This window comes from Pongo abelii, chromosome 6 (genome assembly GCF_028885655.2).
Source record: "Pongo abelii isolate AG06213 chromosome 6, NHGRI_mPonAbe1-v2.0_pri, whole genome shotgun sequence".
NCBI lineage: Eukaryota > Metazoa > Chordata > Mammalia > Primates > Hominidae > Pongo > Pongo abelii.
The window spans coordinates 59,233,604-59,377,782 of record NC_071991.2 but is presented as its reverse complement, the minus strand read 5'-3'; the positions used below and the strand labels follow the sequence as shown (position 1 = coordinate 59,377,782).

Below are 144,179 nucleotides of genomic sequence, written 5' to 3'. Positions count from 1 at the left end.
GCAAGCATTCAACCTCTTTTAATTTGTAAATATGCCCACTCTTTAGTCCTTAAAATCCTAAAAAAAAAAAAATCAACTACTCTAGCTTCAGAGTTTTGCCTGGGGTTTTTCCTATTAGAATTAAACTACTGCATGAAGAACTGGATCTGTGCTAAACATAAAAACAACTTTTTTCATTCATGTGGATAGTTTATTTCTTGTTCCAGAGTTGGCTTTTTTTAAAAATGTCAAAAATGACAAATTTCTAAATGAGAAATTGAAATGTTTACGAAGACCATTCTAATGGTATTCAAAGGAGTGGCTGTCAGGAGGACCCCAGCCACTCTTTAAGCATGGTTACAGTCTCTCTCCCCTAAATAATGAAATTACCCCTTTTCTTCCTCAGCATTTGAAGAATGAAGTCTTATTTCCCCAAAAGGAGATGTTATGTCCACAAGGAAGACAGCCCAGATCATGTTTCCACATGACTTTCCTGCTTGATATCTGTGTTAGTTTCACAACCTACACTGCAAGATATTTAGTATTCCTTCCACTAAACACTAGAATCACTGTCTGGGCATTATGACATTTACTAATTATCCCTTGGGTGTAGTCCTGCTGAGAACCACTGCATCTAACCAAGCTAGACCACTTATAGTATCCAAAACATTCCATGCAATGCTGTGCCTCTGGACTCATTACATATTCTGTTTCTTTTAATTGAAATGTTCATCTGACCTTTCTTCTTTGTCCATTGAATGTTTTTCACCCTCCCTAACTTTGTAAAGGCTTTCCCCATTCTCCTCACACCACATTTCCCATGCCCAGCTTTGAATATTTCACTTCATTAGCCAATGAGTTTATATACAAATAACTCAAAACCTGAATAACAGTGGCTCTCAACCAAAAGACAAATAAGAAGTCTGAAAGGGAATCAATTCAAGACTGTTTCAGTAGCTCAATTTTATTATTCAAAACTCATGCCTTTTCCTTCCTTCAATCAACCATCATCAGTATATTGGATTTTCATCTTCTTGCTAATTGACTCATGGTTGCAAGGTGGCTACCAGAACTCTAACATCATGCCCTCACACCACTGTTCCAGTTAAGTGGGAAAGAGATTATCAGAAGAAACATGTTTTTTTTTCATCTGGGAAGTAAATCTGCACTCACAGACATCTCCCGGTGTCTCGTTAGCCACAACTGTTCCACAAGAATATGCCCTTGTGAATCTCTCTCTGTAGGGCATCTGCAAACCAAGAAATCAGGGATTGGGTCTTATTCACTTTGGATTCCTCAGACTCCAGCAGAACAATAAAACAAAGTTTTCCTCTGGGAACAGAGTTTGGATTCAGCTGCCACACCCAACAAAAAGCAACTGGTATACCTGGGATCAAGACCTGGTCCCAACCATCTCTCTGTAATTCCAGCTCTTTCTTTCCCTCTCAAATAAGTCTGCAGCTCAGTATCCCTCAGCGATACTGGCCCACTCTATATATAACTAGATGATGATAGTAAAATAACTGTTTATATTTTACATACCACTTTGCAAGGCCTTTTGTTTAACCCTAACATCTACCCTGAAGGTAAATAGTATGATCCCTATTTTACAGAGAGGAACAGAGGCTCAAGGCGGGTAAGTGTAGTTGCCCGAGTCCACGAAGCTTAAGGCAGCAGGTATGAGGTTGCATTGCAGGCCACCTGACTCTACGTCTGCTTCAGTCACTCTCTGCTTCTCACACACCCTGGGGCTGCTCTGAGCTAGAAATAAGCAAAATATTGGGCAAGACTCCATGAACTCCCCGACCCTCACCACCCCACAAGGAATAAGCTCCCTATCACCATCCAAGCCCTTACAGAATGAGCCCAGTGTCTAGACTGCAAGAAAGAGACAAGAAATAGTCTTTCTCTCTCCACTTTAGAATGACTGACACATTGCAAAAGAAGATTTCAGGGTTTCATATGAACTCAATATAAAGGACCCAACCCCTTTTAAACGTAGAGAAAGTGTAAGTGTTTGGTTAGGATAATAAAATCCAATGAATAGTAAATAAACATGCTTATTGAGAGCCCAAAATGGGTTGACTCCCAAACAAAATGCAAAATCAGACTTCGCTGTCTAACAGAAAACTAAGCCACGTCACCAACTACTTTATGAAATACATATAAAAACAGACTCACACATTATTCCGACATAACAGACACAGGTTCTTTTTAGATTTAAATCATGTGCCCTATTATTAAGAGCATTAATAGAAATGTTCCCTGAATGTTTACAAGGTGTTTACTCAGTTTCTATACTGAAAGTCAGGACATCTTGGTACTGAAAATATTTCATGCCCAACAGTTATACAGAACCACTATTTCTTCGGTTTATAGCCCCTCTTAATCTCTTTGTGGAAATCTCCAGACCTCAACTACATTCCTTGAAATTTTACAGGGCACAAGAGGAACAGAAATCAGCTCAAAATGAATATGTGTATTCAGAAATGCATTGAGATTTTTCCAACTTTTCAGGTACCTCATACAAATTAATCTTCTTAAGGGCCCTGGTGGTCTCTGAATCACTGCTTCACTTCCCCACTTCTCAGCACCCCCATTGTATTCTCTTGATAGGAATAACTGCCAGATCATTAGGGAAGAAAAAGTTTATTGAGTCAAGATCTGGGAGGGCCCCCACAAGGTCAGGAGCAGGTACCACCAGTTTTACAAAATTTTTGCATCTGCACCAATTTGATTTAAGGTTATTAGTGGAATTTATTGGTGAGTATTGTATTATTAAAAAGTGGCTTATACCATATTGTCTCATATTTATTATGATTCAGTCAAAAGTGAATTGTATACGTGCTGTCTGCAATGAGCTGATACAATGGGAAAAAAAATCCTGGCTTTCGAAAAACACATTTGTTCTCCTTTCCATTGTCTTTGATGGTTTACTTAGGTGAAAGAAAAATTGTTTTAATGTTAAAACTGTATCTTTTCCTGTGGCACTAATCACCAAATGGAAATTATTAGAATTTTTAAAAAGCAGAAGGAAGTTGAACATGATGTGTTAAGATAATGGCAATAGAGAAAAATAGAATTGTTTGAGTGAAATGTGTAAAATAAAGAAATTATTTAGGATCTCCAAGAAGAAAACAAATATGCAGAAGTGCAGGATAAACCATTCTGTAATTTCAAGCTTCTAACAAAAATAAAAACAAAGTCACTCACTTGCCATTTCTTGTTTAGACTGTATCTCGAGGAAGAAAAGGGAATCGATGTCTACTATGCTCTCTCAAGCAGGGTGACAATTGAGAGTAACTTAATGGCCACTGGAAACTTCCCCAGGTTTGTTTGTTTATTTATTTATTTAGGGACAGAGTCTCACTCTGTCACCCAAGCTGGAGTGCAGTGGTGCGATCATAGCTCACTGCATCCTCAACCTCCCCAGCTCAAGCGATCCTCCCACCTCAGCCTTCTAAGTAGCTGGGACTACAGACATGCACTACCACACCTGGCTAATTTTGTGTATTTTCTGTAGAGACGGGTTTCCACCATATTGGCCAGGCTAGTCTCGAACTCATGGGCTCAAGAGATCCTTCCACCTTGGCCTCCCAAAGTGCTGGGATTACAGGCTTGAGCCACCACGCCTGGCTGCAGATTGCTTTTTAGAAGGCACATTGGCCATTATTATTTTTTCTATACCAACGCTGCTACTATTTCCCAGAAATTTCAAAATTTTTGGTTGATATATCTGAATTAGTAATTCCATCATTCCAAGAGTGAATTATACACTTTAAGCTCATGGGAACATCAGAATCCCCTGAGACTACAACCAGATTCCAGTGTCTAGCTTACTCCTTCTTTAATGTGTCCTTAGTCATGGTTGTAATATTGCTAGAGTGCAAAAGAGCACTACAAAAAAAATAATAATAAAAAGTTTACTTCTTGGTCGATTGCTGAGACCCATGATCAGAGGCGCCCCTAGTGGCTGCCTTAGGATGGAGAGACTGATTACCATTTGGCCATTTTTTTTACCCAGTTATTTTATAAAGGTCTCACGTAATCTCACAGGTGCACTTAATGCTTTTCGTTTGGCTTAGTTTGATTTCCTCTGCCTCTTACCATTCACCATATGGTTCAATATCCTAAATGGTCTTTTTTAATATGTATAAATAAAATAATACCATGTATAGGACTTGCCTCAAAATATGCCAGGGGGACCTGTAAATGAAACAAGGTTGGCCATGACTGGTCATCTTTGAAACTGGGTGATGAGTACAAAAAGGGTTCATTATGCTTCTCTCTCTACTTCTGTATATGTTTAAATCTTTTTGATAATACAATTTTTGTAAATATTGTTGTTAAGAAGTGTTATCATTCTGGTTTGGGGGGTTTGGGTTTTTTTCTCTTTTGTTTTGGAGAATTTACATGTAGCTTTCTCCTGGACAGCCAGGCTAATTAATGATCTGGTTTACTCTGGGTGGCTGTAAGAGGGTGGCCATTTTCTAAGAGTCAGGATACAGACGCTTCATTTTATTCTACACAGAGATTGCTACTGATCCATAAGCCAGAGCCAATGCTTAGTTTTATAAAACCCACACTTGGAATTCCCTTATAGGTAGAATTCCATCCGCTGTTCATGACAGGCTGGTTGGAAAGAAAATGGGCCACTCTTGGCTCTCCCTACCCCAAACCTGCAAGTCACTTAGGTAGAGAAGAAGAGGCACTTCAAGTCCATGGGGAGAAGGGGGACGAAAGGGAAGTGGCACAAGAGACACCTGGTTCCCAAGGGAACTTAGCTCAAAAGTGGAAGGCTGAGACCACGCTGGGTGTCAGTCATCAGCCTGATAAACAATGGGTTAACTGAGGCTGTTCTAATTTGAAACACTGAGAATTGGAGGCCCAAGAGAATGATAGTATCTGGCAAATATATCTTGAATTAAAATGAATTTCACTTTATTCCTTTTCTCTTTCCCCTGGAAAAAAACTCTTTAGTTGAAGGATCTCCAAGGTTTTCTTGATTTTCAAAATTAATCTCTCTCTGGATCTGTTACTAGAATGCAGAGAGTGCAATTATTCCAGAATCATTTGCTTTTTCAGGGCTCTGAAGACTGGAAAGTCTCTGTGTTCTCACTGCAGCTCAGCTCTCCGTTAGACCAGCCTCAGAAAATGTTAATAATCAGAAAGGAGCTGGGTGCCTTTCTGAGGCTTTGTTTCTTTGTATCTTGAATGTTTTCTCTGTAGTGTTGATACTAAAACCTGCTCCACTTGTATAAAATCAGAGCCATCAACAAACTGTGTCCTTACACAACCCAATGTAATGGTCATTAGATAAAAATGATTCTCATCGCCTCAAAGAGAGATCTCCAGATTTTTTAAATCATCCACCCCATCAGTGAAAAATTATAGGAACTGTATACACATACACATACACTTGATCTTTAACAATGTATACAACATGTAAGTTGGGGAAAGGAAACCCTATTTGATAAATGATGCTGGGAAAACTGGCTAGCCACACCTCATATTTTCATACTTATTTGAATAATTTAATTCATTTGAATAATTTAATTGAATATAAATTATTCAATTATTTACTTATAAATTATAGCCCTATTGAAATAATAGGAAAATAGTGTCAAAATATATAACAGTGTGCTATGCCCTCTTCTAAGCACTTTACATATATGAATGTTTCCATCTTTATAAGAACTCTATCAGATGGGTAATGTTATTTTTTCATTTTGCCAATGAAGAAGCTAGTGCACACAGAGGGTTAGTTACTTACCCAAAGGAATGGGAATGCCATTAGGGAGGAGCAGAGCCAAAATTCAAACTCTGGCCATTTCATTCCAGAGTCTATCTCTTAAGCAGTAGATTAGTACATGATAGAACAGAAAGAGAAGGAAGGTGAAAGGGAAGGGAAAGGGAAAAAAGGAATGAAAAAAATCACCAACTGATGAGATTTTTTTTAAAGAAAATTAGAAAATTTTCTTTTAAATTTTCTTCTTCTTCCAACCCCCAAAATGTATCATCTTGCACACTCCCAGGGGCTCCTACCTCCTCCCCATACGAGGTTGGAAACCATTAACCTAAATGTTACTTCCTTGGAAGCTGGTAGAAAACCCTCTGGGAGGGCTTGAGAGCTACAGATTCTGCAGCTGATTCCCAGTATTCAGTGTAATCAGGGTGATTCAGGACCTTTGATGGCAAAAATAAGTTTCCATGTCATAACTGCTTGTCTAGGTGTGAACCAATGTTCTCACCATCTTCTGGCTACATTCCTGGGCACCATTATACTTTGCTTACATTCATGTTATTATTTATTCTCTGAAGAGCTTTGTCCTGTGTTGTCAGGAAAACAAAGAGACGCTGATTAAGAAAAAAAAAAAGTGCTGAGGACTAAAGTGACCATTCACAATATAGTCTTAGAATCACAGAAGATCTACATGGGAGCCGAGGGGTCGTCTGGCACCCCAGGGCCATTGCCAGCTTCATGCCCAGCCAAAGAGGAAATGGGCACCAAACCTGATGACAAACTCTAAATGCTGTCCTTACTGGCCCTCCAGGGAAAACATTCTCATGGTGTAAGTTTTGCCCTCCCTTTCTCCATCACATTGAAGTCAGCGCCCAGGAGACATAGTGATATTTAAAAGTAGAGATGATCAAGACTTTCCAAATGCCCCAACCAAGACCAACCTCACTATGTGTCAATCCCGGTGGACTGAGAAAGTCAAGTGAGGATAAGCGCATGAAAAATGGACCTGTTGTCATCTCTTAGAAGAGGAAGAAGATGACTCACATTTTACCAAGTTCATTTCACATTCCTTATATCCTATCGCCTCATGGCTGCAGAAGATGGGGAGAGTGAGGCATAGAGTGGGGTTCATCACGTCAGGCCTCATCCTCTCTGTGAGGCCCACCTGTTTGGGCCCCTGGCTATCCTGTGACCCTACTTCCTACCACTCTCCCTTAGTGACCAGCCTTAGTCACCTTGTGCCAGTCACTGTCCCTCTTGCTGCCCCTCTAATGTGCCAAGCAAGCACCATTCACAGGGCAATTGTATATGCTGCTCCCTCAGCCAGGAATAGACATCCCAGAAAATCACCTGCTCAGTCTCTTGTTTCATTCAGACCTCTGCTTAAGTATCACCTCCTTAAAATGCACCTTCCCTGGTCCCTTCGTCTGTCATAGCACCTCACTCTACATCCATCACCTGCTCCATTTTTCTTCAAAAGCTTTATCTCTATACAATACAAAATTATACATAGATATTTGCTATATTGATGTCTCCCCTGACAAAAGGAAAACTCCATAAAGACAGAAATATTCTCTAGTTTGTCCTGAAACACATCCTCAATGCCTAGAATGGTGCCTGGTACATATTGAGCATTCAATAAGTATCTGTTGAATAAATTTCATGAGGAGAGTAGTCCAAACACAAGTCCCTCAGAGTATAAAACTCCTACTCTATTCTCCCTTCATGGGAACAATCCATATGACTTATTCTCAGGGCCTGCTGCTTGAGAAAGAGAGTCCTCTTTCTCTGCACCCCCAGCCCCTCAATACACATATATACAGCCACCGTCTGGAACCACCATCTGCCACTTCCGGGTGAGGCTGAGACATCAGCTAAGGCTGCACAGCACCACTGTCATCCTGCTCCGGTTACCTCTCACTATATGGAAGCCTGACAGTTCCCTCCGAGTGGCACCATCTCCCCTCTGCCCTGGCTCTGCATTACAGCATTTCTTCTCTGAATACATCACGCAGAACAATGGATTAGCAAACACCCAAGGAAAATGCAAAGAACATTTCAGACATGGTGGAGGCAGACACAGCTATGTCAGCATGGAATGTCAGAGACAAGGCCAAGAAGATGAAAAACTGCACAGTTTCAATAACTGAGAAAATTCCAGAACTCAGGTCTAGCCAAAGGTGGCTTTTCAGTGAACATTAAATCAAATCCTCTATCAAGTACTGTAAGGTCCTTGGAGGACAAGAGTATAATACCCACTGTCTCCTCTCTGGGGATCGGTATACATTTCATTTATGTTTTCATTTAAAAGCATGAAATGAGACTTCAGAAAAATAATAACGGTGATCCTAAAAGTGACTGAAACTGCAGCTTAGTAGTTTGCCTCTGTGATTTTGATGGGTCTAAAGAGCCTTAAAGTAGCAAATGTAAAGAATTAGAGGTGATAAAATTCAGCTGAGAATAACTTTCTTCTGAGTAAAGAGTTTTATCTGAAACTGTTGTGGGGCAGATCAAGGTCTTCTTCATGCCAGAAGGCTCATTGCATTGTGCATTCTTCTAAGGACAGAACAGGATGTTCCAAAGAGCACCTTTCATGATCCTGACCAATGGATCTATATGTTCACTTCTCCTGCAATTGTTTATGTGCCAATGAAGGGAGAAGCAAGTGCTCTGTGGCCCTCACTTCCATCAGAACTAGTTCTTCCCTACACACCTGATCCTTTCTGTGATTCCTGCCAATGATGAGAACAAAGAGAAAACAGGCAGACTTTTCAGAGAGTGAACCATGAGGTCACAGATGGGGCTAGGAAACATTCTCACCAAGATAGGTGTCCCGGGTTCCTGCCATGCACACACCTTCTTGGATGTTAAGAATTCGTAAGTTTAGGGAGATTCGATAGCCTAAATTATAAATGAAGGTAAAATGCCTATATGAATGAATAAACAAAACATGATATATCCCATTCAGTGGAGTATTATTCAGCCACAAAAAGGAGTGAAGTACTGATACACACTGCAATGTGGTGAAAACACTATGCTAGGTGAAAGAAGCCAGTCACAAAAGACAGCCTATTGTATGATTTAATTCATATGAAATGTCCAGAATAGGCAAATCTATAGAGACAGAAAATAGATTAGTGGTTGCCTGTGGCTGGGGGGCCAAGAAGATGAAGGGATGAGGTGTGACAAGTAAAGGATAAGGGGTTTCTTTCTGGGGTAATGAAACATTGTAAAAATGACTGTGAAGATTGTTGCACAGATCTGTGAATGCACTAAAAACCATTAAATTGTACATTTTATTAATTAATTTTTTTTTAGATGGAGCCTCGCTCTGTCACCCATACTGGAGTGCAATGGTGCAATATTGGCTCACTGCAACCTCTGTCTCACAGGTTCAGGCGATTCTCCTGCCTCAGCCTCCGGAGTAGCTGGGATTACAGGCATGTACCACCACACTCGGCTAATTTTTTGTATTTTTAGTGCAGACGGGATTTCGCCATGTTGGTCAGGCTGGTCTCTCGAACTCCTGGCCTCAAGTTATCCACCCTCCTTGGCCCCCACAAAGTGCTGGGATTACAGCCATGAGCCACAGTGCCCAGCCTAAACTGCATGCTTTAAATGGGTGAATTCTATGGTATACAAACTATATCTCAATAAAGCTATTTTTTTAAAGCAAAACAAGATGAAATTCCTAGTCTGCACCTGCCATAATCATCTTAAAATGCATCTCAGAGTATTGTTTTCAAATTGTGCATTGGTCATGGAATCAACTTAGTGCACTGTATCAAACATTTTTAAAAACTAAAATAGACAGATCTACAGCTAGTATCACAGTGAATGGGAAAAAAACTGAAAGCCTTTCCTCTAAGATCTGGAACAAGACAAGGATGCCCACTTTCACTACTGTTATTCAATATAGTGCTGGAAGTCCTGCCTAGAGCAATCAGACAAACGAAAGAAAGAAAGGGCATCCAAATTGGAAAAAAGGAAGAAGTCAAATTATCCTTGTTTGCAAATGACATGATCTTATATTTGGAAAACCTAAAGACTCTACCAAAAAACTGTTAGAACTGATAAATGAATTCAGTAAAGTTGCAGGATATAAAATCAAGATACAAAAATCAGTAGCATTCCTATATGCCAACAGTGAACAATCTACAACACTGTACAACAGTGAACAGTGAACAGTGCGGTGGCTCATGCCTGTAATCCCAGCACTTTGGGAGGCCGAGGTAGGCAGATCATGAGGTCAGGAGTTCGAGACAAGCCTGACCAACATGGTGAAACTCCATCTCCGCGAAAAATACAAAAAAAAAAAAAAAATAGCCAGGTGTGGTGGCATGTGCCTGTAATCTCAGCCACTCAGGAGGCTAAGGCAGGAGCATTGCTTAAACCCAGGAGGTGGAGATTGCAGTGAGCCAAGAGAGCACCATTGCATTCCAGCCTGGGCAACAGAGCAAGACTCTTGAAAGAAAGAAAGAAGGAAAGAAAGAAAGAGAGAGAGAGAGAGAAGGAGGGAAGGAAGGAAGGAAGGAAGGAAGGAAGGAAGGAAGGAAGGAAGGAGGGAGAAAGAAAGAAAATAAGTCACATGTACAATAACCACAGACAAAATAAAATACCTAGGAATAAACTTAACCAAAGAAGTAAAAGATCTCTATAATAAAACTATAAAACACTGGTGTAAGAAGTTGAAGAGGACACCAAAAAATGGAAAGATATTCCATGTTCATGCATTGGAAGAATCAATATTGTTAAAATGTCCATACTATCCAAAGCAACGTACAGAGTCAATGCAATCCCTATCAAAATACCAATGACATTCTTCACAGAAATAGAAAAAAAATCCTAAAATTTATATGGAATCACAAAAGACCCAAAATTGCCAAAGCCATACTGAGCAAAAAGAACAAAACGGAGGAATCACATTACCTGACTTCATATCATACTACAAAACTATAGTAACCAAAACAGCATAGTGCTGACATTAAAACAGACACCTAGACCAGGGAAAGAGAAAAGAGAACCCAGATATAAATCTATACACCTACAGTGAACTCATTGTTGACAAAGGTGCCAGAAACACACTGGGGAAAGGACAGTCTCTTCAATAAATGGTCCTGGGAAACACCGGCTATCCACATGCAGAAGGACGAAACTAGACCCTTATTTCTCATCATATGCAAAAATCAAATCAAAATGGATTAAATACTTAACTATAAGACCTCAAACTATATGCAAAATCAAATGCAAAAATCATATGCAAAAATCAAATCAAAATGGATTAAATGCTTAACTATAAGACCTCAAACTATAAAACTACTACAAGAAAACATTGGGGAGACTCTCCAGGACATTGGTCTGGACAAACATTTCTTGAGTAATACTACGTAGGCAACCAAAGCATAGGCAACCAAAGCAAAATGGACAAATGAAATCACATGAAGTTCAAAAGCTTCTGCATAACAAAAGAAACAATCAACAAAGTGAAGAGACAGCCCAGAGAATGGGAGAGAATATTTGCAGACTATCCATCTGACAAAGGATTAGTAACGAGAATACATAAGGAGCTCAAACAAGTCTACAGGAAAAAAAAAATCTAACAATCTGATTTTTAAATGTGCAAAAGATCTAAACAGGCACTTCCCCAAATAGGACATAGACATACAAATAGCAAACAGGCATATGAAAAGATCCTCAACATCATTGATCATCTGAGAGAGAAATGAAAATCAAAACTACAATGAGATACCATCTCATCCCAGTTAAAATGGCTTTTATCCAAAAGACAGGCAATAACGAATGCTGACAAGTATGTGGAGTAAGGGGAACTCTTGCACACTGTTGGTGGGAATGTAAATTAGTACAGCCACTATGGAGAACTGTATGGAGGTTCCTCAAACACTAAAAATAGAGCTACCATATGATCCAGCAATCCCATTTCTAGATATATATCCAAAAAGAAGGAAATCAGGATATCAAAGAGATATCTGCATTCCTATGTTATTCACAATAGCCAAGATTTGGAAGCAACCTAAGTGTCTGCCAACAGACGAATGAATAAAAAAACTGTGGTCCATATACACAATGGAGTACTATTCAGCCATAAAAATGAATAAGATCCTGTCACTTGTAACATGGATGGAACTAGAGGGCACTATGTTAAGTGAAATAAGCCAGACACAGAAAGACAAACTTTGCATGTTCTCACTCATTTTGGGGGAGTTAAAACAATTGAACCCACCAAAATAGAGACTAGAATGATAGTTACCAGAGGCTGGGAAGTGTAGTGTAGCAAGATGGAAAATGGGGATGGTTATTGGGCACAAAAATATGGTTATATATAATGAATAAGTTCTAATACTTGATAGAGTAACAGAGCTACTACAGTCAGCAATATTTGCTGTACATTTTAGAATAAGGGAGTACAACTGGAATGTTCATAACACACAGAAATGATGGATGTCTGAGGTGATGAATATCCCCATTTACCCTGATGTGATTAAACATTTTATGCCTGTAGCAAAATATGTCATGTACCCCATAAATATATACACCTATTATATAGCCATAAAAATTAAAAATTAAAATTTTTCATAAAGAAAAAACTAAAATAAAAACAAAATAGAACATAAAATATCAGATTGTATTGCACAGAATAAAGATAAGTATCATCTCCCAAAGCTTTCCTTTCCTGTTGGTGTGTGTCTAGTGGGTCACAATGTGCTAATTCAAACACATGTGACTTGTGTTTTATGAAGAGTCTCAAGTAAGCAGCGTACTTCCTTCATCTGTCTGATCAGTCTTGGTGACTCTTGCACAACCCTAGACAATTTAAGGTTTGTCAATTTACTCATCAATGTCCAGAGTCAAAGCTATCATCCAATTTTCCTTGTATTGCCTCCAGAATCATCACACTTTGTGTCTGGATCGGTGACACAGTAGTCCAGGCTCTGCCATCAGTCTCAATGACAGATAGAAATGTTTTAATCTCTCAAACTATCATTCTGCCAAGTCTTTTTCTAGCATGCTGGTGCATCTACCCTCCTCCACACCAAATTCATGCTAACTGTTTGCATGGGGTTCCCTGCCAGACAGCTGAGAGAACTCGACTCTCAAAACTGAGTTGCTCCTAGGAAGTCCCTTATTTCTCTATTTAAACTTTCATTGATTGATTTCACAAATATCTTCTGCCTACTACATGGCACGTGCTCTAGGCAGACAATGGTCAGCAAGACAGAAGTGGCCATTGCCCTGCAAAGTCCCCTGCCTTGTCAGATGTCAGAGTCCAGCTGTCACAAGACAGGTACGGTCTCAAGTTCTTTTTAGGACTGACAGGCATTTGCTGCATGACCTTTGGCAAACTATTCCATCCTGTCACTCTGAGGTTTGATTGCTCAGAAGTTGTGTTTTCTGGCCCACTGAGAATCATAGGATCTTAGACCTGGCAAGGCCCTTAAAGAGCAGATTCTCTGTTTACTGATGAGGAAACTGAGCCCTAAGAGGTGACATCCTTTGCCCACGGGGACACGCGACCCACTAGGAACATGTCTCCCAGCACCCCCACCCCACCCCAGCACTGCCCCCACATAGTGAAGCTGAATATGCCCAGTTCCTTATGAAGAATTGGGAGACCTTCAAAAGGAAGTACCCTACATCCTGAACTTTTCAGAGAGATTGGTGGTGCAAAATGTTCAAGTGACAACATGTGTGGAAAAAAAAAAAAAACCAAAGGCATATTTGGATCTTGCAGAAGAGTTTTCAGCAATACAAAGGCACAAGAATGAGAACAGCAGGAGTCCCAGTTACCAGGAGCATTCCCTTAAAGCCTCATGTGTGCCTCCTAATAAATCTGCTTTTTCCTTTTTGAAGTTTAAGCACTCCCTTATTGAGCAGCCTCCTGGTAGCCAGGAGTCCCCTAGGAAACAATTGTCTTGCTTCCAGTGCTGGGGCACTCGGACTCTTGGTTTGGTTTGGTTGGTTGGTTGGTTGATGGGTGATTTTTCCCTCCCTCTATCCTCTTAAAACTCCAGCCAGCATATAGGGGTTTTTCATTTAGCTTCCTCAAATCCCCAGCCATTTCCCTAAAAGTCCATCCCATTAAACATGAAATCCACAGAACACACACCAAGCTACTTTTTCTCTCCCCTAATAAATCAGGTAAATTACCTCTTTTGTTTTTAAGACCATTTCAAGTTTGCCTTTAACATTTTTAGTTAAGGCATTATTTATGTTGTGATTTAATCGAGATTTAATCCACTTTTCAGCACACCATTGTATCGCAATATCCCCGAATTTTTTGCCCATATTATTAAACTTGAGGAGTACGGTAACATTTTCCTCAGACATGACACTGATCATTTCCAGATTGTGCTTGTCTCTCTGGCTTTTTAACACACCTGAGTTTCTGAGGCCCACTAAAATAAATAACGGTTTGGTCTGCAAAGAACTGGGGCTGCATTAATAAATGCAGAGAGATCTATGTTTATCTCCACTTTCTGAAAACATAAGCGTCTTCTACAAATATGAGTATACACAGCAGAAATCATGTGAATCTCTTGGTAAATGTTTGCCTTCACATCCTGGGGTATGTTGCACACCAGATGGTTTGATCAAAACAAAATCATACACACACACACACACACACACATGTTTGAGCACCATGCCTCCTTATTTTTGTGACATTTTTTTCTCCTTTCATGCATGAGAAAGAATGTAGAAATACTTAGAATAATGACCAATATGTTCTGTGTTTACTGCTGGTTTCCCTCACTAGAGATTAACTCATAAAATTTTACTCCAAATTAAACAAACTGAGGTTCTCCTTGCAGCCAGTCAAACTGCCACTTATACCAAAGGAAATCTTAACTTCCATCTCTGAGAGTTTGAACGGCCACCCCTGTGGAAAGATAACAGGGTCTCTCTTTTCTTCTCTGTGTTCTGCCAGTCCTTGAAGGTGCCAAAATACTTGTCTGGACTCTGGCCCCCAGGGCACTTCATCTGCAATTAGAATGGAAACTATATTTTAGAACATTAACATCTCTCCTGCTGTTTTTTTTTTTTAATTATCTGATTGCTCCAATTACAGTTATTTAGAGAAATTGGACAGTCAAGGATTTTACCAGCGGGTAGGCAAGAAAGCACCTTTGACTGTGGCAGAGGACTTGCAAAGACAACTGTGTCTAGGACAGACTTAGGAACCGTCTCACCATCCTGTCTTCTCAGCTGAAATTTCTCTGGGGATGATTAGATGTTGTCTTTGAAAAATCCAAATGGGAGAATGTGTATAAAACCACCCCGTTCTGTGCCTTGAGCATAGTAAGTTTTCAATGGACGTCAATTCCGTTGGAATCCCAGGCTTGAGACTGCAAACCAACGATTCATGTAAAAGACCTTGAGAAAGAAAACAAAAAGACTCAAGGTCATGACCTCACCAGTCTTTTTGTCTTCCTCTCTGTATTGCTCGTGTTTCACAGCCTTCAGCCCCACTAAACAACATCTTTACCAGGAAGGAGCTTAGAGAGGACTTTAATTTTAGAGGGGCATTTACAAAGATCGTCTGATGCAAGCCCCCTGCTTCCTACTGCTAAAAGTCTGCTTCTTTTCAACCGTGCCCACCTGGAGCCATGGGCATGTTTTTGTGTGGTCTCATTCCTGTTTTATGGATTGTTCATGTACCCTGGAATCCCTGGGATACTTCAATTACAAAAATTACCATGTGCTGGGTCCTTTCGGGTTGACAAGACTGCTTTCCTTTCTCTCTAAGCCGGGTTGTGTTTGTTTACATAGGAAATATACTCTTTCTTAACATTCACTGTTTCAACATCCACTTAGATAGCTTCATAAAAAAATGGGTTAAAAAATGAAGAAGGGTGGCAAGAGAAGGAAAAAAAATACATCTTTCTATTTCGACCAAAAATTTGGGTCAGAACAAACTTGGAAAATCAGAGGATGTTTTTCTTTTCATCGCTGAAACAATGCTCTGCTTGTTCTCCCCGGGCAATGAGAACTACCAGGGCTTGGATCAGTGGGTCACATTGTGCAAAGTGTTTTTCCTGTTTAAACTATGTGCTTTCTTAAATGTTATCTTTTTGGAAGAAAATTAGATAACCTTATGTCCCCAGACTATATCGTATTTGTTTGAATAGGAAATGCTAATATTTTTCTACATGTTTCGTATCGGTGTCAGTGGAAACTCAGTTTGGTGGTTAAGACAGGCCCCTCTAAGCTCTGGGAATCACATTGGCTATCTTCCAGAAGCCAAGAGGTTCACGGTGATTTTGAATAATCATCTCCATAGCTATGTGAATTATCTATATTACTTACCCAGAAGAAAACAAAATTATATTTACCTTTTCTGTATTTAATTAATCTTTAAATATGTCATTTGATGAGACTTTTCCTTCTTAATTTCTCTTCTCTTTACCTCCACCTCCCATGTTACTTCTGCTTTCTATTCAGTCCTACCAATCAACTCCCCAAACTTCCTGCAACCTCTACTTAAAGATCATGCTTAATTAGTCGTTATACCCAAGGATCTCTGCCCCATCCATCTATTTTTGCATTCCCATTGGTCTAAGCCAATGCCTGTTACATCACAGCCCCACCCCTGCCCATGACTAGAGGCTCCCCCTTCCCACATGTCCCCAGTTGTGTTCAGGCCCCTTTATCTGACATTCTTGGAAGCAGAAATAGCAGCAGAAACACATTTCTAAAACAACAGATTCCCCATGCGAACAAGGTCTCTACTAAGACACATTAACCAAGTCCTCTGAAAGCAGCACTGCCCTATCTAAATTTTTTTAAAGTGAAGCTTGTCATTTGCACTTCAATCTCCATTTTTCAGTACCTTCTCTTCAAACACACGTGTTTACGTACTTAATACCATCTTGCTTCCCCATATGAAAAACTGCTCCCAGAAAATCTAGCATCAGGCATGTAAAACTTAATGCAAATTTAAGTTGGTGTGTTCCTTCTCCCAAGGGTACCTCAATTCTAAGCCCTGTATCTAACTAAAGAATGAAGATGTGTCCCGTCTGATTGTGTTTTAGCCATCGGTGCTCAGACGGGAGAGGTGGCACTTTGGGCAATAAGACACACCCTTTCATGACTTTATTGCCACAAAAACATACCACACAAGTGCTTTTCTGCTCCACTAGAACAAGAAAGGCCTCCTAAAAACCCTACGTGTCTGTTTAAATCAAAGCTTTAAACCTGAGACCCTTCTACCCTAAATGATAACACTGCTCTCCTGTTGCTCTATAATCAAACCAATAGCCTTAACTCTATATCTGGCAAATACAAGCAAGTAGCAATCATGCCATCTGTTAAGTAAAGCGCAAAAATAACAATGAGCAGAGGCGGGTTCATTGTAAACCATGAACCTTAAGCCTCAGGGCCCTTCGCTTGCACAGGCCCCTTCCCAAACCCTAGGCAGGGGACCTAGCAATTTTGTATTCATAATTTTACATTATTTTTAAAGAAGGCCCTGAAATTGTATAAGCTTCAGGGCACATACAGCTTTTAGATCCACCCTGTTAGGGACTGAATTGTGTTCCCCAAAAAGTCCTATGTTGAAGCCTTAACTACCAGTGTAACTATATTTGGAAAAATAGGACCTTTAAAGAGTTAACCGAGGTTAAATGAGGTCATAAGGGTGGAACCCTCATCCAATATGACTGTTATCCTTATAAAAAAGAGGAAGAGACACTAGGGCTTCATGCACGCAGAGAAAAGCCGCCATCAGCAAGCCGAGGAGTGAGGTCTCAGAAGAAATTAAACCTGTCTACACCTCAATCTCGGACTTCAAGCCTCCCAAACTAGGAGACAATCAATGTCTATTGTTTAAGCCACCCAGTCTGTAGAATTCTCTTATGGCAGAATCCACACCCCTAGAAATTAGATACCATTTTTTAACTCTTCACTATAAAATTTTGTTAATGTTAACATTCAGTGCTAACTGAAGTATAGTGAAACAGGTAATCAAACATACATTGCTGACAGGACATGATTGAACACAACTTTTTGGAAAGCAAATATTAAAGACATAAAAATACTAGTTTTCATTACCCCAAGAATTCTTCTGGGACTCTATCCTAACCAAATAACTCAAAATATTTTAAAAACTAAATACACAAAGAAGTACATTAAAGTATTATTTACAATGCTTGCCCATAACTGGAAGCTCCCCCCTTCCCATGAATTACAAGTTGTGTGGGCCTTGGGTTTGTGGAGGAATCTGCCAGGGACTTTTAAAGATTCCCAAATTTGACCGTACATCTGTATATGAAATTGTGTTGGTTTATTTGCAAAAATGGTTCCAATAATTCTTTCCATTCCTGTCTGCATGCCCCTCTGCCCTGTGATATTGCTGCCCCACCCATCAAGAAATAGAGTCTCTTTTTTCATCCTTTGATCTGGGTTTGGCCATATGACTTGCTTTGGCCTACAGAATATTAGCAAATATGATGCAAGCAAAAAAGTCTTGAAAAACGCTTGCACATAAATCTTGTTTTCTCTTTCTGTACCTGAAACCATGAGACCCTAAGGCAAATGAGCCCAAGCTAGGGCTATGATGCTAGAGAGGAAACACACTGAAAAGCCAAGGCACTGGCCAACAGCCTGCCAACCCAACTATGTGATTGAGTCCGTGCTAGACCATCTAGCTCCAGCCAAGTCTGCCCGGGCCAGGACTCTCCCAGCCATCTCAGCCAGCCACAGAATAAAGAGCTAAATAATAAATGTTTGTGGTTTTAAGCCTCTAAAATGTGGATGGCTTGTTATGCAGCAAAAATTAACTAATACAATAATTTCCCCCTGTAAAATGCTTGTGGGACAAATTGAGAATAGACAAACTATGTTAATATCTTTATATTGAGTAAGCAGTTGGTGTTCTAGTTGGCGAGCTCCTGAGTTCCAGTCTTGCGACTCAGATTCCCCTAATGCTTCAGTAAAATTACTAATTACCACATTCCATGGACCTCTGGATTGCCTGAGAATACCTGAAATCATGAACGATAAATCTGCATATGCTCATAGCCTGGTTTAGTTTAAAACTGGAAATAGGCAGAAAGCTCTACATTACACACTTCCCTTTCAATTAAGCCACTTAAAATTATGGCTGTGAAGACAATGTAGAAACATGGGGAATATTTTAATGCAATATTAAATGAAAAGAACAAGATAAAACACTGTCCTTAAATTATTATTATAAATATGTAAAGAAAAATAGCTAAATAGTTACAACGAGGAAAAAGACTATAAAGAATTGTGCCAAAACACATTAGCAGCTGCTTTAGGATGTTAGATTATGGGTAAGTAGTGTTTTCTTTTATATATTTGCTGTAATATTACCTTCATAATTAATTATATTCATGTTTAAAAAATTAATATATAATAATTTTAAAAATTAAAACCTGGATATGGGTATAGCCCATCTGTTTGCTGTATAATTTTTAACCATACAGACTCTCTCTGCTAGTTTAAAACCATAATTTCCCAGAATATGAAATGAAGTTTTTATTTATTTGGGTCTTACTAATATTACACTGGAATTTTACATAAATCTGTTTAGAATCAATTTAAACTACCTTAAAGACCAGGACCTGCCCAATTTCACTAAATTAATAATTATTAAAGCCTCATGGGTGAGGCCTTGTTTGATTCAAATCTAAGCTGAGGGCCGAGGCAAAAATCATGTTGCCACCTTTTTAGGCCATAACTACACTGAAAAATAGCTCTAGACCCAGTTACCTATCTTGGAATGAGCAGATCTTATTCTCCTGAAAAAATGCTGTATACGACCAAAACTTTTGTTAACTAGTGTGTGTTTATACCCACAGCCAGGAAGGCATTATGAGAGAAAACAATAATAAAATCAGACAGTTTGAGTGTTTTCTGTGGCTCTCCCTTGGACAATCTCTTTAAAAACAGCAATTCCTTTGACTTTTGACCTCTGCAATCTCCTATTTTTGAGCCAGTCTTCCCCCATCTCACATCCATCATTGTAAAATATGTCAAAATGAGTGAAAACATGGATTTCATCTCCAAGAAGTTTTCTTGTGAAACTTAAACAGAAAAGATTCTAGTCCATACAGGCTCCAGCCTCCCCCAACTATCACCATAGAAGTCCCACATCACTGCAGTCAGCTTAATGTAAATTCTTAGGAGAACCATGTCAGTCTCTGTTAATAAACATGGTTCCAGCACACAAATTCAATCGCATTATGAAATCTAATATGTCAAATGGCAAAACCATAACACAGAAAGTTCATGTAATCAGAATATTAAACAACTGTCACTCAGTTGTAATACTTTCAATTCTGCAACAGCAAATGGCTCCATTAATAAGTAAAGCAGCAGGATTCAAATGGCTTTCTGCTCTTATCCGCCTGGGGCTCCACCACTACACCAAGGTGGTTTTAGGAGCCAAAGTTGATTCCAGGAAAAGATCTGCCCTGAAAAAAAGGGGAAAGAAACTAAACCTATAACATTTCAAGCCAGAAGTGTAACCATTTGCCAATTGCCTTCTTTTACTCGCCAGATATTGTACCTCTGCCCAGTTGAGTGTCAAGTCTTTAAGACTGCAGAGATGAACTGGAACCCTTCAATATGAGACTTGGTCTGTACACTATGTCCACAGCAGCACTATTCACAATACCCAAAATGTGAAAACAATCCAAGTGGACATAGATCAACAGATGAATGGATAAGCAAAACCTGGCACGTTCATACAATGGAATACTATCCCAGTGAAACATTACTCAGCCTTAAAAAGGAACGAAGTTCTGATTTTTTTGGATCTTACCAATATTGCACTGGAATTTTGCAGAAATCTTTTTAAGCCCAATTTAAACCACCTATGAGCCCAAGACAAGTCTAACCTCACTAAATTATAAATTGTTGAAGCATCCTGGATGAGGCTTAATTTGATTCAGATCTAAGCTAAGTGCAGAGCCAAAAATCACATTCCCACCTTTTTAAGTGCAATAACATGGATGAAGCTTGAAGACATTAGGTTAAGAGAAATAAACAAGACACAAAAGGAATATATTGTATGATTCTGCTTATATAAGATACCTAGACTAGGCAAATTCATAAAGACAGAAAGTAGAATAAAGGCTACCAGGGTCTGAGGGTAAGGGGGAATGGAGAGTTTTTATTAATGGGTACAGAGCTCCAGTTTGAAATTAAAAGTTCCGGAAATTTATAGTGATGATGGTTATACAACATTATGAATGTACACTTAAAAATGGCTAAAATGGCCAATTTTATGTTATATATATTTTATAATTAAAAATTAGAAAAATAAGGCTTGAAAGATCAAACATTTGGGATAAAAAGAACTGCAACTTAAACTATACTGTGTAGCACACTTCTATCCTTCTGCAATACTTTCTTCATCTTTTCTGTCTTCATTAGCAGAACCTCTTGAAGACTCTACACAGTATCTCTTATTTTGCAAATAAGAAGACTAAGACTCTTAATAAATTGTTCAAGTGTACCCCCGAATTGGCACTAGAATGTGGATGCCCTGGTTTCCATCCTTTTAGCCAATGACCTGTATCCCCTAACTTCAAGGTTATAAGACACTTACCTCATGCTATAAAGAAAGAATATGTGTTCCTAATTTAAATTTTATTTCTCTGCTTTCCATGTAGCCAAAGTCCACAGAATGAAGGCACCCTGCCATGCACATATCAAATGCTCAGTAAGCAATTTTTTATCATCATTAAAAGCAATTTATTACTCACATATCTGTTACCAAAAAAGACAGTAATCATCTAGAGAGAGACATAAAAACAACCAGATGGAGATTCTTGATTTTGTTATTTGATGAAATACATAGAAAATGATAATTCCTTAGCAACGGATTATTAGAAAAAAAAAAAAGATGATTAGGGGCGTGGATGATTCCTAAAGAGATCATTGATGATCCACAAAGATCAGAAAGCATGTGAATTTAAGGTTTATTATCCAAATCTATTTTTGACAGCTCTTTAAGGCTGAAGAAGTGTTAGCTAATAAAGTACCATTGGACGTGCTGATGTGGGAAGGTTTTAACGTCTGGTTCTCACTCAATGAAACATGAGTTTCAGAACTCCATATATTCCATTTACCCAGACCTCCAAAAGAATGTCTTTTCTAAGGTCAATTATAACACCTCCAGATGGACCAGAGCAGCATTTCCCAAAGTGTCCTCCAGGGCAATTTGAGTGCTAAAAGATGTACCTCAAAGAAAAAAAAAAAATTTCTGTGGTCAATTAAGTTGGGAAATTCTGCTAAACAAAATCACCCACTTGAAGATGTACTTTACACTGGAGTATTTTAACATCTCTCTTTTCTGTGAAAGTATTAGCCACTCCTCACCTTTGCCATGCTTCCATGTGGGAGGAGTGTACTTCCTGGCCCATCGGGAAGCTTGGCCAAGGGACTTGCCTTAGCCAATGGAATGAGAGCAAATATTATGTACACCACATCTAAGCAGAAGCTTTAAATGTACTTGAATCATTTGGGTCAACCTCTTTGTTCCTACCCTCTGCCATGAGAAGAGTGTTCCAGAGAGGGGCTGCTCCTTCAGCCTACATCCTGGGATGGAAAGAAATGTGGAGCTCAGCAGAGCCCAAAGCAAGCCAGAGCTGACCTACAGAACTGGAAGCCAGAAGTAATGTCAGGAGAAGCTTTCCCATCTGAAAGATAATGAAACACCTGCTATTCCTGAGGAGTCCACTAGAGGATGAGACTCATCCAACCATCCAACCCAGAGATAAGTGGGGAAACTTTGGCAAAAGGACTGATGGTGAGTATTTAATATATATGATTGTAGAGCTAGGATTAAACTAAGGATGAGAACATGAATAAGTATGCAAATGTTATAGTTCTGACATAATAGGTGGATTGATATTGTTGGGAGCCAGGATTGGTTCTAACTGTAAAGAAAAGAATTAAAAAGGGAGTGGGGACAGCAAGGGAGGGCTTTATGTGATTAGATTGGACTTGGAAGTGTCAATATAAACTTATGACGTCATTAAAATTTTTTTTTTTTTTTTTGCATCCTAAAAGCAATGACATTCCATTCAGCTGTGAGCACACCTGGAACCCCAGTCTTAGTTTATAAATACCACTGTTAACTGAAAGGAGCCAGGGATCTTTGGAGAAATGGTTGATTCCAGGGCTGGGGTGGCGAAGGTAAAGACGAGTCTGGAACATTTTGCCTTGCAAGAAAGTTAAAAAGGTGCCCACAAAAATGATAGCAATATGTCAACAGAACACAGAAGCCAACCTGAAAGGGTTCCCACTGGCCAAATGTGGGGCAATTTAAGCATCAAAACAAAAGGATTAGGCCAGGCATGGTGGCTCATGCCTGTAATCCCTGCATTTTGGGAGGCTGAGGCTGGCAGATCACCTGAGGTCAGGAGTTCAAGACCAGCCTGGCCAACATGGCAAAACCTCGTCTCTGCTAAAAATACAAAAAGTAGCTGGGCATGGTGGCACATGCCTGTAATCCCAGCTACTAAGGAGGCTAAGACACAAGAATCGCCTGAACCCAGGAGGCAGAGGTTGCAGTGAGCCAAGATCGCACCACTGCACTCCAGCCTGGGCAACAGAGCAAGACACTGGCTCAAAAAATAAATAAAAAACAAATTGATTAAAATTAATTTAATAAAATAGTAATCTATGAGTGAATTATTTTAAAACAAAGAAAAGGAGAAAAAAAGAAAATCCATCCTTAAAAATGGATGCGGACCAATAAAGCTGAAAGGAATGGACGCACTCTGGATCTAAGCCTCCCTCACACCTTTTCTCCAGGCCACCTTGTCCAGGTCACGGTCTGCACACTTGTATGCACTGGCCCTGGGGAGTGGAAAGAAGCACTCTGATCAACCAGAAGTGTCTAAAAAAGAAAGACTTCTCAAGAGAAGTTTTTCCAGTTAGAAGAGCCAAAAATAAATAAATAAATATAGAAAGACATAAAAATAGAGCAATGGAGTAACAGAATAAGAAGTGGTGATAAGACCCAGTGACGGGAACATGGACTCCCAGACCTGCTGACAACAGAGCAGGGAGCTCATAACTAAGAAACAGAAGACAGTTCTGCAATTCCACAGCCCTTGAAACCACAGAGCAAGAAAAACAATTATGCAGCATGAGTTGCCATCACTTTCTGTCTTGAAGCATCACAGACATCAACCATTGATATCGATCATGGAGTTTTTCCCTACTGCTCCTGGATGCATCCTCAGGATCTTTCTCAACACTACAATCCGCTGGCTTTTCATCCAAGGCAAAGGACATCTTCTCCATATGTATAAGAGTTTTATAACGTTGAGGGTAGGAAGTGGCTTCTAGTGCTGGGTCTCAATTCAGCATCCATGTTGGTGACAGACCTAAACTAGGGACCTTTACAATAAAAGAGTAGATAACATTTTGGTATATGTACTGCCAAAGCAAGCAAGAGTATAGAACATTTTAGAGTTTTTCACCCAAGTGACTACGCTAATTTTAACAATTATAGCAAACTGGTGCCTTAAAGGTTAATTCCTTCCCAGCTATAAAGAATTCTTTCTCTAAGCAGTCCATAAAACTTAAATTTAACTATGGAATGCCAGAACAAGCATGGCTAACTTTTACTAAATCTACCTGTGGCACTGGGAGTTTTTAATGGTCATACTTAAACCAAATGTCAATCAAAAGCATTTACACCTCCATTTAAGAATTAGCAGTTTAGATTGTGAGGGCTCCAAGGGAAATAAAATTCCACCAGTTTTCCCATGATCCCTAAAGTCACAGGAGGCAGGAACTTTTAGCTAAGAACACGAGTATCTTAGAGAAGTAGAATGAGAATGATGCAGAAAAGTTTTAACGTTTTTATAATAAGGGTAGGGTATAGCCCTGTTTCTCTCAAGCCCAGCTTTCTAGGCCTCAAAGCCCACACATATTTGCACAGCTTCTCTAGGACTACAGAATCTCCTACAAAATGTGTAATTTGGTGGCTTAATCTGAAAATCATCCTTCAGCATACATTAATCTAGGGTAGGGATCTGCAAACTCTTTCTGTAAAGGGCCAGATAGTAGATTATTTTCAGCTTTGCAGGCCATACAGTCTGTCCAACAGCAGCTCTGCTGTTGTAGAAGGAAAGCAGCCATATACAATATATAAACAAGTGAACATGGCTGTGTTCCAATAAAACTTTATTTACAACAAGCAGGCATGGAGCTGGATTTGGGCCACGGCCACAGTTTGCTGAACCCTGGTCAGTTTGCTGAGCATCAAGCGCAGCTGAGTTGCAAACTGGTTTTCCAGATGCAGCTGCCAACTTCCACCCCACCCATGATATGAAACCTTTCCTTCTGGTGGTTCCTAACATGACTTTGTTTTAAAATCCAAGGGGATGTTCATGTACTAATGGATACATCACTGCCTCCTCTTATTTACAAAGTATTGTGGGGACTACTGGGATTTAGCTTACCAGCAACCTCTCAGCACAAGCAGAGCCAGGAGGCTCCGCTGAGAAGGCTCCTAATGTACAATTAAAATGTCATCACTGGAGATGCTTTTTTGCACCCTGCACTTGAGTTTGCTGGAAAAGTTCATATTTGCCTTTTCATTCCTCACCCTGCATTCCGATGGCTTCAGGCCTTTAGCATGGGCCATATTTAAATTGTCAAGAGATGTCAACAAATTGTGAGGGACAGCCTCACACTGGCAGCAATTACTACATGGCAATAATCAATGGGAGTCTTTTGTTAGCACTGCAGACTCACCATTGACTCAGGAAGTAAGTGTCCCAGTGGTTTAGGTGAAAGCTGAAATGGACAAGCAGTTTCACCCCAGCTGCTCAAAAGCCACAGACATACGCTTGCCCCATTAGTTATTCCTACCCAAAAGACAGGGGCTGTTACCGTCCACTGTCTGCTGTCTGCTTTCTGCTAAGGAGAGGGGGTGGCCAGAGACTCACAGACATTCTATTTACAGTGCCAGGAAATGCATCCTTCTTGCTTTCCGAGAAAGTATGATTGCCTTATTCCACTGTGATTCCTTCTATAAATAGGTAAAGGTCACATGCAGAAATGGAGAGTTTTCAAACTTTGCTCATGCTTTTTGATTTCAGATATTATATTTATCTGCACAATGACCTGATGAATTACTCTAATGTGGAAGAAATGCCCTTTGTGATCCACAACGCCCATATTGACTTGCTCTTCTGTCTTGCATTTTTAATTTTTACACTTTTCTTGCTTTAAAGTCACATGCCTTGTACAAAAAAATCTAGAGCTGGAAGCTGAAGTAAAATCCACTCGGATCGTTTTCTCACCCTAATTTCCATAAAAAATACATGTACCTAGAGTCATTTTTTTCAAGGAAAATGGAGTAAAAATACCATTCCCACTTGATATCACCTGTTCTGGATTTGCCCATACTATTCACCTAGTTAAATGCTACCTCCTCCAAGAAGCCTCATCTCATGTACAAGGTAGATACAATCTCTCTTGACTCTAACCTTCCACAGGAATTTCCTGCACCTCTGCAACACCCGCATTTTCAGACATGCCTTCATGCCTTGATATGCGCATGCCTCAGCCTCACCACTTCATCCCCACCCCTTGAGAGCAGGATCCAGGTCCCGTTCATCTTCAGTCTCCACAGGGTCTGGGACAGTGCCTCAAATGACGTAAGGGCTCAATAAATGCATCATGAATAAACAAAGTTGCTCCTGCTTCTGTCTCTGAGACTCAGGGGACCATCAAAAGCAAAAATATTTGGCATTTTAAGTCATGACATTATTGCATGGGTTTGCCCTGTAATTAAAATTAGAAGAATACAAAAGGCCCTGGCTTCCTTGATAAAAAGAAAAATTCAGACAAAAATTCAATGTCAGACTTTTCTATGGAGTTTATGAACAGGAGTGGATCAAAGAAAGCCTTAATGAGCTGAATTCCAGGGAGAAACAATGTTACTGCAGATAGGAAAACAGAACACCATTTGCATAATGATCTTGAATTATCATCTTGCTTGTACACAATAGGTTCCTACGTTCAGAGCAGCCATGGCTCTAAAGTCAGCTAGAAGATGGCCAAACAATGGTTCCTCTGGTCTCCTCCTCGGCAGCTCCAGCAGAGGGCCCTCTGCACACTGGGTCATTTTCTCACCCCCTACAGCATCCTCTCAGAGGAGATTTCCCACCAAATTCCATAGGATGGAAAGCCGGCATGCTGCCTTGGGATGAGAACAGATAATGATGGATGAGGCCAGTTTCCAGTGAGACTTTCATTGAGAAAGTTTGCTTCTGAGCACTGACACTTTCTCCCCTGGATCGCTGAGTAGTGCTATTCCATGGGGGCCCCCAAGAGATGGAAAGAACATCCTGCTGGAAGAATGTTTCCCATTTAGAAACTGGCTTTGTGTAGAGGTAATTATGTCCTAAGGTAAATTTTAAATATAAGAAAGGACAGCCATTTCCATACATGAAATTACACCATTTAACTTTATAGCCATCTCTTTCCTCAAGCAGTTAAGTTAATTTTTAGATGAAGGGCTTGGCTGTCTATTTTTACTACATGTAATTCAGTGTTCTGTAACTTTCACAGCTATTGCTCTTCATTGCTATGTGAAAAATCATGGCGATTATCAGGCATGTAGTTTCAGTCATTCAGTCATATCTACAGGGTCTGAGGATTTATGACAGGAGGAAGATCCTTCCTTCCCAACAGGGTTTGTGGTAAATCGATTCTGGGGGCCACTGGACTGCAGGAAGTCTTTGTGATGTTTTCTGCGGTACATGGGTTTGGCATAACCTGAATTGAGAGTTATTATTTCTGAATTGGTATGTGTATTAAAAGTTTGCCCTTCTCTGGATCAGTTTACAAATCTGCAAAATGGAAATAGCAATGTTTACTTATGTCACACGAAAAGCTGCAGCTTTCAGTTGAAATTTTTATCTTATAATTATAAACTGAGACTGAGTGGTAACAGGATATTGTTATTATAACAATAACCAAAACACCAAAAGAATGCGAAACGTGGGAATACAGTCTTTGTGTGTGTACAGATGAGATGGCTATACCCCATAGGCTTTATTCAGAGAAAAAAATGTGAAGAGAGTGAGAAAAGACTTTTTTTCAACTAATAGAAGGTAGAAGAAAAACAGCAGTGACATAAAACTTGGCAGGGTCTTCCAGCTTCCTGGGGACCATAGGAATTTCCCAGATTGGTCAACCTCACAAATCACATGTCTTCATCTTCCATTTCTGACAAAGTGAGTTTGACTTTGCAAAAGATTTATTCTCCAGTGATTCTAGCTATCAAAGACAGCGGTTCCTAACGTGTTTGGTTCAAAGTTTCCTCTGCAAATCTGGTAAAAATCTGTGGCTCCCAGATCCAATTAAAATTCACAAAGGTATATCTTATTAACACAACAAGTGTAATAATAACATCTAATATTGAGAGAGCACTTTGGGGCCACAGGTTGTGTTAAGTGCTGTAAGTGCATTTTCTTATTTAGTCCTCACCCTAACCCAATGCGGCAGATATTATTTTCCCCATCTTATAGATGACTGAAAAAGCTTGGAGAGGGTAAGTAACTTAGCCTTCCATGCAAAAATTTACTTACAACCATAGAGGTTCTCAGACCTTGTCCAGGCCCATCCATGGGCCATCAAACATGCACCCCAGGTTAGGAACCCTGCCCTCTACAAACAGAATAGCTGCACAGAAAAGCTTGTCAAGATGTCCTAAATTCAGAGCTCATCCCCAAACATGCAATATGCATATGTATGTATGTATGTGTACACATGCATATATGTGTGTATATGTATGTATGTATGAATTACTATGTCTGTGAATGAACCATTTTTATTTCTGAGGCAGCTCTCTAAAGCTGCTTAAGACTGCTGAACTATTTCATCTCTACTCAGCTCTGCTACCTGATAAGATACTAACATCACATGTTTACACCACACCCCCACTCATCAAACAGAAACTGTGTTCTCTAGCACTGACCCTGGGGAGGTGTCATATAAAGTGCTACCGACCAACAGACAGGTTCACAGCTCCTCAGCCGACATTGGTAATGAATAACATATTACCCTGGGCCTTGAAGCCCCTTTCAAATCTATTACCGATGACCCTCCCTGTCACTGGGCTGATCTGGAGCTGGTGTTTAATCATAGTCCTGCAGTGACATCAGAGATCTGGCACTGGACTTTGCAGAAGGGCCTGGGGGAGTGGTAATTAATGTTGAGTGCCACTGAGGAATTCCCGAGAGCAGGCACCATGAGTCTCGTCTGCCTTTGAGCAGCCAGCATCCAGGTGAGGTGGTACAATCCGGCCGGCAGGCTGCACTGGAGAGGTTCTGAGGCTGGCCTTGAGCCATTGGGTCCACATGGCTTGCTGAAGAGATCATCGGCATTTAATCAATCTTCCAAAGGGAAGCTCAACCTGAAGAAGTCAGCCTTCCCTTCAGGCTTCCAGGGCATCTGCTCAATGGCAAAGCAGCTTTAGAAAGAGGGTGCTGACTCTCAGGATGTGTTCCTCCCTCTTCCTTTCCAACAGTCAACGTTGAAGTCAAGATGGCAAAGCAAGAACCCCCTCTGATTGCAAGAAATTGTCAGAAGCTATCCAGTCCTCTGATTGTGGGAATCTGCACCTAGCTGGCTACAGCTCTACAAAGATGAGATTTCCAGGTAACACAGAGTTGAGTTTTGTGTCATCCACATTGGCTGTTTTCCCAATTTAGTGACCTGACACGTGGCCAAGAGAATAAAGTGAAGGGAAAAAAACTCAACTAGAAAATATCAGAGAGAAGTAACATCATGCAGTTTCTTTAAATTGCAGTGAACAAGAGAGTTAACAATAATCAGCCATTTCATCCCATATGAAAAATAAAATAAAATATCTACAGAAAGCCAAACACTTTCTCCAAACACCATTCTGGAGTTATTTACCACCAACCAACATTCCAAACAAATCAGTTGTTGATTTGTTTATTTGTTACACAACCAGACACATATGGCTGATGAAAGTAATCAGATGCTGGTGTGGTGAAGACAGAACTCAAAAATAAATTGAACTGAAGAGCTAAACATACTGCAAAAAAGCTCAGGCCTCAGGCACACCTTCCAAGTTGTGTTATTCTATGCTATTCATACCACTTTCCTTATTGATATAAAACAATTTTTGTTTTCTTTTCCAGAAAGAATGCTGCCAATCGCCAGAGGCAGACATGTTTATCAAGCTGTGTATCTTGAAGTCTGACATAAAATCTGTGGCCTTTGGTACAGCTGAAAAACACTCTGTCAACACCATGGAGAGTGCAAGCCTGTGGCGCTGGCCTCAACCCAAGGAGTGCAGGGGAATGGACAAAAATTTGACTCAAAGCCAAAAATTACAAGAGGAGGGAAAGTCAGACTTGAGGCGTACAAGCCTTTTCCATCGGGTCTGTTTAATATCTCGTGTAAGCATCCAAACCACAAATCGGTCAGTGCTTAGGTGAAAAGACAAGTTTTTCTCCCTTCTGGAAAGCTATTTTGCTTAAGCTCCTATGAATACATCAATTATATTAGCCCTAAGAGTGTCTGTCAGTGCAATGTTAAAAGGTCCACTCTTTTTCAGACTGCCCACATCAGAAACAAAATACCCTTCAAACTCTCTGCCCTGAATTGCTTGGGCCAAAGAGAGCTTGAGAGAAAAAGGCATAAACTCCACAACATTGACAGTGAGAAGAGCCACTGGTTTTAAGTAAACATGTAGTCATATTTATCAGCTTAATAAAATCCCCCCAGCACTCGTGTGCCATCAAATTCTTCAAGTCAGGAAAAATGGCTCTTTTGTGACAGAAGGTATAATAAGGCCAAAGAGCAGGTTGTCAGAGAGACCGCCTCCCCTGCAGGCCAGTTGGGCTCAGAGCTCTGGGAAGGCAAGCTTGCAAGAGCCTAGGCCTGTTGCAGAAATACTCTGTCCTCAGTTTTCCTTCAGGGCCAGGTCCCTGGATTCTTGGATAAGACATTTACAGTATGCGGGCACCACACTGAATCAGGACTGTGTGCAGAGAAGCAAACCAGGCCTTTCCATATAGATAGGGAAAAATAATCATAACAGTTCATGGTTGTGCAGCTTCCAATGGACTCCATTGTTACCTGGTAATCATCAGTCAATTGCCATCACCCTTAACCTTAAAGGTGTCATTTTCGTACTTCAGGTATTCTTTCCAAAGTCCCTCTACCCCTTCTTCTCCCTGTCTTATCTGTCCCCAATCGCTGCCACCCTCAGTTGCTTACATTGGCCAATCAGCCTGAAATGGGAGAGGTTGAATCTTTCATGCTATGTGCATAGCCAACATTCCACAAGATTTATGTCACTAATGCCTGTGAAAATGACAAATGGTGGGAAAGAGGGCCAAAAAGGGAAGCAAAAATAAATCCAACTATGATTTAACAAAGGGTGGCCCAGTACCTGTAGCTAGTGGGTGCTGTGATATCTTGGGGGACATGAATTTAACAAGAGAAATAAACTGCTATATAAGGATCTTTAAAATGCTCTTGTTTTCCATTCAAAATCTCTTTAGTAAAGCTGCTTTTTACCCTTAAGTCGTAATCCAATTGTGTCAACGTGGTAATTAAACATCTGGATTGATTAGGTGGGGAAAAGGGAGATTATTTTCTAAGATACATTCTCTAAGAAATAAGCTTAAGAGTAGAAGGGGCCCTGGTTGCCCAGAGTTGTCTAGAGTCATGGAAGGAAGGCCGTCAATATGAGGGATGAGGATGGCCACACGGTAGAGTGACTTTTCAATAAAATAGCCTTTTTTGTTCTTGTCACATTTAGTGAGCTTACTGCAACTACTACCCTACCAAAAGTCACCGACTTCAGTAAACCATGGTTCAGCCATATGATGAATCATCCAGATGATCAAAATTATTCTTATGAAGAGCTTTTAACAACAAATACAGATGTTTGTGATATAACACTGTGAACAAAAGCAAGATATACAAAGGCATTTGCAGTATAATGACAACTATGAAACCAATCCGCATATGAGAACAGCAATACTCCAAAACTTCAAAAGGTGATTATCTATAGATGGTGGGATTCTAGATGATTTTTGTTATTTTCTAGACCTTGTGTTAAGTATTCTATAACAAGTATGGATTCATTTTTATAATTAAAAATATATTTTTAAATGGAATAAAATCTATAAAAGGTGTCACCTACTTCTTTCAAAGGTCACATATTCCTTAATCATAGCTTGAAGCCTCTGAGCTAAAATGGCACTGTTCAAAATATACATCTGCTTTAGAACCTATTTTCTTCAATCTTTCCTATGATACTTAAAATTTCATAGACCTTCACAGAAATGTGGGAGGAAATCTGTTAGTGACTTTGTACATGCACCCGGACGATCTGGAACTGGTACTCTTCAGTGAAGCAGCCACTGGCCACTGGCCACTGTGGCTACCAAAGCACTCAAAATGTGTCTGGTCCAAACTGAGATGAGCTCTGAGAATGAAATACACACCAGCTATTGAATATATGGGAAGGGAAAAAAATGTAAAATATCTCAATACTAACTTTATATTGATTACATGTTGAAGTGATATTTTTGAGATATTGCATTAAAAGAAAAATACTATTAAAATAATTTCACCTTTTTTAAATGTTTAATGTAATGTAATATGTAAAATGAGCCTATGTAGCTCACATTAGAGCTCTTTTGGACTGAAATGCTCTAGAAAAAAATTCTGCAGAAACGTGCTTCGATTATCCATCTATCATCTTTCAGAAACATGCAGGATCTGAATACACACAGATTGCTTCCCCAAGCCAGATCTATGGCCCCCAGTAAAATGTATTCTTCTGCCCCTCTTCCAAGTTGTATTACATTTTTAGTGGTCAGACAATTTCAGTTATTTCCAAGCACAGATGAATTGAGGCCAGTTCGATGAACAGCACTTACAGGCTGCACCTAACAGCCATCTTGCCTTTCTTCAGACTGACACGGCCCACAGAGCTCAGAATTCTCTACTCCCTAACATCTGCCTCTGTTCCCATGGATTCACTCACACATCTGTGTAACACTTCATTCAAAGGACACAGTCTCCATTTTAGACAGTCTCAAATATTCACAGCTCCCAAAAGGCTGTGCCAAAAAACTTCCTCCGTGTAGCTGTAGGCCATCTCTCAAAGTGCCCTTGGTGTGAGGGGACTGAAAATTATTGCTCTTCAAAAGGGCAGGGGAAAATGAAAGGAAGGATTATATCTGCCTGAACTGCCAAACCAAACTCTGAGAAGCAGATTCTCCAGAGAGTGACTCAGGCCCACATGATGTTTGTTGGGGATGATGTTTTCACTGGGAGGTGAAGTGTGCATTTGCTTATCTGGCCAAAGGCTACTCAACTTATGTGGCCAGCCCACCCCACAGCAAACGTGTACAAGGGTTCTTGTTTCTCCCTGCTCAGAGCTGCATTTTCTCTCTCTACAGCAGTCATTAGAATAACTAAAACCCATATAATCAACATGAGAGGAAGAGGACATATTTTTGTAATGCACGGGGGGAGGAGGGTGGGTTTTAAAATACCAGGGACACCACGAGTGCCACAGTTATTATGTCAAGGCTCATGAGGTCAAAGTGAGTTAATAATTCCCGATTATTCTCTTAAAGATGACTAACACACAGCCCAATGCTAACAGTTTTCATATTTTAATAATCTTCCATAGAGTCCTCTAATTTATTCAACCTCAGCAGATCCCATTTCTTCATAAAAATAAAGTATTTTTCATCACAGAGGAATAACTTCAAGTTTTTCTTCAGGGATGAGAATCCAAAATCCTGACTCTGCCTGCCATACTACTGAGCTGTCTCCATTTATCTCTCTGAAATTTTTTGGCTTACAGATTAAAGCATTAGAGGAAATGAAACTATAAACCTGAAAGAACAATAAAGATCATGATTTGATTAATTTTTACATTCTTATTATTAAAACAGAATTTAGGAAGCAAAACGGCACTTTATCACTTTAAAATATACCCCCAAAATCACTACACTAAAGGGCATTATAAAGGGTGACATTGTAAGAATATTTAATTGACATGATTTGGGAGGAAGGGCTGGCAGCACACAAGGAAGAATCGAATTTGAAAGAGAATTTGGTTAATTTTAAAATGTTATCCAAGTAATTACAGTCATCATACCTCCCTGTGGCGCAGCAAAGAAGTAAAAATATCAAGCTCTCCCGCAAATTTTCCAATATATACATACTGTTAAAACATACACATGTGCACACAAACACGTACAGTGAAACCAGATTTTGGAGTTTATCGCTTGCCAAAGTTCACCCCAGAGCAAATATTTACTGCGGAATTACAAAGTTTTCCTGAAGGAGAACCAAAATGGAAGGGTTTACGTACGTTGCAGGTACTTTGTGTGCACAGGGGCCACAAGAAAGATATAGTTTAATAAAAACATTTATGGATTTTGAAAGCAAACACAATCCAAGAGCCTTGCACATGTGGGAAAAGATGATATTCCAGCCTAACACGTTCTCTCTTGAAGATCTTTTGGCTGTTTGCAGTGCGCAAACCCCAGTTTCTTCTGGGGCCCCGCTAATCTATATTGTAAACCATTCTCAGGAAACAAATGAAAGAACAATCCGACACTGCCCTCGGGGATGTGGCTCTGCTCTACAGGCAGACAGAAACTTCCCAGGATGGGCGAAGGTGGCTGCTGCATGAAGAACTGGGGTTCTCTAACCTAAACCTTCGCCACCTCCTCTTCCTATCAGGAGAATCTCTCTTAACTGATTTCCTCTGCATTGTCTCACCTCCCGGGCTACCTCCCACTTCACCATCGCAAAACGAACCTGATATTTGCAAAACTTAGGAAAAGACACACCGGCGTGCGGCCCACTGTTTCCATGCCTTTTGCCCCACGGCCTGAGAATCCACTGTGTGCATGGCCTTAGAACTAAAGTTTTGCACTTCAAGTGAGCTTTGTGCACGTTCGCCCCATTTTGTTCTGCTATTGGTCTTGGGGGTGCGCTAGCCCGCTCTTCATTAGTGCTTTTGTGCCTCATTCTTTATGAACCCCGGGCTGCATCCATCTACCTTAGCGCTAATGATCAAACGGGGGATCTTGAAATCACTCTGCGCAATTTACAAATCACACAAACTGGAAAAAGGAATTCACGCCAAACTGGACAAACTTTTGGAAAGGCCTTGTGGAGCCTTGCTCCTCTATCCTTGGGCTCTATTGCCCCCTGGTGGCTTCTCCGAGACAAACGCGGCCAGGGCTCAGCTCCGAGGCTCAGGTGTCCTGCCCTGGGGGCTGGAGCTGCTCTCTGGGACGCAGTGGGGCGGACTGGGGGGTGGGGAGGGAAGGAACCGGCAGTACGAAAATAAACCTGGAAGAAAAGGGAACTTGGGGACATTTGTCCGGCAAAAAGGGTTCAGGCTTCTCCACCTAAAACAAAAGAACATTAGAGCTGTACGAAAAATGCAGAGATCCTAAAACAGCCCCCTCTTTCTACAGACGAGAAACTGAGGCGCAGAGAGATGATGTGACTTGCCCAGTCACATCATCTGGTTGTTTATGGCTAATCTCACCAACCCTGGTCACGCTGCTTTTGGGGAATGACAGGGTTCGGGGCTCCACGCGGCCGGGAAAGTGTGATGAGTTGGCCTTATTCTGTTGAAGACGCAATGGAGTGGTCAAATAAGGAAACCAGCAGCATGGGAGATTTGTGTTTCAGGCCCCAATGAACCCGTTACAGGGTGGGACTGGGTGGAGCAGCCTTCAAGCCGCCCCGGCCCCTCGTGGGAATGCGCCGCGCCCCCCGGACCCTGGAGCGGCCCGACCCTGCTTCCCAGGCCCCGGGCAGGCGGGCGGGCGAGACATAAAGCAGGCCCCTCGGGCGGTGCTCCGGGTTTCGCGAGGGCGGTGGTGCGCTTGATTGATGGATTCACGGCGTTTAACCCCCGCCGCCTCGCCGGAGGCGGCCGATCCAGCTGCGGCCGAGGGCCTAGGGTGGCCACGGGCCCGGCCCCCACGTCCTCCGTGCCCCCGCCCCGGCTCGGGAGGGCTGCCCCCCGGGAGTGGAGAAAGGCTGATTTACAGCCGGCCGGCCGCACTCTTGCAAAATCACTGCGGCAGGGGAAACCCACTCCCAGGACTCAGCCCGGAAGAGGCCCTGAAGGGGAGCGGAGACTGGGCGCGGGGGTGGGGGCGGGGACGCCGAGCCTCAACTTCCCGCGTCTGCTGGAAGCTTGCTCTGAGTGCCGGCCGCGGCGTTTTCCCGCCTTCTGCCCACGTTTTCGCCCGAGAGTGGGTTTCAGGAGAGCTGGGGACAGCGGCATCCCTCGCCCTGGGACCGTTGCCTCTGCGCCCGCCGCCCAGTGCCTGGGCCTTTGCACCCGGAGCGCCCCACGCCCCAGCGCAGTCGTCCCCACGCGCCGGGATCGCCAAATTCCCACCTGGGGCCCGCCTTTACTGGGGGGATGCAAAAGAAACTTAGAAGCAGAGATTCGGGAGGGGAGCTGCTAAGTCCCGAGTCCTAGGCCACGCCTGGACAGCCCACAGGTCCCATCTCCATTTGTTTAAACACTTTTTGCCCCGTTTTCTGCAGGGCAGAAGACAAATATTAAGAGAGCAAGATTGTGCTTAGAAACTTAAGGTTCTCTTTTAAAAGGCTCGTTCCTTCAGGTCTTCCTTCTTACCACCTAAGGGAAATAAGTGCCCCCTAAAATTCTTGCTTTACTTTTAGCAATTCTTACTTTACTTTTACTACTGATACCCTCCGATCTTTTTCAAGAGGAAAGAAAAGCGCAGATAGTGAAATAAAATAAACGTATGGTTTCAACTTGAACTAACGAATCCGAAGTGTTGATTCTAAACTAAAAAGTGTTACTATATTTTTGCTTATATGTGACTGGGTAGGATGAGTTTTCCTACAGCTTGCGAAGTTGGTCACTGGAAACAGGGGCTGGTGAAAATGTGCAGATTCTTGCCCTGCAGACATTAAGGATCTGGTGCTGGGCTAGAAAATTCACCCACAGTTAGGATGTCAGAGGGAGATATAAGTAAACGTCGGCACCCAAATCATTAGTTTCTGGCTAAATAAAAGTCAACAGACAGAGCACAAAACAACAGACCCAATGAATCCGCCTTCTTGTAAAATGAGGGCTAACGGCTATATTCTGAAAGATTTTTTTAGGTAGACTTATTTTTAAAGGCCGGATGCAATTTTAAAATGCATAATTATAGGATAGAGTAATCAAAAGTGAGTGTGCAATTATTCTGCTTGTATAAATGGGCGAAGAAATCATGAAGTTTCCCAGCTAGAGAGCTGTCGACCTGTAAAATGTAACAATGTACATCTAAAGCTGTGAAACTTCTCGCTTGAGTACAGTATTTTCTTCTTTCCTCCCGTCTCCCCTCTGCAAATACCGTAAGTTCTTCTTCTGGCCTTGATGTGGGGACAGCACGAACCCTTCTCTTCCTGACAAACCCGAACAGAAAAGCAGATATAAAAGGAAAGGCAGATGAGAAGTGGCAGTCTACACTTTCCAGGGTTCCACCCTCAAATCCCCCTCCGAGGTTGGCAAAACAAAGATTCTGCCCCCTACTACCGTGACTTGTGAGTGGAAAGAAAGTCTTGCCTATCTGTCATGGGGACCCCAAAATGAATTCCTAAAAAAGCAACGCTACTCTAACAGCAACTGGATCGGAAAGCAGAGATGCAGCCTCGGCCCTGTGGCTCCAGCCAGGCTCTGCTCCAGTGAGACCACTGGCTGGGAAACTGAGTTTCCCCCTCGATTTCAGTTTAATCCCTAAAAAGTTCGCCCGGCCCCGCAAACAACACGCTCAGAAACGCAGCGGCCTCTTACCCTTACCTTTTTAAAGCGTGCTTAAGGTGCGCACTTCGCTTAAGGAAATATTTTTGCAAACACTTTCACTGGATGAGTATTTTACTCGCAAACTTTCCTGGGCAAAATCTCCGGAGGAAGTTTCACATTAAAGCAACAACCAACAAAGCTTATTTTTGTAATATGTGGCTCTTTAACAGTGCCAGTATGTTCTCACTTCATTTCGTTATAAAATATAAAAGTGTTTGGTTTTCAATTTTTCTAAATTACTTGCAGGGTACAAGGTGGGGGTGGAGATGGTGAGAAGGGGATCCTTATGCCATCTGGCGGTGCCATGTGGAACTTCGCTGAAGAAGCTAACTTTACTGACCATCTGTGCCTAGAGCGGGTTTCTCCAGGGAAAGGCTCTGTAAATCTCGTCCTTTTGAAATCTAGGGGAAAACAGCCTCCTTCACTGAGGATTAATTTAAAGAAAGCGGGAAATAGGGAGATTCCGTGCGTTGGAAGTCCATTTAGATTTCTACATGAACCATCATATATGTGCACTACATAATTCTTATTTTTTTATTTTTAAAAAAGGGATAATTTATATTCCAGTGACAAGTTTGGGAAAGGCCAAGGCAAGCAATTGAGTTGAACATTATGTAGCGTTTATTTGGACCTCGCAGACCTCTGTGCAATATCCACCACTGAACACATGGGGTCGTACTCAAGTCTCTCTGGCCCCTGGTAATCTGACTCCCTTCCTTTATTTGCATGAATCGCCTGGATTGGGTGTCAGGTTTTTAAAACGTCAAGGTTTACGTCAAATTGTTGTCAACCAATCAGCATCCTACTTTGACGTGATTGGTTTCTACTGTAGGTGTCAATCATCCAAAATTTGCATACTACTCCTCAGGCCGCCGGGAGCCTGTCAGTCGGCTGTGGCAGCTGGAAGAGAAGGAATCGGACGGAGAGGAATGAAAAATCACTTTGCTTTAGCAAAGCGAAAGAAAAGTATTCTTTTCCTCATTATTTTTAAGTAAATTTGATTGTATATTTACCTAATAAAATAGACATTCAATTAAACAAAAATAAGCAACTATCAAAGAATTGTTTACTAATTTTCGTAATGTTTGCTGTTTCAATAAGTAGCCAAAGGAATATTAAAACACAAAAATATGAATGCTGATAATTTTATGTCATAAATGACCATTTTAAAACTAAAAGTGAACATGGGGCTTCTAAATAAAATTACCGTGACAGGATAAAAACACTGCTTTCAATACTTGGGCATGCTGAAAGTGCTGCATCCTAAGATAAAAAATACACCAAGGGGGGGATTTCAAAGAACATTATTTTGCTTTTAATAATCCTGTATTTCTGTCACTTTGCCCTTTTTATTTATTTACCGTGAACTCACAGACAATTACTTGGAGTTTCTGAAATACTTGTGTTTGTACATTTCTCATCTTACACATACCCACACACCCCAAAATAAAAAAACAAAGAAGAGGATCTCAGGGACTGAGAAGTCATTACCGGTTTCAAAATTCAGAATTCGTAAAACCGAAGCTCTAATTTGTCAGTTACAAAATTCTTCTAGAACCACTGTAATTTAGAATATGTGCAGAACTATAAGATGTTTATTATTTACTTAAAATATGTGTGAGTACAAACCAACAAGTTAACAGCTTATAATAGGAAAGCACTCTCCAGCCTTCTGTTCATCTCCATCACGCCGCGGAAACTTGTCTGAAAGGAGAATTTGGATGCAACAGGGCAACGGAGCGACGTTTCTCCTCTGCACTAAGCCAGCCCTCGCCTCTGAAGAATTTTGTACTAGGCGTTCACTAGCACTGAGATAAACTGGAATTATTTCCACAGCATTAACCGAGTTAGGAAGTTTTTTTCAAACGTTGCATTTAACGGATTTTTTCCATCGGCATTTTATCTTTGCCACCATCGTTTTACTGGTTGCTGCATCTTTCTAGTTTTCTTTCCTTTTCTTTTTTTCTTGCTCTTATTCTGCCTTTCTTTGCTTTCTCTCTCTCTCTTTTTTTTTCTCCCAGTTAAGGATTGTCACAGTGTGCCGGGTGTCTTTGTAAGTTCGTCCCTCGTCTGCATGATTACAAGAGGCTGATATATGTGTACCTGTGCCTACAGGGGAAGTGAACAGGGCTAAGTGAGTGCTGAAAGGAGGTGGGGGAGAGATGTGTGCTGTAGATGAAGGTACGGCTGGGATGCGAAGCTAATTTAGTGTGTGCTTTACAAGGAATGCACAAATCAACACAGCGCTCAAATTAAATCTCTTTTTGAGGGGCTTAAGTATCTTCTTCAGGAAGAGTAAAGCATGTCTTCTAGTTCTACTTCCTCCCCGGTTAGCCAGCTGCTGGAGAGCCCCTTCAGTAAATTCCTTCCAGATCGACTTCAGTGTGGGTGAGAGCGCAGTCTGTGACCACCAGCGCTTCCGACTCAGCGGAAAACGCCGGCAAAGAGGACTACACCTCACCGCGGCAGCAAAAGCGGCCTCAGCTCCAGCACTCCCAGCCACCACTTTCACCGTCGCCCCGCCACCACCACCTTCGCTCCCTCAACCCTGCGACACACACACACAAACAGGCACACGCGCGCGCGCACACACACGCACACACACGTGCGCGCGCGCACAAACACCTCTCCCTGCTGTCAATCATACATGCGCGCCATACGGCGCATGCGCGCTGGTGGACTCCAGCCCCCACCGACCCTGCGCCCTGTCTCTGCGTCTGGGTCCAGACGGACCAATAAGAGAGCGGATTCGGGGGCGGGCCACAAGGAAGTAGCCAATGAGAGCGCGGTTGGAAGCCACGGCTAGAGAGGAGTAAATCCTTCTGTCGTCCGCGTTCTGCCGCCCCCGCGATGATTTATGCGTCCTTTTTATTATTTGTAACACTTTGGGAAGTTATTAAAAGGAAGATCTACTGCTTCCTCCTTTTGGGGTGGAACTGGATGGCAATGTTTGTCACTGGCCCTTATTAGGGAAGAGTGTGGCGAGGTGGAGGGCCGTTGGACCCTGGGTTTGTTTGTGGGTCCTGTTTTTTATTACAAGACACATTATCCTTTTAATTACAAGCTGTAGACAGGGCCAACTTCGAAGGTCTTCGTGGCCGAGTGATCTTGGATCATTCAGGGAGCTGAAACCTGATGCCTTCTGACTTTCGCGTCCTTACTCTTGGCGTTGAGAAGAGCCTCTCAGGAAGGTGTTGGAATCTTTGGTTGTACCAGAAGGAAATAAGCAAACTCCCATCACCCCCACCCCCATTCCCCGCCTTAACACGGAGTAAACTTCGGCCTTTTTCCGCTTGGATGCTCATTAAGAGTTAGATGACTTGGTAGCGGATGCAATAAAATTTGGATGGTTTCAGGCCCCCAAACAATCCTGGTTTCTGTTTTCTTCTCTCCCCAGCCACACCCCCAAGGAAATTGCCTTTTCAGCAGGCGCCTGCGGGAAAGAACCGCAAGAGACAGATTCCCTTTAGAGACCTGCATGGGGAGGAGGGAGATATGGAAATAAAGAGGGCCAAGGTAAGAGTACAGAGCGGCCAGAGAGGACTTGCATGTTTGGGTGTGAGTTTTCTGGCCAACTACGGGGAAAATCCACAAACCTGCGGTACCTGGTGGATGCGCTGAAAAATTAGCTCTCACCTGCAGAGTTACTCAACCCTCGTGCGCTTCTGCTCTGCCGGGAAGGGCCAGTCTCCGAGGGCGGAATAAGTATGGGTATTGAAAGGGAAGTAGGAAACAGCCAAAGAAAAGAACGGATACAAATTTTCTACTCTGGACCTCCAAACCAAAATCGCACTTTCAAACGTAAAACGCAATTCCAAGAAGACTGGGATGTAGGGAGTATGCGATGCCTCTGTTCAATAGGTCACTGTCAGGAACTTCAGTCTCTGGTGTCCAGATATTTTTATTTGAAATTAAGAAAATCAACGCAGAAGGGGTTGCTGGAGGATAAAGTGGGGTGACGAGAGACCGAAGGAGGGGGAGGAGGAGAAGGGTAGAAGGAACCAAGAACCGTTTGATGGCAGGACTGGGCTGAAGGAAAACAAAACCGTGACCTTCAAAGCTCAGGCCTAATCCCCCTCAGGTTAATTTCTGCTTCCTAAAATTTTGATCAGGGTCATAAATCACTCGGTCCACCCTTGCCGGTCCTGCCTGGTTCCCCAAGGTTCTCTCCCCGCAGCCCGCTGCAGGGGCGCAGGGTGAGTCTCCAGCCCAAGACCGTCTGAGGCCGCCCGGGGCAGGAGGGCTCCCGGGGCTGGGTGGGCCCACGGATGCGCGAGAATCCGCGTGCGGGGGACGCGGGGAGGCGAGGGTCTAGGGAAGGTGCTGGGAGTGTTGCGGGCCAGACTGTGGAGAGATCCCGTGCAGATGCAGTTTCCATTCCGTCCGACCTCAAAAAAAAAAAAAAAAAAACCTTCAAGTGTGTCTGGCGTGCTGTTTGAAGAAGGTTACAGCGTGTTTAGAGATTTGCAAAGCTCTGCCGAGCAGTAAAGATTAGAAAGGCCTGCCTGAGATTTGTCAAATGACTTCCGGTAGCAGAGACCCCAGTAAACCGGGCGGGCCCGGCAGCCTCAGATCTTGGCTTGGTCGGGGCCTGTAACTCCAGGCTGCACCGCGCGGAATTGGTACGGCCGCACCAGGAGCGCTGCGAGGAGGATGGGCCGGGCCGGGGACCCATGGAGGATCCGCCTCCAGTCCCGAGGAGGTCCCCGTTTTGTGGCTGTAGTTATGTGGCGTAAAAGTCAAGTCGTGGACCTTTCTATTGGACTTTCCGTGCAGAAAGCCCTAGTTGTAGACCAAGCACTAATTTGGTGAATTTGTAGACCAGCTTGACTGAAAGGCGCGGGGAAATGTCACCTAGATGAGTCTGACCCTCCCTAAATGAAAGCCATCCTGGAGGAGGCCAGGGAGTGAAATGGCTGGGGAAGGCCAGGCAGGCCTTCATCATAAGGGTCCACGTTTCTCAGCAGCAATGATAATATTTTAAAACAAAGCAAAACAACATTGTCAAAAATCTAGGAGACAGTGATCACTGCGGTCAGGGGCGCTTAGTGGGCCTCAGCTCATAGGAATGCTGGGGTTTCCCAGATTCTTCCCAGACGGGCATTGCTTTCCTCTAGGAATGACAGTTTCTGCCTTGGCTCGCCCTAGAAGTGCGCATCAGAGCCAGCGCAGGAAGCCGCTACCTGTCACAAAACCGACCACACCATTCTGGTTTACACGGAGCATATAGCTTGGGGTTACCCGGCTAAAATAAATAACTGAAGGGAAATTGTTGGTCAAGAAAAACAAAAGAAAAAATATATAATAAAAGGGGTATCTGTTGTTGGACGTCAGTCGGGTCCCTCCACACACGGGAAGACGAGGGAGAGGAGATGTTGTTAATGCCCCTGGGTATTAGATACAAAGAAGCACAAAAAAAGAAAAAGAGAAAGAAAAAGAAGAAGGAAGGAAGGAAGGAAGCAAGCAAGCAAGGAAGGTCAAGCCTTCTAGAATTTGTTACCCTAGATGAATAATTACTTAGACTCACACACGCAGATGTTTTTTCCGTGAGAAAGAGATTAATATGGTCTGTCCGTAATATGACACACACACACTGGGGTTATATTTCCATGTTTTAAAACACAAAACAACTAAAGTTGATCAGTCAGGGACATGTTTTTAACGGTTTAAATGTTTTATGATGGACCAGTAAAAGCAGAGTTAAATTTCAAGACATAATTGACTGGAGATTTGATTATTTTCCCCCATTTCTGAGGGGGAAATAATCACTTTCCCAAAATAAAGTCATACCATTGATAAAAATAGCTCAGAGGACCGTGAGAGTTAAATAAAGCAGAAAAAAAAAGGACTATGTGTTGCATTGAGGCAAAAATAATGAAATTCAAAGGCAAATTAAAAGAAAGCAATGAGGATTTATCTAAGGAACCGCCACGGGCAGAGGAGCCACATCTGTCCCAGATGTCAGACTTCCCTGCAACTTGATCCATGCGTTTCCACTTTGGTTTTTGAACCGAAGGAGGAGTGCCAGCAAGGGAGCGCCCGCAGTCCTGCGGTACAGGGCTGGCGCAGCCTCTGACTGTGTGTATGAACTCTGCCAGGAAGCTGTGAGAGCCAGCCCAGGATTCAGTGACCCTGTTTCCCAACCCACAAGGACAAGTACATGGTTTTCTCTCTTATCAATTCCAGCCCCGCGCAACCAAGTGAAAGCAAATGCATTGGACCGCTTCGGAATTAAAATGAATTGCTAAAACCACTGCCCGCTTTGTCTGGGGCCCAGGCCTGTCTCAACTCGTGGTATTTACATTCCTAGAGCCGGTGAGGAGGAACACGCCTAGGCACGGGGTCCGCAGCACCCGCCCTCTAGGCCCAGAGTGAAAAATTTTTTAAGATCTGGTTCTCTCCCCCCTCCTCTGTGGAGGGACTTGGGGGCATTCATCAAATCTGCAATGTTTATTCATTGTTGTAGTACCGAGCTTTCCAAACGAATAGGAACCTTTTTCATCCGTTCCTTGCACAGATATTTATTATCTGTAGGAATATTTAAGGGGCTGTACTGGGCCGGCCACCTTTGACAGGGGCCGTCACCTCACACTCCAGTGTAATGGACCACACTGCGGCTGCATTTAATTTATTGGGGTGAGAAGTTGCTGCGGGAGGTTTCCAAAGGGGATCTTTGTCACGAAGAGAGAGGCTCTGGTCCAACCCCGTAGGTGCTTAGAAGATTATATTTTGGCGTCGGAATAACACAACCGAACACAACTCAAAATATGAAAGATTTCCTTAAGGTGTGGGTTCTGATACCGGAGTTCACAGATATTTAGGAGTCTATGGACTGGCCCTAGGCGGTCAGGAACTCCCTGAAATGAAATGCTGAATTTTGGGTGGCGGTCATGTGGCTCCTTAACTTTTTTTTTTTTAATTAAATTCTGAAAAGAGTCTGTGACTACCATCCACAGATGAAGAAAAAAAAAATCATTAAGAAGTCATAGTTGAAAATTACACCAAGGCCTCGGAAGTTTTGCACTGAGCCTGAATAGAGGAAACCTGAGAAGGTGGTATAATTAACAACGAAATAGGCACGATTTTTCACTTGGTTTAAGGCAACAGATCAAAACGAGCATTACTGAAATCCTTTAAAAAGCCATGCTGTTGTGATAAACTCAAGAGAGCTCAGGGACCTGGCAACCGGCTACCTGGTGTTAATATCAATGCGTTTTTAAACCAAAATGCTTCATGACTCAATTTTTCCTCTAAACTTCAAGGCAACCCAAGCTCTCTTAATATTGTCATTACCACGGCCCAGAGAGGGAACCCGATCCGATGTGGTTCTAAAACAAAATGGGATATTAACCGTGTTTGTTTTCACTTTGATCTATAGGAAATAGGTCCTGCGCCCTGTGACCCATTAAACTAATAAGATTATACACATCAGCAGAGCGGAGGTTCTAATTGTTTCCATCTGTCCCAGATCTTTGCATTTTAAAATTGATGAAAATAAGACATGAGTTACAAAAAAGAAAATATATTGAGAGTGAAAATGTGACAAAAGTGAGCCCCTCGGACCACACATGCAACCAATTACTGAGAAAATAAATAGATGTATATGGTGTGGCGCTTTTGGAAGAAGAAAAACCGAAGCAGGAAACATAATCATTGAATTGATCTGGGGGTACTCACACATTTCATAAAGCTAACACTTGCTTGAAAACACCAGCCAATCAGAAGCGTTTCCGGAAGACACTCTACACCTCTCCGCCTCTTCATAAATATTTAAACCGCTTCTTTCTAGATTTGTCATTTAAATCTACTAGGGAATGTGCCTCAAGGGCTCATCTTTCACTGGGTACCTCACACAGAGGTGGGGCGAGAGGGAGGAGGTGCATTAGCCCTGCGCTCTTATTTGCTTAAACTGCCTTCTTACGTCATCGTAAGCCTAAGCCAATCCGTGAAGTGCTCTTTGACACGCTCCCCGCCCCTAAGTTATACGTTCACAGCCAGCCTAAGCCAATAGTGTGGCTGCATGTAAATAAGAAACCGCGAGTTTCTTCCCCCGCCCCCGGCTCCGCCCAGTTTCCCGCCTCTTCCCGGCACGTACAGGCGCCAGCTGAGTGGGAGGGGCCTAGTTGCGGGCGGAGCACGGAGGAGGAAGGGCACGAGGAAGAGGCGGAGCGGGCCGAGGCGCGTGGAGCTGGGTTTGCTGCGTGCTTCCTTCCTCGGCCCCACCTCCCGTCGGGGGGGGGGGATGCCGTTTGATCATTGGCTGGTTTAATAAAGGGGCGTGTTTATTTTGCATAAATAGTGGGTGGGCACCCAGGGCTGCTTTGTAACTCGAGAACCCGGTGTCCCGCCTGTCTCCCGGCGGGTATGGGCGGGTCGGGGGTGGGTCCCCGCCAGCCTCGCCAGACTGAGCCAAGGGCCTGAAGGAAACAAATGGCTTTCTGAAAAGATTCGTCTTAATTCGCCCTTTTGAGAGAATTCTGATTCTAAATGCATTTTTTTTCGTTGGTTCTTACAAGTCGTTAAGAGTTGTATCATGAAATAAGTAGAGATTACCAATCTATCCGCCACCAAATTAATTTTCTTTTAATCTGTGTAAGGGCCACTGCTCCTGGCTGGCCGTGTGTGAAGGAAAATTTTTGTGCAATAAAAATTATTCCTTCACTAGAATTCATTTTTTCCTTTGCTATGAATTCCCTGTCTTCCTAATTTTCCACTAGCAGAGCTAGGGAGAGCCGAGTTGCACTGAAGCGGAGAAAGGATGGAAAATTCTTTCGAGCTAAGCATTTACGAATTGCTTATGAATGATGCATGTGTTAAAATTGTTTCCAACAGTAAAATGCCCCAGGGATACTCGGTTGACAGTTTTTTAATAAGAGAATTCTTCTTGTGATTGATTTGATCTTTTTTTTCTTTTTTACAAAAATTTTCCCTCTGTTTTAGGTCGAACTGAACATAGACGTACCTGTTCACGATTTATGAAATAAGATGTCAAGTGACAAATAACTGGAAAATGAAAGGATGAACACGATCTTCAGGAACCTAAGTTTTAAAACATATTGTCTGCGCTTTATACTGGGTAACATATTTACAGTTTTCAGAAAAGTAATTATGGTAGTTTGTTTGCTCCAAATTAAATTTGGAAGTCTTTGTTCCTTAATTTGGATTACATTTTAAAATCTGAGTTGTCAACAAGGCCGTTTGACGAAAAAAAAAATGCAAGAAAGAATTACTTCTTTTGGCAGGCTATGGGCCTTTATTTAAACAGAAATTAAAATTCACAGCCAAAATTCTGTCTTTCTGTCTCCACTGGAAAACAAATTACACCTTTCTGATTCTGCAGTTTCTGTTCCTCCAGCGCAGAAATGATAGAGGATTCCAAAGAATTTCTGTATTAGTAAGAAGTTAAGAGTGCTGTCAGTGGAGAATAATGGTTTGTGGAAAATTATAAGATCAAGGGGAATGGAAAAGTTTTCTTGTTAGGTCAGTATGGTGGAACGTTTATTCTTCTAAATACTTTTTGACATGTAACAAAGGTATGAAAATTTGCTTAATTACTGTCTTTTTAAATTTACATCAGTATGTTGATTACATTGAACTCAATTCATATTTAATTTTGTAGTCTTAAAAGTAAATAACTTGAGGCATTATTTTATGCCTTCTCCGCGAAATTATATCCAGAGACATTATTCCATTGCTAACAAGTGATTCAGTGTTAAAAATAAATGTTAATTCCTATGATATTCCAAGCAATTGCAATAATGTATATCCATCTTAAAGCCAAAAACATTGTCAGTTGATAATTTGTCAAATTGTTATTTGAAATTGAACTCTAGGTAAGGTAGAATAATAAAACATTAGCACTTTTATACACTTGGTTGTTAGTAATTATAAAAAGTTAATTTTACAATCTAATGGGAAATAATTACATTTTAGTGTTAATTTTAGGCGTTAGCTTTATATGACTGTGTTAGTGCTGTTTTAATAAGCTTTGGGATAATGAATAAAGTACTGTTATAATTTAAGTAATATAACTAAACATTAAAGCTAAACTATTATTTAAACCAGACTATCATGTTATTTTTCATTTTTCTTTAATGAATAAGGTTTTTCTGGTTATGAAGTATATATGTTCCTGAAAAAATCTGAGAAATGCTGAAAGGCATAAGAAGAAAAACCCAAAATGTTTATATGTATTCTCACAATCAGTAAGTAAATCTAACTGATTCCCTATATTTTCTTCCTATCTTTTTCTATGTATTAGTAGTGAGGTCATTTTTTTGTTTTGCTTTAGTTCAAAATTCCAGTTGGGTTCTATATTAAGAACTTGCTTCTCAAAGCTCAGATTTATTTTGTTCTTATTTTCTGCTTGGACTAATTTGACTTTGTAAGAATTCACAGTTTTATTACATTCATATTTTTAACTTCTTTTTTTATAAGAAATACACATTCATAAAGTAACCACTCAGAACTACTGAAAAGTAGAAGTAAAATATAATAATGATCTGTCCATAAAAAATTCCCACAGTTTGCATTTTTTAAAAACACAGTGTTATCATTTATAAACATAAATCATAAATCTTTTGGGTTAAAACAATATTTTCAAAAGTAATTTACCTTTTTGCATATGTTTCAAAGATTTAAAAGTTGCATTTTAACATTCTAATGTAGCAAAGACTAATTTAAGGTTTCTTGTTCAGCTTAACTTCTGTAACCGTGCCGGCAATTCCAATATTGTTCACATAAAATAAACATTTTATCTGAGCTTTACAAAAATGCTTCTTCTTTATATTTTCTATTCTTCTTAAGATGCATTTGTTGATTACTCCTCTTTCAAATCCTGCATGAATGCATAATCACAGCAAACCAACACATAAAAGACATTGGTCTGTTTTCAAATTGCAACATCTTTTCTTTAGCCCAATTATGTTTTACTAACAGCATCTGCTTCCAATCTATTTGCACTGTTAGGAATACTGATTTTTATTAATAGCACCTGAAAATAGCAGCAAACCACAAAGGACGTGTAATTAAGAATATCATCAAACAAGTATTTAACAAAATGCATGATTAGCTATGTTTGTGGCCTCTAAATTGAGCAAAAGTACATATCTCACCGTTTCATTTTACAGTCTCTATTTAGTTCTTCCCCATCTTGATATTATGGTTTCAGTAACAAAACAAATAGCCCTGTTTATCATTAAATTGTAAACTCGTAACAATACACTGTTTATAATATATCACATATCCTGTAAGTTTCTAAGCCAAATTATTTCATTGTGGTGGCAGATGGTTGTGGAAATAAATCTGTTTTTACATGTTGGTTCTCTTAGCTTACAGTAATAACTAACTCTAACATATTTAAGTGAGGGTTCAAATAATAGAGATGAACCACGTTCCAAATATGTAAATTACATTGCCAACTGTGAGAAAGTCGAAATCTGTGTTCCATGTTATTCTATTTAAATTTATGAATTATGTGAAATGGGTAATTCCATCCATTTTTCCAGTATGGTTTTATAAGAAAAAGACATGGAAATTGATGTCCTCCGTAGAACAGCAACAGTTTAGGCCACTATTTTTATGGATGCAGGGATCCAAGAATTAAATAAGAATACACAGTGGCATTTAAAAACATCTCTGAATAAGAACTAATTGACCAATTACATGCTCACAGCTGGAAGGTGTTTGTTTCCATATACTTTTCAAAAGATTGCATTTGCCTTTGTGGACAAACACTATCCCCAAGAAAGGAAATTAAGAACATGAAAGAGGTGTTTTGTTTGTTTCAGGTTCCTTTCATTATGGGTATTTTTAAAAAATTTAATACCATGGGCCGGGCGCGGTGACTCACGCCTGTAATCCCAACACTTTGGGAGGCCGAGGAGGGCAGATCATGAGGTCAAGAGATCGAGACCATTCTGGCCAACACGGTGCAACCCTGTCTCTACTGAAAATACAAAACTTAGCTGGGCATGGTGGTGCGCGCCTGTAGTAGCAGAAGTTAAACTATTCGGAAGGCTGAGGCCGGAGAATCGCTTGAACCCGAAGACAGAGGTTGCAGGGAGCGGAAATTGCACCACTGCACTCCAGCCTAGTGACAGCGAGGCTCTGTCTCAAAAAAGAAAGAAAAAACAAAAAAAAACAAGAAAAACCATGAATTCACTTTTCGATATAGAGAGAGAGAGAGAGAGAGAGAGAGAGGGAGAATTATATGTCTATCATTTTTTTCATGAAAACAAGCTATGTTTTGTACCCAGAGTGCCATAATCAAGTAATGAAAACAGACTTGAAAAAATAAGTGGCGGCTTTATTAACAGTTACTGTATTAGGGATGTTATATTCTGTGGCTGTTTCTGAAAGGTGGCAAAGCAGTCATGAAAACCTTAACTTTCCCTCACTATAAAAATGTCACATACAAAAATAAAAACAAAACAGTGCCAGAATACCAGCTTCCCATACAAACACAACAATGTATCTAAAGGGAGAAAGAAACAGTCTGTCTCCAAAATGTAAAATGAACAAGGTTTTTTTTTTTTCTTTTAAGCTTGGATTATGTTGAAAATTGCCTCAATTTTTTCTCTTCACATCATACAGATAAAGAAAGTTCAAGTGACTTTTCAAAGTCGTATTCAACCCCCCAAAAAACTAAACAATCTTATGTATTTAAGTTTGATTGTAAAATGAGTTTTGTATAGAAAAAATTATAAATATTTACTACATAAGTTCACAGGCTCCAGAGTCCTTGATGCCTCAGCATCTGAGTGTTATTTGTATTTACTATGATGGTGAGCAACAGTATGCCAGGCAAAATTACATTTCTTTGTAAAATTGCCAATCTGAAATAGTACTGTGACTTCCAGAGGTGGTTTGGGACACATTTTTGAAGAAAAAAAAATCACTCCTGGAAAAAATATATTTAATAATTATAGTTTCTTGCCTTCCACAACATATACAAAACATCAGTATCATTGATAAGAATATTCCAAGGGATATTAGAGGTAAATGAACAGTTCATTGATGACCAAATTCAAATATAAAATTGTCAGAGAATTCACTGCATCTGGTATCAGCTTGTCCTGATTTTTAAAAGAGTCATCAATATTAAAAATTGTCATCTATGGGCTAGTGCATTTTCCAAACTATATACATATTTTTAAATATTAAAATAATATATGTGCATTGTAGTAAAATTTAAAAGCACAAAGAAAGCAAGGAAGAAAAATTCACTCCCTACGAAAGAAAACCACTACTCAGATCTTGATATATATTTGATATATATTCGATGATATACATTCTTGAAATCTTTTTTCTGTGTATGTATTTGCATTTCAGCAAGTTAAATATTGCACATTCTGTTTTGTAAACTGTTGGGTGTTTTATTAGTCTTGGTAGATGATGGAAATCTTCCCGTGGTCCAGGATTCTTCTATAAGGTAATTTAGATTGGCCAACAGGGCTACTTTCAATGATCATAACTGGATTCATTCAACACATTCCATATTATGAGATGTTTAAATTGTGTCTAATTTTTCAGCATTGGAAACAGTGCTGCAATGCATATATTCTTACACCTCTATCAGCAGCTATAACTATCTTTGTAGGTCACATTTCTATGAGAGATGTTTTTTGTTCATTTCTTTTTTCATTTTTTTCTTCTCTTTCTGCTTTTTTTTTTTCTTTTTTTCCCTTTTCTTTGGTATGTTTGTGTTGCTTCATTTTGTTTTGTCTTCAGATTGGTTGCTTGTTTTTTAACCAAATAAAAGTGATCCAAAAGTACAATCTTGCTTTTAGAAGCCAAAATATTAAAACATTTAAAAGGCTGAAGTTCCCACATTCCCACTTCCTCCTCCTCAGTTTGCTGCAAAGCTTTTGAATCCTCTCTCTATTTACCGGTAACATATATGTATATATAGAAAATATATCATATGGCTACATAGTCTTAAATACTGTTATAATAATTCAAATTGCATTTATTCTCAGTGATGGGCATACAATTGAGCTGAAGGAAAGTGAGAGAGAAATTAAAGGCATGGTAATCAAGTGAAATGATGATATGAGCTAAGCTAAAGAAGGTAATGTCTTCTTCCATGACTGGAGAAGCCTGCTTAGCATTTAAAAAAAATTAAAAATCATGATCCAAAAATTGTGATCCTGCTGCGATGTCAGCCCACAGTTCATTCCACAGACAGAGGTGATGAGAAGCCCCCTGGACTGCCAAGCAGTCATTACTCCTTCTGGAATCAAATCCCTTAGTCCTACTGTGCAGTTGTGTACACCATTCAGCACCTTCAAAAATTACCTTAGGAAATGTCCAAAAGATTTGTAGAAAATGTACACCAAACTGGAGCTTTTTCTGTATTAGTAAGCAATTTTAAAGCTAAGTAGAATAGAATTCCCTCAGTTAGTACCAAAGTGCTCAGAAAGAAGTGACAGAACTGAATTTCAAATTTTCTGCTCACTTTTCCTAGTTTCAGGGATGGCAGAGAGAAGCAGGAGTGTAAGACTTGTGAAGCAGGTAAGTTGCAGTTGAAGCACTCAGGGAAGAGGGCTTACCACGTTGAAGTGCTTCTTGCAGGTATAGCATGATCCCCTGAGCACTGCCTCTCCTTCCCAGAACTCCCTCACCCTGCCCACACATATATTCCCAATGAGAAGCAATGTGTCGTGAAGATAGTACAGGAGACAGTGTTGTCATCCTGGTGGCACCTGGTTCTCCTTCCTCCTGACCCTTGTACCAGGGATGAGCCTCTAACTCTCTGCCTTTCATTGTGAAGTGTTTCCATATAGAAAACATTGTGAACTGTTTTCCATCTCCCTGGGGGTAACGCTTTCCTAATACAAAGGAGGGATATTGCAGGGGATTGAGGGTGGCAATGGAGGATTAAGAAGAAGGGAAGATGAACTGCAATGCAAAAAAAATAATAATTTACAACTCCATTCATTTTTGTTTCTTCTCAAATTTTCTCCCAGTAGATTAATCAACAACAGTAAATAGTAAACAGTACCTAAAACATAGTGCAACTTAGAAATTGATCAATTACTCTTTTCTTTTCATTTCTGAGTGTCAAACCAACCCTAAAATGCCATAAAAACAAACTTCCTGTCAATAAAGGAATAGGCTTCAAACTTATGGGAAATACTTTAGAAGCATACTTAGTAGACATCAAATTACTGCTTCAAAACATTCTGATACATCAAACCCAGGAGTATCAGAAACAGATGGGCTCCTTTCCTCTCTGTATTTCACACAAACTCCAAAAATAAAGGAAGAGCCTGGAAAAAAAGAAAGCATTTCCATTTGCTCATCCCATGTTTGAAAAATTATTTTTACCCACACCCAACCCATTCTAATTATACAATTTTATTGTAGTGGGGAAATTAATTATTATTGCTTTACTAGAAGTGCTGACAAACATTTGATCTTTCAAAAACGTCTGACTCTTCTTCAGCCTCTTTTGCAAAGTCATTTAAAAAAAAAATCCATAAAAGAACTTCTAGGCTCTGGCATCAAAATTGATGCCACATTGTTTCCAAGCAAACCAAATCTTCACACGTGCATTCTTCTCCGGGTCTACCTCCATGGCACAGGAGGAGGGAGACATTTATCATCTTTCCGGTTAACGTGAGCAATAGTGTGCTGAATCAGAGAAGTCCCTGCTCTCAACAAAAAGCCACCCAGGTTTTTCTAATTTCTTCCCCAATTTTATGCATTAACTACTAGGTTGATGCAAAAGTAATTGTGGTCTTTGCCGTTTTTGTAAAAGTAATAGCAAAAATCGCAATTAGTTTCACACCAACACAATATTTTCGAAACCTTCCTTTTTTTCTGAGCTGTAGAGAAATCTAAGAAGCTATAATTGTATCTATACCTATGTCTATCTATAGAATGTTTATTTGTGTGTCAGAGTGTATGGATTACTGATACGGAAATGTTTGCAGTGGTAGTTTCTGGTTCCCTGTGTTAGTATGGTGAAATTCAAGTCCTATTCAGTTGCATTTGTGATAAATATTTATTCTTAAAGATCTCACCCAATCATCGCCTTTTCCCCTCTTTAATTGGTCATTCTCTTCTTTTGTCTGGTAAAATCCATCAAGAGTTAGGATCAAAGATAGAGATCTAAAACCTAAACGAGCTCCTTTCCTCCATCTTCTGTTTATTGAATCAAGAGTTAAAACCGGGTGAATTCAATTACTCCTTTGAGGAACACATTTTTGTTTTGAAAGACAGATCCCCAAAACCAGCATAACTCAAGCATCTGATCATCTGAACAGCTCAGAAACATCCCCAGATTGTGCAAGCTTCCAATTTTAAATACAGTCTGGGGCGTGGCCCCAGGAACAGTGCTGCTGGATTTTCTGTGGCAGGCACTGGCCACCTGTGTTGCCTGAGGCAAGTTTGTAAGCTTTCTGTGTCTCTACTTCCCTAATCAGGACAATAATAATTACAGAATCCACTACCTTATGGGAATTGGGTGAAAATTACATAAATATTCATAAAAGTCTTAGTGCCTGACACACAGAAAGCAACAAAAATTTTTTTTACTAAGTGCACTATTCGCCTAAATAACTAGAAATTCCTTTTTTCTAGAAAGCGGACTATTTAGGCCTCTTGAGGCATTCTCACAAAAGCAATTTGGTCCATATATTATTGATAAGTCAGTGTCTGTGGGGACATGAGGGCTTGGGGTTTCCTCTTCTGCCACCTTGCTGATGTCGCTTGCCATATCTAGGCCTCTTTAAATACTTGCTTTCTTGCATTCTGGGGGAGGTTATGGGATTACTGTCATGCCCATAACAGGCACCCAGTAAATAATTTTGGAATGAATGAATGAAGAAAGAATAGAATATGATTTCATTTTTAAATAATGAAAGGGGATGGTGGTGGGAGAGGGGGTAGTGTGTGTGAAGAGTTGAGGCACAAGTACCTCCTTTAGCACCCCGCTGAAAGTTTGGATTTTCACCAAAGAGGAAAACAGAATTCCGAGCCCAGTGACCCAGGAAAGAAGCTTTAGTGGCAAAGCCAGTGGCAGCTGACAGAAATGGAGACAGCCATCCTATAACAGAAACAACACCCCCTGGGAATCAAGCAAGCTGTTTATAAACTTTGGCTGTCTCAAAGATTGTGTGGCATCTCCAAGGTCAAGAATCCCCCTCTGGAGACAACGGCCATAATAAATAGAACTTTCCTCCCTGGGTCTTGACCCCACCATCTATTACGTTGGCCAAATCTCATATCACCTTGAACCTCAGTTACCTCTTTCTAAGAGAAGGATGTTAATTCAGTAGGTTCAGGAAAACACATAAGTATGTCTGTGAAAGTGTCCAGTAATCTGCATAAAACAGAACTAAAAAGAAGGTTCAAAGCATTATCATATCTGAATTAGAAGAGAAAATAGGGTTAGTCCTAAGGAAAATATCACTAAGAATATTGATGATGTAATACCAGACCAGGCTTTTAAAGGAGACTGTGAAATCTCTGTTCGGGGAGAATTTGAAAGAAACGGGAGGAAGGAACATCTGTTGGAAGGAGTGAGTAAAGTAAAAGGTCCCTGGAGGTTCTTTTTGGCTCTCAGATTCCATAATTCTGTGGCCTCTAAGAACACACACTGTAGCACCCAAGAAGGGCTGGTGACTGATAAGTGTCACCTTTCCTGTGGTGTCCAGAGGCACAGGCCAGCACTGCTCACAGGTGTGTGAGATGTGAGAGAGGATGGCATCTGGAAGAAACAAAAAAGCTGCAGACCCGGCTGGCTTCACCAGATCTTGTTTGTTGAGTAATCTCTTTCAGGAGACAGCAGTGTATCCAAGTGCCGTCTTGCTACAAGGTTTTGTAGGGCCTGAATCGTATATAATTCGGGGGCCCTTCTTTGAGCAAAAGATTATGAAATTATACAAATGTCAAAATGGCCAGGCACTGTGGCTCATGCCTATAGTCCTGGCTACTCAGGAGGCTGAAGCAGGAAGATCACTTGAGCCCAGGAGTTACAGGCTGCAGTGAGCTATGATTGCATGGCTGCACTCAAGCCTGGGTGACAGGGCAAGACTCTGTCTCTAAAAAAAATAATAATAACAATGCACAGGGCCTTGAAAGTGGCCCATGCAAGTGAGAGACCCTGAAGTCTAAGCTTCATCAGCTTCCTAACTTACCTTGCCTACAACCACAGTGTTATGATTCCCTTACAGATTAGGAAACTGGGGTTTGGAGAAGTCAAAGGACTTGTTCCAAGTCATGTCATTGATGAGTGGCCAAGTTGGAAATGGCTGCCAGTTCTGTCATGTCTGTGACACTACAGCTGCACTTGCAAGTAGGGTGGAGCCTCTGCTCTCACCTCTGGGTAAATCTACAGGTGCTGGGGCTCGTATTTCACTGAGAGGTGTTCCCTCCTCACTCTCAGCAGAGTAGTTAAATGCTGAGTATCCACCTGTATGAGGGTTTCAGAAAACCTGAAGGTTTGCCAGGCCTACACTGCTTAGAGGTTTGATTATGGGAGCCTTCAGTTAGGGCAACTGACAACACTGATCATCTGTGAGTGTTAAAAGAAACAATAGTTATGGCTATGATAAAAGATGCAATCATTAATGTCTATGGCAGAAGTCAGGAATGTGGTCACAAAAGTGATCCTAGAATGTTAATGATGCCAGGGACCCAGTCCAATGCCATCTTTCTCCAACTCAAGATGAAAACTGAGGCCAGGGAGATTAAGTCAGTTGCCCTAGGTCGCACAGATTCCAGTGCCAGAGGTGGAACTAAGAATCTACTGCTGGAATTTCAATGCTTTGTTGCCAACATCCTTACTGGGGCTCCAATTCCACAAAATATTCTTTATTTACTCCCTAAGCAAGGACAGTAATGCTGCTTTCAAGAGTTAAACACTTCACCATGAATTTTGATTTTTGCTTTATTTCAATAATAAACAAAACACTTTCCATGTATTTTTTTATTCTACAAAATGCTTGGGGGGAGAAATCTCCTATCATGATTCTTGCAAAAAAAATAATTTTCCACATTTACATTTAGCTGATTAATGTTATTGCCTGGTGCTTTCTATTGTTAAACAAAGAGTTAGCCCAGTCAGGGGTGTTTGTGAAAATAAAGTTTCCATGCCTGAACCTCCACCTTGGTGTCACTGAAGGATATATTTTTATGCATTTTAATTGACTTTTGGAAGATTGTTGCCTATAATAAGATTTAAGATGTCCCATCTCCAATAAGCTGGCTACATTGTTCCCACAATTCCATGCCAATAGATAAAGTTTATTGCTGATGATGGCCACTTTGCCTTCCATTTCCTGTCTTTCTCCTCATTTTTCTACTCTGGATACTTCCCCAGCTGCTGAGAAAATGCTCAAAATGGTCCTCTAAAACTATGGTGCTCAGTAGAACAACTCGCAGTGATGGAAGTGTTCTCAACTGGCACTGTCCAATATTGTAGCCATTAGCTATATGTGGCTAGTGAGCCCTTGAAATGTGATTATTCTGACTCAGGAACTAACATTCAAATTCCATTTTAATAAATTTAAAATATAGTCATGTGACTAATGGCTACCATATTGGACAGTTCAAATGCAGAATATTTTCGTCACTGCAGAAAATTTTATCAGACAGCACTAAGCTAAAGGGTCTACCCCTGAGCAAAAGCCCTGAGACTCTACCCCATATCTGACCCTGAGCTGGGGTTCATTATTTGGGCTGAGCTAACAGAGAGGCCTCCAAGATGGCTTGGTGAGCAATTTCTGGAACTTCAGGATACAATGAGTTCAGGCAGGGTGGAGGCACTGTATTGGTTCCTATACAATCAAGCTTTGGAGTGTATAATGGAGAAGAAAGCTTAGAGACCTCTAGTTGCTGCCCCTCTTTACAGACAGGAAAACTAAGTGGCAGTAAATTAGTCGCTTGGCAAAAGTTAACACAAAAATTAATAATTGAGCTTGTCTGCTAATTCCCAAGCCAGTCCTCTTTTCTGGTTGGGTACAGACCAGTTTTGGGAGACCAGGGCATGTCATTCTTTCTTGTATTACTTCAGCACATCCATATTGTGTATTTCCCCTGTACAAGGATTCTTTTGTTTAGGATGGACAGGATGGGAGACATGAGTTGCCTCTTGGTGGAGGACAAAGGTGTGTTCATCAGCTTGCCTCAAAGGGCTATGCAGAGGATGGGATAGGGTGGCCAATCCTTACCTGGGACTGACTCAGTTTTAGCACTCAATGCCCCCACGCCAAGAAATCTCTCAATCCGAGGCAAATCAGGATAGTTGTACCACTGATACCAATGATAATGTCACCAATCTTCCAAAATTCAGATGACGCAAAGAATCAAGGCAAGTTGCCAGCCATGGTGATACGCACCTGTACTCCTAGCTACTCAGGAGGTTGAAACAGGTCGATCGCTTGAGCCCAGGAGTTTGAGTCCAGCCCGGGCAACCTAGCAAGATGTCATCTCTAAAAAGAAAAAAAAGAATCAAGGCAAGTATAACATTTTGGTGGGTGGCTTATGCCTTTGCTTTATAGATTCAGAGAAAAAGACGTTTCCTGGTACTTTTCCCTTCATCTGCATTCAATTGTTCTCCTCAACCAGCAACCTTCAAGCAGCACTGCTTTTAAATGGACCATGTCTCCTTGCAGAACATTACATCTTAAAACATACCTTTAAAAGACCATAACATGATTTTAAAACAGAGATATGGAGTGATTAATCCACAATGTAGGACTCTGTTCTGGAGGCTGAGACCGGCTGTTACAAGGTGAAGGCATTTATACAGTCGTCAGTCATCTGCACCAAAACCTGCTTTAGTGGAGGTCTGGGGATTTCTAATGGCCTCTTTAAGAATGCCCTGTTTCCACTTGAATCACTCCTAGACAGAAATATTATTCAGGTACCCATCAAACACCTGGCTATGACATCAATTAGCCAAAGCCCCAGAATGAAGGAGTCAGCAGAGGATACCAGACAGAGTCCCAGGTTAGGAAACAAGAATCTGGGTTCTAGTTTTAATTCTTCCATTAGATAGGCTGTGTGACCTTGGGAAAATCACTTGAACTCTCTGAGACTCAGCTTCCCCATCTGCAAAGGGAGATACCAATGCCTGGCCCAATTGTTCTCATGAGGAGATTATGGGGAATCAGTGAAGTAATAAATGTGAATGTGCTTTGAAAAGTTTTGCACCAACCTCGGTGCAAAAGAAATTGTGTTTTTGCTGTTACTTTTGCACCAACCTAATACAACGACAAGATGCATAGTTCAGGGCCTCTGATAGATGAATCTGAGCTTTGGAAATGTAACCATGAGTGGAGATGAAGCACAATTACAGGGCAGGCAGAACCAACCTTCACTTAAATCATCCACCTCCCTGAAGGGTGAGAAAGGGGACATATAAAGGCAGAAAAGAAACAGCAGAAGAAACACTAATCCAGAGAGAATGTATCAAAGGGCTAGAGGAAGTTGAAAAGGCTACATTGTCTCATTCTGGCATTTTCTTCTGTAACAAAGACGTAAAACCTCTAACTGGGTCATTTAAAACAAAATGCCAGAACAATTGCAAGGCCCCACAAAGGCAGAAACATGCATAAGATACATCTATTAATGTGTACTTACACTGGATATTGTAGTATTGGAATGCATGTCAAGATATTGCTTTCCTGCTATTTCTGTATAGAATACATAGGAGATATCACAACAATTAGATCACTCGCATCTGAAGTGATCAATTTGATCACTCCAATCTAATTTATTTTCCCAGAACATTTTTTATACTGATGGTCCTTGTATTAGTCAGCTACTGCCACAATAATACTGTGTAACAAACAGCCACCAAACCTCAGTGTCTATATGTCAGTCAATACTGATTTTTGTTACTGAGTCTAAGGCCGGTTCTGATGGTGTCAATTGGGTTCACTTGTGCACTTGTCATCAACCAGGGATTGGGAAGATGTATCTGCTGATTTTGGCCAGGCTCACTCATATGTTTGGGGGTTAGGCTTGGCTAACTAATACAGAACCATGTCTCTGGGAGCTCTTCTATGTGTACAGTTGACAGATAAAATGCAGGACACCCAGTTAAATTGGAATTACAGATAAACAATAAATACATTTTTAGTGTAAGTATATCCCAAATATTTTCTAAATCTGGCAAGCTTACCTGTGAGTCTCCCCATCCCTCTAGCAGGTTAGCCCACGCACAGCTCCATGGCTGGCAGGGGAAAGCACAGTGGAACTTGCTTGGTTCTCTGGAGTCTAGACTCGGCTGGCACTTCACTGCCTTCTGTTGGCCAAAGCAAGTTTGTGACTTTGCCCAGCCCAGATTCAAGGACTGCAAAGTCACATTGAGAAGGACACACAGGGAAGTTGAAGAATTGGGGCCTTTTTGACAGTCTGCCACAGTTCCTAGTAGCAAAATCACCAGCAAAAGAGCTCAGCACAGAATTCTCCAAGAAAATGTCACTTGCCCATTCTATTTTAACATCAAAGATGAGGGACTTCATGAAGTGTTCAGGGCACTTAACTACAGGGGAGAAGACTCAGTTTCAGGTTTGACTTTATCAATCATTTTCTTTGTTTTCTTGGGTGGACTACATCTTCTCTGGGGCTCAGTATTTTCATCTACGAAATGGTAAGTTTGCACTCTTGGGGCTTTGCAGCTTTAAGATTCAATAATCTTGAATATTTTAACTTGCCTTCTTCCATCATTTCCCTATTGCAAACTCTTCTAGCCTAATTGACTTTATGACTGTATTAGCTATGCTATAACTTAAAACAGCCCATTATGGTCCTCATTGACTGCTCCTGTATTCAAAGTCAATTCAATCACCAATACATATCCAATAAAAAAAATGGAAATCTCCAGGCCAAGGGGACATCAGCTCCTGGCAAGGAACAAGCCCCTGGAATAAATAAATCTGCTTTGCCCAATATTTCCCCCTCTTGATTTGAAGAGAGACAGTAACCCTTTTTCTGTCATTGAATTAATTTGCTAGAAGTGGCTGTAATTTCTATATAAATCCTGAGATTGTTTCTAATTTACATGTTATATACGAATGTTTATGCATGTGGTGCCAGCCTAATGTTCTCCAGGGATACTCTTGGAAACTGTATGAATCATGTAAACAAAATTAGACTGAAATAAAAAGAATGTATGATATTTTCTTCAGTAGTACTAATTTTTTTTTTAAGTTTGGTTTTCTCCATAATGGTCCTCCTGGTGACTTTAATTATATTTATGGCACAATTATCCTGTGCTGGGCACAGCCTCATGTGCCCACAGCTCATTTGGCGTCTGTCTGGTTTGGGGGACACCTTGCAGACAGAGGAGTGGTATGGCTCATTCAGTGTTTGTTCTCTCTGGGTGAGGAGAGAAGAGGGGTAGAAGGTGTTAATGTGGCATCTATGTGGCTTTTTCTCCTTTCTCCGTCCCATCTCTCTCTTTTTTTTTTCTTGTTTTAATGAGGATGAATTCAGGTCATGGGCAAAACTGCAACCAGGTCCAGGGAACTTCCTCTTTTTCTGGCCTCCCCAGAGCGCTATTTGAAGATCATCACTGCTGTTAATTAATGATTTGCCAGCTGTCTGTACTAATGTTATAGCCTTTATGTATGCACACACATCATACTTTAGTCTGCTTTCACTTAAAACCAAACACAACAAACGTTAAATATGAGTTGAAGTTTCTGGTCTTTGCTTTTGGCAAGAGGTCTGCTTAGCTGAGATGGTTCTTTCTTGTGTCATCACAGGGCTGGCTGTGTGCCCACTTTACAGGCTGGTAGGGATATCTCTTTCTAAAGCTTTGCTCTCCCAGAAGACCCCTTCAGGACCAGCGTTGCACAGGGAGGAGTTGCCGCTCTTGTTTAGGGTTAATAATCAGCTCAGTTGTTCCAATGGAAATGTCACAGCCCTTTTCAGAAAATTAATCTGTTCCAGGGTCCCCTCATTTTTGCCAGGAGGAGGCATTATCATCTCCAGGGAGCCTTGTTCTTATCTTAATCTCATTTCCCTACTTACTGCATATGTGATTGCTTAAGTCCAACTACTGAGGCCGATCCCTGCCACAGCTCATCCCAGAGAATGGAGGTACCCAGGAAGAGGAGACGTTTGGATTGGCCCATCTCCAAGGTTCCTCTAACCCTGGCATTCAGGACTGTGAAGTGTTCTGCCATGAGTAGCTAACTTTCCATTACTTCCCTTTCAGGCATGGCCTCTCTTAGCCAATCTACATCAGATCAAGCTTGTCCCTACCCAAGCATTTTGACCATGCCATTCTGAAAAACTAATGAAAAGTATCATCTGCCTGTTATAAAGTATAATAATGCAGAACAGCTCAATTTTTGCTTACCTACTCAACAATAACAATGCTGTTAGATGCAAAGAAAGACAGGAGAAACATGATCCCCTGGGAAGAAAGGAGAAGCCAGGGCTGTTTATTAAGTACATGCTGTGGGCCAGGCCTTGTGCTCTGTCATTTCATCTTCACAACAACCCTGCATATGTGATCATTTTGAAAGGGCAAACCTGAGATTCAAAGAAGTGAGGTTATCTCTGGTTGAAAAGGGCGCAGTTGAAGAGAGTGCCTCATTATTATTGAGTGCCAAACCAGAAAGGCCCTTCCAGAAACGCAAGAGAGATTGCAAAGAGAGCAGCATGAGCAAAAGCTGAGGTGGATGGTCAGGGGAAGCACATGGAAGATTCTGGGAAGAGTTGAGAGCTGGAGCAGCAAGAGAGAACATCCTATAGAAGAATCCAAGTGAAGGAAGGCAGGGATGAATACATGTTCTTGAGGCACAGTGAGGGTGTTGGCCTCATCAATGGCCCAGGTTGGGGTGGGAGAAAGCTGGTGGGCTCCAAAGTCTACATTCCAGACAGTACTAAAATTGGAAGCTGGCCCAATTTGACCATGTCTGAGCTATTTGAAGGGGTCAGAGAAGGAAGCAGTGGTCTTTCTGCCTCTTCAGAAGGGCCCTTAATCTAGCCAGAGGACCCTTCTAGGCTTCCTGGGGCAATCCAATTTAGGACATAAATGTATATGTAAACACTATTTCCAAAAACAACTAGTGATATGACTGCCCACAGTGTGAGTTGCTAGACCTCTCTGGATGCATGAAAGGGAGCACACTACGATGGCAACAAAAGCATCAAACATAACATCATCAACTTTTGGAGGTTTTCCTTATTTCTGAGTTTCTTTAGGACATGACAACTAATTCATTAATTCAGATGTGTTTATGTTCTATTCCAATACCCCACAGTCACTATCCTCACTATCCTACTTATTCATCTGTCTTTATGAACATGAAGGTTTTGGTCAAGATGGGAAAGAAATAAAGGGAATTTGGGGGAGAATATAAGGCAGAAATGCATTTTAAAAGTTTTCCTTTTCAATATTGAATCAATTCAAGAGGAATTCAGTCTAGAAGGTCAAAACTAGGTCACATATTCTGACTTCCTTGCACCCACAGCTTAATAATCTAAAAATAGAAATCAATTCTTGTCTGAGAGTTGTGAAGAGCTCATAATTGCTTTAGAGTAAAGCTCAGAATGACTGTGCCTTCTTCCGCCTTCTATTTCTCAGAGATGAGAATATCATTTTTCAAGTCCAAGACACTGTCAGTATTAGATTGCATGGTAACCAAGTAGAAAAATCCCTGTTTAAGATGAAATAATTTTCATCATTATACTGATGAAAATTTTCATACTGATGAAAATTTTCATCATTATACTGTTCAGGCAGAAATGAGACCCCTGCTTTAATGCTGTTATAAAGGGGGCAGATAAGTAATATGAACCAATTGTTAGTTAGAAATATTTTCCCTTAAAAAAAAAACAGCATTGGTTTACAGCCTTTTTTCTTCCTGCTGTCAAGCTAATATTCTGAATCAAGAACTTGCTTTGATTTTTGCAGAAAACTTGTTGCCCCTTTTCCAGCTCCTAAATTTTCTTTCTCCTTAAATCTCAAGATGTAGATGTGCTTGGAGCTTCATGATATCATGCACTTTAACGATAGGGCTAGTGGGGTTGAATTTGGGGTTCAATTGCTTTATTAAAATGTTTGCCACTAAATAGAGCTTTGGACTTCTAGAATACTAATGAATTTTCCATCATGGCTACATACTTTTTTGCATATAAGGCTATTTATAATGAGGACAGCTTTCTATTTTTATTAGCATCTCTTTATAGAAGTATTTAGCCTTCCAGCCATCCACAGTTTTTTAAAACCAATTCCTGAAGTTTTCATGAAATTTTAAACTACCTATCAAGAGTCTTTTAATGGTAAAGATCAGCCGTAAGATGGAAATGAAAGAGTCCATTAAAATATCATTACAGGAAGAGAAATTCTCTGCCACTTTTTCTTAATTCTATCCAACAGGAATGCAACTGCCCTCCCTCCCCTGGTTCTATCTAGTTATGGCTCCCTATGAAAATCTGAGGCTGGCACAGGAGGTGTCAGTAGAGACATAGGCACACTGTCCCATCCTCAGGTTCAGTCATGGGTACACACACGCCATGGTCTGCTACCCCTGGCCTTTACCACCTTTACCCTGCATCAACCCTTCTCCATACAGCACCTCCTAACATAGTGGGCCCCCTGCCTCTTTTGTGCTCCACTGCAGAGCATCACTGAATGCTCCACTGCCAATGAGTGCAGGTGAGTCCTTCTCCACAGCAGAGCACACAACTTATGTCTCCCCAACTTTATTTTAAATCAACATTTAACATTTCCACAACCTGATTTCTTTCAGACCAAGCCAACTTTCTTATAAGCCCCAAGTCTGTTCTGTGAGGCCAGCTAATTAGCCTGCCTGTACCAGAAGTACTCACTTTTTATTACCTTTAGAAAACAAAGCCAGGTTTGAGGAAGTGTTGGATGTAAGCTGTCTCCAAAGCCTCAGGAAGGGGACCCCCGCCTTCCAAACCCCCCTCCTCCTTTCCAGTAAGATTTGTAGTCTGGTTAGAAGGACCATTTAGATGATGAAAGGAACCAGTGGACAGCCCCTGATTTATAACCAGTGTGATTTTTTTTAATATCTACCAAATTAATATTTTTGTGTCTGTTCCCCCATCGAGTTGCTTCGGTTTGAATTTCAGCGAGGGGAGCCTGCCAAGATCGTGTAGTAAAATACGAACTGGATCATAAATCCCAGCAGGGGTGGGAGAACGTAAGACAGATTGCTAACACCTTTAAAAAAAAGTTTAAATAAAAAAGGCAGGAATTTTCTTTAAAGTATACCAAGCCCAGCAGGGACTGGGAGATACACAAGGCAGCTGAAGGAGAGAGCTACTTTACCTTCCCAAGATCACTTTTCTGAGAAGCCAAACCCACAGAAAACCATTCTGGCAGGTAAATCGGGCCCCATGAGCTTTTCATCAAAAGCCAAGGATGTCTCTCTGGGATGTGTGTTAGAGATAAGGCAGAAATGTTCTCGAAAGGAGCGCCTTCCAAAAAGTTGAAACTTTCTGCATCCCTCTCTCTGGAGTGACCACTCAAACAGCTCATCAAAGTCTCCTTTCATTAGTGCCAGGCCAAGAGAAATAAATGCAGCTGGCAAGACAGGGCTTGAAGCTGTAAGAAGAAAGCCATGTGTTTCCTTCCTAAGACTAAAATCATTTCCCTATGAGGAATAAAGAGCTTTTACAGACCTTCTGGATGGATATGTCTTGGAGGGGAACAAGTTGATTACCCTCACACCCTCACTGGGCTCCAGTGGGAGAAACAGAAGCCCTTATTTGCTTGGTTTTATAACAAGTTTACTATATTTGAGCATATATGACAAAGTAAACGCCCTTATAACCTAGCTTATTATTACACCGATTTGGATAAACTACAGGTCAAATCATGTCGGCTGAAACATAACTGCTACCCACAGGAGAAGCCTGATATAACTCAGTCGATAGCCTATAAAAGCCACGTTAGTCCCGTCTGTCAACACCAGCATTATAAAGGTGTTTCACTAATCCTCCTCGGTGGAAATCATCAACTCCTCCAGCAATGTTGTCTTCTCATTTTGTGACTTGGCTCTACCTGGGTCTTGGGACACACAATGTGATCACAGGAGCCAATGACCTCCTCGCAGCTATAACGAGGGGCGCCTCCAGCATCACATGCCTCCAGGAACTGAGCATCACTGAAACACACTTATAGACCAATCACCCTTGCTCACCACACTTTGCCAAAACACGCTTTGGACTTTCGTTTTACTCAGTCTGGATTCAGAGCCAAAACCATCACCAAGACTTTCAGAAATCTTGTGAACAGGAAAGTAGAAAGGCGCAGCTCCCAACCGAGCAGATATTGAAAAGACTTACACCGAATTGAAATGCACGAGGAACGCAGAATCTGGTTTTATTTTTTGGTTCACAGATATAAAGGTTTTGAATTTTCCCATTACGACATTTAATCATAATTATCAAAGAAGAATTATCAAGGTGAAGATACTATAGATATAACATGTACATATTTTTAAGGTAATGTTTAGTTTTTAGTTTAACAGCCTAAAACTTTAGCACACTCAACCCTCTCATGTAAGTCCCCATAAATGAGACACAAGTTTCACACAATCCCAAAGTAAGTGGAAAACAAATTTTTTTTTTTTTTTTTTTTTTTGCTAGAAAGGACATTAGTAGGACATTTACTGAAATTCAAACAAGGTCTATAAATTAGAGAATAATACTATAGCAATGTTAATTTCTTGGATTTCATAACTGTACTGTGGTTGTGTAAATGAATTTAGGAAATGTGTACTGATGTATTTAGGGATAAAGCTGTAGAATGTGTACAGTGTACTCCCAAGCCATTCAGAAAAAAAAACAACACACACACACACACACACACACACACACAGAGAGAATGATAAAGCAAACACGGTAAAGTGAGGGAAGCTGAAGAAAAATGTGCAGGAACTCTTGGCACTATTTTTGAAGTTTCTATGTGGATTTGAAATTATTTCAAAATAAAAAGGTTTTTTTTAAGGTTTCCCATTAGTGCTCCAGAGCAACTGTTGCTTATTTAAAATAATAGCCTAATGGAGTATATTTGTAAGTTCCTCTGTTTGCTTCCCCACATCAGTCTAAAAGGAATTTTATGTAGGTCTTTTTTCTAGGTAGGTCCTACTTTAGATATCATTTAAACCCTTAATCTTGAAGAAAAACAGAGTAGGGGAGCCAGAGACAAGACTGGCAAGACATGAGTTGCTACCAGTTAAACGAATGCCCAAAGAAGGATTCCAGAAGCAGAAGACCTGGATTCTCCAGGGATGAAGAGTTCCAGACTCTGGGATATTGACCTCTGTGGTCCTCAGTTTTGTCATCTTTAAAATGAGGGGCACAGAGGCAAGGCAATGTTGAGGACTGATGTGGCATGTTTTGTATTGTAGAATATTGCATTCATGCTGTCCGGTCGCAGCTCTGCCACCTCCCTCCACCTCAGGTTTATTTGTCTGGAGCAATGGTCTTGTGTCCCGTGGCATGTGGTAGGAGCCAAGGTCAGCCCCATGTTTTCTGAGCATCTGAAAGCCTACTGGAAAAGGATCTACTTGGGCAGCTGGAGCGACCTTCTTCATCCCCTTAAGGCAAGCCTTGCCCCTCTATATCTTTCTTTGGCAATGGAAACATCCCAACCACACTCCTTCCTGCTAATCAAATCCCATTTACATTGAAGGCCTGCTGACATTCATTAGCCCAAAACCGCTTTTCAGAGATTTCCACTGAGTTTGAGCTAAACATGTGGGCCCCATTCCTAAGCTGAAATGAAGATTTCGCTTTCTTCTTTCTCTTTCAACCAGAAACAGCATTCTGCTGCCATTGGAAATTGATGCATCTGAGTACAAAGTGTCTGTTCCCTGCGCCTTTCAAACAAAACCGTGGCCCAGGCTCAACACCAGCACGCACGAGCACGCATGCGCTCACACGCACACACATTCTCAGCCCATAAAAGCCAACCACACTGCTGAATATCTAAAGCCCACCACTCAGCAAACACCGTCTCCTTCCTGGAACTTTTGGGGATGCGGACAACAGCCTGTCATGGAGCATGTGTGGAGCTTGAACCGGCGATAAATTGAGACGCTAATCCTGATGCACGACATCACCTGCAGTAACAGAGAAGAACGTCTCAGCAGACGACACATATATAAATCACATTTATTTTCATAGCACATTTAAATAACGTTTTGGCCCTGGGGATTTTCCACCAAGTAATGAAACATCACCCAATGAGAGTCTGCAACGTTGCTCCATTCTGCAGTGCCCCCTCACAGCAGAGGAATAAAACCCGTGATTTATATGGATGTCATGGGGTGGCGTAGGGGGCTTCCTTTCCTTTGCGTGAGACATTGCTGTGCATCTGGATTAAAGATGAGATTTATCTGCAAAATAAACAAAGAACAGCCCCCCCCACCCCTTTTCTCCCTTAATCACACCAGATGAGACATCAAACACACATGGAGGCATGCACCCGCTCAGCAGCACACACCCACCCTCCACATGCACGCACACACAACACGGACAGGCTTGTTATGAGATAGGAGGGAGAACAATTTTGATAAAAGATGATCACCTGTGCCCTAACGAAGGTTTGTTTTTATCAGCAGTTCCTTGTAGGAGGCACCCAGTTTTCAGGCCTCAACCATCTTCCTATTGGGGTCTTCAGTCTACGTCAGTGTGGACGCCAGACTTGGGTGCCCAAGGCCCACCACACACGTGGTGGAGAGAAATCAAATCTCATCCACACATTGCAAGGTGGGAGTGCAATTCCAATTCATCTGCCATTTTCTGTCTTGGTTGTTTTGAGGGGAAAGATGACCTCATTCTAATAAGATTTTCCCTTGGATGGTCATGGATGGGTGGGTGCCCCAGCTCCCTTAGGATGAATTGCAAATTGTGCTGTTGAAACCATCATGAGTTCTTGCTGAACCTTTCATTTCTTTTTCTTTTTTTTTTCTTTTTCTTCCTTTCTTTTTCCCCTCCCTCCCTGTACCTCCCTTCTTCCCCCACCACTCCCTCCCTCCTTTTTTTTTCCTTCCCACCATCTTGTTGTCTTCCTTCTTAGCAGTCGTTTATTCTCTAGAGCTCACCAGGACTCCACACGTGTCCTAACTCGAGACCACTCTCTACCTTGCTCAGTGTGGGCTGCTTCTGACAGAGAAATATGTAACCTACAGCTCAGTGGAGAATCACCTTGTTGAAACACAATTCATCATCCATGGGGCGAGATATCTACAGTTCAATCTGTGATTGTCAAAATATTTCAACTCCATCCAGGAAACACTCAAACAAGAAAAATAACTCACATTGTTGTGGTGTTTTACAGTTAGCAAAGTCTATCCTGTCCTGTATATTATCACAGTGGGACTTCACGCAAACCTGTGCCACGGTAGTGGGGAGATGGTGGCATGCTTTTAGATGCAGCCCTCGCATTTGGAGACATCACTGCTGCTTTAAGGACCAAAGATACAGCACTTTACTTTTTTTGCCTCAGGTTCACGTGTTTCAGGATCACTGGCAAAACCAAAAGCATAATATCTCATGCTTTCATATGGAAAACCATTCCTTGGCTAGAGGAGATTATGGAACGGATGGATGGCAGATGGCAGCATTGAAGGCAGGAATACTAGACAGCCAGTTTCACTTGAATCAACCTGGAGTCAAGGTCAGGCTCTCTGGATAATACCTGGATGTTCCTAAATAAGCGTTATTTCCTAGAAAAACAGTCTTATATTTACTGATGTACATTCCATCTTCAAGCCAAAGGGTGAACTTTCCCTTTGCTCAAATCTGACTTTTGTGGAATGGAGAGACTCTAGTGCTACTTGTACATTTCCAGTGCCTTGGGTTAAAATAAGTACATTTTCATATTTTGGTCCAGGTCACAAGCATAAAGAAATGCCAGCCCAGATTTCCCCTTATACTTTGCAAGTTTCACAATCAAAGGAAGTCCCAAGCAACCACATATGTCTGGATGTAAATATATCTTTGCTTCTCCTTTTAATTTCTCAAATGTGTTGAGATGATTGCCCCAAATTAACGTTTTGGTTTTTTTTTTAAAGCCATCAGAAAAAGCAGTATTGCTTAGTAAGACTAATTCATGACTATTGAAGAGGGTCAGCCTGCCCCTAAAAATAGGGTGACCACCTGTCACAGTTTGCCTGTGGCAGCTCTGGCATATGCTATTGCTCTTGCTTAACTATTAATAGCCTGCCTTTCACTCTCATGATTGTCCCAGTTTGTGTGCTGAATTAGACACTCACCCTACCTAAGAACTGTAGGAAAATCCAGTTGAAATAGGTCTTGTTCTTTTAAGGGCTGAAAACAACCTGAAAATGAAACTACAGAGGTGAAAAGAAAGAAGAAATTTTGCAGTCAGTTCCATGGTTTAGCCCTAGAAGACTGGGTGAGATTATATCTGTTTTGTTCATGTAATTCTAATTTTGAACCAATAATGTGGAATAGCACTAATTTTATTAAAACCTTTATTAGTCTGTGATAAAGCAAATGCACAAAATAATATGTTGAGTCATGAGGCCCAGATACGAATTAACTCAAATCCTTACGTGGGAGGGGAGAGGAAGGCCCATTATGTCCCATCTCCTATCCTGTCACTGTGGGTGGCAGGCAGGTGGAGGGGAACTGGTCTGTGCTGCTGCGTGTGACTGGTGAACTGCAAGTAGATGGGGCTACCCCCCTAAACAGATCCTGGACAGTGTGAAGGCCAGGCCCAGGGGATGGGCAAGCGATGGACACAGCACTCTGCCTGGACCATATGTAGTGCACACAGGGGGCCTTACCATCCTCCCCTTCGCATGGAGGAGCCTTAGCTTTAGGGGAAGGAATGTGGTGTTTTCCAATTATTGGGGTTTGGTCTTTCCTGGGCAAGCAAGGCTGTGCCTTTTCACTCCTGGTACCATCTCATCCCCTGTTTAGGGATTTTTGTTTACCCTTATCATAAGTATCTCAGTGCAGATGTGGAACCAGCATTCTCCAATCATCAAGTCAGAGAATCCAGATTGTGCCATCTCAGCCTGGCCAGCTCCACTGTGTCCTCCATGCCTGAGCTCTCAGGCCCCAGGCACTGTAGAAAGCCTTCCCTGGCAGTTCCCCCACTTTGTCTTTACCCTTCACCTTGGGCTATCCCCACAATAGGCACACAGAGAGCTGAAGGTGAATCCTCATATCCTGCTGGTCACAAGCCTGCCGTAGCACTTGGCACCTTCCATGGCAGCTGTTTACTCCCCTGTCTCCCCTTCTAGAGCCTTAGCTTCTTGAGGTCAGCAATGATGTTCTTCTCTAACTTCTCCAGCCTAGCCCAGTACTTGGTCCTTGTCTGTGGAATGTATGGGCGACATGAGAGCCCACCAGAAAACAAAAATAAGTAGCAAAATAATAGGTGCAGTATATTTATTAAGCACTTAGTACATATATTTGTATACACGTATTCAATTCAATTTTTATATTTATTTTATTTATTTATTTTTGAGACAGCGTCTCACTCTGTCACCCAGCCCGGAGTTCAGTGGCATAACAACAGCTCACTGCAGCCTTGACCTCCCAGGCTTCAGCGATCCTACTAACTCAACCTCCCAAGTAGCTGGGACCACAGGCATGCACCAGCATGCCCAGCTAATTTTTAAATTTGTTGTAGAGATGAGGTCTCACTGTGTTGCCCAGGCTGGCATTCAACTCCTGGGCTCAAGTGATCCTCCTGCCTTGGCCTCCCAAAGTGCTGGGATTTCAGGCATGAGCCACCATGCCTGGCCAATTCATTTTTTTTAATTGTAGTAAAAAACAAATGGCATAAAATGTACTATCTTAAGCATTTCTAAGTGTACAGTTGACTAGTGCTAAGTATATTCCCACTTACGCATTCAATCTCTAAAACTTTTTCATCTTTCAAAACTGAATGGCATGGTAGGTTCTAAGTGTTTTGGAAGCATTATCTCATTTAAATCTCATAGTACTAGAGGTAGCGATAATTATTTTTCCCATTTTGAGACAAGACGTTAAGCAAGGTCATGCAGCTAATGATTGGTAGAGACGGATTTGAAACTCATACGTCTTCATTAAACTCTACCTAGCAGTTATACGCTAAGTAAAATTTTCGCAAACTTGCAGATTTATAGAATTACAGGTTTTTAGTTCACCTTCTGCCCAATTTTTATTTTAAAAGTGGTCTTTAAATTTTTTACTGAAAAATAACATGAAAAAAATCCATGCCTCTTTATGAAGTTCATGATAAGAAAAATGAGACAGATTTACTATCAGACAGCTGCTGTCGATGACTCATAAAATTTTAGCAAAGACAGACACCAGAGAAGATTGAACCCAACCCAGTTATTTTACAGGTGTGGAAACTACGGTTCAGAGTCAGGGTTGAAGTCAAGGAACCTTCAAGTTCAGAACACACAACTCTTTCCACTTCCTGATGCAAGCTGGAAGACATTTTGATTTGAACGCTTATGATATTTTTCGTTCTAGTTAATATGTATGCTAATAGCATTGTAAAGTAAATGTGCTTTTGGCTGGGCACGGAGGCTCACACCTTAATCACAGCACTTTGTGAGGCCAAGGCAGGAGGATTGCTTGAGCTCAGGAGTTTGAGACCAGCCTGGGCAACACGGTGAAACCAAAAAAAAAAAAAAGTAAAAATTAGCCAGGCATCGCAATATGTGTTTATAGTCCCATCTGCTAGGGAGGCTGAGATAGGAGGATCTCTTGAGCCCAGGAGATGAAAGTTACAGGTGAGCCGAGATCATGCCACTATATGCCAGCCTGGGTGACACCACAAGATCCTGTCTCAAAAACTAAAATAAAAATAATAAATTAAATTGCTTTAGTCTATTTGTATTCAGGGTCTCCGCTTCCATTCCCAGCCAGGCGCCCTCCAACCCATTTCTCCAGCACGATACCCATCTGTTTTCCTGACTCTGTCACCTAGATCAGCGGTCCCTATGCCTTACCCTCTAGCCCCTTCTTATAACAGATATTCTGTAATGCCCCTTTTTTTCTTCCCAGAAATGAAATTTGGAGATAATCTACCTAAGCACATAATTTCAACAATGACAACACAATCAATACAATGCCCTATCTGTAACAGAAAGGAAAAACAAAAGTAATTTGTGATAAAAATATATATATGTATCAACAAGTAAATATTCCAACTGACTACCAGAAGGCATACAGCCACGGTCAGCACTTGCCCCCTGTGTGGAACCCCACGGGTGCTGCAGGAGCCCCACAGTGTGGCCCCACAGAGCATGCTGTTCAGGTGACTCAGATACCATGGATGACATTCATCCCATACGGAAGAAAAACTCTTAATGAAACCCTGAACACAATGAAGTACAATCTTCTCTTGATTTGCATGGTGGAAAATTCAGAGCCAAAAACTAAACATTTATATACTGATATGAATATAAAACGAAACATATAAACATACACATACACGTGCCTTTGTGTTTAATTATAAAACAGACTAGGGAACGAGGCTTAGATAATTATAACCAGGTTCCTCACTTATCAGTGACTGTCTGGTGGGACATCTGACAGATGTGCAGGAGGCAGGACAGCCTTTGGCTGTCAGAGGACAGTGTGGAGAGGAGCACAGTGGCATTCCTCCAGGCATTACTCTTTGGCATTCTGGGATCTCCAGCAACACTGGCCTCTGCCCACGGAATATCTTCATTGCCCACTCAATTTTATGATGACCAAAACGTCAGTCCAAATTTCCAAAACACCGTAGGGTTGATACCCACACCCCTCTGAGAAGCTCTGCTTGCGCCCCAAGCTCCTTCGGTGCATGGACCTCCTTGTATCTACAGTCCTGACACAGTCCTCTGCCTGCAGGTGGAAGGAACAAACAAGCAACAGGAAGACGTTGTAAAAAGAATTAAACGACACCAAACTTACTCATAAAACCCTCCAGAGACCAGGATTTTAGTCCCAGCACCCAATACTAGGTTGGCACGGGAATGAAGTCAAACTCATTCAGTCTCTCATTGTTTCCATGTTTGTATAAAAATGAATATTTTTATGTTTATATATAAAGAGGAATGAATTAATTTACTTCCTAAAAATACATAAACACATACACACATATATATTCAAACAATGCTAAAACCTGAAAACAGTGCATAGTATTAACTAATTACAGCTATATACAATTTCTGTCAATACACTGAAAAATTTTTATGTGAATTTAGAGATGAGGAGAAGTTGTTGTTTTTGAGATTTTTAAACCTTTAAAACTGAATACAGGATAATTTTTCTTTACTGCAGAGAATAAATATGGAAACCACTATTTGTCTTTCCCGTCCTACAGAACAGCGCACCAGAATCTGAAAGACATTTTTCATCCATAAAGTCAATAATCAATACCACCTAAAAACAGGAGTTGAGTTTGTGCTAAGGGTGTTAAGTGGGTTGCCTTGTTTAGTCCTCAGGACTCTGCAAACAAAGCATCTCATCCCTATTCTGCAGATGAGCAAATGGAGGCGCAGAGAAGTTGGTGATGAAACTGGAACTCTAATCCAGGTCTTTCTGACTCAGAGGTCAGTTCTCTCAACCACTACTTTGTCCTCCCACTTGGCTAGAATGAGGACACTAATGCCCCTAATTCAACTGTACATTACAAAACAAGTTTTCAGTCCCAGAATCACAGTATTATGGGAAATATTTGGGTTCCTTTACCATTTTTTAGTTTCGTCATCACCAAAGCAGGAAGATGTTGGCAGAGCTGTCCCCAGCCATTCTCCTTGTCCTTCATTTGATGGCTATTTTCTAGCACCTTCCATGCACATGAACCATGGTGACAAGGTTCACATGGGCTGTCAGCAGGACACAGTCCTGCCTTTGTGGAGCTAGAAGAAGGAGCAGACATTAATTGTATAGTCATATAAAAATATACATAACCAGATGCTATAAGATGGTTTGGAGTTGCCATGAGATTATATGCAGGGGCCTGGCTTGGTCTGGAGCTTTTCTGATGTGAATCATTTTCCCTTTAATAAAAGTCAAGTATCATTTACAGGGCACTTGCAATGTGCCAGCCCCTCTGCCAATCACATCCTATACACCTTCTCCAATCCTGGAAGGTAGTTTCATCATGCCCAGTTCACCGGGGAAAACACTGAGGCTTCAAGAGGTCAGGAAACCCGCCCAAGGTTGGCAGTGGGCAAGCCAGGCTTTCAGGGAGGTCTCGCCAAGCACCAAAGCTCCAGCCTCTTCTCTGCTCTGTGCTCCTGCCTGCAAGAGTCTTCGTAAACGCTGGTGACTATTGTCACAAAGCGAGAAGAATTTGAGACATGCACTGTGCTTCCACTGAGAATCTGTGGTCAACCTCAGCTGGCTCCCCTCCAACCCATGTTCTCTGGGCTACTGGGCTGCACGTATCCCTCTCTGGCCTAAACCCTGCAGAGCACTCCAGGCTCTTGTTACAAAACTGTTTGGCTCGGCAGAGCATGTTGGGAACCCTCTCTAGGCTGACCTCTCCTCCCCTCCATATCCCTGCTCCAAAGAAGCACTCTGCGGGCCCTTCCTGTGTCTGTGATGCTCTGTGTCTCTTGCCCACCTGGCTGACTCCTATCTTCCAAGGTCATGTCCTCCAGGGAGGCCTCCCCTGATTTCTTCAATCTCACAGGCTCCTTCCTGCATGCTCTCCTTCCAGCACAGCCTGCATCCCCTGGACTGCAAATGGCGGGTGTTGCCAACATGTCCCCCTCCTGGGCCTGGAGCTTCTGAGGGTCAGGGATTCCACCCAGGCCAGGCCTAAGCCCAGTCCCTGGTGCTCAGAGCCACCCATTAAATACCTACAGATTGAATTAAATTGACTTTCATCTTCACAGAAGTCGAAAGAAGACCCTTCTTTTTTCATAGCACTTTACCATGTTGGCTGCAGCATTTAGAGTTAAGACAGATTCATTAACAAATACTAACAACCTAAAACTCTCAGTGATTGCCTTTCACCATTTTCACTTGCCAAATATGTATAATTTGACTAGTTTCCCCTTCCTCAAAATATGAACATCCTTATGGAATAAATTTCAACAACACCTTTTTTAACATAAAAAACACTGTCTTTTAGGATATTTTAATTTTATTCATAATCTTTATTCTATTTCATAGACTAGCTCGCATGTCTTTTATTTAACTGAATGGATATTATGAAAAAAATTAAGAATGGCTCAGTTATTACATGTGATAATTAATTTCTCAAATTAAAAACTGTCCTCTGTCAGTTGATTTGCAAAGAATAGCTTAATGGACAAAAGAAACTGCATAATATGCCTTCTGGAAAAAAAGCCAGTAACTTTTTGGAGGTAAAAGCCTTCTTTTCAAGATAATGATTCGTTTGAATTTTTAAATCTTATACCAGGGTTAATATAAAATTATTTTGACATTGTGTTGTAACTCATTTGAAAAAGGGCCTGAAAGAAAGTAGTCCCAGCTTCCTGCGTCCCCACTTTCCCTCCAAATCAGCCAGGGCCCCAAAGTCCCGGACTCAAATAAATCAAGATTATGCTAATAACTAGAGCTAGGCACAATGGCAGGCTTTGACAATTCCAGGAAAAAGACACCAGAGGGCACTACAGGACCACGTTTTGTAATTTCAGGCGCCATTTTACCCTTGGAGTTGAACAATAATTTCTCAAAAAACTGTTAACCTTCTGAGCTCCGGATGTAGATTTATTTATTGCTTTCAATATCTTATCGCCACTAAGCTTAACTAGCTGGGCTTGGAAGGTTATTTTAAAGGACAATGCCCTAAAAAGGCAGACACAATTGGGCTTCCTCTTTATTTTACCTTCCTATAGAATGTCGGCATGTGTATGAGCGTGTGTGTGTGTGTGTGTGTGTGTGTGGTTAGCAAACATTTATGATTGAAGAAACCATTCAGGGAATCCAAAAACTAAAATGCAGGATTCCACTGCCTGCCCCCCACCCACCCCGCAAAAAAAAAGTGACGTTTCAGGCCAAAAAAATTGTTTTCATTGTTATTACTTCTGTAACTGTCTTCCATCACCTATTAATTCAATCACCAAATATTTATTGAAGCCCCTAATGTGCCAGTCCCTGGGCACACCATGATACCTGAGCCACATCTCACCCTGCAGGGTCTCACCCATGATGAGAAGGCAGTTCTCTTTACTCCTGTGAGCCAGATTTAGTCTTACAGCATCAATATCCATAAGTGAAAAGTGACACTTCAGCTTAGATTATTTTTCTTTTCACTGCCCTTCAGAAATTTTTTTTTTTTCAGAAGAAAATAGGATTTTAAAATCACTGCTTTCTAGATGTGACCATCTCAGCCTGAGCAAGAAGGATCAAAACTCTCTTGCTGGAACTGCCTTCTCAGTGACTGAATTTTTATGAATCAAATAAAATGGTTGTTTGTGGGTTTGGGGAATGCTTTTTTTCCTTCCAAAGTCCCATATTGATTAGAATGAACTACATTGAAGTTTAAGAAGTGACAGAAGAAAGTGCCACCACTCTTGGCGTCTAATGGAGCTGTTGGGCAGTGCTGCCATCCAGGGTTGGGGAAATGGGACACAGGAAGTCTGTTTCCTCCTCCCCCAACAATACTCCCAGCCCCACTGGTTTGTACAAACAAGTATGTGAGACCACGTGGTAACATGGACAAGTTATATTAGTTACCTCACGTAATACCCACAAGATAGCCCCATTTACCAGCTGAGCAAACTGAGGCTAAAGGTTAATTCTTTGCCCAAGGTCACACAGCCAATATCCAAACCCAAGTCTGTCCACCTCCAAAGATCATGCGCCTTCTGCTACCCAGTGTAAATAACCCAAAAGAAAGACTGTTTCCTTTGAAGATAGGTGAGGCAGACACTGCTGTGTGCTTGCCCTGAGCCATCCCATCTTCTTCCTGTGCACACAGCTGGACTACATTTCCCAGCTCCCCTTGGGGGAAGGTCGGCCCTGTGAGTGGCGTCTAGCTAGTGGAATGTGAGTGGCAGTGAGGCCTGCCCACCTCCTGCACAGTCCTTCATTCTCTCTCTCTACCTGTCACAGCCAGATGCAGAGTACTCAGCAGCAAACATTAAGGCCCTTAGGGATGGTGGGTCAGAATGAAAGGTGCCTGGGTCCCTGAATCACTGCATGGAAGCTGTCCAAGAAACACTTTCAGTGGTTCCAAGAGCAAGAAATAACTTGTTTTGTGTTAAGCCACTGTGACACGGGGTTGCTTGTTAAACAGTTAGCCTTTGATACATAATACACAAGGAAAGATAATGGCTTCTATGAAGGTGTCCATTTGCCCCCCAGGGGACTTGCCTAGTTCTGTGGTAGTGAATTTGTTCACAATTTCCCTGGGCATCAGGAAAAGAAGATATTGACCTAAGTGATCTCTAAGGTCTTTCCCCGACCTGAGAAAAGCCTGTGGTTCTGTGGTTCCCCTCTCTCACCCACCGGAGCCCGTCTCCCACCACTCATATCTGCAGGGGCCAGCTAAGTTACCTGGACCAGGAGGGACTTAGCCCAAACTCTTACCCACCCAGGAGTCTTCCTTCCCACATAACACCTTCCCTCCACTCTGCTGGGCAGCTATACACAGATATGCCCCCTCGGCAGTGGCAGCAATATGTAAGATGCCCTGGCAGGACGACGGGGGCCTTCACATGGCCCTGTGCCACCTGTCCCAACCTTCCCTGCCCCCTGTGTAGCCTGTGTGGGAAGATGAGCATCTTCCTCCAAGAAAAGGGCTGGGTATAGACCAAGACCTTGAAAACTGCTGGGTATCCCAAGAGTGAATATGAGGAATTCTGCTCTTTGAAAGCACTGCTTCTTCGACTAATGTCGCTAACATCTATGAAATACCATACTTAAGCTATTTTAAGTCTACCTCCAGTGACTCATGGGATCTCCTTTTCTGTCACTGAATGTGATGTGCTCAAAATGAAGATAATGTTAATATAGGGAAAAGCAGAACTGAGAGTTTTAATGACACAGACTCCTGGCCAGATCAGGAAAGGAGGGTGTCGTTCGCGGCATTTGTGATTCCGGCTGGGTCTCCGGTGCGGAAATGAAACTCGCCCCCTGCTGGCCCGCCGCGGCGCTTTCAGAGGGAAGGGGAGCCAGGACGCCCGCGGGGATGGCTGCCCAGCTGCGAGTCATACACAAGCATCGCCCACGGCCTGCGCCCCCGCACTGCCCACGATAGGGACCTGCTGAATTGGATACTAGTGGTGTTTCTAGAAAAATCAGGAAGGATTGAGACCTGGGTTTTCGAGTGACAAATTGGGGATGCAGATGAAAAATGCGGGACTCAGTTGCATATGGTGGCAGTCTTTGGCTGCCTGGAGAGAAAGAGAGAGAGAGACCGCGCGTTCACTATCAATATGATTAACTATTATAGTGCGCAGTGTTTGGGGCTATCCATTCCTTCCCCTCCTTCTTCTATCACAGATTCCTCCCTCTCTGATTTCAGAAGGAGGAGTTAGGTAGGGTCGGGTAAGTGCCTGACCTAGGCCACTCGGCATTCCCCTTCCTCCACCAGAGTCCTTGGACAACTAAAAACCATTCCTGGGAATCTTCTGCGGAACCCTGCCCCTCTACCCTCCAGCCTGCCAAGCCTTTTTTCTGTCCCCTGCAAACTAAAGAATCCTGACTACCAAAGCTATTGATGGTTCCCACAATATGTATTGCTTGAATCCACTAGCACCTGACACAACCCAAATTATGAATTACCATAATTACCAAGGGTAAAACCCAAGGTTAATGAAGAAACAAATTAGTGCACAGTTAAAAAATATAAAAGTGTTCTATAACTACTACAAAATGAGATAAGGTTAATTAAAGTAATTTTCAAAATATTAACAGAACCATAGTTCCAGCAAGTATAAGAACATTATCAGCACATTTGCATCATTGAAGGATTTAAACAATTTATAGAGCCATAGATAGAACACTTATATTTGTGAAGGTCAAAAAAAGATAAACTATTTAGCTTTATTTTTGTAAGCCTATTTTGTTTTCTACATACTGTGGCATTATTATATCTAAGAGTTAAACTGCTCTAAGTATTATTTGTAGATTTCTATTTATGAAAGAGGTTATCTTGTTTATAGGAAAAATAATGGATTAAGCTTAACCATTCACAAATGGACAGTTATTTGTAGGTACTTAAACATGAAGATCTATCAGAGCATGGTAATTTGTCATTTTTAGTGCTTATTTGACTGTCTATGACAGCACAATTGAGTATAAAATGATGATTTTTCTGTAGTGCCACTGCTAGTTTGATTGATAATGAGAAGATACAGCTACCATTTTTAATTTTTAAAATGCAAGATTATTCTGGAGTAAATTAACCTAATCACACAGAGCAAGTAAATTAATGTCAGTTTCTTACTTAATTGCAAAACTAATATTAACCTAAAGAATCTAAATCCATTTCTGACACATATTCAATTTTTATAATGTTACATAGACAGTTTTTCTGGATTATATGTAATGGTTTCCAGCATTAGCTTCTCTGCTAATTGGAAACGTTGGGAATGGGAGCATACATATTCCAGTGGTGTTGAAGAAGGTTGCTTCCAGAATTGATCTAGCTATATTACAATTCGGACACCATCAAAGAACCACTGGGTATTTTTCATGGCAAGCCTGCTATAAACTCACCCAGTGAGAACTTCTCAGGGCTTTCATTCTCCTGGCGTAAGTGGGTTTTTTCCAAAGCAGACCAACAGCTCTCACTTGAGAACTCAAGTTTTCCAGCTCTCATTTCCCCAGTCTGCCTCAAGCGAGTCAAACAGTGTCAGTACTGTCTCCTGCAGCACCTTGAGGGCTGGTGTCTGTGTTTTCCCGAAATGAGGGTAGACGTGGTTCATGCAGACTGGAGGAGAGTCCCTGAACTCACAAAATGTCTCCTCGGCCTTAATGCTTTCCAAGTTGGGAGATTTATGTTGCAACCTTGAGAAGGGCAGAGTAAATACAGAGCCCGCCAGCTATTTGTTTTCCTGTTGATGAATTCCCCAAATTCAGACTGGAAGCCCTCCAAGAACCAAAGTCTCTTCAAAAGGCAAAGTGTTAACCCTGAATCCTTCGGCTGCTTTTGCCACGTCTTTCTCTCCCACCCAGAAAGCTCCAAAATATCTCTGAGGTTGTGTTTGCTGTATATGAAGCTCTCTGATGACTCTTCCTTTTTATCACGCAAAACAAGCCAGGGCCGAAGACCACGGAGGAAGAAACCAGCTGACCACATGGTGCAGGGATCTTGCAAGAGCTTCTCCTAGTGAAGCTTCCTAGAGCCTCACTCCTACACATTCAGTATAGCTTTCTTTACTTATGAAAGTGATTCCACTACCTAGTCAAACTTTGCTAGCTTGAAATATTTGCCACATGCTCTATTGCAATTGTGGTTTTCATCTTTAAATCATACATCCTTAATCTTCTCCTTGGAAATGTAACAAATTAGCACTATATTTTTGTTAGTTTTTCCTGAACATGAGCCATACAGTTTATGAACCAATCTAGATAAAATGACCATTTTTAATCCCCAAATCACTCCTTATTTTTAGTGTTTAGTCTCACTGGCTGCTTTTATAATTAAAAAATTTTTAAATATAATCTTTTTTTCTGATTATAAAATTACAACATCTTATTTATAGAAAACATGGGAAATAGGTATTAAATGTAAAAAATTTTATTTGTAATCTCATTAGTCACAGTTAAGCCTTAACATTCTAGTATACATCTTGTTTCTCTGCTAGTTTTTCTATCTGGATGATGGCTTTTTTCATTTGATCTTACATAATAAATATTTTCACATTACTTCCATTTTTTTTTTTTTTTTTTTTTAAGACAGGGTCTCACTCTGTCACCCAGGCTAGAGTGCTGTGGCATGATCATGGCTCACTATACCCTTGAGGTGATCCTCTCACCTCAGCCTGCTGAGTAGCTGAGACCACAGGTGTGCACCACCACGCCAGCTAATTTTTGTATTATTTGGTAGAGACAGGGTTTTGCCATGTTGCCCAGGTTGGTCTCAAACTCCTGGGCTCAAGCAATCCACCCACCTCAGCCTCCCAAAGTGTTGGGATGACAGGCATGAGCCACTGCACCCAGAACCACAATGTTCTTAACTAACCTTTTATTGTTGGAATTATAAGTAGCATTCCAGTAAACATATTTCTATGTAAACCTTCAGCCACATATCACATTAATTTCTTAGGATAGATTCCTATAAGTAGAATTACTGGGTCAAAGTGTAGAAACAGTATTAAGATTCTCAATACATTTTGCCAAATTGCTTTTTCCAAAGGATGCATATCAATTTGTGCTCCCACCACAGTGAGTGAGACTGGCTGGCTTGCTGTGCCCTCATCCACATCCAGGATAGCTGTGTTTGCCTCTGGGCCTACACAATAGACACCTCCACTGAAACAGGTGGTGTGGCCCAGGTTTGGGAAGGGCTTAGACTGGGAGTCAGGAGACCTGGGCTTGAATTTGGATTCTCCTATTGTATAGCTCTGTGACATTGTAGAAAACCCTTAGCAGCAAGAATAAAAATTGGGAACAGACTATTAAAATAAGGTAATGAATGCGAAAATGCTCTGTAAATGCAAAATGTGAGGCTTTATTATGGCAAGGCACCTATCTGTTGCTATTGGTACCTAAATTTCAGTGTAAAATTAGAAACTGGGTTTATAATGTAAATTATAAACAAAAAATAAAATTTTATGGAAATTTTGACTTAAGGTTTCCTTCTTAAAAATAAGAAATAGATGACTTTCTTATTAGCATACTTTCTCCCATCTCTTTCTGAGCTTCCCCAAAAAAAATTCTGCAGTATCTGAATCCCAGGTGAGCCTGCCTAACTTTAATATGTGAAATAAAGTTGTATATTGTCTTGGATTATGCAAACTAAGCTGGTAATGGAAAGTGTTTTTTTTTTTATTTTTGTTTTTTGGAGACAGCGTCTTGCTCTGTCACTCAGGCTGGAGTACAGCTGCATGATCATGACTCACTGCAGCCTCAACCTCCCGGGCTAACGTCATCCTTCTGCCTCAGCCTCCCGAATAGCTGGGACTACAGGCAGGCACCACAAAATCTGGCTAATCTTTTATTTTTTATAGAGACAGGATCTTATTATGTTGCCCAGGCTGTTCTACAACTCCTGGGCTCAAGCAGTCCTCCCACCTTGATCTCCCAAAGCGCTGGGATAACAGGCATGAGCCACGGCATCCAGCCATTAACACACTTATGGAGGGTGGATTTGAGTCTAATTGGCATTTAGATGGAGGCAATATTAACTCAAGACATTTTTTCTATTTTAACTGTTGCAACTGAATACAAAGCCTTCCCTTGGATCAGGCCACTCCGTTCCTGCCATTCCAACACAGGATACTCTATCCACATTCTTTCCTACTTCTCCTCATCCACATGGAACCATATTTCCTCTAAGGTTTACCAGGACCCACCTTCTCCTGAAGTCTTTCCCAACTACTCCAGCGTGAAAGTTTTACTTTCCAAGAATGCTTACCTGTGAATCCCCCTGGCTCGCTCAGGAGTACCCCTGCTCTGTAAGGTCCTTTCATCATTTCATTTCTAGAGTGTAGACATTTCTTCCCCATCTAAGCCGTAAACCATTTGAAGAGAGAGATTCTTCCTTTGCATTTGAAGCACCGTGTATATTCTTGGCCATAAACTAACTTGCCCCTGAGGTTGACAAAGAAAGAAAGTTTTACCCAGGACCAAGAGTCGTTTTCCCAGTAACTCTCACTGGGGAAAGTTTCTCTAGACTTTACCCCTCTTGGCATGAGGGGGTTGGAGGGTAGGTCAGTGCCTCCAGCTACTTTTCTTCTGGGAACTATTTTTCCCTCATTAATTGTGCTGACAGGATTAAGAATAGCTCAAAAGCCAGCAGCAAAGGCTAACGTGGACAATTTTGTTATTTTCTCCTTTTTTCTCCTCACCCTACTCCTCTTGCGTCACCCTCCCACCCCTTGGCTAGATATATATCTTTTTTCTTATTAAACAGCACTGTTTTTTAAAACAAAATGGATGAAGAGGCTGCATTTTCATATCATCATGATTCCTAGAGAAACATTAACATTATGAGGGCAATAATGTCTTATTCACATTTTGGAGGGCTGAAACTCAACTATATTTTAGTGACCCTTCTAGATATGTTCCCATTTCTAGAGGCTTAATTAGGGCATGTGTGATTGCAAGAAACAGAAACCTACCCAAATTATTCAAGCCAAAGAATAGAATCGAGGTTCAGGGAGGTATACCAGTCTTTCCAGCACACTAGGCTTGAAATCTTTCATGATTTGTCAAAGGGAGCCCTGGTTTTAAAAGCATTGAGAAGGACTGTGTTGGACTAAGAAATTGCCCAACAATAGAGAGGTAAAATTCCTTGCTTTTCATCAGGCAACTGGTAAGGTTCAGAGAATCTTTCTAGTTATTGGGAGCTGTGGGAGAAGGTCGATGATATCTGCTTTCAACTCTAATGGAATATAAAGATTGTAACATGTGTGTCTCCAATTGGGGCATCAGGCCCCAGGCGACGACCCAAAACAACTTTCCTCAGATTTCAGAACACAGTTTCAAAAAGAGCATTTGGCAACTGTCCTGAGAAGAGGTTCTGAGAAAGAGCTCAGCAACCCAGCCAAATATAGTCTCCTCCCAAAATTAAGCCAAAGTTGTCAGCAGTTGCTGAGGACTTAAAGGCTAAAGTCAGAGCCCTGATCAATTAATCTGTAAACAAATTCATCATTGGCCTCCTTCGGAAACCACTCCATGGGATTTATCTGCCCTATTGGCAATCATGTCTTAAGAACATATATTAGGGGGAAAAGTTGAAATCTAAGTATGTGCTCACCACCACCAAAGGAAATGATCCCATGATCCAGAACTTTCAACTACCCATTTCTTTCCATGCCATTTCACATTTCACTTCCATCTTAGCTTCTTTTTAATTTTAGAATCATCTGATGGCTAATTTTAAAAAGCTAGCAGGTAAAGCCTCCAACACCAGTCTTTCAGCAGTTTTGGGAATGGTCTAGCTTTACCCTGGACCCCAAACTCAGTCATGCTAGGCCCCTCCTACCTACCTCCTTTCAACCTAGAATATTCTCAGCTTCCACAAACTCAATCACAATGAAGCTGAGTCTGTCACTGATGTTGATAATTGTCAACAAAAGATGTGGTCATAGTTTATCAAGATTTAGTTCCAATGATGAAATAAATAGTATTTCTGACTTCAATCTTTTGTAAAAGACTAGTTTCAGAGGTTGAGCTAACAGGATATATCTTCCATAAGCTGTAGACCTTGCTTCACAGGTACCAGAGCTGCTGAACTGGAGGAAACAAAAGGGAAATACAGCAGTCTCCTGGACTATCAGAATTTCTCTTTCTGCTAGTATCACATGAGATGAGCCATGTGGAAGGGTGTTGAAAATAAGCACTAAGGAAATGGGAGCCCATAAAAGAAATATAAGGGATATCATGTCACCTATTTCAGGCAGAAGTTGAATAAATACTCTCATTACCATTTTGAATTCAAAGTTCAAATCAGAGGCTGGGCATAGTGGCTCATGCCTGTAATCCAAACACTTTGGGAGGCCAAGGCGGGCAGATCACACGAGGCCAGGAGTTTGAGACCAGCCTGGCCAACATGGTGAAACCTTGTCTCTACTAAAAAATATACACATTAGCCCGGCGTGGTGGCACATGCCTGTAGTCCCAGCTACTTGGGAGGCTGAGACAGGAAAATCGCTGGAACCTGGGAGACAGAGGTTGCAGTAAGCCGAGATCACGCCACTGCACTCCAGTCTGGGTGACACAGTGAGTCTCCATCTCAAAAAAAAAAAAAAAAAAAAAAAGTCCAAATCAAAATCAAGCTACAATCAGTCTGTGGAAGAGGCAAAAGTATTCTCCAACTGGGCCCTCTGCTTGGCGACATTTCCAGCCTTGGTTACAGTTGGGCTGGGGGCCATGTGACTACCTCTGGCCAAAAGACCATGAGAAAAAGGGCTGATGGACTATGTATCACTTTGGTCCAGAGTATGTAGGAACAGAAATGGGTCACTCCACACTCGCTCACCTCTGCTTCAGTGATCCTGGAAACCACATATTGAGATGGCAGGAACCTGGATTCCTGGGTCACCGGATGGAGAAGTGCCCTCCCACTTAGAATGCAAAATGCAGTATGAAGGCACAAAACAGAGATTTCAATGTTTACTGAATACCATAGCATAATAAAGCCTATCTTTTAAAGTACATTGACTTTTTCTTTTTAATTAAATTTCTTTAGGAACTTAGTGCTCTTTGGAGATGCTCACGATGAATGGAAGTGATTGTAAATGGTGCAGCTTTTGTACCAGGTCTATACAATCAATAATCTAAGTAGTTTTAAAAAGTCAATTCCAAATCAGATAACACTGTACACAGTGAATAAACATCTAACCTAATGGCTCAGTGGATTAAAACAGTTGGCTTTGGCACTCAAAGTTCTCATTCTGATCCAGTCATTTATTTTCTCTGAGATCCTAAGTAATTTCATCTCTTTTCTCTGTTTTGGTTTTAAGATGTAGAGGAGGACCTGCCTCAGAGGGTTTTGGTGAGCAATAAAAATAACTATAAAGCACTTTTCCGGCACAAAGTGCTGCATAAATGCTTAATGATTTCCTTTAATGATATCATGGACAGGGGCACTGTACTTTTAAGTGAAATATTTTCATTTGAGTTATAGCATGTAATACTCTAGATGTCAAGGCCTGATGGATGGTTGAAATAAGGATCTTTTGGTTTTTTTCTGGAGTCCAGATAATTTAATCATTTCTCCTTAATCTCCAAAAATTACCTAATTAAACACATGCAGGACTCAGATGACTCAGATCTCAGAGTAGGCTAATGATGGTCCATATAAAGAGAGAGGAGTTTGTCGGCTGCCATGAATGATACAGTCTTAAGGCCATCTGTTTTGTTCATGAATTCTGCTCTGAAGGAAAAACACTCAGTTGGCCTTTTTTTTCTTAACTTACTCTTATTTAGAAAATCATAGCCTTATACAGAGCCCAAATCAGTCTCAAGAGGCAGGCATTTACTTTCTAATGAAGGTGGGCATTTTGTTCTCTAGACCATGAATGACAGCATTTGGTCAACTGTATCCATGAAGAGGCCCCATTCTTCTCTGTAAAGAATAAGAAGGGAACAGGCAGGGACAATTCTTTGGAGGTAATGGTCTTTGACACTTTTTGTTTCAAAAACGCAGTTATATAACCATTTATTATTTTCTATGTGTATCCTAAAATCAATGAGTTGAGAAGTTCCACCCTACTAATCCATTTGCAAACCTCTTGCAAATATCAATAGAGAAAACTCTATCACGTAGATGTTCCACCTCTGAATTATTCCAACTCTCAGATGTTAGATGTGGCCTCTCCCCTTCCCACTCATCTTCTCATAATAGCTCCCATTTACCTAATGCTTACCTTATGCCAGACTTTTAACATGCAATTAATGTGATCTTATGTAGTTCATACCATAGTCCTATAGGGTAGGAATTTTTTAACCCATTTATCAGATGAGGAAATAATGCGCAGTGAAGTTCAGTAATTTATCCTAAGTCAAACAGCTGTAAGACGCAGACCCTGAATTCAGACCCAAGCTAGCTGCCTCCCCAGTCTGAGCTATTAACCTCAACACTAATATGCCTTTTCACCTAGCCTGAGCCCCACATGGTTGAGGAAGGGAATGGGGAAGATGGGGCAAGGAAGGGAAGGGAAGAGAAGGAAACAAAGGTTACTGTGGCTTTTTTTCTTAGAAAGAATGTTTAGAGCTGGAAACAATTGCAGATTTTCCAGCTACTTCTGTGGTTTTTAGAGAAAAAAAAAAAAAAAACAGATTCTACACAGTATGTTGGGTCCAGAATCAGTGTCCAAGATTTCCAACTCCCATATATACTCTTTCCACCATAGACCTCCCACCTACCTCCACCCCTAATTTTTAAAAATAACTTCTATGAGTGAATTTACATCTTATTAAAAAATACGTAAATAATTCCAATTGTTTTAGTGACCTAGAATAGCAGTACGTATGAATGGTAAGACCAACCCTTAAATTTCTTCATTGTTCATTTAACTAACATTTCAGAGCATCTACCTTGGGCAGGGCTCTGTGTCAAGGGTCAGCATATAGTGTCCAAATTTTCTGATTGGTCTCTTCCTGCATTGAGGAGTTTCCAGGCAAACGAACCTAATGGTTTAACGAAACTGACTCTTGGCCAGGCGCAGTAGCTCACACCTCTAATCCCAGCACTTTGAGAGGCCAAGGCAGGTGGATCACCTGAGGTCAGGAGTTCCAGACCAGCCTGGCCAACATGGTGAAAACCCGTCTTTACTAAAAATACAAAAAATTAGCTGGGCATGGTGGCAGGCACCTGTAATCCCAGCTTCTCTGGAAGCTGAGGCAGGACAATCGCTTGAACCCGGGAAGCTGAGGTTGCCGTGAGCCAAGTTCACATCATTACACTCTAGCCTGGGTGACAAGAGCGAAACTCCATCTCAAAAATAAAAGAAAGAAATTGACTCTTCTATCATATGCCACCCATCAAGAGGAAAAAAAAGTGAAGGTGATTCGAAATGATTATTTCAATAGTATCCTTTCTATATTCAAATATTTTATCCATTTCTGTAATACCCAAAACCCTTTTAGTTATGCTGAAGGAAAGTGTTTTATTCATTGCAAATCCTTGTTGCACAACAACTATGTACAAGGAAGTTTCTGGGCACATGGGACGCATCCCTGAACAAAATGGACGAAAATTTCTACCCTCATGGAGATTACATTCTTAACTGATGGAGGCAGGCAGTAAACAATAACCATAATGGGCTAGTAAATTATATATTAAGTTAAAAGGTAATGTGGGTTAGAGAAAAATGAAATAGCCAAGGGTAAGTGGGATTTGGAGTTCAGAAGGGAAGAGGGACAGGTTGTCATTTTAAATAGGATGGGCAGAGCAGGCCTCACTGAGGATCTGTGAGCACTTTTTCAGATGGAAGAACCTTTCAGCAGAGTGGACAGCCAGTGCCCGGCCCTAAGGTGGGAGCAGAAAGGAGGCCACTGTTGCTGAGCTGAGTGAGCAAAAGGGAAAACAGGAGGAAATGGGTCAGAAAGAGAAGCAGGGAAGTGGAGGCAGGGTGTGCCGATCACAGAGGGCCTGGGAGTCCACTGTAAGAACGCCAGCTTTACTCAGTGTGAAATGGAGAGTGCCTGGAGGCTTGTGGGCAGAGAAGTGATATAAGGAGGCTTGGATTTTAAAAGGAGCCCTCAGGTTGCTGTGTTGAGAACATACTTCAGGGGGCAAGAGTAGAGGCCAAGAGACCAACTAGGAGACATTAAAGCATCTGACTGAAGTCATTCAGGTGAGAGACCACGCTAGCCCAGACCAGTGTGGGAGCAAGGGGGTAGGGAAATGGCTGGATTCTGGATACCATGGGTTTTCCTGGCAGATTGGATGGGGGAAACATGACAGAAGAGAAAAGGTCTGGAGGATGCCAAGGTTTTTAGTCTAAGCAGCTGGAAGGCTGAAGTTGCCAGTTACTGAGACAGGGAGAATGTGGGTGCAGCTAATTTGCAGTGCTGAATTCAGGAGTTCGGGCGTGGTCAGGTTTAATTTGAGATGTCTAATTAGCCCTTCAAGTGGAGGGGTTGAGTAGGCAGAGACGTGGGCCTGGAGGCTAGGAGGGGGGCCCAAACTTCAGGTGTGAATTTGGGAGGTAGCTCCCTCTGAAAGCCATGAGGCTGAACGAAACTGCAGTGGGGCTTGTGATGTCTGGCAAAAGCTGGTGAAAACCAACTGCTCATTCAATTGGAGAATTTCATTTTCCCAAACAAGTGAAATGTCTAAGAGCAAAAGATTGTTTGACAATTACAGTCATCCCTCAGAATCTGTAGAGGTTCCAGGATGCCCAGTGATACCAAAATCCATGGATGCTCAAGTCCCTGATATAAATGGTGTAGTATTTGCATGTCACCTACACACACACTCGTGTACACTTTAAAATAAATTCTAGATTACTTCTATTACTTAATACAAGACCTAGATTTCACTTCATTCACATAGATTGAAGGTAGTACTCGGTGTGGGCCAAATACACGTTTTGCTTTTTGGAATTCTATGGAATTTTTTTCTGAATATTTTCAATCCACAGATTGTGGATTTGGTTGAGTTCACAGATGCAGAACCACGGATACAAAGGGACAACCATATTTATTTTTAAAGGACCCCAGAAAGAAAAAAAATCAGGGTAGAAACTTCCATTTTTAAATTAATTTTTCTCTATCATAGTTACAGCTTTTGGCCAGAGGCCCCAGGCCTCTGTACAGAAAATTCACAAACGTTTGGGTAAAAAGCAAGAATGGAATTTCTCATGTGCATGAAAATATGCGCACAGACAAAACCAAAAGGTGCAGCAGAAACCCAGAGGCCACGCTCTTTATTCCCGCCCCTGGGAGAGTAGTTCATGCCCACAGAGCTGGGCCAGCCTCCAGCAGCCCTGGACACAAGGACAGAGGGAGATACAGGGCTCCTCGGTGAAAGAGACTCCCAGGTATTCTTTATGTAAGCTCAATTGCACTGGCAGATATTTACACAAAAATGGCTATCCTTTTGGAATCTACCATCTTTACCATCAGGAATTGGGAGGCAGAGGTCCTCCTGCTACTATAATCTCAAAATTGTACAAATGTTTGAATTGTGAGGTTACCAGTGCTGTGTCATTCATTACTTTATTCTTTCAATGAGTAGCTATGGAAAGCCATTGCAGCTCCATCCACACACAAAGTGGGCAGTGAGCCTGCCCTGCAAGAGGCAGCTGCTGTCTGTTTCCAGGAAGGCTCCTGCATCTTTGCTCAGCAGGGAGTCACCTTCTCTCTTTTGCCTCCCACTGGCCACCTCTGCATCCTGCTCACACAACCAATTGAAACTTTCTGGCAGGACATGAAATGTGCTCTCAGGAACTCGCTCTGTTGCTGCAGTTGGGGACAGCTACTGTATGCATTTGCTTCATCTCCCCGAGTCACAGGCACTGCAGTGTGAAGGATGCTGCGCTGCACGGCCGTGCAATTAGATCCCTATGGTCTTCAGCTTTGCACCCTTCCCCAGTGGGCACTTGGTTGCTTCCTTCCCTCCACAGTGCTTCAGTTGCTAAGTATCAGAATGATTTCTCCTTTTTTAGCCAAATCACACAAGCCTAGGTGTGTGAGACTCAATAATACAGATATTGTGTGACAGCGAACCAATCTCTTCTTGCTTCCAAACTTTAAATTCCCCCGTAAGTATAGATAGGAGACCTATGTGTCCTACACTTCCACAAGCCAGTCCTCTCTTTCTAAGCAGTTCTCCAAGAAAATTCTAATTCTGCTGGCATCAATGTGGCTGCTGTTATTGCTCATAAAGCTATCCATGGGACTCTGTGGCAGGCGCCTTTACTAAGCTCTGTAATTAATTCTTGGAAAGCCATAGAAGGAGCTTGTTCAGAGCACTGTTAAATCAAAAGCAGGCTTCCTGTTGGCCTGCTCAGATGGAGCCCTGGTATGTTAAAACAGATCACGAACCAGGCTGAAGAAATCGAACAATCATTCATTCCTCCAGCAGTAGAATCTATGTGCCACCCAAGATATGAATAACATGTGTGGGCCATACACAGATGCAGAGGTCACTGCTCCCCAGACACATGGAGAGACCATGGAACATGAACTTTAACTATTGGCCAAGCACTGGTTTGCTGTATGTGATTTTCTTTAACTCATTTGTTGGCTTGATTGTTTGGTCATGGACTCTGAGGTTGTTCTGATAAAAACATTTCAGGAAGATGTGTGGGTGTGACATGTATCATGTAGCCAGAGGCAGACAAGTCAAGCTGGTTGGTGGGCCCTGGTTTATATGCATGAGCTCTCATTGGATAATAATAATAGTAAAAGCTACAATTTATTGAGTGCCAGCTGTGTTTCAGCAGTGTTTGACCTTTTTGCATACATTCTACCAAGAGTTCTAAAAGGACAGAGTGATTGTCTCTACTGTACAGATTGAAGCCCACTGTTATGTTTGGTTTTTAAAATGCTTACACTATATTATAATGTTGTCATGTGCCACAAATGGCTTCATGAGAATGCAGTAGACTACAACTTTCTTTCTCTGTGCCTAAATAAAACTGCTTCCACAAAAGAATGGTGTCTTATACACATTAAAGGCTAAATAAATGTGCTTATTGACTTAGTGAAACTCACACTTATTCACTCATTTTAAAAGAAGATATGCCATTTACCTATATAGCAGAACAGGGGGTAAATTTGCCCACCACCAGCTCCCCGCAAGACATTTGGCAATGTCTGGAGTCATTTTTCATTATCACAACTTGGGGAGTTTTTGCTACTGGCAGCTAGTCAGTAAAACCAAGGATGCTGCCAAACATTCTGTAATGTCCAGGACAGCTCTCCTACCCAACCCCGACAAAAAAGTACCCAGCTCAAAACGCCAGTGGTGGTGATCTTGAGAAATCCTGATCTATACAGACAAGGTCAACCAATAGATCATCATTTGTTTATTGATATTTACATCATAAAACATCAAATTAATAAAAGAAAATGGTTAATCCCATAGCAGCTGATAGTAAACTGCATACTAGAACTAGCCAAAAATGTGTTATTTACATTGCAAAATCCAGAAGAGAATTTTGCACTAAGTCTAATACCACATACCTTAGGTTGAGAGATTCCTCACAAAGATTGAGATGCCAAGCCCAGTCTTGTGTATGGGAATTACTTTTGAGCTATCACATGAAAGGAAAATTTAGTCAATATGCCGGTATAAAAATTGGCTGCCCCCTAAGGCCTGGAACTTTACCACAGGGAGAGCTCCCCAGCACAGAGCACACATGGAGGTTCTACAGAGGCTAAGTCCTATGCAAGACAAGACTGCATTTTTAAAACATGTGAGGTAGGCAACGCCAAGAAAGACACTCTATAGCCTTGACAAACAGGAAAATTCAAACTTAAGGAACTAAAGCTAAAAGAACAATGTTTGTAACTTTAAAAAAATTAAATAAGCATTTTAAAGTGTTTACAGAGATAAAAAAACTACATTATAAAAATAACGTGGTATTATGAAATCAGAACAGGTAGATTTGAAAAACAAAGATTGTTCCATTTAAGAATAGTCATTGAAATAATAAATTTAATAGATGAGTTAAAATAGCAGGTTAGATCGTATTAAACTTAGTGAATTAGGGGAGAAATCTGAAGAAATTACCTTGAGTACAGCCCAGAGAAATGAAGACATCGAAAATATAAAACAAAAATTAAAAGACATGAAGGATAGATTAAATAACTGCATTTGTTAACTATTATTAGAACATAAAGATTCTCAGATTTGATTTAAAACCAAAATTTGGCCATGTGCTATTTATAAGAAAGATACTCCTAAAATGACCCAGAAAGGCTGAAAAAAAAAAGAATGAAAAAAGAAATTCTAGGCAAATAATAATCAACAGAAAACTAGTGTGTAATATTAATATTAATAAAAATATAATTCAAGGTGAAAATAAATGAGAATGGAGAGACATTACTGAAAGGAGCAACCCATCACCAAAAAATTCTATCAACAATTACTTTCATTTACTTAATAAATGTACTTGAAATATATAAAATGAAAATAGAGTTACCAGGAGAAATTGACAAAACTACAGTAGGACTGGGAGATTCTAATACGCTTCTCTTAAAATCTGAGTGATTAAGCAGCCAGAAGCTGTGTAAAGAATAAATGATATGGGCCAGGCACGGTGGCTCACGTCTGTAATCCCAGCACTTTGGGAGGCCGAGGTGGATGGATCACCTGAGGTCAGGAGATCCAGACCAGTCTGGCCAACATGGCAAAACCCCGTTTCTACTAAACGTACAAAAATCAGCCGGGCATGGTGGCACATGCCTGTAATCCCAGCTACTCAGGCAGCTGAGGCAGGAGAATCGCTTGAACCTGGGAAGTGGAGGTTGCAGTGAGCCAAGATCACACCACTGCACTGCAGCCTGGGTGACAAGAGCAAGACTCCGTCTCAAAAAAAAAAAAAAAACCAGAATCAATCATATGAATAACACTATTGACAGGCTTAGTCTATACACACACACGTATAAATATTTGTGGGTATACATATATTTCATATATATATGTATATACACACACATGCATATAATGTGTGCATACATATAAAAATGATGGTCTATAGATTTTATACATATACACATATATGTAGCTTGTTATATAATATATAATATCATATGTGTGTTTTACAGAGATGGAATCAGGTACCAAAAAATTTCACTCATGAGGAATTTACATTTATAAAATATGAACCTTTCCCAAATCAGAAGGAAATTTTAACCAGTTCCAAAGAACTGATTATCATACAGACTATGTTCTCCATTCACAGTAATATAAAAATTATAATCCAACAGTATAAATGAGAGCAAAAAATTTTTAATTTTTTGGAAATGAAAAAATAAACATATAAATAATTCATGGATTAAGGAACTCATACTATTTTATTAATTGTTTTTGTCACTTAATCTATCACAAACATTTCTCTTATATCTTTAAAAACTGTTCTACAAGGTAACTTTTAGAGTAGCATGGTATTCCAACATATGGATGTCATATAATTTATTTGACCAGTTCCTTATTTGGGCACATTTATATTATTCTCAACTTTTTGCTATTATCATAATGCTATAATAAAGATGAGGCCAGGAGGTGCAGTGGCTCACGCCTGTAACCCCTGCACCTTAGGAGGCCAAGGAAGGTGGATCACTTAAGGTCAGGAGTTCGAGACCAGCCTGGCCAACATGGTGAAACCGCATCTCTACTAAAAATACAAAAATTATCCAGGCATGATGGCAGGTGCCTGTAATCCCAGCTACTCAACAGGCTGAGGTGGGAGCATGGCTTGAACCTGGGAGGCAGAGGTTACAGTGAGCCAAGATCATGCAACTGCACTCCAGCCTGGGTGACAGAGACAGACTCTGTCTCACAAAAAAGAAAGAAGTAATATTTTTACTTCATCGTACACAAATGTATTTTACACCATTAAGTTCTTTCTGTTTCTTAATTAGAATGTTCCCAATTGGAAAACAGTTGCACAATACTTCATTCTAAAGGAAGAAGAGCCATAAAAAGAGCAAAAAAAATAAGAAGAAACCCTGCATTTTAGATCTTCCTAGAAATAGCAAGTTGCTCCAGGAAAAGACCAAACCTGGTGATAAAGGTTTGTGTCACCATTTCAAAAAGAATAAAGAAAAGGGCAGTACAGACACTGCATTATCAGACGCCACCATTATAATTTGTGGATCTCACACATCAATATGTAAATAACAGAGGCCAAGCTATTTCCTCCGCAGGTTGCCTCTAAATTGAAGTAAAAACTGTATTACTAAAGCCTGGCAAGCTAGAACAACACAGATTATAAATCAAACAATGATATGAGTTCATTTAACACGGAGAAAACAAGCGTTTCTAGATAACTACGTATCATGCAAGACAAACAATTCTAGAAACGGGAAATAAATGGGTGAGGCAAAATGAAAAGGAAGAAAATTGGATGAAATTCATCAGGACTAAAAATATTGGCAGTTTCAGGGTAGAGGTATTAGCTGAGCAATAAGGTGAGAGAAATTGCTGCAAGTCTACATTGCCTGCACTCTGAGGGAGGCCACAAGGAGTGCCTGTTAAGAGCTCTGACTGGCTTCAAACTGCCTTGGCTGGATTTTGGTGGTAGCAGTGGGTGGCCTTGGCCAAATTTTCCAAGCCCTGATTTTCTTATCGCTAAGGTAGCCAGCTTCTACCTCATAAGGATGCTATGAGGATGAAATGCAAAAAAAAAACAACAAAGTAAATAAAGGGCTTAGCCCAGTGTCTAGTACATTTGTATGTGCTCATTAATTGTTAGCAATAGTAAGCGAATGTCAAAAGATTAAGAAAAGCCAGATGGCCAGTTGAGAAACAGGAACAGGAATTAGATATTTTTACTAATCCTCTGTGATAAACTCTGTAGTTCATGTTAACACACACACAAAAAACAAAAATTTGCTTCTATGAACCATTTTTAAAAGGCTCTAGGCCAGGCATGGAGGCTCATGCTTATAATCCCAGCACTTTGAGAGGCCGAGGCAGGCAGATGGCTTGAGCCCAGGAGCTCAAGACCAGCCTAGGCAACATGGTGAAAACCCATCTCTACAAAAAATACAAAAATTAGCCGGGCATGGTGGTGTGCACCTGTAGTCCCAGCTACTTGGGAGGCTGAGGTGAGAGAATCACCTGAGCCCAGGAGGTCTAGGCTACAGTGACCTGTGATGATGCCACTGCACGCCAGCCTGGGTGACAGAGTGAGACTTTGTCTCAAAATAATAATAATAATAAATAAGATAAAGTGCTATAATTTTAAATGTAAAGTGTTGTAAAATCAGTGTGCAAGTTTCCAGTATAGAGTCTAGTTACTAAAACAGATATTTAATTTATCATGACAAGACATATTGCCAGACTGAGACTATTAGCCATGGCTGTGTGTCCACTGGCAACTTTAAGGGATGTGAGATCAAGTTGCCTGGGCATCCAGTTATGCTGTCTCTGATTGGAGGCGAACTGCATTCTTTCGAGTGGTGAACATATAGACCTACTCTCCATTATTTGGCAGAAAATAATAAAATTAATTTATATTTGTCAAATGCATTCCCTTGATAATGACTGGACACCAAAATATCATTTTCTGAGTTTTCTTTTCAAGAATTTGGCTTTGGAATATGGAAATTCCCATGATTGAGAGTCCACTCAGCAAGAACTAATGAGCCCTGAATAATGATCACCCTCCGAGAGTTCCCCTCCACCATGTCCATAAAACCCCTCCAGTTGGCGATGGCTTCCACTGCCTTTTAGTCAGAATTCAGCCTATCTTTATGGACCTTTTTCGACTTCATAATTTCTCCAGGTTGTATTTTTAAAAGTCTTATTCACCTACAAAATGAACCAACAGATAAGCATCTTTTCCTTTTCGAAAACAAGTCTGGTCTCTTTGTTCACAAATTCCAAATATACTAGTCCTAGAAATTATGCATGGGCAAGATTTGTATTTCCAGAGAATTTTACTTTCAAACAAGGTGAACTGTCAAACTGTGAATACAGCTTGTGGAGTGAATGTCTCCCCAAGAAGGAGGCTCCTTTCCTTGAGGGGAAGGGAAGTGGCTGGTCTGGGGCTTTCTCATTGGCCCCTGGGTGTGGTTTTGCACCTCTGGTTAGAGGCTGGCCGCTTTGTCTTGTCAGAGAAACGTATCATCTGTTTTAAAGCTGACCTGTAATGCTTTATTCACATTGTAAATCTTTTATTGCCTGTGACTCCTGTGAGATTTCCCCTTTTGTTACTATTTTTTTTCTTATTGGTATTGATTCTCAATTTTGCCAAAGGGTTAGGAAACCTACTGCCCTGTTGGCACGATTGCAAAGAATCCGACTGCTGTTTTCCTCCCCACAAAAGAAGTATCTGCAGCCATTTAATTATGTAGTTTATTTTTAAAGCAAGAATGAAAGAACCAGGGATCATCTTTCACTTAAATTCAGCTTAGCATGTTCTCAGAACATTAAACATTCTCAATTCTTTCAGTTATTGAAATGGGTGTCCTTGTCTGAAAGCAAATGAGTGCATTTGGTTTTACCCAGTCTAATGTCACAGATTTTATTGTATGCTGTTTTCTTTTGTCAGCTAGAAATAGAGTCCATAACCTCAAACACTGTCAAAAGGAAATAAATATACTCCGTGGGAAAAATAATAACTCTTAGACATTTCAGCTGCAGAATAAATCCCTTCCATCGGACACAGCCTGCATATAATGGGAACCCCAAACTGCCTTGAATGCCCTAACAGAAGCTGCTCCTGCATTTATATTTAGAGAATACCAAGGTGTTCCCTGGCAATTGAATGTTAGTACAATAGAAAAGTGTTATTCATAGGTAACAACAAAAAAGCTTCGGCAGGGATATGTCTAACAATTCATGTTGTCACAGGCCAAAATAAGTGTATGTATCCAGAGAGAGCTGACCATTTAGATTAGAGAGAGATGTTTCTTCAAAGGAGAAGACCTGTTCTGGGTCATTCTGAGCTCCGGAGCTCATGGTGCTCTCTGCTCCACAAACACCTTCCATTCGCCCTCCTCCCCGCCATCTGTGGACTTCCACCGCCATCAGGAGCTTCCACCTTTCTAGAAGTCTGAAGCTTTAACACTCCAGTTTTCTGCATGGTACTGCAGCCAATCTCAAAGGATTCTTCAGTGGAGGGAACTGGAGGGAGGAAACCTGCAGGAAAGAAGCTGAATCCTGCTGAAGAGGAAGAGGTTGCTTTCTGTACATGGAAAGGAAATTGTTGATCCAGTCTTTCGCTGTTCAATCCCACCCCAAGAAATAGACTCAGATCTTGGGATCTCTGGGAAGGGTGGAAGTTTCACAATGTGGCCTACGGCTCCCCACTCCTTCTGGGTCTCCTTCAAACACATACCCACCCTCCCCATTCTACAATGCTGCAGTGGAGAAGTGGAGAGTTATTTGGCATGTGACAGGGAGCTGACTCAGATGCCCACTCCACATCTTCAGCACTACCTGGATGGCAGAAAACACCAGGGCACCCCTACTTTGGGTCAACACCAACTGCTCCGCCAGCCTGAAGAAGCTCTGGCCCTTCCATAAAGGGAAAAGGGTGGGTTCTTGAATTTACAGTGGAGACACACAAATCTGGACTGCACTAGAAAAACAAGCAAGAATGTCTCTACACATGTCTACCAGACAGATGTGGCTCCAAATGTGTCAATCAAAGCCACAGAAGTGCTGGGGTAGAGGCATTATGATGCCTTCAAGCTGCTTAGTCAGAAGTGATGCTTTCCTGGGTTTTGCAAATTTTTTGTAACTTAACTGCCCTCAAGCCTCAGCAGCTTAACTGAAGGTTAACATTAATGCTGAGTCCAGAAGACCTGTTAGGCTTCACCTGCCCACCAAAAGACCTCATATCCTCCCATCTCCATGGTTATTTCTGGAAATCTATTATGAGTGTCACATTTGCTAGAAACAAATCCAACTGCATTCTCCAGGGTGTGGCCTCCTTGCAGGAGCCTGTGAGCCCCTGGAGAGAGGCACCACGTCTTGGTCTCAGCTGCTGTGGCCCTGATAAGAACACTCTCTCTGCCATGCTATCAAGCATGGCAGGCACCACCATCACTCTTCAGTACACCAGACACTGAGATACTAGCCCTGCTTTCCTTGCAGAAACCGAGAGATGCCCACTTCTCCCACTTAGGACTTACCCCTTGCAAGGATCCACATTGAGAAACAACCCCTTCCACGTCTTCCTGCATCCACTCTGTCTATACAAGTCTCTGAAGCCCTGGGACGTTAGTGAGGATGGGAGTGGCCTGGGAGCTCGTTAGAAAGGGAGAGCCCTACATCCCACCACTAGAGATCCTGATTCAGTAGTTTTGATGAGGGGCCAGGGAATCTGCTTTGAAACGAGTTCCTAAGATGATTCTGAGGCAGGTAGTCTGGATGATACCTTGAAAAAAGTGGGAAGAGACCACAAAATGAGGAGTAACACACATTTAGTTTTATAAAGAGAGGAGCCAGCGAACAATTGGGGAAACTCCATAATAAACAATGTGGCCAGTAAAAATGGCTAGTACATACAGGGCTAAGAGAATACGAAAAACATGTAAAACATTAGAATAGCAATAGGTTGTGAGGAATCACAATCTAGGGACTGCACAGGAAATCAACACTACACCACCCCTCTTAGCCTCTTTCCACCCAAAGATATGGGCTCCAGGAAAGAATCTCCCAGCTACCTTTTCCCATTCACCACATTCTTAATTGACCAAGCTGCCCAAATACGGCAAGCAGAAAAGTAGTATCTATTGGGATGCTCCATCCTATGAAGGGGGAAATAACCAGTTTAATACCAAGCAGTTCGGACCTGGCATTTCTATACGTCTTTTCACCTTGTGCTAGAACCTTAGCTATTTGTGCCGCTAGCCCTCCACTGCCACACCCTCATCCCACCCTCCTCTTCCTGGCACTCTTCGGTCTATCTTGTCCACTCCTAGAGTAAGGAATGGGCTTTAGAAAACAGGCCTGAGAGAAGGAAAAAAGGAGTGGGTTTGGGAGGATTTGCGTTATTCCAAATCCCAGAGTAGATTAAATGTATTGAAGTCATTTTTTATCTCTATCAGTCCCGAACGAGTACAGTGATGCACAGCTCTCCTCCACTCCTCTTGCTTTGTGATGGATGTTGTAATTGACCCCCCAACATCCACTCACCCCCATGATTGGCTGAGGCCAATCAGCACATGGGACCTGTCTGGTCACTGTCCAAACTGTGTCCAACACCCGGCCCCAGTAGAAATATAATGCAAGCCACATACACAATTTAATTGCTAATTTCTAGTAGCCACATTTTTAAAAGTACAAAGAAAGAGGTAAAATTAATTTTAGAAATATATTTAGGTAATTCAATACCATATACCCAAAATGCTATGTAAACACAGAATCAATAAAAAAATTATTGAGATATTTTACATTCCTTTTTTCATACTAAGTCTTCAAAATTTAGTGTGTTGTTTATACTTACAGAACACCTCAATTTGGAATAGGCACATTTCAAGTCCTTGATAACCACATATGGCCATAACTGACAGTGTAGGACTTTAATTCTATGTTTTAGAGTAGAGTGAGGAAAAGAGCATTCTTTCTCTTCCCCCTCTTTTTTTAAGCTATGAATGAGGAAGCATATTGCCCCATGGCTGCTTACAGCCATCTTATGACCATGAAGTGATCCAGACTGGATCCTGGGTCCTTGATCACATAACTAAGCTTTGCTACTCCAGAGTCTGCCTGCCTCTGAACTCCCAGTGATAAGACATGATTCATTTCTCTATAGTTTAAGCCATTTTGAGTCTGACTTTCTGTTAAATGCATCAGAAAATGTGCTAATCTACATACCCCTCCCATCCATATTGTAGCCACAAAGAAGTATTTCCAGCCCTTGTGATGAGTGTTCTTGTTATATCAAATAAGTAGACACTAGCCAAACACGTTTCTTACCCAGGCTACAAATTGAGAAAACCAGTGAAACTCTAAGTCTCCTATTTCCTTGAACAGTTACTACTGTCTTCACCTTTGTTTGAATCCTACGGCAGTAGATCTACTCTTAATGCAGTTAAGGCAGTACTTTATATTAGATATTTTAGAAGCAAAAGAGTAGACTGATTTCCTTTAAGCACTTGTTTCAAACAAAATGAGTCCATCCTTGGATATAGACCTAATCACAATAAAACAAAATTATTTGAGTCCAAAATACAATCAGTTAGTGCAAACTTGATGTGGTTATATAAACAGGAAAATCCTCTCCAAAATCTCAGATGTGGGAAATGCATGGAACTCTGAAACTGAAATATGAGCAGTGGGCAAGTATATAATGAGGGTCCCTTACCTGGGGTGGAATGTTGCCAACTGCTCACTGATTCTTCCTGTAAAGTTACCAGGATAAATGCATGTAGATGGCCCTATTTAGAAAGCTCTAAAGCACTTACATTAAAAATGAGGAAAGATCTCAAATCAACAACCCAAATTTACACCCTAAGGAACTAGATAAAGGACTAACCTCAAAGTTAGCAGAAGGAAGATAATAATAAAGATTAGAGCAGAGATAAACAAAATAAAGAATAGAAAGCCAGTATAGAAAATCAACAAAACCAAGAGTTCGTGCTTTGAAAAATTCAACAAAATTGGCAAAGCTTTAGCTAGATTGACTAAGAAAAAAAGGAAGTAATATTCATAACCAAAATCAGAAATGAAAGAGGGAATATTATAACTGATTTTACAGAAATAAAAGGATTATAAGAGAGTACTACAAACAATTGTGCAGCAACAAATTGGATAACTTATATGAAATGAATAAATTCCCAGAAGTACACAACTTATTGTACTGAATCAGGAAGAAACAGAAAATCTCTGTTTCTGAATCATGAAGAAACAGAAAATCTCAATAAACCCATAACTACTAAGGCAATTGAATCAGTAATCAAAAACCTCCCAGCAAAGAAAAGCCCAGGCCCAGATGGCTTCACTGAGGAATTTCTACCAAATATTTAAAAAAGAAGTAACACCGGTCATTCTAAACTCTTCCAAAAAAATTGAATAGGGGAGAAAACATCCAAACTCATTCTGTGAGGCCAGTATTACCTTGATACCAAAGCTAAACAAAGACACTCAAAAAAAAAAACAAAAAACAAAAACAAAAAAAACTGCAAACCATTACCCCTAATAAACATTGGTACAAACAAATCTTCAACAAAATACCAGCAAACAGAATTCAATAGCACGTAAAAGGATTATACTAACATGGCTATATGGGATTTATTCCTGCAATGCAAGGATGGCTCAATATATAAAAGTCAATCAATATAATATATTGAATCAACAGAATAAAGTAAAAAAAAAAACCTCATTATCTCAATTGATGCAGTAAAAGCATTTGACACATTTCAACACTTTTTAATGATAGAAACAACCAACTACAAATAAAAAATAACTACCTCAACATAATAAAAACCACATATGAAAATCACACAGCTAAAATTGTACTCAGTGGTGAAAGACTGAAGCTCTTTCTCTAAGATCAGAAAGAAGACAAGGATGCCCACTATTGCCACTTCTATTCCATACTGGAAGTCTTAGCCAGAGAAATTAGGCAAGAAAAAATAAATAAATAAAAAGCATCTAAATTAGAAAGGAAGAAGGGAAGTTATCTCTGTTTATAGATGACATAATCTGATATTTAGAAAACCCTAAAGATTCTACCAAAGAGTCAGTTAGAAAAGTGAAGTTTTAGGATACAAAATCAACAAAGAAAACTCAGCTAGATTTCTATACACTAACAATGAACAATTAGAAAAGGAAATTAAGAAAATAATTCCATTTATGATGGTATCAAAAAGAATAAAATACTTAGGAATAAGCTTATTCAAGGAGGCAAAATACTTGTACACTGAAAACTACAAAACATTGCTGAAAGAAGACACCAATGAATGGAAAGGCATCCTGTGTTCACAGATTAGAAGAGTTAACACTATTAAGATATCAGTACTATTAAAAGTAATCTATAGATTCAATACAATCCCTATCAAAATCCTAATGACTTTTTTTTTTAGAAATAGAAAAATCCCTCCTAAAATTTATATGGAATTTCAAGGGACACCACATAGCCAAAACAATTTTGAAAATGAAGAACAAAGTTGGAGTTCTCACACTTCCTGATTTCAAAATGTAATACACACCTATAGTAATAACAACTATATTATGAGTGAGGTATTGGCATAATGACAGACATATAGACCAATGGAATAAGATAAACGGCCCAAAAATAAACCTTCACATATATAGTTGAGTGATTTTTGACAAGAGCCCCAAGATCATTCAATGGGAAAAGGGAAGTCTTTTCAACAAACAGTGTTGGTAAAACTGGACACTCACATGCAAAAGAATGAAGTTGGACTCTTACCTTATACCATGAACAAAAATTCACTAAAAATGGATCAAAGGCCTAAATGTAAGAACTAAAACTATAAAACTCTTAGAATAAAACACAGGGAAGAAGCATGATGACATTGGATTTGTCAATGATTTCTTGAATATGATGCAAAAAACACAGGCAAAAAAAAGGAAAATAATAGATAAATCAAACTCCATCAAATTAAAAAACTTCTGTGTATTAAATGATAGAATCAAAAGACCAAAAAGACACCACAGGGAATGGGAAAAAAAATTTGCAAATCATATGTCTGATAAAGGGCTAATATTCTGAATACATAAAGAACTCCTACAACTCACAACTCAACAACAAGAAGCCCAACAACCTCATTTAAAAATGAGTGAAGGACTTGAATAGATATTTCTCCAAAGAAGATATACAAATGGCCAATAAACAATGAAAAGATGCTCAACATCACTAATTGCTAGTGATGTTTGTGTCTTCCCAAAACTCATACGTTAAAATTTGAATCCCCAAGGTAATTATATTAGGAGGTGAGCCTTTTGGAGGAGCCGATTAGGTCATGAAGGCAGAGCCCCCATGAATAAAATCAGTGCCCCTTATAAAATAGGCCCAAGGCAGCTCTTAAATCCCTCCCATCATGTGAGGACACAGTGAAAGGCGCTATCTATGAGAAAGTGTGCCTTCATCAGATACCAAACGTGGCTGCTTGATCTTGGATTTCCCAGCCTCCAGAACTGTGAGAAACAAATTTCTCTTGGTTATAAGCTACGCAGTATACAGTATTATGTTATAGTAGCCCAAATGGACTAAGACACAAATCATTAGGAAATATGCAAATCAAAACCACAATAAAATGCCACCTCACACCCATTCAAGTGGCTACTATCAAAAAACCAGAAAATAACAAGTGGCAAAAATATGGAGAAATTGGAACCCTTGTGCACTGTTGGTGGGAATGTAAAATGATGCAGCCACTATGGAACATTATGGTAGTTCCTCAAAAAATTAAAATAGAATTGCCATATAACCCAGCAATTCCATATCTGGTTATACACCCAAAAGAATTGAAAGCTGGGACTTGAAGAGATATTTGTACACCCATGTTCACAGCAGCATTATTCACAATAGCCAAAGGGTGGAAGCAACCTATGTCAATTAGCAGATGAATGGATAAACAAATTGTGCTGTATATAAATAATGGAATATTATTCAGTCTTAAAAATAAGGAAATTCTGATTCATGCTACAACATGAATGAACCTTGAGGACACTATGATGTTAAGTGAAATAAGGCAGCCAGAAAGGATACTATATGATCCCACATATATGAGGTTCTTAGAGTAGTCAAATTCACAGAGACAGAAAGTAGAATGGTGGTTGTCCAGGGCAGTGGGGTGGGAGACCAGGAAGTTACTGTTTAATAGGTACAGAGTTTCAGTTCTGCAAGATAAAAAGAGTTCTGTAGATGGATGGTAGTGATGGTTGCACAACAATGTGAATGTAGTTAATGCCACTAAATTACACACTTTAAAATGGTGAAAATAGTAAATTTTGTGTCCTGTGTATTTTACCACATTTTTTTTAAAAGTTCAAGTCTTGCTTGTCTTAGTGCCCATGAGACTCAATCATCATAATTCAAGAAGTCCATTTCATATATAGTATTAAAACTTTGATTTTTATCTTAACATGTAATCAGGGCTGCCACCCCTTTAAAATATAAAGGACCCCAAACAAGATGGTTTTACAAACTCCAGAGAGAAGCAGTACAGTATTCACATCTGGATTATTTTCTCAGGAAAATTTTCACCTTCAACTCATCAATATCTCCCTCTTTATATCTATGTACTTTGTTCAACCAACATTTATTGAGGGCCTACTGTGAGCTAGGCACCAAGAATACTAGGAAGTCCTGGGCTTGAATCTGTCAGGCCTCCTAATGTTGAGAATCTACACTTGAGCTAGATCTTGCAGGATAAATAGAATTTGCCAAGTGACAAAACATAGGGAACTGCATTCTCAGAAGCTGAAAAGTGTGTGCGAAGGCATGTAATTGTGAAAGGGAAAGGTCCATCCTAGGAAATGGGAGACAAGAAGGCGTGAGTGGAGACATGAAGCCAGGGAGAACAAGTTTCCAGCTCTCTGCCCTGCCTTCTTCTCACATAAGCTGCCTTTCCAATAATAAAGAGTTACCTCTAGGCACCTTGCATGCATTCCAATAGTAGTAGAATTAGGTATCTATAAGTCTTTGTGGTCCTGGGGAAAGAAACAAGGATGAGTATCTTAGGCCAAGGAAGGCAAATGCCTGCATGCATGCCACCACCACTCCCTTCTCCCAATTCCACAGCAGGCATGAGTAATGAGTTATCTCCCAACTCCACAGCAGACATGACTAGTACATAATTGTGCTCTTTCTCTTCAAGGCTACACACAGTCTTGTATCCTCAACACAGCGTTCAGGCAGGCAGAACCAATGAATCAGGATGGCACAGGAGATAAAACCTGTTTAACATCCATATCCCAAGGAGTAGCATGCTTTGGCTGACCCATGGTGAATATACAGCAAACAAAACCCTGACCACTTGTCAGCAGTAAGGAATTTATGGTTGAAAGTCAGAAGACATGGGTAGATCAAGGAGGAATCTTCTCATGCTGAGGCTTACTTCCAGCTTTTGCAAACTCATATTTTTAAGTATCTTTTATGTGCCAAGGACCTAGTACCTACCATATGCATTTTACCACATGGACTATCCACAACAACCTAGCAAATCAGGCATCTTTATTCCTGTTGAAGATGAGAAAAGTATGACACAAATACCTAAGTAATCTATCCAAGAAAACAAGTTTAGAAAGAAGCAAAGTGAAGATTTGAACACCTATGACCAACTGTACCATATTGCCACCATATTGTGCTAATTAATTACATTTTAGGTATTACCTGTATCATCATATTTTGCATTTAGCATGGATATTGTTGAGAAGTCAAAAAATTCCTCAGAAATGAAGAATATTCACAAAGTCAAAAAATAGAGGTCAAAGGGATATTGGCCACAAATTCTAAGAAACTATGCATAAAACTGAACAAAGTTCAGTCAGTATGAAGGTTTCACATGACACTTCATCATTGGTCTTGAAAGCTTATGATAGGTTCAGAAAAGTTATGGATTTCCATCTTGCTCTAAGAATCAGGCATTCGCCATTCTCCACATTTTTTTTCTCTGTACCCAGACAAGTAGGACATGATGCTCTTTCTAGCATCAGGCATTCAACAGTATTTCAGTTTATCCCACGGGACCTCTTGTTGCTTAAAAAGATATACCACAGGAGGTTCTTGCTACCCAAGGGTAATTGCTATTACCTATACTTGAATCAACTTGATTTGGGTTCAGCGCCTGTCCATTACTCAGGGGAGAATTCCCCTCTGGGTAGAGAACGTGAAGATAGTTCTTCCCTGAGGTCTCACTCTAGGCAAAAGTTGACTATCCCAAAGTATCTATCCTAACTTGTGTGTTTGTTGGACAAAAACTGTATCTGTCTTTTTCAAGTATTTCTTTTAAAGATATGTTTTATTATGGCAGAATTATTTTATAATGCTTGCATTGTATTTTCAATTCCTAAAACAGTATTTGTTATGTACTACTAAAGAGGGCACTATTAATACAATTTCTGTAAAGTTTCAAATTATTATCCAAGTATTTTAAAAATTCCCTTTCTATGTAAACATTCATCACCACAAATAGATAAATGCATCCTTCAATATTTTCTCCTACTTACTCTGAATAAGTTGATGTGTATTTGGCAGGGATGCAACACAACTCATGTTACTGCCCCTTAGGGTTTCAAGTGTAAATATTTACCAATGTCAAGATCTACAGTCACAGCTGAAATCCAGGAATTGCTAAATCCTCATGCCAAAGCTGATTAAAACACACCAATGAAGTTGTAAGGAAGAGTGGCTTTCTTGCAGAGATATGAATATTAGATGAAATTTAGGGAGTCAAAATGATAAATCTGGGGTCACCGGTACACTCTAAGACCAGCTGCAGCTAAAATGGGCACTCTCAAGGTAATGCCACATGTAAAGGCCTGGGAGAAGGGGGCTTATGTTCTAGCCCTAGCTCCACCTCTTCTAATCCATGTGGCTTTGACTCTGATCAGTAAAACGGAAATGAAAACATTGCCTTGCCTCCTACTCCATACAATTGTTATGAAGAGCAAATGCAGTAATGCATATAATGTGCTCAGAAAGCCATAAACTTCTCTATCAAAGGCAAAGTTATTTAGACCCTTGCAAAGGCTATTAGCATCTACATTACATTAAGGAATACTAGAGCTTTATATATTCAATTAATCCTTTAATCTCTTGCAATCAAGCCTCCATCTCTGTAACCAGGACACTTTCTAAAGAATGTCTCGACTTAGAAGTTGAGAGAATGTGGAGGTAAAGTCACAAATGAACTAAAAAACAAACGGCCACATTCCATGTCTATGAGCCTTATCTCCACTGATTTCATTTTTACCATAGATTCCCCCTCCCTTAAAAATGCCTGTGAAGGGGATGTCTTTAAAATCAAATCGTATTTTAAATATATGAGGTTAGTTCACTTTGAAAGGGCATGCAGTGGTGAATCCTTTGGAACGTGAATTATTCTCATTCTATCTGCTGTGTAAATACAGATTTTTATATCCTGAGTTTGCTTGAACTATATATACACTTGAGCCGAATGGGCCCCAGGAGTCATCTATTTCTCAACTTCAACTAACAAACTGCTGTTCTTGGTGCATGATTGCTTCAGCAGCAGCACTGGGAAACAAGAAGGAAGGCGATGGATTGGGTGTCCAGCACAGTGCGTGGGGATGACTCATTCAGGACTCAAACACACGCTATTGTGGCATTCAGGAAGAGGATTTCTCCTCTTCTCAATGAAAGGCAGTCTTGGTATATTGTATATTGTATTAACTTAGCATATTGTATTAACTCTCGACAATATAGTTTTCTTAACTACAAGCTCCTAGGGGCAGATATTTTATTTCTTATTAAGCATATAATTTACCTGTGTAAAAGTACCACATGCAGTTTATAAGTGCTACCTAAACATGAATTAATGAAACAAATATTCAGAGAAAAGAAACAGTAAGCACCTAGAGGATTAGGTACTTACTCAAAGGATTAAATAACATTCCTTTATTAACTAATTATGCATCAAATCTAAAACAGGAATCTCAGCAGTCCTGAGTCATCACTTTGGTAAATCAAATGCCATGAATATGAATGAATATCGTTGGGTCCTCTCCCTCTTGCATCTTTCTCTCTTCCAGAATACTTTCTCAGCATGTCTTGCTAATGAGTTGTACACTGGTCTTTCAGCCAGAAAAATTGAGGAACACACAGTTTTAAGAGTACCTGGGATTGTTTTAATCAGAGATGGTAAGATATGCAAACGTAGAAATGACTGTCATAATGAAAAAAGTCTAGTTTATACTTACAGGTCCCTGGAAACCGGAGGCATGGCATGCCGTGCAGGGCCACACGGGGAAACACCAGGGCTGGTCAGGAGACAGACAGAGTGAAGGGGAAACATGGGCAAGAGCCTTCATTGTGGTTTCCACAGGAAGAAATGGGCAAGGCAGGGTACGCAGGCTTAGGCTGGTTTGAATAATTTCATCAGGCTCTGGGGCTTAAGGGCTGTCCCTAGCTGTCTGGTGTTTGGCCCTTGGATGATTAGGGAAGGTAAATAGTGGCCCACAGTGCAATAGCCCAGTAGAGGTTGTGGTTGGGAGTAGGGGCTCTGGATTGGTTGGTTTGCATATGAAAGATATGCTTGGAGGTGAGTTGTTTGCTCTCTCCAGGAACGAGCTATCTCTGGAGGGGCAGTCCTTCCAGGGTTATCAAGGCCCCAAGATGTCAAAACATCCGAAATACAGAATGAAAAGACATGATTAATAGACATACCCACTGTAGTTCTCTGAAATGATACAGGAAGTCAGTGATTAGGTCCAAATATGCACTTTACCACACCCCTCACTTCTGATCAGGAGTTTTCTCAGGAAGACTCTGAGAATGTGGTAGCAACACAAATTTGAGTTATGGAAATAGGTTGTCTAAGACTTTTCATTGACTAACCATAAAACCGGTTTTTCAAGCTGATAATACTGGGAGTCCTCAACTTAGGTTATGTATCAAGCCCATAAGTAATGTCATCAATTAGTTTCAGCTACATGTGACTGAAAATCAAATTTGTAACAGTGGCTAAAACCATATAAACTTTGCCTTTTTCATGCAAGTAAAGTCTGGAAGCAGGCAGTCAAGGGTAGGTGTAGTGTTCTGTTCCACTAAGTCCTCAGGGATCCAGGCTCCTATGAGCTGGGGCTAAGCTACCCCTAGATTCTCTTTTGGTCCCCATGATCCAAGATGGAGGCAGTTATGTTCCGGGCAACAGGATGGAGGAAGAAACAAAGGATAGGAGAGTAAAAGGCACATAGCAGCTGTCTTTTATGGTTCCCGGAGTTATCACATGACATTTAATTTTTCTCCCATTAGGCAGAACTTAGTCACATGGTCATACCTAGATGCAAAAAAACCCTGAAAAACGTATTTGTTATATAGCTCAACTAAAAATCAAAGACTTTTATGATTGAATTTGGGAGACAACTAATGGTCCCTGTCACAGCATTCTGTTTTGAGTTTCCATTCCTTCCCTTCTATATTCTTTTTTATGCCACCCCCAACACCTCCAAGAGTGGTTGGCTAGACACTTTTTAAACCGGAAATCTGTCATCTTAAACTTCAATTTTTCTCTCACTCTCCACATTCAGGCCAAAACGAAGTCTGACTTTTCTATCTCCAAGTCTCTTTTGAGCAATTTCACAAGAGGGTCTTGCTGTTACCTCCTAACTGATCCACCACCCTCCAGACTTACTGCTCCTTCACCTTGCCTGATGCCCCCACACCCATTCCAGATCATGCTGTGCTCTACAGCAGGAGCCACTTTCAGAATGCTCATCGGACCATTCCGATTCCTATTCCTAGTCAAAATATAGGCATGTTTCTTCCTGCCTAGAGTCCTGCAGGAGTGCCTCGTGGCCTTCAGCTTAAAATTCAAATTCACTGGCATTGCATATGAGACCCTCCATGATGTGTGGTCCCCATCTGTCTCTCTCACTTCATCCTCCAACTCCTGCACATACTATAACAGCCCTACAAGATCTCAAACCCTCCATGCAATTTAAAGACTCCATCCATTTGTGCATCCTGTGTTATTTGGAATGCTTTTCTCTGCTCTTTCCATCTAGGGATTTCTGGGTCTCCCCCAGGCCTAGGTTATCCATCTTTGGTAAGTATTCATTGACTCCCACTCCTGGCACGAGACAGGTACTGCTTCCTGGGTGCCAACCCCCAAGCCTTATATATACCCACTGGCCACAATATGGTGCAGCGATTTATTGACACATTTATTTATCATATCAAGTTCTGAGTTTCTGCAAGATAAGAACTGCATCTTACTCATCTTTGTAGAACTAATACTCAACAGTATCTGTTGAGAAACAGGTCCCTAGTAAATGTTCATTAAATAAACAGACCCTTTGCTGACAGGGAGATGCTGTCTGACCTTGGAGCTCCTACCGCACATTGGCATGTCCACAGTTGCATGTCCCTTCACTCTTGAGTAGCAGTTGGCTGGTGTCACTGGCCAGAATCTCAACTGTGAACTGTGCTATGCACCACTAGGCCAGGGGCCATTCCAGTGACAGCTGTTTGGAGGCATGTCCATGTACCTGTGCATGTTCGTTTGTAAAACAAGCAGGCCAAAAGCCACCACTGTATATCAAATATTTCAAAGTCAAATTATGACCCTTGTGGATGACAGAACCGGCCTTAATTTTTACAGTATACTTTGATGGTGACCCTATCCTAAAATGTACCATTGTGAAGACATCAACCCACCAAAGTTTGCACTGTCTGTTGTTAAGATTCAGATTCTATGTGCATTCTGCAACCCCTACCCCACTCATTAAAGCAACTTTGGCACTTTTTTAATCCATTCAGTGACCGTGACACTAGAGATTTTTAGCATGAGGCAGTTCGAAGTAAATTAAATGGTGAATTGAGATGGTGTGGCAACTTCTGACGGCGAGTGAACCATGGAATGAAAGGTGGCCCAGGAGACCCTAAGGAAGGGTCCCTGCTTGTGACAACACCATCAGGAGGGGCCCCCTTCCAAGCCTTCTGCAGAACTCTGCAAAATGGTCTTTGCCGGGGCAGTTGGGCATGGGGGAGGGATCCACATTGGGATCCTAGCTCCACATCCTGGCTTTGCCATCTGCCAGCTTTGTAATGCTTGAAGAGTTACTCGGCTGCTTTATGCCTCCATTTCCTTGTAAATTGGAGAAGTATACCAGAGTTACTTGATAGTAAAAATTAAATTAGATATTTTATGTAAAGTGGCTAGCACAAAGCCTGATCTCGATTAAGTGCTCCATAAACATTAATGATTAATTCCATTGTGATTAAGAAAAGAGTCAGTATTATGGACCCAGACTCGCTGGGATTGAATCTTGGCTCCATCATTTCCCAGCTGTGTGTCCTTGAACAAATTATTTAGTTTCTCTGTGCCCCAGTTACCTCATCTGTAAAACAAAGCTAATATTAGGTTATTCTGAGGAACCACTGAGACAAGGTATATAAAGTACTTAAAACAGTACCTGGTGCATTTAAAAAGGGAGCCTCCTGATCGGTGCACTTTCCAATGTGCCTTTGAATAAGATATACAGGATCTGGGTATATTGGCAGATACACTGGCAGCAGTAACTAGGGTTAGAGTTAATACTAATAGTACTAGTAAGCAGCAGCATTACTTTACCAATTAGTAACAGCTTCCATATATTGCATGCATATTCTATGCTGCACACAAGCATATGTGGAAGTTTCTCCTTACCTGTCTCCCTCCCTGACTCCCACAAAGCTCACCTGATTTTCCCCATGAAGTTGACACTGGACCCAGCCAAGGGCTGGTCACGTCCTTTGATTTAATAGTATATATCTATCCTTTCACACAATGCTTAGCATCAGTCTGGTCATAATCCCAAAAGACACAGTCCATAATATTGAAATCTAAAAAAGTCAAAATCCCTAACATCTAATATCCTGAAAATCACAATCCTGAAAAATTTAAATCCCAAATATTGAAATCCCAAAAGCAGAATTCTGGGGAAGGGATTAGTGCATCTTTAGTGACATGCAGGATAGTTGCATCATGTTAGTTGCATCATGTTGGGTGGAACTATTACCTTGGTATTGTCTGTATTTGCATTTGGCAGAAAATTCAGATGAGTGGATAGGCCATTCAATAAGGCATTAGGGAAAACTTCAGTTTAAAAATGTGTCATTTGCCTGCAATGGCATTACTTCCAGTCGATGAAATTCTGAGCTTTGAATAAATTAAAGCTTCATTTGTCTGAAGAAGCTAGCAATTTTTGACTGGTTTGAAAATAATTACGTGCAAAGCAGGGTAAAAAGACATGCAACAGTGTTGCCTTTGATGACCAGTATTGTTTCTGCCAAATGTGTGGTTTATATATGAGTGCATGCAGAATGGATTTCCATGAACCCAAAACAACATAGAAGCATTGTACAGAAAATGAGAAAATGTAATAGGGAATGCTCATGTCAGTGTATATCAAATCATAGAATTTGAAGAGCAGTGTTGCACAGAAAATGAAGATGAAAATATTCTTTGAGGAGAGCCATGTCCTTCAAGAAAAGAAGCAGCTATTCATTTATGACTCAAGACTTCAAAAATATAGTGAATGATCATGAAAGTTGGCCAGTTTTTACAGACTACCTCTTTGCAATTGCCCATAACGTAGCCCTGTAATATACCTTTTCATGTGTTAATTCTTTTTGACTTTTTATGATTTTTTTATTTTTTTCCACAATTTTAACTTGTCAGCATTATTTTTTTTTAATTTGATAAGCTATGTATTTTCATCTTCACATCATTTCCAACACTGGACTTGTATAAATTGGTGAAAACTTTTAGAGAGTTCTAGTTCATTTTATGCGTTTTTTGCAAATTTGACACCATGAAAGGGCATTATCACAACGTTGACTTTATGTGCAAGCGTTATGTGTGTACACAAAAATGTAAAAACTTCCTCAATAAATGACAAGATGTCTTTTTTGTACATCTGCATTTGTGAAAGATAAAATTTCTTGAGATCTTGGCTCTTTGGGTGACTATGTGGGTGTTGGTGACCCATCACGGTTTTTGCTCAATCTTGTCAAAACTTAGGTTGTCTATCACCATATTTCAGATGACCACAGTTATAAAAATGAGTGCATGCAATTACCAACCATAGTGTTATGCGTCAATGCATTTTGCTTTTTGACCTATTTTTTTATGAATATGGTTTGTCTGCCCATAACTGTTATACCTGCCATTGGTATAGCTGAGTGTCTACTCTTGTAAAAATATGTATGTTATTATTGCCTGTTTTATTGTGGAAAGTGGCCTATGAAGTGTTCTATCATGTTTTTACACTTCTCAAATAAATCTCCTTTTAAAATGTAAATAAATGTCTTTTAAATGATTTAAAAATATTTTTTCCAGAACTATATTTTTGGGATTTTGATTTTTCAAGATTCCAACATTCAGGATGATGGCATTAGGGATTGTGTCTTTCAGAATTTTGCCCAAACCCAGCTGGCATATAGTAGGTGCTCAACAAATATTAGTTGCAGACATGAAGTACGACAGGGCTGCCATGTTGCACAACTTAGGATGCAGTATATGTGGTACTCTAGCCTGTTCCTAGAGCAAGGTTCTACCAAACTTTAGCTGTGTTCCTACAAACTCCCTATGTTGAAGCTGCCACAGTTATCTATGCTAGTGCCTGAGTGTGAACTGTTTCAGGATTACAGCTGCAGAGTGGTTCATAAACCTATAACTGTATCTTAATTATGATAGTGTGACTTCCTGGCCTCTAGTGTTGACAATCCAAAATAACTGCAAATTTTCATTACCACACTAATATTTACATATTGATCATTTAAAAAGCAGTGATTAGTCAATATTTTATAAGTGATCTTCACACTTTTTTTTCTATCCCTCCAGAAAAAGCCTCAGTATGACTCTGCTGAATGTCAGTTACAGCCAGGCAATATTGTCATATATTTATTGTGTCACTCCACCTATCGCCTTTCTAACATAACGTGTAGTTTGGATTTCAACTGTTTACATAGCTACTCCCTTTCCCCGTAAGAACTTTGAAAAACTATGTGCCCCCAGCACATACTTAAGGCATACTTAATATTATTCATAAGATACTTAATATTTTTCATAAGTCTAAATAGTTGCAAAGAATGTTATTTCTGGTAATTGAAAACATTGAACAGAAGCTGGGCTGAAGGGAAGGGAGCTGGGAACCCTGCATGGGGCTGCTGTGCACTTGACTCATCCCTGGCTCCCAGTGACTCCGGGGGAATGGGTGAGTTGAACAGGAAAGGAGCAACTCACTCCCACCATGGGCCTCTAGAATCCCAGCAGGAGGAGAACCCTCAACCACTACAGACAATTGAGTTGGGAGGAAGAGCTTCTTAGAGAAGTGGTAGGGGAAGCACACCAGTCGATGCAGAGCCCAGAGGGTTTGGTGAGGGAGTGTCTGTAGTGGAGCATGGCCAAAAAAATTAAAACCCATCCAAAGGACAGCAACTTCAAAGATTGAAGGAACACCAGGCCACAAAGATGAGGAAAGAACCCGTGCAAGAACTCTGACAACTCAAAAAGCCAGAATGCCTCTTTCCTCCAAATGACCACACTACCACTCAAGCAAGGGTTCTAAACCAGGCCAAGATGGCTGAAGTGACAGAAATAGAATTCAGAATAAAGATAGGAACACAGATCATTGAGATTCAGGAGTACATTGAAACCCAATCCAAGGAAGTAAAGAATCATAATAAAATGATACAGCAGCTGACAGACAAAATAGCCAGTATGCAAAAGAATATAACTGACCTGATGGAGCTGAAAAACACACTGTAAGAATTTCATAATGGAATCGCAAGTATTAATAGCAGAATAGACCAGACTGAGGAAAGAATCTCAGAGCTTGAAGACCGGCTTTCTGAAATAAGAGAGTCAGACAAGAATAGAGAAAAAAAGAATGAAAAGGAATGAAGAAAATTTCTGAGAAATGTGGGATTATGTAAAGAAACCAAATCTACAACCCATTGGTGTCCCTGAAAGAGATGGGGAGAGTATAACCAAGTGGAAAACATAATTCAGGATATCATCCATGAGAAATTCCCACCCTAGCTAGAGAGGTCAACATTCAGGAAATGCAGAGAACCCCAGTAAGATACTTCACAAGAAGGTCATCCCTAAGACACATCATCATCAGATTCTCCAAGGTCAAAGTGAAAGAAAAAATGTTAAAGGCAGCTAGACAAAAAGGTCAGGGTCACCTACAAAGGGAAGCCCATCAGACTAATAGTGGATGTCTCAACAGAAACCTTAAAAGCCAGAAGAGATTAGGGGCCAGTATTCAATATTCTTAAAGAAAAAACTCCGACCAAGAATTTCATATCCAGCCAAACTAAGCTTCATATGTACACAGACCAGTGACACTATAAAGCAACCAAACAAACAAGTCTACATAATAACCAGCTAATATCATGATGACAGGGTCAAATCTACACATATCAATACTAACCTTGAATGTAAATGGGCTAAATGCCCCAATTAAAAAGCACAGAGTGGCAAGCTGGATAGATAACCCAGACCCAATGATATGCTGTCTTCAAGAGACCCATCACACATGCAATGACACTCCTGGGCTCAAAATAAAGGAATGGAGAAAAATCCACCAAGCAAATGGAAAACAGAAAAAAGCAGGGGTTGCAATCATAGCTTCTGACAAAACAGACTTCACCAACAAAAATCAAAAAACACAAAGAAGGGCATTATGTAATGGCAAAGGGTTCAACAAGAAGACCTAACTATCTTAAATATATATGTATCCAACACAGGAGCACATAACAACACAGGAGATTCATAAATCAAGTTCTTAGAGACCTTCAAAGAAACTTAGACTCCCACACAATAATAGTGGGAGACTTTAACATCCCACTGACAGTATTAGACAGATCACAGAGGCAGAAAATAAACAAAGATATTCAGAACATAAACTCAGCACTGGATCAAAGAAACTGGATAGACATCCACAGAACTCTCCACCCAAAAACAACATAATACACACTCTTTGCATTGCCACAGGGCACATACTGTAAAATCAACCAAATAATCCAACATAAAACACTCCTCACCAAATGAAAAATAACTGAAATCATAACAACCACTCTCTCAGACTACAGCACAATAAAATCAGAAATCAAGACTGAGAAAATCACTCAAAACCATATAATTGTATAGAAATTGGATAACCTTCTCTTGAATGACTTTTAGGTAAATAATAAAATTAAGACATAATCAAGAAGTTCTTTGAAACTAACGAGAACATACCAGACAACATACTAGAATCTCTGGGACACAGCTAAGGCAGTGTCAAGGGGAAAATTTATAGCACTAAACAGCCACATAAAAAATTAGAAAAAAATATCAATTTAACTACCTACCATCACAACTAAAAGAACTAGAGAGCCAAGAGCAAACCAATACCAGAGCTAGCAGAAATGAAATGAAATAACCAAAAAACAGAGCTGAGGTGAAGGAGACTGAGACACAAAAAAACACCATTTAAAAGATCAATAAATCCAGGAGTTGGTTTTTTGAAAAAATAACTAAAATTGATAGACCACTAGCTAGACTAATGATGAAAGAGAGAAGATCCAAATAAACACATTCTAGAAACAACAACGGGAATATTACCACTGACCGCAGAGAAATACAAATAACCACCAGAGAGTATTATGAACACCTCTATGCACACAAACTAGAAAATCTAGAAGAAATTGACAAATTCCTGCATATATATACCCTCCCAAGACTGAACCAGGAAGAAATTTAATCCCTGAACAGACCAATAATGAGCTACAAAATTCAATCAGTAATAAATAGCCTGCCAACCAAAAAAAAATCCCAGTACCAGATGGATTCACAACCAAATTCTACCAGATGTGCAAAGAAGAGCTGGTGACATCCCTACTGAAATTATTCCAAAAAATTAAGGAGGGGGTACTCCTCCCTAACTCATTCTATGAGGCCAGAATCATCCTGATACCAAAAACTGGTAGAGACACAACAAAAAAAGAAAACTTCAGGTCAATATCCTTAATGAACATTGATGCAAAAATCCTCAACAAAATATTGGCAAACTGAATCCAGTAGCACACCAAAAAGCTAATCCACCACAATCAAGTAGGCTTCATCCCTGGGATGCAAGGTTGTTTCAACATACACAAATCAATAAATGTGATTCATCACATAAACATAAATAAAGATAAAAACCACATGGTCATCTCAATAGATGCAGAAAAGGCTTTTGGTAAAATTCAACACCTCTTCATGTAAAAAACCCCCAGTAAACTAGGTATTGAAGGAACATATCCCAAAATAATAAGAGCTATCTATGACAAACCCATAGCCAACATCACACTGAATGGGCAAAAGCTGGAAGCATTCCCCTTGAAAACTGTCACAAGACAAAGATGCCCTCTCTCACCACTACTATTCAACATAGTATTAGAAGTCCTGGCTAGAGCAATTAGGTAAGAGAAAGAAATAAAGGGCATCCAAATAAACAGAGAGAAAGCCAAATTATCCCTGTCTGCAGACAATATGATTCTATATCTAGAAAACTCTGCAGTCTTGGCCCAAAAGCTCCTTCACCTGATAAATAACTTCAGCAAAGTTTCAGGATACAAAATCAACATACAAAAATCACTAGCATTCTTATACAACAACCACAAAGCTGAGAGCCACATCAGGGGCACAATCCCATTCATAATTGCCACAGAAAGAATAAAATACCTAGTAATATAGCTAACCAAGGAGGTGAAAGATCTCTACATTGAGAACTACAAAATGCTGCTCAAATGACTCAGAGAAGACACAAACAAATGGAAAAACATACCATGCTCACGTATGGGAAGAATTGATATTGTTAAAATGGCCATACCACCCTAAGCAGTTTATAGATTTAATGTTATTCCTATCAAACTACCAGTGATATTCTTTACAGAACTAGAAAAAGAATTTCAAAATTCAGATGGAACCAAAAAAGAGCCTGAAAGCCTATGCAATCCTAAGCAAAAAGAACAATGCTGGAGGCATCACATTATCCAACTTCAAACTATACTACAGGGTTACAGTAACCAAAACAGCATGGTACTGGTACAAGAACAGATATATAGACCAATGAATTAGAATAGAGAGCCTAGAAATAAGCCCACACACCTACAACCTCTGATCTTTCACAAAGCTGACACAAACAAGCAATGGAAAAAGGACTCTATTCAATTAATGGTGCTGGGATAACTGGCTAGCAGTATGAAGAAGATTGAAACTGGACCACTTCCTTATACCTTATACAAAAATTAAGTCAAGATGGATCAAAGACTTAAATATAAAACCCAAAACTATAGAAAACCCTGGAAGGTAACCTAGGAATACTCTTCTGGACATAGGAATGGGCAAGGATTTCATGACAAAGACTCCAAAAGCAATTGTAATGAATGCAAAAATTAACAAATTGTATCTAATTAAACTAAAGAGCTTCTGCACAGCAAAACATAAACAAACCTGTCAACAGAGTAAACAGCCTACAGAATGGGAGAAAATATTTGGAAACTATGCATCTGACAAATGTCTAATATCCAGCATCTATAAGGATCTTAAACAAATCTACAGGAAAAAAACAACCCCATTAAAAAGTAGTCAAAGAACCTGAACAGTCACTTTTCAAAAGAAAACATAAATGTGGCCAACAAGCATATTTTTAAAAGCTCAACATTACTGATCATTAGAGAAATGCAAATCAAAACCTCAATGAGATACCATCTCACACCAGTCAGAATGGCTACTATTAAAAAGTGAAAAAATAACAGGTGCTGTCAAGGTTGCAGAGAAAAAGGAATGCTTATACACTGTTGGAAGGAGTATAAATTAGTTCAACCATTGTGGAAAACAGTGTGGCCATTCCTCAAAGACCTAAAAACAGAACTGCCATTCAACCCAGCAATCCTATTACTGGGAATATACACAAAGGAATATAAATCACCCTATCATAAAGACACATGCATGCATATGTCTACTGCAGCGCTATTCACAATAGCAAAGACATGGAATCAACCTAAATGCCCATCAGTGGTAAACTGAATAAAGAAAATGTGGTCTATACACACCATGGAAAACTATGCAACCATTAAAAAAGAACTACATCACGTCCTTTGCAGAAACATGTTTGGAGCTGGGGGTATTATCCTTAGCAAACTAATGTAGGAACAGAAAACCAAATACTGCATGTTCTCACTTATAAGTGGGAGCTATAAGCGGGAGTTCTCACTTATAAGTGAGAACACATGGACATATAGAGGGGAACAACACACACTGGGGTCTACTTGAGGGTGGACAGTGGCAGAAAGGAGAGGATCATAAAAAATAACTAATGGGTAATAGGCTTAATACCTGGGTGATGAAATAATCTGTACACCAAACCCCCATGACACAACTTTACCTATATAACAAACCTGCACATGAACTCCTGAACTTAAAATAAACATTTTAAAAATTCAAATGTTAAAATAAAATAGCAGTATTATTCTTTTATATATCGCCAATGAAGCTTAAACGTCATGGTAATTTGATTCCAAAAATTACTCATTTTAAAATATACAAATAAGCTCTTATTTAATAATCAGAATATCGATGTTTCCTTATTTCTTGAAACTATAATGCATTCTACTTTCCCTACAGAAGTATTATGATGTAAATTTTTTTTTTTTGTTTTTTTGAGACAAGTCTTGCTCTGTCACCAGGTTGCAGTGCAGTGGCGCAATCTCAGCTCACTGCAACCTCTGCCTCCCAGGTTCAAGCGATTCTCCTGCCTCAGCCTCCTGAGTAGCTGAGATTACAGGCGGGTGACACCATGCCTGGCTAATTTTTGTATTTTTAGTAGAGACGGGGTTTCACCATGTTGGTCAGGCTGGTCTCAAACTACTGACCTCGTGATCCGCCTGCCTCAGCCTCCCAAAGTGCTAGGATTACAGGCGTGAGCCACCGCGCCTGGCCTTATGATGTAATTTTTTATACTTAAAGCCTTTTTACTGATTATTGTACTTCTCTATAATCAAAATACATATATAAATTGTGATTTAAATTTAATTTCCCATTGCCATGATTTTCCAAGTATTAATTTTGCTAGATTGAGTCTTCATTATAATTATTACTAGTACACAACTGATCAAAATAATGTAACTTTGTAAGTTTTGATAATTACTAAACATAAGAAAGAAAATTTTTCTGAAATGTATTTCTTCATCAGGTTAATGGGAAAATTTTAGGGCCTTAATTGAAAGAAGCAGCATGGATAATATCTTTTTTGCTTCTTGCCCATCTCTTCCTGATAAAATGGAAGCCCCATGAGGACAGAAATGTTTTACTGTTGTGTTCACTGCAGTAACTCATCATCCAGAACTGTGCCTGGTATATATTAGGTATTAATAAATATGTATTATGAAATGAAATTGTCCCTTTGCTATCATAAAGGTTTCTATACCCAGGCAATATACTTTAGTAAGATTTGGGATGGGGGAGGGTGGTGCCTTTCTTTTGTAGAGTAGCAAAAGGATGATGGAAAGGAAGAGATGTAGGAGCGGGTAAATAACTCCCAGCCCAGAGGTTCTGATGCAAGTCTGTTTTAGGAACTCGACGATAGGAAAGTTGAGGACACATAATCCAACACTTAGATGCCCAAATGCCCCTTACAAAGTCTTTATATACCCCCCTGGGTGGGCATGCCCCAGTCTGAAGACCTCTGGACTTTATAACAGTAATCAAAGGTGCCATGCTATTGTTTTTAAAAAGAGAAGGTGTGTCAGCATCAGGAAGAATCAGGAGAACAGCTTCTTTCTATTGTAATCATTCCAAGCTGGAAGCTTCCCAAAGAAGGATCAACCTAAAAAGAAATGATGGAAGATAAATGTAGGCTTTAATTCAATCCCACAAGAGAAAAACTTGGAAAGCAGGTATATGGAAGGTCATAGTTATCTCAACTTCACATTAAACATTAGAGGAGCCAATATTAGTGAAATGAAATTGAAATTATGTTAACTCTCATAGTCAAGATACACACAGGCACACACACACAGATTAGAACCCACAAACTCATTCACACATTCAGTGATTTACGGAATGGCCACCATATGCCATGCGCAGTGCTGGGTGTTGGGCGGACCTGCCCTCATGGAGATTAGAATTGAAGCCAATGTGGCCAATGTTCTAGGCATTGTACGACAATTTAGTTTCAGCAAATTCTGTTTCAGAAACAGAAAAATAAACCTAATGATTTAGCTTGGGGAGGAAGAAAAGATATGAGAGAATAAGCTTCCTATTCTTTCCTGTTTTTCCTAGTGAAGTACAGTTTTTCAAGGTAAATTATCCACAATCCATTATAAAATGTCTAAAATCATTTGAAATCCACTACTTCAAAGCTAAAAAGACAAACTGAATTCAATTTTTAGTTTTCACGGGGTACAGATAAATCCTCATCAATCAACTGTTAACATCAAATGACTTAACAGCCCAGGCTGGTCTTGCTTAACAACTTAACCATCCTCTTCCTTTTGTCTAATCCCCAGATACATCTCAACACCCTAACAAACCAGTTCTCTGATGGCTTTTCAAAAGCTGCATTGGTTGTCTTTCCTCTTCCCTAACACACACACTCTCTCTCACAGCTTAGGAAGACTGAAAAATCTGAAGGCGTATTTTCTATAGCACTTCAGCTCATGGTAATAACTTCAATATAAATGTTGACTCATAGGAAAACAGTAGCCAACTGAAAGTGCAGCTTAAGAAATGAAGCACACAGCAAGACCTAATCCGCAGATACCAGTTCTGTCTCTATGCTGCAGCAAGGGGTCAGCCTCATTCACCACTGAGGAGACGGAGCATATCTTTTTCACAGCATGCAGCAGAGTTGGGAAAACAATTCTAATGGAGCCCTAACTAAGGGCCATTTCTACCAATGAAGATGAACCCAGGTCCAGCCCAAGACGTATCTGAAGGACACAAATCCCCTCCCAAATGCATTAAGTGAAAACAGCACCTCCATCCTCTTTTCATGAGCCTCTTTAATAATGTCTACAGTTATCCACATACCTCCCACCTCCAGGCAAGGCGTATGTGCAACTGAACCTTCAAGTAGAGACATAAGATGATTTTTAACTTTGATTAGAATCTTTTCAAGATAATCTCTTCCTGTTTTGTCCTCTGGCAAGAGCTCCCCTTCCTTCATTTGGTCACAGAGTGGTTTCCTGTTAAAAGAACTATTCAGCTTTTGGAAAACTGACAAGAAGAAACTGGGAGAGTTCACACACCACAGAAAACTGGGTACACGGCTGCTACTAAATTTCATTCCAACCTCTCCACCAACAGAAAGACACAGAGGGAAAGAGAAAGAGAGACAGAGAATGAATCTGAAGTCTGAATTCTTGTAGTTCGTTTGAACCAGTCAGTTCTTCTTGTTCAGAAAGGAAGAGGAAGGGCAGGAGTGGCTATTGGCGCCAGAGGGAGGGTTAGTGACTCAGTCCTACCCTCCTAACAGATTAAACACCAAGGAACACAAGCCTTAGAACCAGATCTGGCTCTGACCCTCTGCCCCGCCCTTTGTAGTGTGACAGGGAAGCTCCAGTTCCCTTATCATACCTCAATTTTACCCGTAAAGTGGCGACATGAGGAAATGCCCAGCATTTAGTAAGTGCTCAATGAATATTGGTGGAAAGATTCCTAATAACAATTATAATAGTACTAGGTAACTTTATTGATGATTTATCATGTGTGAGGCACTAACAATTTTTTTTTTGTTTCTTTGTTTTTTTTTTTTTTTTTTGAGACAGAGTTTCACTCTTGTTGCCCAGGCTGGAGTGCAATGGCACAATCTCGGCTCATCACAACCTCCATCTCCCGGGTTCAAGTGATTCTCCCGCTCTAGGCTCTCAAGTAGCTAAGATTACAGGTGTGCGTCACCACACCCAGCTAATTTCGTATTTTTAGTAGAGATGGGGTTTCTCCACATTGGTCAGGCTGATCTCAAACACCCGACCTCAAGTGATCTGCCAGCCTTGGACTCCCAAAGTACTGAGATTACAGGCATGAGCCACCGCGCCCGGCCAGCACTAACAATTTTAATCTGTTCAACAATTCTGTGAGCTGCATACTATCATTATGCTTATTTTAATGACTAGAAAGCTAAGAAACAAAGGTTAAATATCTTGCCTAAAGCCACCTCGCTACCAAGAGACTAAGCCTATGCTTGGCCTCGAGCAGCCAGGCTTAGAGCAGGACAGTCCAATGGACCTTTCTGCAATGATGGAAAGTGTTCTATAATCTGTGATTTCTGGCACAGCAGCCACTAGCCCTGTGCAGCTGTTGAACACTTTAATGTGGCTGGTGCAACTGAGGAAATAAATTTTGAATTTTATTTAATTTTAATGAATTTCAATTTAAAAAGTCACATGTGGCTAGCTGCTACCATATCAGACATCACAGCTCAAGAGGTCCCACTGTTACCTTCCAAAGCTCAGGTACATCCAGTGTAGGCAGGAGACTTCAAAAATGACACTAATAAAATTGGGACTAATGTGTCTATACATGTGACTGTAATGTGGGAGACAAACATATCTCATTGCTAATAATATTGCCATATTATTTCCTATTTGCCTTCTACCTATATGACAAACTTATTTTTTCAGTCAAAAAAATCTATTATTTTTAAAAAGTCAAATGATCAAAAGTGTATAACCTATTAAGCAAAAGTTCCTTTCTCCAGCACCACTACCACCGCCCCCATCCTGATCCCCTTCAGACCAGAACACACAAATTCTTTATCTATTTGAGTCTATATGTACATGAGTGCACACAGAGGAATAAAAATGGGATCCAATCCCACTTAACTGTTCTACAACATTTTCTTTACATAAAATTACATCTCATTCACCTTCCATGTTGATTGCATACATATCTACCTCATTCTTTCCTAGAAAATATTTTGTTGATGGCTTTATCCCAATTTATTTAATTGGTCTTCTATTAATGGAAATCTTAATTAATTCTCAATTTTGTCTTTAAAAATAATACTGCAATGAGTGTACAACCACCACAGAGTTGCAGCTTTTTAAGACCGCTCCCTATACATGGTTCAGCGGACATTGTTGTTTGTCTACCCAAAAGACACCCCTCCACCTCTTCTTTGCTAACAGAATTGACCTGGTTCAGGGTCCACCCCAGTTCCTCGTGACTCAGACTTAGGTCCTGATTGGTCTAGGCCACTTAAGTGATCCCATTTTCGTCAGCAGTGATTGGTTAATGCCTGGGCATCCAACTCAATTCTGCCCCTCGGCAAATAGCAGAAAATGGCTGGAGGTCTTGAAAAAACAAGGTGCTCAGGGACATTCTTCTGTGAGGGCTGCAGCCATCACATTGCCACAAGAGAACCTAGTCTGAGAATAAGACAAAGAAGCCGAGGATGGCAGAGGAAAAAGATGGGAAGAAGCCAGATCTTTAATGCAGTGTTGAGCTGCTGAATTAACCAAACTGGAGCCTCCCTACCTCTGGGCTTCTTGTAAGGTAAGTTATTTTTTCCTTTCAGCCAGTTGAGTTTGGGTCTGCATTAATTAGAACCAAAACTACCTAACCAATACAAACGCAATTGGTGGTTCAAAGCAGATGCACAGATTTTATTCTGATGGGTACCCTATAGTCACTTTTGTTTAACCTCTTCATAGCATGAATGCAGAAAATGTCTCAATGGCATGGATCATTCTTCATCCTCTAGAATGGCAGCCTTCTGCTACATCAGTCCAAGCTTATTTGAACAGCCCTCCCATCAGCATCCCCTGCCTGATGCACACAGATGATACTGAGTTAAATATACAACCACAACTGGGCGTGGTGGCTCATGCCTATAATCCCAGCACTTTGGGAGGCCGAGGTGGGCAGATTGCTCGAGTTCAGGAGTTCGAGACCAGCCTGACCAACAAAGTGAAACCCTGTCTCTACTAAAAATACAAAAATTAGCCAGGCATGGTGGCATGCCTGTAGTCCCAGCTATTTGGGAGGCTGAGACAGGAGAATCACTTGAACCCGGGAGGCAGAGGTTGCAGTGAGCCGAGATCATGCCAATGCGCTCCAGCCTGGGAGACAGAGAGAGACTCTGTCTCAAAAAAAAAAAAAAATATATATATATATATACATATATATACATATATATATATACACATATATATACATATATATATATATACACATATGTATGTATCTCCAGAAATCTGGCCAGACTAAAGATAAAGATCTTCCAGAGCTATACTTCCTAGCCTTTTTCATATCATGTTACACATAGAAAAGGATAATATTTTAGGGCACACTGGGGTAAATGGATAGTGCTATTCAAAGCCAAGGGTTTTTCACCTAAGGATTCCTGCTGCCCTAGTAGGCCCTGCCTGGCCTCCCTGGAGGAGAGAACAAATTTGAAAGCCAGTTCCACTTGAAAGCCGGTCATGGAACACTGGTTGTGAGTTCTGCTCTAGAAGGATTCATCACGTTGATTCCAAGCAACATATTTTTTTCTACATTTTAACGTCTCTGAAATTAGGATGCATTTGACAACCAATAACATCTTAAAAGTGCTCTCAGCCAGGTGGCAGACATGATATCACTAACATTTTCTACCTTTGTTCAAATTCAGACTAACAATCTTCTGTTGGTCCCTTCTGGTAAGGCCGAGGTGACCCAAGCATCACGGTGAGTTATTGTTTAATGAGTACAGAGTTTCAGTCTGACATGATGAAAAAGTTCTGGGTTGCACAACAAACGATGTGAATGTACTTAATACCACAGGGACGTACACTTAAAAGTGGTCAAAATAGTAAATTATATGTTATGTATATTTCACCACAATTAAAAGCAGGAGGGAAAAGGCCCAGCATTAAACTTTGCAGAAAGAGCATCAGTGGCTTGGATGCAGAGACAATAGTGGAACACTCTTTTAAGAAACACTGCATCTTGGCTTGTGTTCTTGATGGCACAGAAGATGACACTATGTGAAAAAAAATATGTACAGACATGAGGACCCTGAATACAAAGAAGTTTTAGGAATTCTTCAACAAACTTATTTCTCTTATAGGTTTTTTTAAATGTATTCATAGATATGACATGCGACCAAAAAAAACCACAAAAAACTATGCTGGCAATTTCCCATTTGACCCTCCATGTCCACACCCCACCGTCTTAACCCCTGGAGGCCGCCCTCCTTGGACCATATCAGGGTATTCACTCCCTTGGTTCCCTCTTTGCTGAGCTGTGCGTTGGCAATGGCATTTGGTTTCCTCCACCAAATGCCCCAGCTCCTGGCGGGCAGCCCTCTCCTACAGCCTCAGCTCCCCCCAGGAGCTGTTCTCTCCAGTCGCCCCTTGATGGCTGGGAGTGGTCACAGCTTCCCACTGCTGCCAGCACCAGAGTACTTCCCTCTTCCTGGTTGGCTTCCCTCAACCCTGCCCACACCCTGTGTAATATTCCTTTCAGCAACCTCTCTTCAGTGCCCCCTTCCCTTTGGAGCGTGCTTTGGCAATGGTTAATTTCTTAGATTTGATGAATGAGGGTGAAATTTTCAATATGCCATAAAGAGTTAAAGAGATGTTTCCAATATTACACTTCCAGAATTAATTTGGGATTACAGCCAAGCAAGTTTAATGTTTCGAAATATCATACACAATGCAGCTGAGCGCCAATTTTATTCCCTGGGTTAATACTAATCAGCAAAATGTACGTAAGGGCCTCAGGAACACACTGCCCTGAACGTTCCTGTGTGTTGCTCCAGGTCAGTGGTTCTTCCCGCTCTCATCCTACGCCCACCCACACCCCTCCTGTCCATGCCACTGGCTTTCAGCATGTCTTCTCTGCATGACTCTGACAGCTTCATAACTGGCTAGTTTGCCTCCCAACAACTCACCCTGCCTTCTGCTGCCAGAATACATTTTCTACAAAAGCAGAGCTGATCAGGCCATTTTCCTGCTTACGGGCTTTTGTTGCTCCCCATGGCTTCCAGGGTGCAGTTCAAATGTTTATAGGTACCACACAAGACCCTTCCTGGTTTATCCCTGCCAGTCTCCTAGCCTCATTTCCTGTTGCTCATCTGCCTGCCACACATAAAGACTTGCTAATTCCCAAACACATCATACTGTTGCATATTTCCATGAGTCTGTACTTGCTGTTCCCTTGAACTAAAATGCCCTTTCCTCCCTTCATTCAGGTACCACCTACTCATCCTCCAATTTCCAGCTGTCAACTCCTCTGGGAAGCCTTCCTGGATATTCCAGGTTGATTTAGCAGCATGCTGTGTGTATCACACTGAAATGGCCTACATCCAGGAGCTGACACATAGTAAAGAATTCAAAGTTTCTTGAAACAATGCATTAATGCAACTTATTTTCTGCTTCTATTGTTTTTCTTGTAGTATACCAACTAGGACACTTTTTGAAGAAACTGCAATTCTTCTCAGCATTCAATTCTGTCCAGTGGCAAAAGTGATCAGGAGATTCAAAGTAGTAAAAATAATCCCCAAAGTAGTGCTACCACTAGACCCTGGAAACCAACCTCACATACTAAAGACAGACTGAAGATTTGCATTGAGCTAAGCCTTAATTACGTTCAGTGTTCTTAACTTTGAACCTAGACTCCCAGGCTTTGTACTATGCCATAACCAATTGGGCAACTAAATGATGACCGGTACAGCACAGCTGCTAAGATCACAGACTCATCCAAACTGCCCGGGTCTGTACCTTGCTTCAGCCGCTGTCTAGCTGTGTGTCTTGGGCAAGTTAGTTAATCCCTTTATGCCTCAGTTTGCTTATCTGTAAGATGGGAATGATATTAACGGTACTGACCTCATAGAATAAATGATTTAACATATGTGAATGGTTACAACAGTGCTTTGCACAAATTAAGTACTACTTAACCAGCTATTTTTTGTATTTCTTCTATTAACTGGCAAACACAGAGAGAAAGGAATATCTAAGAAGCAAATCAGAGGTAATTTCAGGGTGTCTCTGCTGTGTGGAGACACTCCCGGCTCTCCTAGTGTCAGAATTGCAAGACTTATGTCTAATATTGCCAGGGGTCTGCAGAAGAGACATTGTCCTCCTTCCTGCTGGCTCCTCCAACAAAACCAAAGCAACATACGTTGTTCATTCCTTACACATCAACTATAGCTGTGGGAACAATGAGTTCTGCCTTTTTTTCCCTGTCCACTGCTTTCATATTTAAGGTTGCCCCTGTGTCTGTAGTGATTATCCCAGAAGATCTCCCTGTATACACGGCCCCATGAACAAGTAAATTTTATATCAATTAACAAGAGACAAGCTTAGGGGAAGAAGTGCTTCCTGAACATCACCTGCGGACTAGATTACAGCACTCTTGTGGGATCCCAACAAATATGTTGTCCACCCCACTCCCAACTATTTAAAGAATATTTGACAGCACTTGAATTCTTTGGCATAAACACCCTTTGAAATGCAAGGTTATGTTGAATCCTAGAATTTTACTGCTGGAAGATGTGGTGGGAGATTATATAAAATGGGGAATCAGTGACCCAGCACCATGGCTTCTCAGCTCCTCTGCACCCCCCCATATTTCCCAGCCCTTGCATTTGAAATTTAAAATGTTCTTTAAAAAGTTAAAGGCTTTCAGTGTTGAGTGATATATAGTCACGCACTGCATAAGGGTATTTCAGTCAACAATGGACCAAATATGACAGTAGTCACGTAAGATTATAATGGAGCTGAAAAATTCCTACAGCCTAATGATGTCATAGCTGTCATGTCATAGCATGTTTTTTTAAATATAGTGTAGCCTAAGTTTATAATGTTTATAAAGTCTACAATACTGTAATGTCCTAGGCCTTCACATTCACTCACCACTCACTCATTGACTCACCCAGAGCAACTTTTAGTCCCACAAGCTCCATGCATGCTAAGTGTCCCATATGGGTATAACATTTTTTACATTTTATATTGTATTTTTACTGTACCTTTTGTACAGTTAAGTAAATCCTTATCATTGTGTTACATTTGCCTACAGCACTCAGTACAGTACCATCCTGCACAGGTTTGTAGCCCAGGAGCACTAGGCTATGGCATACAGCTTAAGTGTGTGGTAGTCTCTACCATCCAGGTTTAAGAACACTCACTCTGTGATGTTTGCAAAAACAATGAAATCACCTAACACCACGTTTCTCAGAACCTATCCTCATCATTAAGCGATGCATGACTAAAGTTTCAGCTGCACCTGTTTTGTTCATTCACATAAAGTATCTAAAATAAAGACAGGAGTGCCAAGGCCATGCAAAGTAGGTTGCTAGTGATGGTTTCCTTTGCCCAGCTATCTGGGTTAAATGAACACCACGGCCTCCCCAGCGTTCCTTGTTCTTCCTTCCCTGACGTGTTTATCACCCTTCTGATTATTTTATATTTGTATTGTCTACCTCTTGCATGAGAAAGACCTCCAAGAGGGCAGGGTTTGGGGCCTATTTTGTTCACTGCTGCATTCTTAACGTCTAGAGTAACACCTGATGCTCGGGAGGTGAAAATACACTGATTGCTAAACGACTGAGGTCTATGAGACCATGCCAGGTTTACAGTAAGCACGTCAAGACTGCCGATTTTCCCAGTTTCTATTCCTGGCATCCTTAGCACCAGAGTAAACCACAGCCCTCCAGCTTGGTTAGTCCTTAACTCACTTGTGGTCACAAACAGGAGAAACGCAAATCACTTAAGCATAGAAGTCAAACCAGACTGAATCATGTCAGGGACTCCAAACCTTGCCTTTCTCTGGAGGTGAGAGATCCTGACCTAATTCCTTTGTATGGATGACTACTCTCCCAGTCAACCGCTCCACTCTTTACCTCCCATTCTCTTACAAAGTTGATTTAAGTTTTCTTAGAATTCAGTATATTCAGACTATCTTGTGGAGATGTACAGACAGAAGAACTAGGAAAGAGAATCCTCTTCCTCAAGTAAGCATACCTTACATCTCAAATGAACACAAGACGTACTTGAGTTTGGATCACTTTATTTAACTGCACAGAAATAATTCAGCCATCTTTGGGTAAAGGATTGAGGAACAAAAGCAAAACAGTCACTGATGGAAAAGTGGGAGAATGGATAATGGCCACACAAAAGAGAACACATGCTGCCTTAGGATCAATACACAGCATTTCTGTGAAAAGCAACTGGTAGGTCCTGCCATTAAGCTCTAACATCAAGCAGCTGAATACTTTCTCCCTCATTGAGCCTTCCTCCATTATCATCCCTCTCCCGATGATAAACCACCGGAATATACCCAAGTAAAAAAAAATGGAGGCTTTCTTTATCAAGGGCTTCCCAGAGACACAAACAAGCAATCCCCAGGCTTCTGAAGCATTCCATAAAATACATCAGAAGGCCCTTCCCTTACCTGTCAGCACCACGGGCACAGGAACCATTTCCTTTTTTCCTTACCACCCTGCGTCCTGTGCCTGGCCAAAAGCTCATAAAACCAAAACAGGGCAATGTCCATGGAACAGGACTACAATTTGGTGCCAGTCACTGACCCACTATAGAGAGCAGGCTATTGACAGAAACTCACCAACCCAAACCTCCATTCCACTAGGGATGAGAGAGCAGTCTCTCCACCTAAAGTATCTCCACAGCCCAAAAGCATAAATGTCCCCCTCCCCCAGTGTCTTTCAAAATGCTTTCCTGGAAAAAGTTCTTCCTTTCCATTAATAAAACTTACTTTAAAAAACAAAAGTGAACTGCATCTAAATCGGAAGCAGAATTGAGACTAGATCTCCAAACTCAATCCCTGCAGGCTGTCATTTATCCAGCAGGTCATTTGAGTAAAAGGACCATTACCTGTGGCTTTTGTACAAATACATTTCCTTCTTTAAGGGTAGAGAGTTTAAACTCCTGCAAGGCACTGCACACTAACACACCCATTAATAAATCTGCAGCTCTGCTCTCCTGGCTCAGTTTAAGTGAGGCCAGTCTTTCAGTACCTGTTAAGCAACCTTGAAAAGTCCAAAGCTTTATTTTTTTCTTCTTTAAACCAAAAAATTCTACAGTCAGGAGTCCACCAGGGTAAGATGAAGAGATTTGGGGGGATTTTGTTCCCATTTACAGGGTTTAACCCACCCGCTTCAAGGGAATTGGTCAAGTTCCTCGTGCTGCACTTGGACCCCCTCTGGCCTCGCCCCTCCCCCAAGGGAAAGGAGCAGCGACGTGGCCACCAGGGCCACTCGGCCTGGCGTCTGGAGCACTGGCGGCGGCGGCGACCACAGCCTCTAGAGACAAAGTTCTGTAGTGCACTGACTTCTATCATACTCAGAGTCGGAGTGTCTCAGAACTTTGCCTCAAAAGACCAAACGTGCTGTCTTCCTCCAGAAGTTTCTTCCTGCAGGTGTGTTCCCCCACCCTCCAGCTAAGACAAAGAATAACTCGTTAAAAGCAATTTAGCTCAGGATGCGACCGATAATGGAACGGGTCATTAATTATGGAAAGTTACTGCCGCAGTCAGCAGGAGCAAATGCCCAACAGAAATGGTGTTTTAACAGCCCGATTCGACAAATTCTGGTCGCAATGTCACAGCAAAGGGGCTGCAAGAATCGCACACTCTCCTACCCGTCCTCAGATTAGAACCCATTCCTGGTCGAACCCTCACCTCTTCGGTAGTTATTTAAACTTTTGCCAGCAGCTAACTCACTCTAACTTGTGGCAACTTTTTACCTTCCCATCTGGAAAGCTGGGGGCGGGGGCGCTGCACGAGGACGAATATTCGGAGCTGAAAGAGTTAAACAGTGGGGAACAAACACAGGCCCGGGAAAAGCCCCTCAGATGGGACGCCCCAAGAAAGCCCCGCTTTGCGGGGCCTCCCCTGAGACCCCCCTTTCCCAGCCATTCCCATTACTCTATTCCCGGTCTTGCAGCCGCCCGCGCCCAGCCCCAGGAACTCGGGTCGAAGTCGTCCCATACCCTCCGTTCCACCCACCCACTCTTTGGGATTCTCCCTGCCCCATTAGGCAGTGCTTCCCGCGGACCCCGTTCGCGCACAACCTTGCACACTGTCCCCAACACTGCTCTTCTCCCCCTCCCGGCACCCCCTTTTCCCTGCAGCAGAAGCGACCACTCTGTCCCCCATCCTAGCAGACCCCCTCCCCCCCACATACCGCACCTGAACAGCTGTTGCGCGCGTGCAACAGGTCTGGAAAGTGCTTTCCCATCTTCCCCCAAACCCTTCGCCACCGTTCCATCCCCCGCCACCCCTGAGAGACAAGGCCGGAGGGACAGTGGGCTGCGTCCCCCGGGCCGGGGTGCACGGGCGGCTGGCGGAGTGCGGGACGCCCAGAGGCTCCCGCGGTTGGGGGCGGTGGTCGCGCTGGGCCGGGACACCTTCGCGAGTGGCCCCTCGTGCGCCCGCCGCAGGCTCCCCAGCCTGCCCCTCCAGCGCCGGCCTCCAGGCATTCCCGGGCCGGCTCCCCCCTCGCGCTCCGCTCCGCTCCCTTCCATCTTGACTTTTGCCGACGTGGAAATTTTGGGTTTGGAGACGACCTGCGCTCTTATTGGCTGCCGGCGGGCGGGGTCGGAGGTCACGGCTGCTCTCGCTATTCCGCGCCAAGGGGAGCCGCACAGCGGCTCGTGTCAAGTCAGCAGGTTCCCTCCGCCTCCCCCGGGGTCACGTGCGCCCCGGGCGGGCCCGGGAGACGCCTCCTTATGCAAATAGAGCGGCCGCGCGGGGCTGGGGGCGGGGGCGGGGTGGGCGGTGGCGCGTGGGGGCGGGGGCGGGGGCGCGGCCGGCCGGCCCACCCAGGGCAGGCGCAGGGAGGGCGGGGCGCTCCAGGTGGCCACCTGGCTCGACGTCCCGCCCTGCCCTCCTGCCCACCAGCCTCTGCCAGCCTGCCTGTTCCGCCTCCCGCGACACTCGGGCCGGGCGCTGTCCCCGGCCAGCCCCGCTGGGCCCAAGGAGCCCGCGTTTTGCAAGATGCCCCTGAATGCCCGCTTCCCCCGGAGCCCCCTCCTCCAAACCCAGCCGGAGCCCTGCCTGGGCCCGGTCTCTCCTGGCTGGGGAGGAGGAGGCGGCGACGCTGCTGCAGGGCAGAGTGCGAAATGGAAACCTCGGGAGGACAGTTTCCTCCCCTGGCAGGGAGTTGAGAACTAAATGCGAGATTCCCGGTAAGGGAATTCTAGGACAAAGCAAAATCAAGAATTCATCAAGGTTAAAAGTCGTTTCTTTTAAAAAACTGCCCACCACCCATCCCCAAATAAAAAGAGGCCAAAGAGCTAACTACAAGTAGTAAAAATGCCAGTTCTGAATTTTTTTTTTTAACACGTCTACAAGGACTAACCGAAAGGCCGGTTTGCCTCCACCCTGACGTCTGCTGTGTACTGGGCACCCGAGACTGAACCAGGGGACACGTCCTCCTCCCCGCATCTAGATGGGGGTGTGACTCGGGGGCGCTCAGAATTCCCTAAGAAGAGGTCACGGACACGTAGAATCAATTTTAACGTGGTTCCCCAAGCACGCCAAAGAAGATGCTTTTCTAGAAAGAAAGGGAAATTGATGAATGGCCACGTGACCAGGATGTCTTCCTTCTTTCCCTCTCCCCAAGGAAAAGAAAGTAACTGCATTGCAAAGGTAGAGCCCATGTTATAAATCGGACTCTCTGATGCCGGCCTGTAGTCACCAAGGAAAAAGAAGGCGACTGCATTTTTAAAAATATAAATATTTCTCAGAACTGGCCTAGTTATTTTTTCCCTCAGGTAACAAAGTATGTGTATCATCTTTATAATGGTTGCATCTTAAGTCTGACCTAGTGATACAGAAAAACATAAGATACATTTTTATGGGAAGATTCTTACCTGGAAAATTCTTCCCATCCACTCTTCTTAATTTACTTTCCTTCTCCCTATTTCCCCCTATGGAAAGATAAATCATTGCTCCTTCCAACTGTTTTATCCTCAAGGATCTTTCTCTGCACTCTCCTTTCTCTTCCCTCTCCACACTTGCTTGTTTATCTGACCATTCCCGGGTTTGCAGGGGCCTCTCCCCAGGCATTGTCTCCTCCAGCCCCCACCCCCTCCTCGGTCAAGGCCCTGCGGCAGTGCTTGCTGGGCCTCGGAGTTGGTCTCCGCTCTGCTGCCTATTCTGTTGTGTGCACTGGAATATTGATTTTTCAGTGTGTGTGCGCCGGCTCTGTAAAAATCAATATTTCAGTAGCTCGAGCACAGCGCAGGACAGTGTAATGGAGCCAGCCTGCTGATGTAACGTGCGGGGTCCACCCTTAGCGATTGAGGTCAGTCAGAAAATGGCAGTGTGTTTTCCCATTTCATTGTTTGCTTCGGAGAGAAGGAAAGAGTTTGCATACCGTTGTGTACATCAGATTCCAGGATGAGGTAACCTTACTACTGTTGGGTAACAGACGAACCAAGTTAGAAAAAAGACAACGAGGTGATGATGGAAAACCTCCGGTTATCCTTTGTAAGAACGGATCTTAATAAAATACTGGGGGAGGTGGGGAGTTATTGTCTGCCATCAATCCTACCACATTTCACAATGATAAAATGAAAATAGGCTCACTCCAGGAAAGGGCTAGAGTTTATCTTTTAATACTGGATATGTGGGTGCTTATTACTCCGCAGCCCCTAAAATATGCTTCTGATTAAAAGGACAAGAGATGTTTCGCATGACTTGAAGGGAAAAATTAATAATGGTCCCAACTTGGGGGCTAGCCTCATGACATTTGCAGCAGATGTGGAAAGACAGCTGGCCTTGGAGTCAGGAAGGTGCGTTCTCACCAAGCACCCCTATAAGGAGAGCTTTTAGTGAGTCAGTTCACCTCTCTGGGCCTCAGGGAATTTACCTGTGATTTAAAGGATTAGACTAAATCACCTCTAAATACCTTCTTGCTCTAACACCTATGAGTCTACAGAAGAAATAGTGTTATAGCTAAAACCTTCAAAAACAAAAATACGATGGAGTGTGTACCATGGATAAGAAAAATAGCTTAATACCAAAGGTGTTACAGAAAAAGAAGGCAGAGATGCTCCGACTTCCAGTTGCATGTTTTATTTTTCGTTATATTCCAATGCAATCTTTTTTAGGGTAACTTGACCTAGCATTTCTAATTTTAAGAGTTTTTCCTAAAGAAATAATTAATAGCACTAAAAAGATGTTTATCACTGCCAATAGTACAATAACATTAGAAACAACGTATGTATTGAATAATAAGGATTTATTATATAAAATATGGGGGGTGGTATATTTATTGAGTGGACTACAACTATTTAATATGGTGGTGCTGAATGACTACCAAAATAATATGAAAGGTTTGCATTCATTGAGATGTATGTACTATGTAAATCTCTATGTGTCCATGTATGTTTATGTCATAATGGTAACGGATATGGGCTCTGAAGCCAGACGGCTTGAAGTCACATCCTGTCTCTGCCACTGGCCAGCTCTGTGGCCTTGGCCAGTTGTAAACTAGGTGTATCAGTTTCCTATTGCTGCTATAAGAAATTCCCACAAACTTAGTGGCTTAAAATAACATGCATTTATTATCTTACGGTTCTGGTGGTCAGTCCAAAATAGGTTTTGCTGGGCCAAACAAAATGAAGGTGTCAACAGGGCCATACTCTTCTAGAGACTCAAGGGAAGATTCTGTTTCCTTACCTTTTTTAGAGGCCTCTTGCATTCCTTGGCTTTTGGCCCCTTCCTCTGTCTTAAAAGCACAGCACTCCATTCCCTGCTTTTGTCATCACATCTTCTCTCTGACTCTCATCCTCCTGCCTGCTTCTTTTAAAGATCCTTATGATTACATTAGGCCCACCTAGATAATCCAAGGTAATCTCCCCTTCTCAAGAGTCTTAATCACATCTGTAAACTTCCTTTTGACATGTAAGGTAACACAGTCACACATTCCAGGGATTGGAATGTGGATATTTTGGAGCCATTATTCTGTCTACTATGTTGGGCTAAAGTCAAGGTGTCAGCAGGGGTGCTTTCCTTTCTGGAGTACCAAAAGGAGAAATCCATTTTTTGGTTTTTCAGTTTCTAAAGGTTTCCCGCATTCCTTGGCTCTGGCCCCCTCCTCCACCTTCAAAGCCAGCAAAGGCTGGTTGAATCATTCTCACATCGTATCACTCTCATGCCGCCTCTTGTGTCTCTCTCTTCCCTTCTGATTGCATTGGGCCTACCTGGGTAATCTAGGATATTCTTGCTATTTCAGGATCAGCCAATTACCAACCTTAATTTTGTCTGCTATCTTAATTCTCCTTTGCCATGTAACATAACACATTCACAGGTTCCTGGGATTAGTATGTGGACATTTCAGGGAGGCTGTCATTCTGCCTGCCACACTGCCTATCACTGATGGTGATAATCTACATCATAGGGTTGTGCAGAAGATTAAAGAGTCCACACATGAAGAGTGTTTACAAAATGCCTGGCATTTTGTAAGAAGCACTCCATAATAACTAGCACAGAGTAAGCGTTTCATAATAATGATCCGTTATAGTTATTATCTAGAAAGGAAATACAAAACAGAGAATAGTTGCATCTGAAGGTGGGATTAAAACTGATTTTTATTTTCCTCATTTTGCTAATTTTTTTTCTTTTTCTACCATGAACATGGATTATTACTTGGGTACTTTAAAATTTTTAAATATAAATGAGAAAAAAACATTAAAGGAGGTTGTCACATAGGAGAATAATTTAATTTGGGGTTAGAAGGCCCAGATGCTCACCTCAGCAATGGTACGAACACAAATTGTGATACTGGGTGAGTTACTTTACCTCCGTGCACTTCAGTTTTCCTCCTCAGTAACATGAGAGAGATGAACTATGTATTTCAAATGGTCCTTCCAGTTTTAAATGCTCTACACCTAACATGTTAAAGATCAACAGATTGATAAATGGATTTTAAAAACCCATGCTGCTTAGTACATAAAGAATCCCGGCTGCTTTGCCTATGGAGTAGCCATTTTTTTATTCCTTTACTTTCTTAATAAACTTGCTTTCACTTAAAAAAAAAAAAAAAAAAGAACTCCACAAAATCAGTAAGAAAAAAGACAGCGCTATAGAAAAAAAAAGAGTGGAAAAAGGCATAAACAAGCATTGCACAGAAAAAGAAAAGCAAATGGCAAATAAGCATAGGTAAAGATGTTAAGCCTCATTAGAAATAAGGAAATGCAATTTAAGACTTCAGTGAGATATCATTTCATACCCACTTGGCAAAAATTCACAAGCCTGACAACATCAACAGATGGAGATGATGTAAATCAGTGGTATTCGGGGTCTTTTCACACAATGGGTTATTATACAGCACTGAAAATGAATGAACTACAGCTCCTCACAAAGCTATGGATGAAGCTTGGAAACATAATGTTGAGCAAAAAAAAAGAAGATGGAAAAAAGCAAGTCCCAGGAGACTACAGATATAACGATGCCATTTTTATAAAGCTCAAACACAGCCAAACAATATAATTCTAAGAAATTTATAAAGTGATAAAAAGCAAGAAAATGATAAACAGAAAATTCGGGTTAGTGGTTGCTGGTAGGACGTGGAGGGAAGGAGGGTGAGAAGGCAGCCCAAAGGTGGATGCAATTGGCAGTGTTCCAGTTCTTAAATTGGACGTAACTAAACTTAGGCTAGTAAGTGTTCAGTGTATTATGTTTTGTGATTTGCATATGTGAGAGATATATATATTTTATATGTACTAAATATTAGATTTAAATTTTTTTTAAGAATTCTGTTTAGGGGCTTCTGTATTCTAATCTAAGATGCTTTACTTCTTGGAGTTGAGGCTAATCACTAAGATTCCCTTCAAACTCATAAAAGCCATGTCTTTATTGGCAATTTGCTATTTGTAATCCCTCTAGTTAAACAGACTTCATAACAGCCACCTACATCTGGGCTGGTGCAAAAAATGTTTTCAGTTTATGCTCCAAATGAGCCTCATTTTCTCTGAGAACTACACTGCACTCCCAGAGTTGGGGGGTATACCAGCAGGAGCAGTAACTCCAAAAGTCTCTTGCAGCATGCCCTCTGTGTGCCCCTGGAGCCCTTCCTTCATCTTGCCTGCAGCTAGCCATTTGGGCAGCTTCTGCAGCTAGGGCTGAGCAATACAGTTCATAAATATCCCACTTAGCCCATGTGAAATTGTCTCTACTCTGATTCATTATAGTTTTGATTTTAGTGCTGAAAAATCACATTCTGTGTACTCCTGACTTGTTTTCTGTTGTTTTATAAGGTTTGTCCATCTGGCCAAGACATCATCTAGAGTGGCTTGGTCTCACAGTCCTGCAACAATCTGGCATTAGTGTTATTTTTGACTTTGATTCCATCTTTGATTCCATAGTCTCCCAAAGAATAAGCCAGTTTTGTTTGATGTAGTTTTCTACTTCCTTGACTCTAAACGCAGCATTTGGAAGTAATTATCAGAACTCACAGGTACTTTAAATATCATTGTTTCCACTGAAAGGATTGGCTTACATAGGGTTCACCAAATGAAGCGGATGCTTAGCACATGGAGGAGGGATGAAGGTGGTCTTAGGGCAGCAGTAATATTTGGCACCCAAACATTGCCGCTTACATCCACCTTTGGATGTTGGATGCTAAAGACACACATCAGTTGGGGTGGAGTGCCTTTTTTGTTTTTTTGTTTTTTTTTTGGTTTTTTTTTTTTTTTGAGAAGGAGTTCCACTCTTGTCCCCCAGGCTGGAGTGCAGTGGCACAATCTCGGCTCACTGCAGCCCCCACGTCTCGGGATAAAGCGATTCTCCTGCCTCGGCCTCCTGAGTAGCTGGGATTACAGGTGCCTGCCACCATGCCTGGCTAATTTTTTGTATTTTTAGTAGAGACGGGGTTTCACCATGTTGGCCGGGCTGGTCTCAAACTCCTGACCTCAGGTGATCTCCCCATTTCAGCCTCCCAAAGTACTGGGATTACAGGTGTGAGCCACCGCACCTGGCCTGGAGTACCATTTTTTAAGACCTGCTACCTAAGGTGGAATGGCTCCCAGTCCTGTACACTTTGTGTGAGGTCTTCAGCTGTGGAGACATAGATTTAAAAGAAAAAAAACTTTTTGTCATGAAAAATTGCCAAAAATATACCGAAGGATAAAGAATGTAGTATAAATATATCCCACAAAAATAGATATAAAAATTACAGGAAAAGTATAAAGAAATCTGTCACCCACCACCAGTTTCAATAATTATTAACTCATGATGATTTGTGTTTCATTTGTACTTCCCCCATGCTCCCCAGGATTATTTTGAAGCAAATCCTCAATATCATGGGGTGTAAATGTTGTGAATGGGTCTTCATGACAAGTATTCTCAAAGCTCTGGATAGGATATTAGGAATGGCAACACTGAGTAGGAGGCCTCTCTTTGCAACATTATTACATGCTGTTCATTCTAATTAATTAAATAAATGAGAAGACCAAAGTTCTTTGCAGTTGAGACTCGCTTTAACTTCCCAGTAGAAGGTTTTCTTGGATAAATTTAACATATGGAAAATTACTGCAGGACTTTATAGTTGGGAGGAAGGGAAGCAATAGAACAATTTAACTTTTTAAAAGTTTATAATTCCTCAGTCTCACCATCAATGAAATATTGAGAGAGTCCATGAAATAACATCAGTCTATTACAGTAGTCTTAACTGGTATCTGATCCATCCTACATAAATTGCTAGCATTATTTTCCTCAAGCTCACCTTTGCCCATTGTTTTAATAAATGTGAGTGTCTATTATATACAAAGCATCATACTAAGCCCTGGAGATAATTAAAAGATGAATCAGATATGGAGATATGGCTCCTATTCTTTTTTTGTTTTTGTTTTTTAAGACAGGGTCTTGCTCTGTCACCCAGGCTGGAGTGCAGTGGTACAGTCTCAGCCCACTGCAACCTCTGCCTTCCAGGTTCAAGTGATTCTCCTGCCTCAACCTCCCTAGTAGCTGGGATTACAGGCACATTCCACCACGCCCAGTTAATTATTATATTTTTAGTAGAGACAGGGTTTTGCCACATTGGTCAGGCTGGTCTCGAACTCCTGACCTCAGGTGATCTGCCTCCCTCACCCTCCCAAAGTACTGGGATTACAGGTGTGAGCCATGGCACCCGGCCTCCTATTCTGTAATAAAGAATTTGGTCTTTGCCTGGGCTCCTGGGAGCTTCTAAACCTTTAGAATTTTCTGAGAGATAGGAGTGCCTTGGTTATTCATGGTGGGTCCCGAGCCCCACCTGAGTTATGATAAGGAGATGACCTCGGATGGGGCTAGTCATGATGGAAAAACCGACTATGTGATGAGGCTTTAAGCCAGGAGATATCCAGGGAAGGGAGGGGCTGGAGATTGAATTCAATCATGTGACCAGTGATTCACGCAATCATGCCTACATAACAAAACCCCAATAAAAATTCTGGATATTCAAAGCTCGGATGAGCTTCCTGGTTGGTGAACATATCATCGTGCCCAGAAAACTCACATTCTGCATCCACACGCTGCATCCACATTCTGCATCCACACTGCATCCACACAGCAGCTCTGCATTTGAGACCCTTGCCCTCTGTGTCTCTTCATTTAGCTTATCCTGATTTGTGTGCTTGATAATAAAACTGTAATTGTAGGTACAGCCCCTTCCCTGAGTTCTGTGAGTGTTATCAAACTTGATGGGGTCACAGGAACCCCTGAGTTTGTAGCCAGTTGGTCAGAAGTGCAGGTGGTCTGGGGACTCCCGAAGTCCAGCTGGTGTCTGAATCTGAAGTAAGGGCAGTTCTGCTGAAGACTGTGCCCTTAACCTTGGGGCCTGCACCTGCTCTGGGAAGGTAGTGTCAGAATTGCATTGCAACATTGCGTTGAAGGCTTCTAGCTTCAAACATTTACAGGTTAGTAGAGGAGATGAGACATAGATGCTTAAAAACAACATAAAAAATGTCATGCAACAATTACAAATGTGCGATGGGAAACCAGGGAAAGGAAAGACTCTGGAGTAGTCCTTGGGGAGAAACTGGTTCTTGCCTGGAGCCTTGAAAGATAAGTGAGACTTGGAAATGCAGAAATTCTAATAACAGACAACATTTATTGGGTGCTTACATGTAATAAATTATTTAATATACACAGTCCTCTGAGGTCACACTAATATTGTTTCTCTTTTACAGTAAGTTGAGGCATCCAGTGATCAAACTTGCCAGGGCTTATACAGCTAGGATTTAAACCTAGACAATAGGTGTCCAGTGGCCACGCTCTTAACTACGTCGCTCTACTGCCTTTGAACTGGGAGGAAAGAACATTCCAGGAGGAGGGAATAGCAGAAATTGATGTGAAAGCACATAAGGGAAAAAATAATTTCAGACAGCTACTTAAATGCCCAACTACAGAATCTGACCTTGGCTCAGGAGACATTGGGGAACCTATGGTTCTTGGGGACAGGGCGTTATAATGGGATTCTGTGGACTTTGAGACACTACAATGATGTAAGGAATTGCCATTGAAAAGCATGGTCCCCTCCTCCAAACCAGAGAGTGGCTCTTCCCCTCTTAAAAGAAAACCACTTTCTCCTTGGTACTCTAGTTGTGGTGTACAGACTAAAGACTCCAAGGAGGAACTATGTCATTCTCATTTTTGAACTTCCCGTGACAGTTGGCCTAAGGCACTGAAGTCTTTGCTGAATGATGGACATTATACCAGGTTGAACCATATTAAATTGCCAATATTTGACCCTTTTTGACCTACAAAAATGGCTATTTATTATGAGTTCAACCTGTTTTAAGAATTGTATTGCAGTCATGCTGCAGAGATAGACATGTTAAAATTCAAGTACGTTGCTGTCAAAGGCATTAAAGTAGAAATTAGAAACTTTATAAGGAACTAGTGTTTAGTTACAAACTTAATGTACAGATTTAAACTAGAATGAATATATATAATTCATATTCATATATACATATAAAAGAGAGACATAAAGGCCTATTTATAGGTAATTTCTACAAAGACAGTTATCTATGCAATCTGATCTTGATGTCAAATCAGAAGCTCATATCCCATTCAAATAACGTTTATAAACTTGAGGTAAAGCCCAGCATAGTAGATCAAATATGAAGGAAGAGAAAGAGAAACAAGAAAATTGGATAAACTTTATCCAATAGTTGACAGTAGAATAGTGTTTCATAAAGGATTATTTCTTAGTGGGAGAGAAAGGGTTATTCTTTAGCCTTCTTCTACCAAGAAGTCAGGAAATTTTAAAAATGTGGGTAGGTGTCATGTTAGAGATTATGCCATCCATCAAAGGAAGAAGACAAGCTGATGTTAATGTCACTCCTAAGGCAAGAGACCTGTCCACATCTCCTCAGGCCCACATAAACCCTCTCACTGAGCTCATAGCTGGTTCCACAGAGGGTCAAGAGTCAAAGTTGAACCTCCAAGGGAGGCCATCATCTGTGCAGCTTAGCCAAAAGAAGGGAACTAGTGCCCCAGACAGCGTAAGTGAAGAATGTAGCATGTTGACCAGCCACCCTCAAACTTCCAGAGAGGAGTCTACACATGTGTAAGAATCACAGCTCAAGGAGAATGAGAATCTACAGTGGATTGAAGCCTAACTCAAAATCCTGCCCAGTGAGCCTGTCTTTAGTCAGTGTGTTTGTTTAGTTTAACTGAACAGGAGATTGTAAAAGACTGTTCCTGAAAGCAGCTTAGACCTATTTGTTTTTGGACTCTCTTGAAACAGACCTACTAATGGGAAAGATTTTCCTAAAGATTCTTTTCCAAATAGAGTGCTCTAAACTAAATATTCAAAAGATAATTGTTTCCAAGCTAGAGGAAGTAAAGGAGCTGGATTAGAGATGTAAATCATATGGCTTTCAATTTGCACACAAAAGGTGCTTGCTTCAAAGTCTGAAGGTAAGAATAAATTAAGTGCAAAACTTTCCACCTACATGAAAAAAAAAATCATCAACTGGCATTACTTGTATCTTAATTTACAAATAACTGGGGAATTCTGTTACAAATTCCAAGCTGTTTAATTTTTCTAACATCATATTCAGAAAAACTATAGCTTCTAACCTTTAAACTTAATAATCAATACTCATTTTACCCTCTAGATGCTGATCTTATAGATGGAATCTATACTGTAGTTTACTAATACTCTGTTAAAAATGTACAAGTGGGCCAGGCACAGTGGTTCACGCCTGTAATCTCAGCACTTTGGGAGGCTGAGGCAGGTGGATCATTTGATGTCGGGAGTTCGAGACCAGCCTGGCCAACATGGTGAAACCCCGTCTGTACTAAAAATACAAAAAGTTAGCCAGGGGTGATAGCGCACGCTTATAACCCCAGCTACTCAGGAGGCTGAGGCAGAAGAATCACATGAACCTCAGAGGCGGAGGCTGCAGTGAGCCAAGATCATGCCACTACACTCCAGCCTAGGTGACAGAGCGAGACTCTGTCTCAAAAAAAAAAAAAAAAAAAATCACAAGCCCCCTTGACAGCACCTTTTGAAGATAAGTCTACCGATACCAGCCCCCTCCAGCAAACCACACAACCACATGTACAAGCATCCTTAATCTCTCTAACAATCTCAACTTGAGGTCCTATGGAAATAACAGCATATTCCTGAGAATCGTTCATCTTTATTCCAGGTTCTGTTCTAATCTCAGATTTTTCTTTACAAGGGAAGAGAGATTTGGAAGATCGACTCTCAAAGCTGGAAATGTCTGCAGGGCCCTCCCTCTGGTTCCTGGCAATCCT

At 41.1% G+C, this 144,179-nt stretch overlaps 1 long non-coding RNA gene across 1 annotated transcript; it reads right to left on the bottom strand.

The window, feature by feature from the left end:
- Window positions 1-72,753: 72,753 nt before the first annotated feature.
- On the bottom strand, window positions 72,754-134,542 carry LOC129060354 (uncharacterized). The gene is made up of 3 exons (XR_008526976.1): window positions 134,297-134,542; window positions 74,268-74,437; window positions 72,754-73,418 (listed from the first exon to the last, which is right to left on the bottom strand). It is a non-coding gene; the product is annotated as an uncharacterized LOC129060354 (long non-coding RNA).
- Between the last annotated feature and the right edge of the window lie 9,637 nt (window positions 134,543-144,179).